The sequence below is a fragment of the Oncorhynchus masou genome, chromosome 32 (genome assembly GCF_036934945.1).
Source record: "Oncorhynchus masou masou isolate Uvic2021 chromosome 32, UVic_Omas_1.1, whole genome shotgun sequence".
NCBI lineage: Eukaryota > Metazoa > Chordata > Actinopteri > Salmoniformes > Salmonidae > Oncorhynchus > Oncorhynchus masou.
The window spans coordinates 18,667,578-18,811,756 of NC_088243.1; the positions used below are offsets into that span (position 1 = coordinate 18,667,578).

General features: G+C 44.9%; 2 protein-coding genes across 5 annotated transcripts; one reads left to right on the top strand and one right to left on the bottom strand.

Annotated features, from left to right (window-relative positions):
• Nucleotides 1–20,933: 20,933 nt before the first annotated feature.
• On the bottom strand, nt 20,934–101,428 carry LOC135525662 (rho GTPase-activating protein 5-like). Its single transcript, XM_064953417.1, has 7 exons — nt 101,184–101,428; nt 95,616–99,520; nt 94,171–94,321; nt 45,469–45,546; nt 39,272–39,403; nt 23,986–24,091; nt 20,934–23,272 (listed from the first exon to the last, which is right to left on the bottom strand). The coding sequence occupies exons 2-7, from the start codon at nt 99,327–99,329 to the stop codon at nt 22,945–22,947; spliced, it is 4,509 nt and encodes a 1,502-aa protein (XP_064809489.1). The 5' UTR covers nt 99,330–99,520; nt 101,184–101,428; the 3' UTR covers nt 20,934–22,944.
• Nucleotides 101,429–103,572: 2,144 nt separating this feature from the next.
• Nucleotides 103,573–116,585, top strand: LOC135526929 (uncharacterized). 4 transcript variants are annotated; one of them, XM_064955598.1, is made up of 4 exons: nt 103,573–103,621; nt 106,146–106,250; nt 108,279–108,440; nt 113,765–116,585. In XM_064955598.1, the coding sequence occupies exons 1-4, from the start codon at nt 103,602–103,604 to the stop codon at nt 114,210–114,212; spliced, it is 735 nt and encodes a 244-aa protein (XP_064811670.1). In that variant the 5' UTR covers nt 103,573–103,601; the 3' UTR covers nt 114,213–116,585. The 4 variants fall into 4 exon arrangements, 3 of the variants coding, with proteins under 3 accessions (XP_064811670.1, XP_064811669.1, XP_064811668.1); XM_064955597.1 differs by having other exon boundaries at nt 103,592–103,709; XR_010453368.1 differs by lacking the exons at nt 108,279–108,440; nt 113,765–116,585 and adding an exon at nt 106,860–107,662 and having other exon boundaries at nt 103,592–103,709.
• Nucleotides 116,586–144,179: the final 27,594 nt, after the last annotated feature.

Genomic DNA, 144,179 nt, shown 5'->3' on the forward strand with positions numbered 1-144,179 from the left:
TTTTATTACTCCTCTATACTCCTGTTGTTTTGTATCCTGACAGAATGGCACCAGGCTCTCATTTCGTGGCCCGAGGTCTTACCGTTACTGTATTCATCTCAATCAATAGTTTGTTAACCCCTGAACTCATCAATCAATCACCCCTTCCTGTTAGCTAGTATCCAGCTGTTATTATGCTAATGTATCCTGACACACATCACGTGATTAACCTAACCCAGTCAAACCAGACCAAGCTGTCCTGAGCTGGCCTGGATACACATCCACCACACAGATGTAGGATCTTAATTTTATCACTCTTTTGTTGCTGAGAATTTTCCTTCAAAGCATGAAATGCAAACTTGTAGTGTATTTGAGATAAGTCTTCTAAAGTTTGTAATTAACACTTTGAAAAATGCATCAACCACTACAAAAATATCCATGAATTATAATGGGTTGGACTGAAAACCTAGAGGAGGGCAGCTCTCCAGGAACAGGGTTCGACTGAAATTCTAGAGGAGGGCAGCTCTCCAGGAACAGGGTTCAACTGGAATCCTAGAGGAGGGCAGCTCTCCAGGAACAGGGTTCAACTGGAATCCTAGAGGAGGGCAGCTCTCCAGGAACAGGTTTGGACTGAAAACCTACAGGAGGGTAGCTCTCCAGGATCAGGGTTGGACAGAAAACCTACAGGAGGGTAGCACTCCAGGATCAGGATTGGACTGAAAACCTACAGGAGGATAGCTCTCCAGAAACAGGGTTGGAAGGAACCTAGAGGAGGGAGTATCGTTCCAGAAACAGGGTTGGAAGGAACCTAGAGGAGGGAGTATCGTTCCAGAAACAGGGTTGGAAGGAACCTAGAGGAGGGAGTAGCTTTCCAGGAACAGGGTTGGAGTGAACCTAGAGGAGGGAGTATCGTTCCAGGAACAGGGTTGGAGTGAACCTAGAGGAGGGAGTAGCTTTCCAGGAACAGGGTTGGAGTGAACATAGATGGAGTAGCTTTCCAGGAACAGGGTTGGAGTGAATCTAGAGGAGGGAGTAGCTTTCCAGGAACAGGGTTGGAGTGAACCTAGAGGAGGGAGTAGCTTTCCAGGAACAGGGTTGGAGTGAACATAGATGGAGTAGCTTTCCAGGAACAGGGTTGGAGTGAACCTAGAGGAGGGAGTAGCTTTCCAGGAACAGGGTAGGAGTGAACCTAGAGGGAGTAGCTTTCTAGGAACAGGGTTGGAGTGAATCTAGAGGAGGGAGTAGCTTTCCAGGAACAGGGTAGGAGTGAACCTAGAGGGAGTAGCTTTCCAGGAACAGGGTTGGAGTGAATCTAGAGGAGGGAGTAGCTTTCCAGGAACAGGGTAGGAGTGAACCTAGAGGGAGTAGCTTTCCAGGAACAGGGTAGTAGAACACTGCTCTATACAGTGCGAAAGGAAAAAAACAACAAATATGTTACAAAGGGCTACAATAACAACCTGTTCTCAGTACAGGCACATTTAGTATTGAAAACAAACTACCCTTATAACTGATAAATAGCATGCAGCTATTGCATGACAGAGCAAAATGTGTATTTATATTTTATTCAGTTGTATGAGGTCATTATGAAACAAATCTTGAAACGGCTAATACCAGTAAGGATACTTAACAACAAACATATCATACAAGGATTCAAGGCAAGTGCTGCGTTTATGAGATAAATAGGCCCAACCTCAACCAATCTGCTCAATGAACTCCATTCCAAACAACCTCCGAGTGTTTCTTTCCTGTGAGATCTAAAGCATCAATAATAACAGAAAGCTTCAAAGAGGATTCTGGGGCTGAGAGAGCGAGAGAGAGATAGAATCGGCATCTCATTCTCCTCCTCACCTGAGACAGCACCAACACACACACACCACACACCTCCCGTCGTGAACAGGGGTGGGGAAGGAGGTGGGAATAGGACACAGGGGACGTGCTCCAGTAATGATTCCTGAATCTGACACCACACCTCCAAAACACATCATACAGTCCTGGACCAGGCGGTAACATAAGGAAACTCGAGAGACTGCAGCTAATACTGTAGGCACAACAGGCTAGCTAGGCTAATAATAACACAGTACCAGGCCATAACATGGACATATTACAAAGAATGCATGCAGCACATGGCCAAGGCACAACAGGCTAGCTAGGCTAATAATAACACAGTACCAGGCCATAACATGGACATATTACAAAGAATGCATGCAGCACATGGCCAAGGCACAACAGGCTAGCTAGGCTAATAATAACATAAAGGCCTAGCAAGGATACTGAGCCAAGCCCCATACTAATCCCATGCTGTCATAATGAAAAGGACAGATTTCGTGGCTGTGCTGGATGTTGTTGAATGATGGATGATGTTAAGGAGGTCCAGTTCGCATCCCAAATGGCACCCTGTTCCCTATTTAGTGCACTACTTCTGACACTGAGGGAGGCTAGCCAGGCCAAAGCCATTATGAAGAAGATATTAAGGCGTGCCCTCCCCACCTGCTCAGCATTTACTGGGAAGAAACATTCAGACAAACCATTTTCTTCCCTTTCAGGGTGGGATTAAAAAACAGCAATGTAGGAAGAGAGGAAAGGGTGCGATGAAAGGATTTTTTGGCCGGGGTATTAACTAACTAACGCTCACTGGGCCTTTTGTTTCGTCATGCAAAAGGAAAGGGAAACTACCTGACACATCCTAGAATTAGAGAGATGGGTGGAGGACATGACAATTACATCCCATAAGAGGAGCAACAGCTAACGGTGGTAGCAGCTTATAGCTACAGGCTATGGCTGGTAAAAAGAGGTAATGATCCAGCTATTGTCCATCCCAGCTGGGGGCTGGGGCGTTTGTGTATGCGGCTTGCAGACCCTTAGCTCTGCAGGCCGCCAGGCCCCTTTAGCAATGCTGCCTCTCTCTCTCATTCTAATGGTGTTAGTATCAAACAGCCCATTAAATCAGCCTGCTTGAGAGGATTACACACACCCTCCCCACTGCCTGCTTGTAGAACACATAACTAACACAACAGTCAAACACGGAGAGCACAGAAAACGCAGCACCTACCTACCATATCCCTTTTCGCGTCCACATCATTTTCCTTTTACTGTGTGATGATGGAGACTGTGCTGCAGCGCGACATGAAGCAAGAGAAGGAGGTGCTTGATGTTACCCACTGCTGGGCTGATAGCTCCTGCTTCCTCTCGACCAGCCCTGCGTGGATGATAATGATGATGATGCGGCGCCTTTCAGGAGAAAGGCCCTGCCCGTTGCCTTGGAAACTACAGAGTGATGGAGAGGTGGTGCTGCGTGGCAATTGGTCCCCCCCCCCCAATGAGGGGCTCCCTTGCTGGGACTGGAGGGTCATGGCTCGAAGGGATCCATCTTTTGTCAGAATTGACCTTTCGTAGCAGGTTTAAGAGAATTTACGCAGCAAATTAGGGGAATAAACATGGCAGGTTAGGAAAGGAATTAGGGTTAGCTAAAATGCAAAAAATACAGAAAGAAGCTGGATCCCATCTAGACATGACCGGTGGGAGGTGCTGTTGCTGTAGATGAGAGAGCCAGGGCAGGCTGAGCAATGAAAAGAGCTTGGATGTAGAGGAGAAAGTGACCTCTGCTACAACAACAACCTCATCTAGTAGCAGCATGGAACAAAACACTGGGGAAAGATTCTGCATATTGTTAGGGTTGCGTCAATTCGAATCTGGTATCAGGATAAATATGACATTGAGTCACCGATTGTATACTATGTATTTTTTATTAGCTAAGCAATAAGTGGTAAATGCAATTTTCGTATATACGGGCTCTCTGTCCCACTTCGCAGGGCAAACAGAGAACTGACTTGTGTCACGACTTCTAATGAAGTCGTTGCCTCTCCTTGTTCGGGCGGTGCTCGGCGTTCGACGTCACCGGTCTTCTCGCCATCATTGATCCATTTTTCATTTTCCATTGGTTTTGTCTTGTCTTCCCACACACCTGTTTTCAATCCCATTCATTACCTGTTGTGTATTTAACCCTCTGTTTCCCCTCATGTCTTTGTCAGAGATTGTTTTATTGTCAGTGTAGTTTTATGTTGTATAGGTGCGCGACGGGTCCTCGTACCCATGTTTGTTTATGTATGTACATTTTAGTGTTATGGAGCATGTTACGTGGACTTTATTGAAAGACTACATTTTACACTCCGTTTGACTCTCCTGCGCCTGACTTCCCTGCCACCTATACACATATACCGTGACAACTTGTTCTTGACAAAGATATTATAAATATACTCTGACAGAAGTTGTTCCTGCTTCCGAGCCGGCCTGTCAGAGTAGAGACTGGGCGTGGTTTAGACTCACCCAGCCTATCGTTGATTGTTGGCGCCCAGCCCCCTAAGCGCTTCAGCGGTCAGTCGTTGTAGCTGTGTAGAATATACAGTTATCAGGCACCTGACTCCTGTTATCTAACAAAAGACTGTTTGTTCTCGCAACACTACGTTCTGAATGTGCCCCCACAACTCATTGCACAGGTCCTGTCTTCATGTCATTCTGTAGTTTTTCATCATGAGAAAGGCCCATGGCCCTGAAACTGTTAACAATGTTTCAAGTCAGCTAAGTTGCATAACACATACATCCACACAAGCCAACAGCAGATAATTTTCAATCACATATATGGTAACGGGCTATAGTGCATAACACAGAATCCTCATAATCTGGGTTCTACTTCTAAAATGTATTCAAATTAAGCATAGATTGATTTATCCAAATTATTAAAATATTGTTTTGTCTAATGTAACTATTGAGTTAGAAATGGAGCTATTGCACAGTGCAATATGCCTACATGAGCACAATAAGATAAAGTTAGTGTTATTTCAGATTGTGGCAAGGTGGGCTTTACCTCCTGTACCTTGAAGTAAGGAACAGTTTTACTCCAATGGATCATTTATTTGAATAAACAGAGTGGTTAAAATCGGGACATAAACTAAAACTATAAAACCAAAAAAGTTAAAAGCATAAAATCTAGCCAATTTACTCTTGCTTTCCACTCCAAACTGCCTCTCTTCCCAAACACATATACACCTGCATTCAATCAACTCAAATTGGTGGGAGGGGCTTAGCATACACAATTGAGTACCACAGTATTAGTCATAATACCCATAAAACCTAGCGGTAAAAACACAAAAATGGTTCCAATAGTTTTTACGGCATTTTTCCATAGGGGATTTTTTTAGAACTTCCCCATCTAAGGCCTGTGTTTTGCGTACGCTTACCCTGGTGTGACGTTTTGATCATGCGCAGATCTCGCTTGGACAAGGTAATATATTTGCCTGTAATTACCCCCCTCCCCCACCAAAAAAAAGAAACCTAGTTAGCTGTTAATGTGGCTATCAGAACTGCACATCCTGTCGCAAGTTTTGACATCATCTCTCAAGGCAGAGTGTGGGGAAAACCTCCACATTTCTCCATACAAACTCATCGACATGTAGTAAGTATATATTATAGCCTTTTTGTTTTTCATGTAAATAATTGTTATTGTGTGTATTCTTGTTTAGCGTTTTTCAAATGAACTAGCTAGCTATCTTAGCATGTTTTAATTACCCCCAAAAATGTATTAGCCTGGCCTTTTGTAGCTAACTTAGGTCTCTGTGTCAATCAGAAGCAAGTATGGCTCTGTGCTATGGATTGTAACCAGTACACCAATAAGCACACTTGCATTTTATTGTTTTCCAACCGCTGTAAGCGAGATGCATCGCTGGAGATGTGCGATAAGGTAAACCCTGTTAGCTAGCTGCAAACAAGCTATTTTGGTTAGGTCAAAGATATGTGGTTAGCTAGATGCTTATGAAAATGTGCAAGATAACCACCGACTGTAGTTGTGTACAGTGCACTTTACCTACCTTTCAGCTAAAGTTGTACCGTATCTCACCGTGGTGTAGGCAGACTTTCCTGACAGGCGGTGGTGATATGCTAGTGAATGTACCTAAATTTCCATCCTACATGTCAGTCTCTTTCAAATTGGTCCTCCTCAGATGATCCCCCTCTATCACCGTTGGTCCTCCTCAGATGATCCCCCCTATCACTGTTGGTCCTCCTCAGATGATCCCCCTATCACTGTTGGTCCTCCTCAGATGATCCCCCTATCACTGTTGGTCCTCCTCAGATGATCCCCCTATCACTGTTGGTCCTCCTCAGATGATCCCCCTATCACTGTTGGTCCTCCTCAGATGATCCCCCTATCACTGTTGGTCCTCCTCAGATGATCCCCCTATCACTGTTGGTCCTCCTCAGATGATCCCCCTATCACTGTTGGTCCTCCTCAGATGATCCCCCTATCACTGTTGGTCCTCCTCAGATGATCCCCCTATCACTGTTGGTCCTCCTCAGATGATCCCCCTATCACTGTTGGTCCTCCTCAGATGATCCCCCTATCACTGTTGGTCCTCCTCAGATGATCCCCCTATCACTGTTGGTCCTCCTCAGATGATCTCCCTATCACTGTTGGTCCTCCTCAGATGATCCCCCTATCACTGTTGGTCCTCCTCAGTGACCTCATGGCTGAGGGTTTTAACTTTCCTCTTGAAATAGAATCAGAAGTACAGTCGTATAGCTCATCGCAATACTTCACCTCTATGGGAAAACAGTATTCTAGACTGTCCTGATCATTTAGTTCAGCAACCAGATAATTCCTCCATCCCAGCAGAAATCTCCCATCCACAAGGTAGGATTTGAGATGTTTTTGTATTTATTAGGGATCCCCATTAGCTGCTGCCTAAGGCACTTACATTACAAAACGGTACATCCTGTAACATTATTACTCCACTACAAATCTACAGTATAAAATGTATAAAACCACCATACAACAATATTACAATGTACGTGTGTGTAGAGTGCATGTGCTAGCGCTTGTGTGTGTATGCGTGTGTCTCTTCACAGTCCCCATTGTTCCATAAGGTGTATTTTTACCTGTTTTTAAAAATCTGATTCTACTGCTTGCATCAGTTACGTGATGTGGAATAGAGTTCCATGTACTCATGGGTCTATGTAGTACTGTACGCCTCCCATAGTCTGTACTTGGGGATTGTGAAGAGACCTTTGGTGACATGTCTTGCGGGGTATGCATGGGTGTCTGAGCTGTGTGCTAATAGTTTAAACAAACAGCTCGGTACATTCAGCTTGTCAACACTTCTTATAAGTAGTGATGAAGTCAATCGCTCTTCTAATTTGAGCCATGAGAGATTGGCATGCATATTGTTAGGTTCTAATTCTCTGAGTAAAATCTCTACGGACACAATGAAAGCTCAAACCAAGTTTATTCTTCCAGAGGGTCAATACGGCTGCATTAGACCAATAAATATTCACACAAGCACTGATATTTAACGCTTTGTCCAATGCTGAGTCTCCTCATACACATCTGAACAAACATTGTATCTTTATTGCTAGGCAGGAAACTAAGTGATACTGGCCATAATCTTTTCTTTCTCCTTTAACGTGACCTGACCTCAACCCCCTTCATCACTAATCCATGGCTCTCTCACCTTATCAATGCCTGTCACGTGATCGCTTTCCCTACATTCCAAGCTTAACCATTAACCTCTGGTGTAGCCTCGGCTATTGCACCCTTCAGGCCTCTATTACAACTAATGATTAATAACATTTAAAGTTCGGAAATCCAAACCTATCAGTCCCCCCTTTTTGAACAATTGACATCATACTGTTCAACATTACATAAACTTGAAAATGACTTATAAATTGACAAACAATGATAATAAAACATGAAGACAAACAAATGCGATTTAACATTCACCGTGAGGTTTACAAACTCAGACTTATGGCCTCTGTTCTATGATCACACCTTATTTCCATTTCTCATAGAACATTGAGCCGTTGACTTCTTCCATTTCAACTTTCTCCTTCTGGTTCCTGAGAGAGTGATAGCACAAGACTTTAAAAGCAATGAGAAACACAAAACAAAACAGTATTAACAATGTGGTAAGCTATGCATAATTATATTTGCATTAAGACCCAAAGTCTGATAGCATGACAATTCCCACTCTCTCTTTGCCTGACTCTATGCCTCCAGGATACTTTCCTACGGAGTTTGGCAAAAATTAAAGCCCTAAAAAGCCTCCTCATGCTTTCACCCAGTCTTCCCCTTTCCGGCAACAGGTTCCGAGAGGTATACCCAGGCCATGTCATTTTCACTTTGTTCCCCATCTTCTCCATTGCCACCTGACAGGCATGTCACCTGATAGGCAAGTGAGTAGCCCTAATCACCGCTCCACTACGTTTCACATCAATTCCCTCAGAATGTTGTCCAGAGTACAATTACCCCAACATCTGTCCTTTTATATGACGCATTAAGCAACCAACCCAACTATGGTGGTTAAAGTGGCTCCCAGACCCAACCATCTGCATGTCTACAGTGGAATTTAGTCTTTTTTCTCTGTCTTTATCTCTGCTTCCTCTGTCATGGCATCTTCAAGCTCACCCATTAAGCAGCTGGATCTTACTTCACGTGAGAAGTGTGAACCCACCGCGGAGAGACGTGACAGTCTTTACCGCAGAAGGTGCTGTAAGGAGTACTGTGTGTGGACCAGACCAACGCTGTCCCAACATCGCCGCCTGGTGTATCTTGATGTACACACAATCTCCAGAATTCAGCCCGTGCCCTCGGTTATCTCCTGCTCCTCATATGCCTCATGTGTGCTGCAATGCATGGGTCATTTCCTGACAACATAGACTCTCCCATTATGACAAGATCACTAATTTGTGCCGTGAATAACAGCCCCCGATTCTCCCATCAGTCTCCTATCTACCAAGCCATGTGGCACTAGTCCTCATTAATGTTATCCCAACAATGCTATTAAAGTAACCCCTGCTACTACTAACATGGCCCATAACTATAGCCTCGTTCAATTGCTGTCCCTACAGCGACTGCTGTTGGTAACTACTGCATGGAATCTGTCAAGTGTTCACTGGCTGTTTGAAATTGGGAAAGAGATTAATGACGTTGGAATAATATCCAACCTAACAAAACTCTGAGTCACAGGTTTCTTGAAAGTTGACAATCGTGTCTGAAATGCCAAAACTATCTCTGCTACTTTCACCATGATCTGGGTATGTGTAATGTTCCATTTAACTTCATAATAGTCCCTATATTGTGCAGTTAGCTGTCCTACCTCTGCTGCAAGTTATCTCCTGTAACAACATACAGAGTCTCTGGGAATGACACCACTCTATTCCCACAACCTTAATTTATGAGCCCCCACAGATCTACACCCCAGTCACTACGGGGTTCCCGGAGGACATCGTCTCTGATCTGGGTCCCCAGTTCACGTCCCGGGTATGTAGGGCTTTCATGGAGTGTCTGGGGGTCTCGGTCAGCCTGACCTCCGGTTATCACCCCGAGAGCAATGGGCAGGTGGAGAGACTGAACCAGGAGGTGGGTAGGTTTCTGCGGTCGTATTGCCAGGACCGGCCTGGGGAGTGGGCGAGATACATCCCCTGGGCTGAGATGGCCCAGAACTCACTACGCCACTCCTCTACTAACGTGTCCCCAGTGTGTGTTGGGGTACCAGCCGGTCCTGACACCATGGCATCCGAGCCAGACTGAGGCTCCTGCGGGGGAGGAATGGGTGCAGCGCACCAAGGAAACCTGGAGGGCCGTCCAGGAGTCCCTCCAACTAGCCAGTGGACGGCAGGAAAGGAGTGCTGACTGCCACCGCAGTACCGGGGGATAGGGTCGCAGTGTGTAGGGCCCTTCAAAGTCCTGAGGAGAATAAACGAGGTGTTATCGATTATCGTATTAACCCCTCGTTTCATGTGTCTCTCCTCAGGCCAGTGGTAGCTGGTCCCCTGCAGGACGGTGAGGTGCCAGAGGTCCCTCCTCCCCCTCTGGATATCGAGGGGTCCCCGGTGTACACAATACGGGCCATTCTGGACTCGAGACGCCAGGTGAGGGGCCTGCAGTACCTCGTGGACTGGGAGAGGTGCTGGGTACCGGTTGGGGACATTTTGGATCCGTCAACGTTGAGGGATTTCCATCGCCTCCATCCGGATCGCCCTGCGCCTCGCCCTCGAGGCCGGTGTCGGCGCGCTGATAGTGCCACGCGTCGGGGTGGGTGGGGGGGGGGGGGGTGTACTGTCACGACTCCTACCGAAGGTGGCTCCCCTTCCCGTTTGGGTGGCGCACGGCAGTCGTCGTCGCCGGCCTACTAGCTGCCACTGATTCTTTCCTCCCTCGCCTCGTCTGTTTATTGGTTACACCTGTTATGTATTGTGGTGATTAGTTGGGCTTTATTAGCCAACCGGCCCGCCTGTTCTTTGTGCGGGATTGTTTCTGTGACATTTGTGCATGTTTGAGACAAACGTGTTTTTTCCTGTTTTTTCCTGTTCGTGGGTTTTGCTGGACTGTTTTAGTCCCCGTGTTTGGGGCATTTGTTTCTGTGAGCGCCCAGTGTTTCGTGGGGTGGCCTATGTCCGCCGCCTGTGCATTAAAGAGCAGTACCTTGAACTCTGTTTCCTACGCCTGACTTCGCACCCACTACACCCAGATCATTACACCAGCAGACCCAATCTGGTGATATTTGTATCAAAAAATGAAATCAGCAATACACATCACAATCCATTTGGAGAAACTGCCAACCCTCATTAACATATTTTTCCTTCTATATGCAGACTGAACAAAATACATTTGTTTATTTACCCAAAGCCCAGGGAACTGGTCATTCTCCCTTCGAACACGATTCACATTGATTCAAAAACCTGTTAAATCAAACATATTGTTTGCCTTCATTAGACAACTTTGTTCCAATATTTCTGTAAATCACTGATATTTATTTCCATAGTCATTTGTTATGGATCCATAACTAAATCAACATCTGCATTTTGAAAGAGTATTTTTTTTAATCATTATTTTATTAACAATGTGTTTATTAGGCTACTGTGCAGTCTAGAATACATACTGTAGTAAACATGGGAAAGTGCCTAATTCCTTATATAAAGGACAGCAGGTCATGTCTGTACTACAGAATTTGGGGCACTCAAGAGACCAGTGATATTTCATAATTGTGATGTCTTCCCTAATATTCTATAATGTTTAACAACCTATTCTAGAAGCCTATTGTTTGTGTATGATCTTTATTCATTGTTCAATGTCAGGTACAGGCAGGGATGAATAGGGCCTTCAGCAAGTAAGAAACAGTAAGAAATCATTTGAATTTCACAGATAGAAATACAAGCAAAACTTGAATGTATTATAACCTATTATGGGAGCCTAATGGGTGGGTGTGAACTACAGCGCTGTCACGCCCTGGTCGAAATATATTATGTTTATTCTTCATTTATTCGGTCAGGCCAGGGTGTGACATGGGTTATTGTGGTGTGTTTTTGTCTTGGGGTTTTGTAGGATGTCTAGCGTTAGTCTATGGCTGCCTGAGGCGGTTCTCAATCAGAGTCAGGTGATTATCATTGTCTCTGATTGGGAACCATATTTAGGCAGCCATATTCTTTGTGTGTTTCGTGGGTGATTGTCCTTAGTGTCCTTGTTCCTGTCGCTGTGTTAGTTTACATAAGTATAGGCTGTTTTCGTTACGTTCATTACGTTCTTGTTTTTGTAGTATTTTGTATTGATTCGTGTATACGTTTTTTGATTAAACATGGATCGCAATCTACACACTGCATTTTGGTCCGACTCTCCTTCGCCTACAGAAAACCGTTACAAGCGCAATCGAAAAGTATTCAGACACCTTGACTTTTTACACATTTTAAGTTACTGCGTTATTCTAAAATTGATTAAATAATTTATTTTTCATCATCAATCTACACACACTACCCCATAATGACAAAGAGAACTGGTTTTTAGAAATGTTTGCAATTTTTTTTTAAATAATTGAGAAATACCTTATTTACATAAGTATTCAGACCCTTTGCTATGAGACTCGCAATTGAGCTACTGTAAGGTGCATCCCATTTCCATTGATCATCCAAGACATGATTGTGTAGAGGCACAGATCTGGGGAAGGGTACCAAAAACTTTCTGCAGCATTGGGTTCCCAGGAACACAGTGGCCTCCATCCTTCTTAAATGGAAGAAATTTGGAACCACCTAGATCCTTCCTAGAAATGGCCGCCCGACCAACTGCGCAATCGGGGGAGAAGGGCCTTGGTCAGGGAAGTGACGGAGAATCCGATGGTCATTCTGACAGAAATCCAGAGTTCCTCTGTGGAGATGGGAGAACCTTCCAGAAGGACAAACATCTCTGCAGCACTACACCAATCAGACGGAAGCCGCTCCTCAGTAAAAAGCACATGACAGCCCGATTGGAGTTTTCCAAAGGCATCTAAAAGGACTCTGACCATGAGAAACGAGATTCTCTGGTCTAATGAAACCAAGATTAAACTCTTTGGCCAGAATGACAAGTGTCACGTCTGGAGGAAACCTGACACATCCCTACGGTGAAGCATGGTGGTGGCAGCATCATGCTGTGGGATGTTTTTCAGTGGCTCCAGAGCATTCAGGACAGACTGGGGTGAAGGTTCACCTTCCAACAGGATAACGACCCTAAGCACACAGCTCAGACAACGCAGGAGAAACTCCCCAAATCAGGTTTGCAAAGCTTGTAGCGTCATACCCAAGAGGCTGTAATCGCTGCCAAAGGTGCTTCAACAAAGTACTGTAAAGGGTCTGAATACTAATGTAAATGTGATATTTCAGTTTTTTTATTTGTAATTTGCAAAAATGTCTAAACCTATTTTTGCTTTGTCATTATGGGGTATCCTGTGTAGATTGATGAGGGGGGAATCTACAGTGCCTTGCGAAAGTATTCGGCCCCCTTGAACTTTGCGACCTTTTGCCACATTTCAGGCTTCAAACATAAATATATAAAACTGTAATTTTTGTAAAGAATCAACAACAAGTGGGACACAATCATGAAGTGGAACGACATTTATTGGATATTTCAAACTTTTTTAACAGATCAAAAACGGAAAAATTGGGCGTGCAAAATTATTCGGCCCCCTTAAGTTAATACTTTGTAGCGGCACCTTTTGCTGCGATTACAGCTGTAAGTCGCTTGGAGTATGTCTCTATCAGTTTTGCACATTGAGAGACTGAATTTTTTTCCCATTCCTCCTTGCAAAACAGCTCGAGCTCAGTGAGGTTGGATGGAGAGCATTTGTGAACAGCAGTTTTCAGTTCTTTCCACAGATTCTCGATTGGATTCAGATCTGGACTTTAACTTGGCCATTCTAACACCTGGATATGTTTATTTTTGAACCATTCCATTGTAGATTTTGCTTTATGTTTTGGATCATTGTCTTGTTGGAAGACAAATCTCCGTCCCAGTCTCAGGTCTTTTGCAGACTCCATCAGGTTTTCTTCCAGAATGGTCCTGTATTTGGCTCCATCCATCTTCCCATCAATTTTAACCATCTTCCCTGTCCCTGCTGAAGAAAAGCAGGCCCAAACCATGATGCTGCCACCACCATGTTTGACAGTGGGGATGGTGTGGTCAGGGTGATTAGCTGTGTTGCTTTTACGCCAAACATAACATTTTGCATTGTTGCCAAAAAGTTCAATTTTGGTTTCATCTGACCAGAGCACCTTCTTCCACATGTTTGGTGTGTCTCCCAGGTGGCTTGTGGCAAACTTTAAACGACACTTTTTATGGATATCTTTAAGAAATGGCTTTCTTCTTGCCACTCTTCCATAAAGGCCAGATTTGTGCAATATACGACTGATTGTTGTCCTATGGACAGAGTCTCCCACCTCAGCTGTAGATCTCTGCAGTTCATCCAGAGTCATCATGGGCCTCTTGGCTGCATCTCTGATCAGTCTTCTCCTTGTATGAGCTGAAAGTTTAGAGGGACGGCCAGGTCTTGGTAGATTTGCAGTGGTCTGATACTCCTTCCATTTCAATATTATCGCTTGCACAGTGCTCCTTGGGATGTTTAAAGCTTGGGAAATCTTTTTGTATCCAACTCCGGCTTTAAACTTCTTCACAACAGTATCTCGGACCTGCCTGGTGTGTTCCTTGTTCTTCATGATGCTCTCTGCGCTTTTAACGGACCTCTGAGACTATCACAGTGCAGGTGCATTTATACGGAGACTTGATTACACACAGGTGGATTGTATTTATCATCATTAGTCATTTAGGTCAACATTGGATCATTCAGAGATCCTCACTGAACTTCTGGAGAGAGTTTGCTGCACTGAAAGTAAAGGGGCTGAATAATTTTGCACGCCCAATTTTTCGGTTTTTGATTTGTTAAAAAAGTTTGAAATATCCAATAAATGTCGTTCCACTTCATGATTGTGTCCCACTTGTTGTTGATTCTTCACAAAAAATACAGTTTTATATCTTTATGTTTGAAGCCTGAAATGTGGCAAAAGGTCGCAAAGTTCAAGGGGGCCGAATACTTTCGCAAGGCACTGTATTTAATCCATTTTAGAATGAGGTTGTAATTTAACAAAATGTGTAAAAGTCCCGGGGTCTGAATACTTTCCAAATGCACTGTATGTGGAATATTTTTGAACCATTGTCTTCCCTGACAATAGGTACTGACAGGAGGAGTACTATGAGTCTGTCAGAGTTTCACGCTGAATGGGGAGGCTTTAGTGGTCCACAAAACGAAGAAGCAGGTGTCCCTTCCAGTGATATGGAGCTGATCATCCTTACTGGACCTGGTGCTAGTGAGGATGGTCTTCATGGAGACTGTAAGCCCTCCGTCCTTCGACTTCACAGCCTCTTCAATGGTAAGGTCCCTTGCACCATAGGGACACTTGACCTCCTCACTGCTGTGGTGTCCACTAGACCATAAGGTGAGGCACCCAGGATCACAGACCCTGTGACGCAAAGTCCTGACTCTTGCACACCCATCCCTGTCACCATTTTTAATGCCTTGATGCCCTCCTCTTCGTTATCTGTGCCCCACTTTACAGACCCACCCCATCCAACAACTGTGATCAGAGGACACTTTTTAGGAGCAACGGAGTAACACGCTTGGCCCTAACCACTGCTCCATAATTGCTGCCCGTCAACCTCCCTCTCCTCATGGTGTGCCAGTTGGGGTTGGTGCGCTGTCCAACTATTGCCTGCCGCATAGCCTCCAGCTGCTCCACCGACAGCGCCATGTCAGATTGCCCCAGGTGCCCTTGCTTTTTTTTAGCAATGTCCGGTACAGACAGGGGTGGCAGGGAGGGTAGTGGTTGTTCTAGCTCAGGTTCAAGGAGACATGCCATTCCACTGAAGCTGCCCCGTAGACTGCTCCTTTTCCATGGAAGATGTTGTAGTCTTTGAGCCAGGCACAGGTCCTCCACTGACTGCACCTTGTTGTGCACGGCTGGTTTCCTCCACTCACATTCCATATCCGTACTGCAGATATTGTGAACCACAAATAGGCTGCATGGCTACACTCATGTGGTAGAGAGAATCCTCTGGTCAACTAGAGACCTGCCAAGAGGAAGGATGTTAAGTGACACAAGCCTTTCAATGCATGACTTTGAACACCTTGAATTGTTGTAAAAAAATGTGCCATATAAGGTTTTATTTGATGACATTACAGCTGTAGAATATTTAATAAATTGTAATTTTCATGAGGACAAGTGGTTTTTACACAAACTTTGAATTGATAACTTGGGATTTTATTTTTTATTTTATTTAAATTTTATTTATTTCACCTTTAATTAACCAGGTAGGCTAGATGAGAACAAGTTCTCATTTGCAACTGCGACCTGGCCAAGATAAAGCATAGCAGTGTGAACAGACAACACAGAGTTACACATGGAGTAAACAATAAACAAGTCAACAACACAGTAGAAAAAAAGAGTCTATATACATTGTGTGCAAAAGGCATGAGGAGGTAGGCAAATAATTACAATTTTGCAGATTAACACTGGAGTGATAAATGATCAGATGGTCATGTACAGGTAGAGATATTGGTGTGCAAAAGAGCAGAAAAGTAAATAAATAAAAACAGTATGGGGATGAGGTAGGTAAAATTGGGTGGGCTATTTACCGATTGGACTATGTACAGCTGCAGCGATCGGTTAGCTGCTCAGATAGCAGATGTTTGAAGTTGGTGAGGGAGATAAAAGTCCCCAACTTCAGCGATTTTTGCAATTTGTTCCAGTCACAGGCAGCAGAGAACTGGAATGAAAGGCGGCCAAATGAGGTGTTGGCTTTAGGGATGATCAGTGAGATACACCTGCTGGAGCGCGTGCTACGGGTGGGTGTTGCCATCGTGACCAGTGAACTGAGATAAGGCGGAGCTTTACCAAGCATGGACTTGTAGATGACCTGGAACCAGTGGGTCTGGCGACGAATATGTAGCGAGGGCCAGCCGACTAGAGCATACAAGTCGCAGTGGTGCTTTAGTGACAAAACGGATGGCACTGTGATAAACTGCATCCAGTTTGCTGAGTAGAGTGTTGGAAGCTATTTTGTAGATGACGTCGCCGAAGTCGAGGATCGGTAGGATAGTCAGTTTTACTAGGGTAAGTTTGGCGGCGTGAGTGAAGGAGGCTTTGTTGCGGAATAGAAAGCCGACTCTAGATTTGATTTTCGATTGGAGATGTTTGATATGAGTCTGGAAGGAGAGTTTACAGTCTCGCCAGACACCTAGGTACTTATAGATGTCCACATATTCAAGGTCGGAACCATCCAGGGTGGTGATACTAGTCAGGCGTGCGGGTACAGGCAGCGAACGGTTGAAAAGCATGCATTTGGTTTTTACCAGCATTTAAGAGCAGTTGGAGGCCACGGAAGGAGTGTTGTTTGGCATTGAAGCTTGTTTGGAGGTTAGATAGCACAGTGTCCAAGGACGGGCCGGAAATATATAGAATGGTGTCGTCTGCGTAGAGGTGGATCAGGGAATCGCCTGCAGCAAGAGCAACATCATTGATATATACAGAGAAAAGAATCGGCCCGAGAATTGAACCCTGTGGCACCCCAATAGAGACTGCCAGAGGATCGGACAGCATACCCTCCGATTTGACACACTGCACTCTGTCTGCAAAGTAGTTGGTGAACCAGACAAGGCAGTCATCAGAAAAACCAAGGCTACTGAGTCTGCCGATAAGAATATGGTGATTGATAGAGTCGAAAGCCTTGGCATGGTCGATGAAGACGGCTGCACAGTACTGTTTTTTATCGATGGAGGTTATGATATCGTTTAGTACCTTGAGCGTGGCTGAGGTGCACCCGTGACCGGCTCGGAAACCAGATTGCACAGCGGAGAAGGTACGGTGTGATTCGAGATGGTCAGTGACCTGTATGTTGACTTGGCTTTCAAAGACCTTAGATAGGCAGGGCAGGATGGATATAGGTCTGTAACAGTTTGGGTCCAGGGTGTCTCCCCCTTTTAAGAGGGGGATGACTGCGGCAGCTTTCCAATCCTTGGGGATCTCAGACGATATGAAAGAGAGGTTGAACAGGCTGGTAATAGGGGTTGCGACAATGGTGGCGGATAGTTTCAGAAATAGAGGGCCCAGATTGTCAAGCCCAGCTGATTTGTACGGGTCCAGGTTTTGCAGCTCTTTCAGAACATCTGCTATCTGGATTTGGGTAAAGGAGAACCTGAAGAGGCTTGGGCGAGTAGCTGCGGGGGGGGGGGGTGCGGAGCTGTTGGCCGAGGTTGGAGTAGCCAGGCGGAAGGCATGGCCAGCCGTTGAGAAATGCTTGTTGAAGTTTTCGATAATCATGGATTTATCGGTGGTCACCGTGTTACCTAGCCTCAGTGCAGTGGGCAGCTGGGAGGAGGTGCTCTTGTTCTCCATGGACTTCACAGTGTCCCAGAACTTTTTGGAGTTGGAGCTACAGGATGCAAATTTCTGCCTGAAAAAGCTGGCCTTAGCTTTCCTGACTGACTGCGTGTATTGGTTCCTGACTTCCCTGAACAGTTGCATATCACTTGACATATCAATTATATAGTGGGAAGGATCCTATAAATGAAGACTGTGTTATTGCATGTACCACTCTGAATAAATAAATACTGTGCATTTTTAAGATTTTATCTGGTCGTGCAACTATACTGAAAATATATAAATGCAACATGCAACAATTTCAAAGATTTTAGTGAGTTACATTTCATATAAGCAAATCAATCAATAAAAATAAATGAATTTGGCCCTAATCTATGGATTTCACATGACTGGGCAGGGAAGCAGCCATGGTGAGCCGATGCCTTCCCAGGACCACCCCACTTGGAAGCCAGGCCCACCCACTGGGGAGCCAGGCTCAGCCAATCAGAATTAATTTTTCCCCACAAAAGGGCATTATTACAGACAGAAATACTCCAGTTTCATCAGCTGTCTGGGTGGCTGGTCTCGGATGATCCCGCAGGTGAAGAAGCCTGATGTGGAGGTCCTGGGCTGGCGTGGTCTGCGGTTGTGAGGCCGGTTGGAGGTACTGCCAAATTCTCTAAAATAACATTGGAGGTGGCTTATGGTAGAGAAATAAACATTGATGTCAGAAGGTGAATTCACCAATTTGTAAGTCGCTCTGGATAAGAGCGTCTGCTAAATGACTTAAATGTAAATGTAAATGTACTCTGGCAACTGCTCTGGTGGACATTTCTACAGTCATGACAATTGCACGCTCCCTCACATCTGTGGCATTGGGTTGTGACAAAATTGCACATTTTAGTGGCATCTTATTGTCCCCAGCACAAGGTGCACCTGTGTAATGATCATGCTGTTTAATCAGTTTCTTGATATGCCATGCCTGTTAGGTGAATGGATTATCTTGGCGAAGGAGAAATGCTCACTAACTGGGATTTAAACAAATTTGTGAGAAACATTTGCGAGAAAAGTTTCTGGGAGCTTTTATTTCAGCTCATGGAACATGGTACCAACACTTTGAGTTTATATATTTTTTCAATTATGAATATATATATATATATATATACACACACACACAGTACCAGTCACAAGTGTTTTTCTTTATTTTTACTATTTTCTACATTGTAGAATAAACTATGAAATAACACACATAGAATCATGTAGTAAGCAAAAAAGTGTTAAACAAATCAAAATATATTTTAGATACTTCAAAGTAGCCACCCTTTGCCTTGACAGCTTTGCACACTCCTGGCATTGTCTCAACCAGCTTCACCTGGAGTTCCCACATATGCTGAGCACTTGTTGGCTGCTTTTCATTCACTCTGTGGTCCAATTTATCCCAAATCATCTCAATTGGATTGAGGTCGGGTGATTGTGGAGACCAGGTCATCTGATGCAGCCCTCCATCACTCTCCTTCTTGGTCAAATAACCCTCACATAGCCTGGAGGTGTGTTGGGTCATTGTCCTGTTGAAAAACAAATGATAGTCCCACTAAGCGCAAACCAGATGGGATGGCGTATTGCTGCAGAATTCTGTAGTAGCAATGCTGGTTAAGTGTGCCTTGAATTCTAAAAAATCACCTACAGTGTCACCAGCAAAGCACCATCACACCACCTCCATGCTTCAAGTAGTGTTCACACATGAGGCGATCATTCGTTCACCTACTCTGCGCCTCACAAAGACACGGCGGTTGGAACCAAAATTCTCAAATTTGGACTCATCAGACCAAAGGACAGATTTCCACCGGTCTAATGTTCATTGCTTGTGTTTCATGGCCCAAGCAAGTCTCTTCTTCTGTGGCCTGTTTTATGCAGTCTCCTCTGAACAGTTGATGTTCAGATGTGTCTGTTACTTCAATTGCGTGACGCATTTATTTAGGCCGCAATCTGAGGCGGTTAACTCTAATGAACTTATCCAGCAGAGGTTACTCTGGGTCTTCCTTTCCTGTGGCGGTCCTCAAGAGAGCCAGTTTCGTCATAGCGCTTGATGGTTTTTGCGACTGGACTTGGAGAAACGTTCAAAGTTCTTACTTTCTGGATTGACTGACCTTCATGTCTTAAAGTAATGATGGACTGTCATTTCTCTTTGCTTATTTGAGCTGGTCTTGCCATAATATGGACTTGGGTCTTTTTCCAAATAGGGCTATCTGAATACCTACCCTTGAGGCTAATTGTAACCTTTTGTATCAACCATCTTCACCTGTACCCGAGTATCCTCTGACTGCTCTCCGATTACCATTCCATATGTTTACCAGGAGGTAAGACAAGTTTACAACAGATGTCATTGTATTTTTATTTTGGTCCTTGCTATGCGGAATCCTTGTGACGTCCCAACTCTGACGTCACTGAATTGAAGTGGTTTATCTAATCTAATGGTTTAAGGTTAGGGCAGGGTTCAAACGATCCCGGATAGCACTAGACTTTTCCTTTTGGTGCATATTTCTGAGGACAATTCTATTGAAATACAGACATTTAAATAATATATTATATGATTACACATTTTGAACAAAAAACCCCAGAAAGAACATTTAAAAAAACATTCTACAAACATGAGCAGGCCAGGCTGCAATACATTTTTATGAATATAAAATTAAATATGTTCATGTTGCGGCTAGGACATGTTTCCCCACCAGGTGGTGTACTTTCATCACTTCTCGCCTGAGGGGGGTTGTGTGACTGGGACATCGAATTAATTGAACTGAACAAACTGTTCCCGAAACTACTGCAGATCCTGTAATTTAGGTTTCAAGCGGATATGAGCTTAAATAATTCATTAATGTGACAAATAGGTTCTAGTCCTGTCACATGAAATGTTGATTGTGTTGTATTGCTCTTCAGCTACTCTTTTACTTTCATACTACACCATGTCAATCAGAGGAGGCTGCTAGGAGGAGTTATAGGAGGACAGGCTCATTGTAATGGCTGGGATGGTATGAATGGAGGAGTCAAACATGTTTCCATGTTTTTAGTGTTTGATATCATTCCATTAATTCCATTCCAGCCATTGCAATGAGCCGATCCTCATATTGCTCCTCCCACCTGCCTCCAATGATGTCAATGCAGTCCAACAATGACTAAACCCTGTAATAATATTCCCAGCTGTATAAGAAACGAGAGCATATTTCAACACCATTTAGACTCAAGCTTGGAGAAAAAAAATAGAAAAAAAACTTTATTATGAAAAAATTATGGAGTAAACAAAACTCGATTTTTTTTTTCATTCTCAAAATCATTTATTTACTATAATACATAGCAGATGTTAAAATCTTAAGAGTTTGTACACCGGCTTGAATGAGGCAGATCTTATGAATAAAATACGTTTGCGTTTTATTGAAACTACACAAAAGGTATATTCTATCTAGCAGCTGCACACTCCTTTCTCCCCTTCCACCACATTATCTGGAGTGTCTCTATAGAGAAGAATAACAATAATAGGTTGTCTGAACTGGCATCCTATTCCCTATATAGTGCACTTCTTTTGACCAGGATCCATAGGGCTCTGGTGAAATGTAGTGAACTACGTAGGGAATAGGGTGCCATTTAAGTCACAGGCATAGTCTTGAGTCTTAAAAATGTCTTTGATCTGTCAATCTGTTTCCCCCTTCATCCCACCAAGCTCCTCTCTCCCTCTACTTACACTTTTCCTTTCCAGAACTTTCTAAGCAGCATCTTTTACTTACAGCAAAACAGAATTCCGTACCATTTACAAAGAAGCAATGGTTCTTTATTCATAAGATGAATGGCATTAAGTACACAGTCAATTAATCTAGCCCAAACATTTTTGTACATCATACCACAAATAAATCTGATTATAGTAGGTTTTACAAGATTATACAGAATTTCAGTACCCCATGGTATTTTGCTAATAATAATAATCTTATCTGCTGATATATATATATATATATATATATATATATATATATAGATATATATATATATAGATATATATATATAGATATATATATAGATATATATATATATTTACACACATATATATATATATATACACATATATATATATACATATATATATACATACACTTATATATAATTTTCCCCCCTCTATTTTAAGAAACAATTAGACAGATAACCAAAATATGATATTAAGAGTTAACTTGCATTGCAAAAAGAATGAATGAACAATAGATACAATTTCAGCCCTGTTTCAATGTTCTCTCAATCAAGTTAGATAAAAAAATATCATCTGAATGAAAGCGTTAATATTGAGGTGTAAATTCAGTCTTTTTTTTATTGTTCATTTTTTGGAGGCAAAAAAATACATGCGAATTTAGTTGAACAAACAGAGGAAAACAAAGGGCTCTTATTGGTGAGTATCAAGACATTTCATCTATGAAACAAAACAAGAGAGACCGAGACTGCTTTGCAATGAGTTCATTTCAGAGTTAACACAGAGATGTGCCAGTAGGGTTCTAGTAGTGGGATGCTTCCTTCAGAAGCTTCTGCTCCAATAGGAGGCCTGTCTGTCTGTCTTATGTCCCGGTCTGGTACAGTACAGCATCAGTCTTTCACGTAGAGTCCCCTCCCAAACAGTGCGACGCGTTGGGAGCAGGTAGAGACAAAGCCTGCCAACGTTCACTGTCTTTCTGTCCCTCAAACCGTTCAGATAAAAATGTAAATCATACTGGTAAAAATACAAGAATCCATCATCATCGCCAAATCATACAAAAATAAACAAGCAGAAGAATGTCTACGCTGGTAGAAGTATCATAACAGATGATGCCTCATCTAACGTCAAGTTCACTTGAATGAATAAAGGGTTTAAAAAAACAAAACACAACTAGTATAAATATATTTTCCTTATATTTTGCAAGGTGTTGTAGAATTTAGCAAATAATTTTTGCATCGCATGTTTTTGTCCGTTTGCTAGAGGCATAGAGCATCTTTATTACTGTGATTACTGTACAGCACTGAATGAACAAAATGCATTTGTTTTGATGTTGTTTTTTGTTCCTGGGGGAGAGCTCGATGAGTCAGTCACCCCTGAATTCAGTCAGTCGCCCAGAAAGGGGAGCAGAGAACAAAGTTGATCATTTAGTAATGTTGTTGTTTTGCAGTCAGAGGGACACCAAAGGGAGTGGAAAGGAGGACACATCACCCCATGTCCCCCCCACCAGCCCAGCCTTACCCCTACCCCACCTGGGTCTATATGAGTGGTTCAGGCTGCAGGGACATGCTGTGCTGGATCTGCTGGGGCTGGAGAGGAGGAGGCAGCTGCAGGGGCCTCAGGGCCTCCACCATGCTGTGACAGTGGTGGGGTGGTGGGGTGCTCTCGGTGCTGGAGCTCTCCTGGATGTCTCCGCTGTAGAAGAAGTAGTGGCTCTGCTGGATGAAGGACTCGATGACAGACTGGTTGAGCTTGGTGGTGGAGAGTGTGTCCTTGTTCTCAAAGTCGGGACGCATCAGTGTGGGCCAGAAGCAGATGGATAGATTGTCGGCTGTCATCAAGGTGGTCTTACTCTGCTGGCTCACCCTGGGGAAACACACAAGTTCCCTCATTTATTCCAACCATACTTATTTTGGACTTTATTTCAAAAATAAAGAATCAGGTACTCAATTAGAGGGGAGTGCAGATAACTCTGGTCTCCAGAACAGTAGCTGTACACTAAATATACCTTCCTAATATTGAGTTGCATTCTTGATACACACGGGAAACTGTTGAGCATGAAAAACCCAGCAGCATTGCGGTTTTTACACAAACCGGTGCGCCTGGCACCTACTACCATACCCTGTTCAAAGGCACTTAAATATTTTGTCTTGCCTATTCACCCTCATCTCAATTGTCTTAAGGCTTAAAAATCCTTCTTTAACCCGTCTCCTCCCCTTCATCTGCACTGATTGAAGTGGATTTAACAGGTGACATCAATAAGGGATCAAAGGTTCACCTGGTCCATCTGTCATGGAAAGAGCAGGTGTTCATAATGTTTGTATACTCCGTGTATATCACAACAGAACTGAATTATGTTCATGTAGCATCTCCACGTATCACTACGTTTTCTCCCTACTGAACACGGCCCGGTCCAACTACACAACTGTATGACATGCTTGTTTCTATGACTATGGTCACATAACAAACATCATGTATACTTTGCAGCTTACTTCAGACATACTTCAAATTGCACCCAGTATCAGTCAGCTGAAGGCCTGAGACTGTTTCTGATCTAGGGTCACAGGGTTGTCTCTTACCTGTTCAGGTGAGTGATGACGTATTTAAACACCTCGTAGTTCACTGCAGGGAACTTCCTCACTATTTCTTTCAGCACTTGGAGTCTTTCTATGTGGTCCACAATTTCTGAAAGGAGGAGAACAGAGTTTTTGCTCATTCCTTCCCTTGGGAGAAGAAGAAACAATTAAAGGAGTATCACGAAGCCGACAAGGCTGCCAATGACCTCCCACACAAGAAACACATTCAAATACCAGCTAGACCTTCGGCAGATACAACACCAGCCCACTACGTTGACAGTACTACATACCAAAATACATAGTCTATGTGCCGGACCCCCAGATTGGGGCTGTCGGTATCATCTGGGGGCACAATGTCTCATAGTGATTTTCTTGTCACTCTTTCTCTAATTAATAACAGCATCAAATGCACTCCTGTGTTGGATGAGAAGCTCTAACTCCACGTAAGATCGCTGAGTAATAAGAGATGTAGGGACAAACCATGTATAAGGACGTCAACTCTCTCAAGGCATTTAACATACCAATCAGATACACTTTATCACAGCCTGCCAATTAACTCTGACCAAAGTGCTATTGTCAAGGTCAACCGGCCGAGACTACTGGGCTAATCAATAGTTAGAATGTCATATGAGTGTGAGTGTTATGTGTCCCAGAGCAGAGCACTGGGCACCAAGGCTGGCCAGGGCCTGAGACCAACGCTGCATCCCAGATGGCAATTGACCAAAGTACTACACACACTACCACACAGGCTGGGGCCTCCAGCGACCGGGAGACCCATGGGGCGGCGCACAACTGGCCCAGCGTCGTCCGGGTTAGAGGATGGTTTGGCCAGCAGGGATGTCCTTGTCCAATCAAGTTCTAGCGACTCCTGTGGCGGGCCGGGCGCAGTGCACGCTGACACGGTCGCCAGGTGTACGGTGTTTCCTCCGACACATTGGTGTGGCTGGTTTTTGGGTTAAGCGAGCAGTGTGTCAAGAAGCAGTGCGGCTTGGTTGTGTTGTGTTTCAGGGGACGCACGGCTGTCGACCTTCACCTCTCCCGAGTCCGTACGGGAGTTGCAGCGATGAGTCAAGACCGTAACTACCAATTGGATACCAAGGAATTGGGGAGAAAAAATGGGTTAAAAAATATATATAAAAATTAAACACACAGGTTGTGTCCCAAATGGCACCCTTCTCCCTATATATTGCACTATCCTATGGGCCCTGGTAAAAAAAATAAAAAAAAGTAGTGCACTATATAGGGTGCCATTTGGGACACAGGGAGCCAGGCAGGCAGGGGAAAAAGATGCAGATGCATGAAAATCTTGGCATCCTTGGGCAGGAATTTGTCTTTCAGGAAGACAACTGTGAGCTGAGTGTGATGTGACTGAGAGGTGTGAATTATACCTGGGGTTGAAATGTTAATGCAGGCTTGCAATTCTACAGCAAAAACACAGAGATAAGTGTGTATACAGTCATGGCCAAAAGTTGAGAATGACACAAATATTAATTTTCCCAAAGTCTGCTACCTCAGTTTGTATGATGGCAATTTGCATATACTCCAGAATGTTATGAAGAGTGATCAGATGAATTGCAATTCATTGCAAAGTCCCTCTTTGCCATGCAAATTAACTAAATCCCCAAAAAACATTTCCACTGCATTTCAGCCCTGCCACAAAAGGACCAGCTGACATCATGTCAGTGATTCTCTCGTTAACACAGGTGTGAGTGTTGATGAGGACAAGGCTGGAGATCACTCTGTCATGCTGATTGAGTTTGAATAACAGACTGGAAGCTTCAAAAGAAGGGTGGTGCTTGGAATCATTGTTCTTCCTCTATCAATCATGGTTACCTGCAAGGAAACGTGCCGTCATCATTGATTTGCACAAAAAGGGCTTCACAGACAAGGATAGTGCTGCCAGTAAGATTGCAACTAAATCAACCATTTATCAGATCATCAAGAACTTCAAGGAGAGCGGTTCAATTGTTGTGAAGAAGGGAAGGCTTCAGGGCGCCCAAGAAAGTCCAGCAAGCACCAGGACCGTCTCCTAATGTTGATTCAGCTGTGGGATCGGGGCAACACCAGTACAGAGCTTGCTCAGAAATGGCAGCAGGCAGGTGTGAGTGCATCTGTACACACAGTGAGGCGAAGACTTTTGGAGGATGGCCTGGTGTCAAGAAGGGCAGCAAAGAAGCCACTTCTCTCCAGGAAAAACATCAGGGACAGACTGATACTCTGCAGAAGGTACAGGGATTGGACTGCTGAGGACTGGGGTCAAGTCATTTTCTCTGATGAATCCCCTTTCCGATTGATTGGGGCATCCGGAAAAAAGCTTGTCCGGAGAAGACAAGGTGAGAGCTACCATCAGTACTGTGTCATGCCAAGAGTAAAGCATCCTGAGACCATTCATGTGTGGGGTTGCTTCTCAGCCAAGGGAGTGGGCTCAATTTTGCCTAAGAACACAGCCATGAATAAAGAATGGAACCAACACATCCTCCGAGAGCAACTTCTCCCAACCACCCAGGAACAGTTTGGTGATGAACAATGCCTTTTATAGCATGATGGAGCCCCTTTGTAAGGGTTGTCGTCGGGAGAAAGAGAGGAGGACCAAAGCGCAGCGTGATAAGTGTTCATGATGATGTTTAATTAAAACTCAGAACACTAAACAATTCATGACAAGGTGAATTTACCAAAACCGAAGCAGTACCGTGTGGCCCAAACACTCACATGGAAGCAAACACCCACAAACCAACAGTGAAACCCAGGCTACCTAAGTTTGATTCTCAATCAGAGACAACAATTGACAGCTGCCTCTGACTGAGAACCATACTAGGCCGAACTCAAAAACCAACATAGAAAAACAAACATAGACTGCCCATCCCAACTCACACCCTGACCATACTAAAACAAAGACAAAAACAAAGGAACTAAGGTCAGAACGTGACACCCTTGCCATAAGGCAAAAGTGATAACTAAGTGGCTCGGGGAACAAAACATCGATATTTTGGGTCCATGGCCAGGAAAATCCCCACACCTTAATCCCATTGAAAACTTGTGGTCAATCCTCAAGAGGCGGGTGGACAAACAAAAACCCACAAATTCTGACAAACTTCAAGCATTGATTATGCAAGAATGGACTGCCATCAGTCATCAGATGTGGCCCAGAAGTTAATTGACAGCATGCCAGGGCAGATTGCAAAGGTCTTGAAAAAGAAGGGTCAACACTGCAAATATTGACTCTTCGAATCAACTTCAAAAATGGTCAATAAAAGCCTTTGACATTTATGAAGTGTGTATACATACAGAGAGAGAGAGAGAGAGAAGTATGTATACATACAGAGAGAGAGAAGTGTGTAGACATAGAGAGAGAGAAGTGTGTATACATACAGAGAGAGAGAGAGAGAGAGAGAAGTGTGTATACATACAGAGAGAGAGAAGTGTGTAGACATAGAGAGAGAGAAGTGTGTATGCTTACAGAGAGAGAGAGAGAGAGAGAGAAGTGTGTAGACATACAGAGAGAGAGAGAGAGAGAGAGAGAGAAGTGTGTATACATACAGAGAGAGAGAGAGAAGTGTGTATACATACAGAGAGAGAGAGAGAGAAGTGTGTATACATACAGAGAGAGAGAAGTGTGTAGACATACAGAGAGAGAGAAGTGTGTATACATACAGAGAGAGAGAGAGAAGTGTGTATACATACAGAGAGAGAGAGAAGTGTGTATACATACAGAGAGAGAGAAGTGTGTAGACATACAGAGAGAGAGAAGTGTGTAGAGAAGTGTGTAGACATACAGAGAGAGAAGTGTGTATACATACAGAGAGAGAGAGACATACAGAGAGAGAGAGAAGTGTGTAGACATACAGAGAGAGAGAGAAGTGTGTAGACATACAGAGAGAGAGAGAGAAGTGTGTAGACATACAGAGAGAGAGAGAAGTGTGTATACATACAGAGAGAGAGAAGTGTGTAGACATACAGAGAGAGAGAGAAGTGTGTAGACATACAGAGAGAGAGAAGTGTGTAGACATACAGAGAGAGAAGTGTGTAGACATACAGAGAGAGAGAGAGAGAGAGAGAGAGAGAAGTGTGTATACATACAGAGAGAGAGAAGTGTGTAGACATACAGAGAGAGAGTGTGTAGACATACAGAGAGAGAGAGAAGTGTGTAGACATACAGAGAGAGAGAGAGAGAAGTGTGTATACATACAGAGAGAGAGAAGTGTGTAGACATACAGAGAGAGAGAGAGAGAGTGTGTAGACATACAGAGAGAGAGAGAAGTGTGTATACATACAGAGAGAGAGAGAGAAGTGTGTAGACATACAGAGAGAGAGAGAGAGAGAGAGGTGTGTATACATACAGAGAGAGAGAAGTGTGTAGACATACAGAGAGAGAGAGAGAGAGAGAAGTGTGTATACATACAGAGAGAGAGAAGTGTGTAGACATACAGAGAGAGAGAAGTGTGTATACATACACAGAGAAAGAGGGAGAGAGAGAGAGAGAAGTGTGTAGAGAGAGAAGTGTGTAGACATACAGAGAGAGAGAGAAGTGTGTAGACATACAGAGAGAGAGAAGTGTGTAGAGATACAGAGAGAGAGAGAGTGTAGACATACAGAGAGAGAGAAGTGTGTAGACATACAGAGAGAGAGAGAAGTGTGTATACATACAGAGAGAGAAGTGTGTAGACATAGAGAGAGAGAAGTGTGTATACACAGAGAGAGAGAGAGAGAGAGAAGTATGTAGACATACAGAGAGAGAGAGAGAGAGAGAGAGAGAGAAGTGTGTATACATACAGAGAGAGAGAAGTGTGTATAAATACAGAGAGAGAAGTGTGTAGACGTACAGAGAGAGAGAGAGAAGTGTGTAGACATACAGAGAGAGAGAGAGAGGAGTGTGTATACATACAGAGAGAGAGGTGTGTAGACATACACAGAGAGAGAGAGAGAGAGAGAGAAGTGTGTATACATACAGAGAGAGAGAAGTGTGTAGACATACAGAGAGAGAGAAGTGTGTAGACATACAGAGAGAGAAAAGTGTGTAGACATACAGAGAGAGAGAGAGAGAGAGAAGTGTGTAGACATACAGAGAGAGAGAAGTGTGTAGACATACAGAGAGAGAGAGAAGTGTGTATACATACAGAGAGAGAGAGAAGTGTGTAGACATACAGAGAGAGAGAGAAGTGTGTAGACATACAGAGAGAGAGAGAGAGAGAGAGAGAAGTGTGTATACATACAGAGAGAGAAGTGTGTAGACATACAGAGAGAGAGAGAAGTGTGTAGACATACAGAGAGAGAGAAGTGTGTAGACATACAGAGAGAGAGAAGTGTGTAGACATACAGAGAGAGAGAGAGAAGTGTGTAGACATACAGAGAGAGAGAAGTGTGTAGACATACAGAGAGAGAGAGAAGTGTGTATACATACAGAGAGAGAGAGAGGTGTGTAGACATACAGAGAGAGAGAGAAGTGTGTAGACATACAGAGAGAGAGAGAGAGTGTGTAGATACAGAGAGAGAGAAGTGTGTATACATACAGAGAGAGAGAGAAGTGTGTAGACATACAGAGAGAGAGAAGTGTGTAGACATACAGAGAGAGAGAGAGAGAGAGAGAGAGAGAGAGAGTGTGTATACATACAGAGAGAGAGAAGTGTGTATACATACAGAGAGAGAGAAGTGTGTAGACATACAGAGAGAGAGAAGTGTGTAGACATACAGAGAGAGAGAAGTGTGTAGACATACAGAGAGAGAGAAGTGTGTAGACATACAGAGAGAGAGAAGTGTGTAGACATACAGAGAGAGAAGTGTGTAGACATACAGAGAGAGAGAGAGAGAGAGAGAAGTGTGTATACATACAGAGAGAGAGAAGTGTGTATACATACAGAGAGAGAGAAGTGTGTAGACATACAGAGAGAGAGAAGTGTGTAGACATACAGAGAGAGAGAAGTGTGTAGACATACAGAGAGAGAGAAGTGTGTATACATACAGAGAGAGAGAAGTGTGTAGACATACAGAGAGAGAGAGAGAGAGAGAGAGAGAGAGAGAAGTGTGTATACATACAGAGAGAGAGAAGTGTGTAGACATACAGAGAGAGAGAGTGTGTAGACATACAGAGAGAGAGAAGTGTGTAGACATACAGAGAGAGAGAGAAGTGTGTAGACATACAGAGAGAGAGAAGTGTGTAGACATACAGAGAGAGAGAAGTGTGTAGACATACAGAGAGAGAGAAGTGTGTAGACATACAGAGAGAGAGAGATACAGATACATACAGAGAGAGAGAGAAGTGTGTAGACATACAGAGAGAGAGAGAAGTGTGTGTAGACATACAGAGAGAGAGAGAAGTGTGTAGACATACAGAGAGAGAGAGTGTAGACATACAGAGAGAGTGTGTAGACATACAGAGAGAGAGAGTGTGTATACATACAGAGAGAGAGAAGTGTGTAGACATACAGAGAGAGAGAAGTGTGTAGACATACAGAGAGAGAGAGAGAGAAGTGTGTATACATACAGAGAGAGAAGTGTGTAGACATACAGAGAGAGAGAAGTGTGTAGACATACAGAGAGAGAGAGAGAGAGAGAGAGAGAGAGAGTGTGTATACATACAGAGAGAGAAGTGTGTATACATACATACAGAGAGAGAGAAGTGTGTAGACATACAGAGAGAGAGAGAGAGAAGTGTGTAGACATACAGAGAGAGAGAGAAGTGTGTATACATACAGAGAGAGAGAAGTGTGTAGACATACAGAGAGAGAGAGTGTGTATACATACACATACAGAGAGAGAGAAGTGTGTAGACATACAGAGAGAGAGAGAGAGAGAAGTGTGTATACATACAGAGAGAGAGAAGTGTGTAGACATAGAGAGAGAGAAGTGTGTATACTTACACAGAGAAAGAGGGAGAGAGAGAGAGAGAAGTGTGTAGACATACAGAGAGAGAGAGAAGTGTGTAGACATACAGAGAGAGAAGTGTGTAGAGATACAGAGAGAGAGAGAGAGAGAGAGAGAGAGAGAGAGAGTGTGTATACATACAGAGAGAGAAGTGTGTAGACATAGAGAGAGAGAAGTGTGTATACTTACAGAGAGAGAGAGAGAGAGAAGTATGTAGACATACAGAGAGAGAGAGAGAGAGAGAGAGAGAGAGAAGTGTGTATACATACAGAGAGAGAGAAGTGTGTATAAATACAGAGAGAGAAGTGTGTAGACATACAGAGAGAGAGAGAAGTGTGTAGACATACAGAGAGAGAGAAGTGTGTAGACATACAGAGAGAGAGAGAGAGAGAGAAGTGTGTAGACATACAGAGAGAGAGAGAGAGAGTGTAGTTATACAGAGAGAGAGAAAGTGTGTAGACATACAGAGAGAGAGAAGTGTGTAGACATACAGAGAGAGAGAGAGAGAGAGACATACAGAGAGAGAGAGAAGTGTGTATACATACAGAGAGAGAGAGAAGTGTGTAGACATACAGAGAGAGAGAAGTGTGTAGACATACAGAGAGAGAGAGAGAGAGAGAGAGAGAGTGTGTATACATACAGAGAGAGAGAGAAGTGTGTATACATACAGAGAGAGAGAGAAGTGTGTATACATACAGAGAGAGTGTGTATACATACATACAGAGAGAGAAGTGTGTAGACATACAGAGAGAGAGAGAGAGAGAGAGAAGTGTGTAGACATACAGAGAGAGAGAGAAGAGAGTGTGTATACATACAGAGAGAGAGAAGTGTGTAGACATACAGAGAGAGAGAGAGAGAAGTGTGTATACATACAGAGAGAGAGAAGTGTGTAGACATACAGAGAGAGAGAGAGAGAGAGAGACAGAGAGAGAGAAGTGTGTATACATACAGAGAGAGAGAAGTGTGTAGACATACAGAGAGAGAGAGAAGTGTGTAGACATACAGAGAGAGAGAGAGAGAGAGAGAGTGTGTATACATACAGAGAGAGAGAAGTGTGTATACATACAGAGAGAGAGAAGTGTGTAGACATACAGAGAGAGAGAGAGTGTGTAGACATACAGAGAGAGAGAAGTGTGTATACATACAGAGAGAGAGAGAAGTGTGTATACATACAGAGAGAGAGAAGTGTGTAGACATACAGAGAGAGAGAGAAGTGTGTAGACATACAGAGAGAGAGAAGTGTGTAGACATACAGAGAGAGAGAAGTGTGTAGACATACAGAGAGAGAGAGAGAGAAGTGTGTAGACATACAGAGAGAGAGAAGTGTGTAGACATACAGAGAGAGAGAGAAGTGTGTATACATACAGAGAGAGAGAGAGAGTGTGTAGACATACAGAGAGAGAGAGAAGTGTGTAGACATACAGAGAGAGAGAGAGAAGTGTGTAGACATACAGAGAGAGAGAGAGTGTGTATACATACAGAGAGAGAGAAGTGTGTAGACATACAGAGAGAGAGAGAGTGTGTATACATACAGAGAGAGAGAAGTGTGTAGACATACAGAGAGAGAGAAGTGTGTAGACATACAGAGAGAGAGAGAGAGAAGTGTGTATACATACAGAGAGAGAAGTGTGTAGACATACAGAGAGAGAGAAGTGTGTAGACATACAGAGAGAGAGAAGTGTGTAGACATACAGAGAGAGAGAGAGAGAGAGAGAGAGAAGTGTGTATACATACAGAGAGAGAAGTGTGTAGACATACAGAGAGAGAGAGAGAGAAGTGTGTAGACATACAGAGAGAGAGAGAAGTGTGTATACATACAGAGAGAGAGAAGTGTGTAGACATACAGAGAGAGAGAGAGAGAGTGTGTATACATACAGAGAGAGAGAAGTGTGTAGACATACAGAGAGAGAGAGAGAGAGAGTGTGTATACATACAGAGAGAGAGAAGTGTGTAGACATACAGAGAGAGAGAAGTGTGTATACATACAGAGAGAGAAAAGTGTGTATACATACAGAGAGAGAAGTGTGTATACATACAGAGAGAGAGAGAGAAGTGTGTAGACATACAGAGAGAGAGAAGTGTGTAGACATACAGAGAGAGAGAGAGAGAGAGAGAGAGAGAGAAGTGTGTATACATACAGAGAGAGAGAGAAGTGTGTAGACATACAGAGAGAGAGAGAGTGTGTAGACATACAGAGAGAGAGAGAGAGAGAGAGAGAGAGAAGTGTGTATACATACAGAGAGAGAGAGTGTGTATACATACAGAGAGAGAAGTGTGTAGACAGAGAGAAGTGTGTAGAGAGAGAAGTGTGTAGACACAGAGAGAGAGAGAGTGTGTGTAGACATACAGAGAGAGAGAAGTGTGTAGACATACAGAGAGAGTGTGTATACATACAGAGAGAGAGAAGTGTGTAGACATACAGAGAGAGAGAGAGAGAGAGAGAGAGAGAAGTGTGTATACATACAGAGAGAGAGAAGTGTGTAGACATACAGAGAGAGAGAAGTGTGTAGACATACAGAGAGAGAGAAGTGTGTAGACATACAGAGAGAGAGAGACATACAGAGAGAGAGAAGTGTGTAGACATACAGAGAGAGAGAAGTGTGTAGACATACAGAGAGAGAGAGAAGTGTGTATACATACAGAGAGAGAGAGAGTGTGTAGACATACAGAGAGAGAGAGAAGTGTGTAGACATACAGAGAGAGAGAGAAGTGTGTAGACATACAGAGAGAGAAGTGTGTATACATACAGAGAGAGAAGTGTGTAGACATACAGAGAGAGAGAAGTGTGTAGACATACAGAGAGAGAGAAGTGTGTAGACATACAGAGAGAGAGAAGTGTGTATACATACAGAGAGAGAGAAGTGTGTAGACATACAGAGAGAGAGAAGTGTGTAGACATACAGAGAGAGAGAAGTGTGTAGACATACAGAGAGAGAGAGAAGTGTGTAGACATACAGAGAGAGAGAGAAGTGTGTATACATACAGAGAGAGAGAGAAGTGTGTAGACATACAGAGAGAGAGAAAGTGTAGACATACAGAGAGAGAGAGTAGACATACAGAGAGAGAGAGAGAGAGAGAGAGAGAGAGTGTGTATACATACAGAGAGATACAGAGAGAGAAGTGTGTAGACATACAGAGAGAGAGAAGTGTGTAGACATACAGAGAGAGAGAGAGAGAGAGAGTGTGTATACATACAGAGAGAGAGAAGTGTGTAGACATACAGAGAGAGAGAAGTGTGTAGACATACAGAGAGAGAGAAGTGTGTAGACATACAGAGAAGAGAGACATACAGAGTGTGTAGACAGAGAGAGAAGTGTGTAGACATACAGAGAGAGAGAGAGAGAGAGAGAGAGAGAGAAGTGTGTATACATACAGAGAGAGAGAAGTGTGTAGACATACAGAGAGAGAGAAGTGTGTAGACATACAGAGAGAGAGAAGTGTGTAGACATACAGAGAGAGAGAAGTGTGTAGACATACAGAGAGAGAGAGAGAGAAGTGTGTATACATACAGAGAGAGAAGTGTGTAGACATACAGAGAGAGAGAGAGAAGTGTGTAGACATACAGAGAGAGAGAGAAGTGTGTATACATACAGAGAGAGAGAAGTGTGTAGACATACAGAGAGAGAGAGAAGTGTGTAGACATACAGAGAGAGAGAAGTGTGTAGACATACAGAGAGAGAGAGAGAGAGTGTGTATACATACAGAGAGAGAGAGTGTGTAGACATACAGAGAGAGAGAAGTGTGTAGACATACAGAGAGAGAGAGAGAGAGAAGTGTGTATACATACAGAGAGAGAGAAGTGTGTATACATACAGAGAGAGAAGTGTGTAGACATACAGAGAGAGAGAAGTGTGTAGACATACAGAGAGAGAGAAGTGTGTAGACATACAGAGAGAGAGAAGTGTGTAGACATACAGAGAGAGAGAGAGAGTGTGTAGACATACAGAGAGAGAGAAGTGTAGACATACAGTAGACATAGAGAGAGAGTGTGTAGACATACAGAGAGAGAGAGAGAGAGAGAGAGAAGTGTGTATACATACAGAGAGAGAAGTGTGTAGACATACAGAGAGAGAGAGAGGTGTGTAGACATACAGAGAGAGAGAAGTGTGTAGACATACAGAGAGAGAGAAGTGTGTAGACATACAGAGAGAGAGAGAGAGAGAAGTGTGTAGACATACAGAGAGAGAGAAGTGTGTAGACATACAGAGAGAGAGAAGTGTGTAGACATACAGAGAGAGAGAGAGTGTGTAGACATACAGAGAGAGAGTGTGTTCTGTATACATACAGAGAGAGAGAAGTGTGTAGACATACAGAGAGAGAGAGAAGTGTGTAGACATACAGAGAGAGAGAGAGTGTGTAGACATACAGAGAGAGAGAGAGTGTGTGTAGACATACAGAGAGAGAGAAGTGTGTAGACATACAGAGAGAGAGATAGTGTGTAGACATACAGAGAGAGAGAGAGAGAGTGAGAGAGAGAAGTGTGTAGACATACAGAGAGAGAGAAGTGTGTAGACATACAGAGAGAGAGAAGTGTGTAGACATACAGAGAGAGAGAGAGAAGTGTGTATACATACAGAGAGAGAGAAGTGTGTAGACATACAGAGAGAGAGAAGTGTGTAGACATACAGAGAGAGAGAGAGAGAGAGAGAGAGAAGTGTATACATACAGAGAGAGAGAGTGTGTATACATACAGAGAGAGAGAAGTGTGTAGACATACAGAGAGAGAGAGAGAGATAGAGAGAGAGAGAAGTGTGTATACATACAGAGAGAGAGAAGTGTGTAGACATACAGAGAGAGAGAGACATACAGAGAGAGAGTGTATACATACAGAGAGAGAGAGAGTGTGTGTACAGACATACAGAGAGAGAGAGAGTGTGTGTAGACATACAGAGAGAGAGAAGTGTGTAGACATACAGAGAGAGAGAAGTGTGTAGACATACAGAGAGAGAGAAGTGTGTAGACATACAGAGAGAGAGAAGTGTGTAGACATACAGAGAGAGAGAGAGAGAGAGAGTGTGTATACATACAGAGAGAGAGAGAAGTGTGTAGACATACAGAGAGAGAGAGAGTGTGTAGACATACAGAGAGAGAGAGAAGTGTGTAGACATACAGAGAGAGAGAGAGAGAGAGAGAGAGAGAGAAGTGTGTATACATACAGAGAGAGAGAAGTGTGTAGACATACAGAGAGAGAGAAGTGTGTAGACATACAGAGAGAGAGAGAGAGAAGTGTGTATACATACAGAGAGAGAAGTGTGTAGACATACAGAGAGAGAGAAGTGTGTAGACATACAGAGAGAGAAGAGAGAGAGAGAGAGGTGTGTATACATACAGAGAGAGAAGTGTGTATACATACAGAGAGAGAGAAGTGTGTAGACATACAGAGAGAGAGAGAGTGTGTATACATACAGAGAGAGAGAGAGAGAGAGGTGTGTATACATACAGAGAGAGAGAAGTGTGTAGACATACAGAGAGAGAGAGAGTGTGTACATACATAGAGAGAGAGACATACAGAGTGTAGACATACAGAGAGAGAGATAGAGTGTAGACATACAGAGAGAGAGAGTGTGTATACAGAGAGAGAGAAGTGTAGACATACAGAGAGAAAGAGTGTGTAGACATACAAGAGAGAGAAGTGTGTAGACATACAGAGAGAGAGAGAGTGTGTAGACATACAGAGAGAGAGAGAGTGTGTAGACATACAGAGAGAGAGAGAGAGAGAGAGAGAGTGTGTAGACATACAGAGAGAGAGAAGTGTATACATACAGAGAGAGAACATACAGAGTGTGTACATACAGAGAGAGAGTGTGTATACATACAGAGAGAGAGAGAGAGAGTGTATGTGTAGACATACAGAGAGAGAGAGAGTGTGTAGACATACAGAGAGAGAGAAGTGTGTATACATACAGAGAGAGAGAAGTGTGTAGACATACAGAGAGAGAGTGTGTAGACATACAGAGAGAGAGAGAAGTGTGTAGACATACAGAGAGAGAGAAGACATACAGAGAGAGAGAAGTGTGTAGACATACAGAGAGAGAGAGTGTGTAGACATACAGAGAGAGAGAAGTGTGTAGACATACAGAGAGAGAGAGACATACAGAGAGAGAGAGAAGTGTGTATACATACAGAGAGAGTGTGTAGACATACAGAGAGAGAGAGAAGTGTGTAGACATACAGAGAGAGAGAGAAGTGTGTAGACATACAGAGAGAGAGTGTGTAGAGAGAGAGAGAGAGAGTGTATACATACAGAGAGAGAGAGTGTGTAGACATACAGAGAGAGAGAAGTGTGTAGACATACAGAGAGAGAGAGAGAGACATACAGAGAGAGAGAGTGTGTATACATACAGAGAGAGAGTGTGTAACATACAGAGAGTGTGTAGACATACAGAGAGAGAGAAGTGTGTAGACATACAGAGAGAGAGAGTGTGTATACATACAGAGAGAGAGAGTGTGTAGACATACAGAGAGAGAGAGAGTGTGTAGACATACAGAGAGAGAGAGAGTGTGTAGACATACAGAGAGAGAGAGAGAGACATACAGAGAGAGAGAAGTGTGTAGACATACAGAGAGAGAGAAGTGTGTAGACATACAGAGAGAGAAGTGTGTAGACATACAGAGAGAGAGAGAGAGAGAAGTGTGTAGACATACAGAGAGAGAGAAGTGTGTAGACATACAGAGAGAGAGAGTGTGTAGACATACAGTGTGTATACATACAGAGAGAGTGTGTAGACATACAGAGAGTGTGTAGACATACAGAGAGAGAGAGAAGTGTGTAGACATACAGAGAGAGAGAGAGAGAGAGAAGTGTGTATACATACAGAGAGAGAGAGAGTGTGTAGACATACAGAGAGAGAAGTGTGTAGACATACAGAGAGAGAGAGAGTGTGTAGACATACAGAGAGAGAGAAGTGTGTAGACATACAGAGAGAGAGAAGTGTGTAGACATACAGAGAGAGAGAAGTGTGTAGACATACAGAGAGAGAGAGTGTGTAGACATACAGAGAGAGAGAAGTGTGTATACATACAGAGAGAGAGACATACAGAGAGAGAGTGTAGACATACAGAGAGAGAGAGAGAGTGTGTAGACATACAGAGAGAGAGAGAGTGTGTAGACATACAGAGAGAGAGAGAGAGTGTATACATACAGAGAGAGAGAAGTGTGTAGACATACAGAGAGAGAGAGAAGTGTGTATACATACAGAGAGAGAGAGAGTGTGTAGACATACAGAGAGAGAGAGAAGTGTGTATACATACAGAGAGAGAGAGAGAGAGAGAGAGAGAGAGAGAAAGTGTGTATACATACAGAGAGAGAGACATACAGTGTGTAGACATACAGAGAGAGAGACATACAGAGTGTGTAGACATACAGAGAGAGAGAAGAAGTGTGTATACATACAGAGAGAGAGAAGTGTGTAGACATACAGAGAGAGAGAGAGAGTGTGTAGACATACAGAGAGAGAAGTGTGTATACATACAGAGAGAGAGAAGTGTGTATACATACAGAGAGAGAGAAGTGTGTAGACATACAGAGAGAGAGAGAGACATACAGAGAGAGAGTGTGTATACATACAGAGAGAGAAGTGTGTAGACATACAGAGAGAGAGAAGAAGTGTGTTCTTGAGTGGCTCAGCCAGAGCCCGGACTTGAACCCGATCGAACATCTCTGGAAAGACCTGAAAATAGCTGTGCAGCAACGCTCCCCATCCAACCTGACAGAGCTTGAGAGGATCTGCAGAGAAGAATGGGAGAAACTCCCCAAATACAGGTGTGCCAAGCTTGTAGCGTCATACCCAAGAAGACTTGAGGATGTAATCACTGCCAAAGGTGCTCCAACAAAGTAAAGGGCCTGAGTCCTTATGTAAATGTGATATTAGTGTTGCCATCCCCACAGCCTCCACAATGGATCAGTCCACTCAGACAGGCTCCAATCACACAGGTGTCTTGTACACCATTCATTTTAAAAAAATGTTTTGATAATGCTTGACTAAAGAAATCTCGGTCGACCAACAGCATATTGATTAAACAAGGAAGGAAGTGAAAGAGAAAGGGGGGAGACAGAGAGAGAGGGAGATAGAAGAGAGACAGAGATAGATAACTGGTTGAACCCCTCTTCTCTAGTTGCTGTTTGTGATTTAAGGGAGAGGTCTGAGGCGCTGGGTGTCAACCCTCCCCACAGCTAGTAGTTATTGAGTCAGGACATTGGTCTCTATAGACCAGACATGGATTGATAAAATATTTTTTTTTTTCAATAGCATTTTGTTGAGCCTGCCTGAGAATGCCAGATGGGCAGGGTTTGATCTGCCACTGTTGGGAGTATTACAGTGGGCAAGCTTAACCAAGTGTAGCTAAAAGCATTTGAAAGAGACACAATACTATCTGAACCCAGGTCAGGCCTCCAGAGAATGTGTAGCTAACAGTACAGTATAGTACTCACTGGCTGCCTCCACCAGCTCTGGGTGCAGGGTGTAGGGGATGAGAGGGTCAGGTAGGTCAGAAAAAAAGGCCTTCAGAGCCCCCGCCACAGCATTCACAGCCACATCCATCACTATCAGGTCCATACTGTGGTCTGTAGGGAGAGAGAAAGGGAGACAGGGTTAGATTGGAGGGGGGTACAGAGACAGAGAGAGGGGAGAGAGTAAGAGGGAGAGAGAGAGGAGAGGGAAGAGAGTAAAGTGAGAGAGTAAAGGGAGAGCGAGAGGAGAGAGTAAGGAGAGAGGAGAGGGAAGAGAGTAAAGGGAGAGCGAGGGGAGAGAGTAAGAAGGAGAGAGAGGAGAGGGAAGAGAGTAAAGGGAGAGCGAGGGGAGAGAGTAAGGAGAGAGAGGAGAGGGAAGAGAGTAAAGGGAGAGCGAGGGGAGAGAGTAAGAGGGAGAGAGAGGAGAGGGAAGAGAGTAAAGGGAGAGCGAGGGGAGAGAGTAAGAGGGAGAGAGAGGAGAGGGAAGAGAGTAAAGGGAGAGCAAGGGGAGAGAGTAAGAAGGAGAGAGAGGAGAGGGAAGAGAGTAAAGGAGGAGCGAGTAAGAGGGAGAGAGAGGAGAGGGAAGAGAGTAAAGGGAGAGCGAGGGGAGCGAGTAAGAATGAGAGAGAGGAGAGGGAAGAGAGTAAAGGGAGAGCGAGGGGAGAGAGTAAGAAGGAGAGAGAGGAGAGGGAAGAGAGTAAAGGGAGAGCGAGGGGAGAGAGTAAGGAGAGAGAGGAGAGGGAAGAGAGTAAAGGGAGAGCGAGGGGAGAGAGTAAGAGGGAGAGAGAGGAGAGGGAAGAGAGTAAAGGGAGAGCGAGGGAGAGAGTAAGAGGGAGAGAGAGGAGAGGGAAGAGAGTAAAGGGAGAGCGAGGGGAGAGAGTAAGAAGGAGAGAGAGGAGAGGGAAGAGAGTAAAGGAGGAGCGAGTAAGAGGGAGAGAGAGGAGAGGGAAGAGAGTAAAGGGAGAGCGAGGGGAGCGAGTAAGAATGAGAGAGAGGAGAGGGAAGAGAGTAAAGGGAGAGCGAGGGAAGCGAGTAAGAGGGAGGGAGAGAGTAAGAGGGAGGGAGAGAGTAAAAGGGAGGAGGGAGGGGAGAGGGAAGAGAGTAAAGGGAGAGCGAGGGGAGAGAGTAAGAAGGAGAGAGAGGAGAGGGAAGAGAGTAAAGGGAGAGCGAGGGGAGAGAGTAAGAGGGAGGGAGAGAGTAAAAGGGAGGAGGGAGGGGAGAGAGTAAGAGGGAGGGGAGAGAGTAAGAGGGAGGGGGAGAGTAAAAGGGAGGAGGGAGGGGAGAGAGTAAGAGGGAGGGAGAGAGTAAGAGGGAGGGGAGAGAGTAAGAGGGAGGGAGAGAGTAAGAGGGAGGGAGAGAGTAAACGGGAGGAGGGAGGGGAGAGAGTAAGAGGGAGGAGGGAGGGGAGAGAGTAAGAGGGAGAGAGAGAGTAAAAGAGAGGAGGGAGGGGAGAGAGTAAGAGGGAGGGGAGAGAGTAAGAGGGAGGGGAGAGAGTAAGAGGGAGGGAGAGAGTAAGAGGGAGGGAGAGAGTAAGAGGGAGGGAGGGGAGAGAGTAAGAGGGAGGGAGAGAGTAAGAGGGAGGGGAGAGTAAAAGGGAGGAGGGAGGGGAGAGAGTAAGAGGGAGGGAGAGAGTAAGAGGGAGGGAGAGAGTAAAAGGGAGGAGGGAGGGGAGAGAGTAAGTTGGAGGGAGAGATTAAGAGGGAGGAGGGAGGGGAGAGAGTAAGAGGGAGAGAGAGAGTAAAAGAGAGGAGGGAGGGGAGAGAGTAAGAGGGAGGGAGAGAGTAAGAGGGAGGAGGGAGGGGAGAGAGTAAGAGGGAGGAGGGAGGGGGGAGGGGAGAGAGTAAGAGGGAGAGAGAGAGAGTAAAATGGAGGAGGGAGGGGAGAGAGAGTAAAAGGGAGGAGGGAGGGGAGAGAGTAAGAGGGAGAGAGTAAGAGGGAGGGAGAGAGTAAAAGAGAGGAGGGAGGGGAGATAGTAAGAGGGAGGGAGAGAGTAAGAGGGAGGGAGAGAGTAAAGGGAGGGGGAGGGGAGAGAGTAAGAGGGAGAGAGAGAGTAAGAGGGAGAGAGAGAGTAAAAGAGAGGAGGGAGGAGAGATAGTAAGAGGGAGGGAGAGAGAAAGAGGGAGGGAGAGAGTAAGAGGGAGGGGAGAGAGTAAAAGGGAGGAGGGAGAGAGTAAGAGGGAGAGAGGGGGGAGAGTAAGAGCGAGAGAGAGAGGAAAGAGTAAGAGGGGAGAGAGAGGGGGGAAAGCGAGAAGGAGAGCGGGAAGAGTAAGAGGGAGAGAGAGAGGAAAGAGTAAGAGGGTAGAGAGGGGAGAGAGGGGGGAAAGCAAGAAGGAGAGGGGAGGAGTAAGAGGGAGAGAGAGTTGGTGAGAGAACAAGATAAAGAGTGGTGAGAAAAGGAAGAGGCTGAGAGAGAACGAGCTGGTGAAAGCAGGACAGGGCCTAAGATGAACTGACAGCTGTCAGAGTAGATCTCTCTCCCAGAGAACGGAAAGGGAAGAGGGAGAAAAATGCACTTAATTCCCCAAATTCCTGTGGTGAAAGAAGTGAGGGAGTGAGAGTGAGTGAGAGTGAGTGAGTGAGAGTGAGTGAGAGTGAGTGAGTGAGAGTGAGTGAGAAAGAGTGAGAAAGAGAGAAGGCAGTGGCTCGTGGCTTCGGTAAACAGTGTCTCGTGGATAGGAAGTCATTTGGCCACTTGATGGAAGGAAGATCTTTCCACCCAGCCCCTTTACACAGCTCGATGGCTCCCCCCGGGGAAATACAGCCAACCAGTGAGTTTACGCAGTAATTCAATCCAGGCTAAATACATCAAATTGATTGCTTGTGTAAGTCAAGCTATAAGGCAAATTGGAGTCATTTTGACTTGGTCCGGGCGTATTTAGAGACCATATTTACTGCACTACACTGCAACCAGTATTTATAACTTCTAAATGTATAACAAGAGGGAGGGGAGGATCCCACTGCAGCTGAGTGGAGATTACATCCTTGTCTAAATCATATTATAGGACATTCCCAGAACTCCCTCATTAGCAGGTTAATACAATCAGCCATCCACCGTATGTTATAAAACTTCCATTCACAGTCATTCAGATATATTTGTGTATGAAATGAAACAGTTAGGAGAAAAGTCCTTGGGAAGAGTCATTATTGGTTTTCCCAACCAATCACTTTCACTCTCTGACGTCTTACTGAACCAGTGTGATCCTGTTCAGTTTCGAAAAAGAAGAAACGTGAGCTTGTAAAGATAATAAGGAAAACAGAGAGCTTGTAAAGATAATAAGGAAATCACTGATCTTGTAAAGATAATAAGGAAAACACTGAGCTTGTAAAGATAATAAGGAAAACAGAGAGCTTGTAAAGATAATAAGGAAAACACTGATCTTGTAAAGATAATAAGGAAAACACTGAGCTTGTAAAGATAATAAGGACAATGGAGAGCTTGTAAAGATAATAAGGAAAACACTGAGCTTGTAAAGATAATAAGGAAAACACTGAGCTTGTAAAGATAATAAGGAAAACACTGAGCTTGTAAAGATAATAAGGAAAACAGAGAGCTTGTAAAGATAATAAGGAAAACAGAGAGCTTGTAAAGATAATAAGGAAAACACTGAGCTTGTAAAGATAATAAGGAAAACAGAGAGCTTGTAAAGATAATAAGGAAAACACTGAGCTTGTAAAGATAATAAGGAAAACAGAGAGCTTGTAAAGATAATAAGGAAAACCCTGAGCTTGTAAAGATAATAAGGAAAACAGAGAGCTTGTAAAGATAATAAGGAAAACACTGAGCTTGTAAAGATAATAAGGAAAACAGAGAGTTTGTAAAGATAATAAGGAAAACCCTGAGCTTGTAAAGATAATAAGGAAAACAGAGAGCTTGTAAAGATAATAAGGAAAACACTGAGCTTGTAAAGATAATAAGGAAAACAGAGAGTTTGTAAAGATAATAAGGAAAACCCTGCGCTTGTAAAGATAATAAGGAAAACAGAGAGCTTGTAAAGATAATAAGGAAAACAGAAAGCTTGTAAAGATAATAAGGAAAACAGAAAGCTTGTAAAGATAATAAGGAAAACAGAGAGCTTGTAAAGATAATAAGGAAAACAGAAAGCTTGTAAAGATAATAAGGAAAACAGAAAGCTTGTAAAGATAATAAGGAAAACAGAGAGCTTGTAAAGATAATAAGGAAAACAGAGAGCTTGTAAAGATAATAAGGAAAACAGAAAGCTTGTAAAGATAATAAGGAAAACACTGAGCTTGTAAAGATAATAAGGAAAACCGAGAGCTTGTAAAGATAATAAGGAAAACAGTGAGCTTGTAAAGATAATAAGGAAAACACTGAGCTTGTAAAGATAATAAGGAAAACAGAAAGCTTGTAAAGATAATAAGGAAAACACTGAGCTTGTAAAGATAATAAGGAAAACAGAAAGCTTGTAAAGATAATGAGGAAAACACTGAGCTTGTAAAGATAATAAGGAAAACCGAGAGCTTGTAAAGATAATAAGGAAAACAGAGAACTTGTAAAGATAATAAGGAAAACAGTGAGCTTGTAAAGATAATAAGGAAAACAGTGAGCTTGTAAAGATAATAAGGAAAACACTGAGCTTGTAAAGATAATAAGGAAAACACTGAGCTTGTAAAGATAATAAGGAAAACACTGAGCTTGTAAAGATAATAAGGAAAACAGTGAGCTTGTAAAGATAATAAGGAAAACACTGAGCTTGTAAAGATAATAAGGAAAACACTGATCTTGTAAAGATAATAAGGAAAACACTGAGCTTGTAAAGATAATAAGGAAAACAGAGAACTTGTAAAGATAATAAGGAAAACACTGATCTTGTAAAGATAATAAGGAAAACACTGAGCTTGTAAAGATAATAAGGAAAACAGAGAACTTGTAAAGATAATAAGGAAAACCCTGAGCTTGTAAAGATAATAAGGAAAACACTGAGCTTGTAAAGATAATAAGGAAAACACTGAGCTTGTAAAGATAATAAGGAAAACAGAGAGCTTGTAAAGATAATAAGGAAAACACTGAGCTTGTAAAGATAATAAGGAAAACAGTGAGCTTGTAAAGATAATAAGGAAAACACTGAGCTTGTAAAGATAATAAGGAAAACAGAGAGTTTGTAAAGATAATAAGGAAAACCCTGAGCTTGTAAAGATAATAAGGAAAACAGAAAGCTTGTAAAGATAATAAGGAAAACAGAAAGCTTGTAAAGATAATAAGGAAAACAGTGAGCTTGTAAAGATAATAAGGAAAACAGAAAGCTTGTAAAGATAATAAGGAAAACAGTGAGCTTGTAAAGATAATAAGGAAAACAGTGAGCTTGTAAAGATAATAAGGAAAACACTGAGCTTGTAAAGATAATAAGGAAAACTGAGAGCTTGTAAAGATAATAAGGAAAACACTGAGCTTGTAAAGATAATAAGGAAAACAGTGAGCTTGTAAAGATAATAAGGAAAACACTGAGCTTGTAAAGATAATAAGGAAAACACTGAGCTTGTAAAGATAATAAGGAAAACACTGAGCTTGTAAAGATAATAAGGAAAACAGTGAGCTTGTAAAGATAATAAGGAAAACACTGAGCTTGTAAAGATAATAAGGAAAACAGAGAACTTGTAAAGATAATAAGGAAAACCCTGAGCTTGTAAGGATAATAAGGAAAACACTGAGCTTGTAAAGATAATAAGGAAAACACTGAGCTTGTAAAGATAATAAGGAAAACAGAGAGCTTGTAAAGATAATAAGGAAAACACTGAGCTTGTAAAGATAATAAGGAAAACAGTGAGCTTGTAAAGATAATAAGGAAAACCCTGAGCTTGTAAAGATAATAAGGAAAACCCTGAGCTTGTAAAGATAATAAGGAAAACAGAAAGCTTGTAAAGATAATAAGGAAAACAGAAAGCTTGTAAAGATAATAAGGAAAACAGTGAGTTTGTAAAGATAATAAGGAAAACAGAAAGCTTGTAAAGATAATAAGGAAAACAGTGAGCTTGTAAAGATAATAAAGAAAACAGTGAGCTTGTAAAGATAATAAGGAAAACACTGAGCTTGTAAAGATAATAAGGAAAACACTGAGCTTGTAAAGATAATAAGGAAAACACTGAGCTTGTAAAGAAAAAATACATTTTGAGGAGAGGACCGCAAGTAAAATAGTGAGTTGACAAGTGCAGCTGTGTTTTACCTTGATCAAACTGCTTCTGAATATTGTCTTGATCAGTCTTGTTCCCACTCACGCGATACAGGCCCTCTGTTGTAAGTCCTGGAGGACAAAAGAACAGACATATTTACAGCATACGTACAGGCATTATGAAGCTACTGCTTGACCTGCTGTCAACATGGTTCCACTGTGAAAAGGGCAGGAGAAGTTTAAAGACACTTTTCCATTTAGCAATGATTTTTGATCAGAGAAAAATAAAACACAGACACAACCACCGTGATATTAAGCATGGCCCGAGACGATTTTTATACACACACACACACACGGACGGACAGACACACAGACACGGACGGACACACACACACGGACAGACAGACAGACAGACAGACAGACAGACAGACAGACAGACAGACAGACAGACAGACAGACAGACAGTGTGTAGGGGGTGGAGGAAGAGGCTATCAGGGGTAGAGGAAAACCAGGCCCTGGGATACAATAAGCAGCACCTCCAAACCTAATCTAACCAAACCTATCCTAACCTAACCAAACCTATCCTAACCTAACCAAACCTAACCTATCCAAACCTAACCTATCCTTACCAAACCTATCCTAACCAAACCTAACCAAGCCTAACCTATCTTAACCAAGCCTAACCTATCCTAACCAAACCTATCCTAACCTAACCAAACCTAACCTATCTTAACCATCCTATCCTAACCAAACCTAACTAAACCTAAGCAAACATAATCAAACCTAACCTAACCTAACCAAACCAAACCAAATCTAACCAAACCGAACCAAACCTAACCATCCTAACCAAACCTAACCTAACCTAACCAAACCTAACCTAAGCAAACCTAATCAAACCTAACCTAACCAAACCTAACCAAACCTAACCGAACCAAACCTGAACAAATCTAACCAAACCTAACCGAACCAAACCTAAACAAATCTAACCAAACCTAACCTAACCTAATCTAAACAAACCTAAACAAACCTAACCTAACCAAACCTAACCTAACCTAACCTAACCAAACCTAACCTAAGCAAACCTAATCAAACCTAACCAAACCTAAACAAACCTAACCAAACCTAAACGAACCTAACCAAACCTAAACAAATCTAACCAAACCTAAACAAACCTAACCGAACCTAACCAAACCTAAACAAATCTAACCAAACCTAACCTAACCTAAACAAACCTAACCTAAACAAACCTAAACAAACCTAACCTAACCTAAACAAACCTAACCAAACCTAAACAAACCTAACCAAACCTAACCTAAACAAACCTAAACAAACCTAACCAAACCTAAACAAATCTAACCAAACCTAACCTAACCAAACCTAACCTACTTACAAACCAGCCCAATAGCCAGGCCTATTGAGACGATTATTCATATTAAACATGATGAGGCATTGTCCTTGCATCGTCTGGAGACAGCCATTTGTCATTTGTATTAGGATCCCCATTAGCTAACACCGTAACTCTAGCTAATCTTCCTGGGGTCCAACACCAATTAATCTGACATTACAAACAACCACAAATCACGACTTCACAAACATTCAACAAGTAGACAATACAGACAATTCAAATACCTGACAGGAAACACATTTAACATTCAGTTGATGCCTTCTACTTCCTGTCCAGTCATATGGTCTATAGCATTAGATGTTCTTTCTATTTCCTGTCCAGTCATATGGTCTATAGCATTAGATGTTCTTTCTATTTCCTGTCCAGTCATATGGTCTATAGCATTAGATCATATTTCTATTTCCTGTCCAGTCACATGGTCTATAGCATTAGATGTTCTTTCTATTTCCTGTCCAGTCATATGGTCTATAGCATTAGATGTTCTTTCTATTTCCTGTCCAGTCATATGGTCTATAGCATTAGATGTTCTTTCTATTTCCTGTCCAGTCATATGGTCTATAGCATTAGATAATATTTCTATTTCCTGTCCAGTCACATGGCCTATAGCATTAGATGTTCTTTCTATTTCCTGTCCAGTCATATGGTCTATAGCATTAGATGTTCTTTCTATTTCCTGTCCAGTCATAAGGTCTATAGCATTAGATGTTCTTTCTATTTCCTGTCCAGTCATATGGTCTATAGCATTAGATGTTCTTTCTATTTCCTGTCCAGTCATATGGTCTATAGCATTAGATGTTCTTTCTATTTCCTGTCCAGTCATATGGTCTATAGCATTAGATAATATTTCTATTTCCTGTCCAGTCACATGGTCTATAGCATTAGATGTTCTTTCTATTTCCTGTCCAGTCATATGGTCTATAGCATTAGATGTTCTTTCTATTTCCTGTCCAGTCATAAGGTCTATAGCATTAGATGTTCTTTCTATTTCCTGTCCAGTCATATGGTCTATAGCATTAGATGTTCTTTCTATTTCCTGTCCAGTCATATGGTCTATAGCATTAGATGTTCTTTCTATTTCCTGTCCAGTCATATGGTCTATAGCATTAGATGTTCTTTCTATTTCCTTTCCAGTCATATGGTCTATAGCATTAGATGTTCTTTTATTTTTCTTGAAGGTGGATTTACTTTTTGCCTGAGAAATATGTATCGGTAAAGAGTTCCATTCAGCTATGGCTCTACATAAAACTGTAGATTTAAGATGATTTGTCCTTGGCTGGTTTGGTGGTTATGCGTGTTGAACTGAACAAGGAGCGCCACCTTAAATGCACGATTTACACTGATGTTGAGGGGCTGCAAATACTTTGGGCCATCTGCTTTTCTTCCCTCTGAAAGCTTTTGTTGTCTTTTTGCACTGAGACAGTTCCTCACGCTGCTGTTTCCAACGTCTTATCATCGACTCATTAAGGCCAAGCTCTCGTGCAGCTGCTCTATTTCCTTTTCCAACAGCCAGATCGATCGCCTTCAACTTGAAAGCTGCATCATATGCATTTCTCCGTGTCTTTGCCATGATGAGGGTGACAAAATTACTACCGTAATCAGAATGATGGGAAGTTTGAGCGCGCTCGATTTACGTCACATTATGTGACGGTGCTCAGTTTTTTGGCGGCATGAATCTTGTGAAAGCGGGAAAAATCCATAAATTAGCCACGTCATTGTATAAACCGCGAGGTTCAAAGTGTGGGAATAAAGTAGCGGCTTATAGTCCGGAAATTACGGTATGTACTAACAGGTCTTTTTTTTTTAATTTAAAAAAAAAAAAAAAAATTTAAATATAACATTCCTGAAGAAAATCAAAAGGCTGGATAGTAACTTGTGTTCAACATGAAGCCATGAGAGATTGTGATGCATTTGGATAAGATTCATATAGATAGAGCAATGAAGAGTTTATCTACCAGCCCTGTTTTGAGCAATGAAGAGCAAATCTCGCAGCCCTGTTTTGAGCAATGAAGAGCTAATCTGGCAGCCCTGTTTTGAGCAACGAAGAGCTAATCTACCAGCCCTATTTTGAGCAATGAAGAGCTAATCTACCAGCCCTGTTTAGAGCAATGAAGAGCTAATCTGGCAGCCCTGTTTTGAGCAATGAAGAGCTAATCTACCAGCCCTATTTTGAGCAATGAAGAACTAATCTACCAGCCCTGTTTAGAGCAATGAAGAGCTAATCTGACAGCCCTGTTTAGAGCAATGAAGAGCTAATCTGGCAGCCCTGTTTAGAGCAATGAAGAGCTAATCTGACAGCCCTGTTTAGAGCAATGAAGTGCTAATCTACCAGCCCTGTTTAGAGCAATGAAGAGCTAATCTGACAGCCCTGTTTAGAGCAATGAAGAGCTAATCTGACAGTCCTGTTTAGAGCAATGAATAGCTAATCTACCAGCCCTGTTTTGAGCAATGCATAGCTAATCTACCAGCCCTGTTTTGAGCAATGAAGAGCTAATCTGACAGCCCTGTTTAGAGCAATAAAGAGCTAATCTGACAGCCCTGTTTAGAGCAATGAATAGCTAATCTGACAGCCCTGTTTAGAGCAATGAATAGCTAATCTGGCAGCCCTGTTTTGAGCAATGAAGAGCTAATCTGGCAGCCCTGTTTTGAGCAATGAAGAGCTAATCTACCAGCCCTATTTTGAGCAATGAAGAGCTAATCTACCAGCCCTGTTTAGAACAATGAAGAGCTAATCTACCAGTCCTGTTTTGAGCAATGAAGAGCTAATCTACCAGCCCTGTTTAGAACAATGAAGAGCTAATCTACCAGCCCTGTTTAAAGCAATGAAGAGCTAATCTGACAGCCCTGTTTAGAGCAATGAAGAGCTAATCTGGCAGCCCTGTTTTGAGCAATGAAGAGCTAATCTACCAGCCCTATTTTGAGCAATGAAGAGCTAATCTACCAGCCCTGTTTAGAACAATGAAGAGCTAATCTACCAGTCCTGTTTTGAGCAATGAAGAGCTAATCTACCAGCCCTGTTTAGAACAATGAAGAGCTAATCTACCAGCCCTGTTTAAAGCAATGAAGAGCTAATCTGACAGCCCTGTTTAGAGCAATGAAGAGCTAATCTGGCAGCCCTGTTTAGAGCAATGAAGAGCTAATCTGACAGCCCTGTTTAGAGCAATGAAGAGCTAATCTACCAGCCCTGTTTAGAGCAATGAAGAGCTAATCTGACAGCCCTGTTTAGAGCAATAAAGAGCTAATCTGACAGCCCTGTTTAGAGCAATGAATAGCTAATCTGACAGCCCTGTTTAGAGCAATGAATAGCTAATCTACCAGCCCTGTTTTGAGCAATGAATAGCTAATCTACCAGCCCTGTTTTGAGCAATGAAGAGCTAATCTGGCAGCCCTGTTTTGAGCAATGAAGAGCTAATCTACCAGCCCTATTTTGAGCAATGAAGAGCTAATCTACCAGCCCTGTTTAGAACAATGAAGAGCTAATCTACCAGCCCTGTTTAAAGCAATGAAGAGCTAATCTACCAGCCCTGTTTTGAGCAAGTACTCTAAGTGTGATAGGACCAGGGATTGACCATATAACTGGACAGTACTCTTAGTGTGATAGGACCAGGGATTGACCATATAACTGGACAGTACTCTAAGTGTGATAGGACAGCAAATATGGGGCAAAACAGACGGGGTTGGCTTAGACTGTTGACAACATGTCAATAATATTTAGTCTCCAATGTTTATTGTAAACAAGACATTGAATCAAGAACAAGATAAAACACAGAGCTGAGCAGCGCTGAGCCAGTTTATAGTACACACACACAGGCACGGACACACAGGCAAACACACACACACACACACACACATACACAGGCACACACACACAGGCACACACACACACACACACACACACACACACACACACACACACACACACACACACACACGCACACAGGCACACACACACAAGCACGGACACACAGGCAAGCACACACACACACACACACACATACACAGGCACACACACACACACACATGCATACACACACACACACGAATACAGGCACACACATAGTGTGGGACTAGCTAGCTACAGTACACATTCCGGAGATGCTGTAACATGTCAGAGCAGGTCCTCTCTTAGACTACTGATGTGATGGCAGTGTGTTTATATAATCATTTTATATAGTAAAGCACAGGGGTGCAGGTAGAGGGGAACGGTAGGAGCTGAATTTAATATATAGTGAAGCACAGGGCTGCAGGTAGAGGGGAACGGTAGGAGCTGAATTTAATATATAGTGAAGCACAGGGGTGCAGGTAGAGGGGAACGGTAGGAGCTGAATTTAATATATAGTGAAGCACAGGGGTACACGTAGAGGGGAACAGTAGGAGCTGAATTTAATATATAGTGAAGCACAGGGGTACACGTAGAGGGGAACGGTAGGAGCTGAATTTAATATATAGTGAAGCACAGGGGTGCAGGTAGAGGGGAACGGTTGGAGCTGAATTTAATATATAGTGAAGCACAGGGGTGCAGGTAGAGGGGAACAGTAGGAGCTGAATTTAATATATAGTGAAGCACAGGGGTGCTGTAACGGCGTTCTTCGTTTGTTGAAAGAAAGTCGGACCGAAATGCAGCGTGGTGGTTACTCATGTCTTTAATGAATGAATTGCGGTACATGAAATAACTGATACAAATACAAAACAACAAAACGGAACGTGAAACCTAATTACAGCCTATCTGGTGAAACTACACAGAGACAGGAACAATCACCCACGAAATACACAGTGAAACCCAGGCTACCTAAATACGGTTCCCCATCAGAGACAACAAGAATCACCTGACTCTGATTGAGAACCGCCTCAGGCAGCCAAGCCTAAACTAAACACACCCTTAATCAACCACAATCCCAATGCCTACAAAAACCCCAATACGACAACACAATAAACCCATGTCACACCCTGGCCTGAACAAATATATAACGAAAACACAAAATACAATGACCAAGGCGTGACAGAACCCCCCCCCCCCCTAAGGTGCGGACTCCCGGACGCACCTCAAAACCATAGGGAGGGTCCGGGTGGGTGTCTGTCCATGGTGGCGGTTCCGGCTCGGGACGTGGACCCCACTCCATTAATGTCATAGTTCCTCTCCTACGCGTCCTGGGATAATCCACCCTCGCCGCCGACCATGGCCTAGTAGTCCTCACCCAGAACCCCACTGGACTCAGTGGCACTCACTGGCAGCTCGGGACAGAGGGGCAGCTCGGGACAGAGGGGCAGCTTGGGACAGAGGAAGCCCAGCACTGAGAGGAAGCCCAGCACTGAGAGGAAGCCCAGCACTGAGAGGAAGCCCAGCCAGGCAGTTGAATCCGGCAGATCCTGGCTGGCTGGCAGTTCTGGCAGATCCTGGCTGACTGGCGGATCTGGAAGAGTCTGGTTGACTAGCAGATCTGGAAGAGTCTGGTTGACTAGCAGATCTGGAAGCGTCTGGTTGACTAGCAGATCTGGAAGAGTCTGGTTGACTGGCAGATCTGGAAGAGTCTGGTTGACTAGCAGATCTGGAAGAGTCTGGCTGACTGGCAGATCTGGAAGAGTCTGGCTGACTGGCAGATCTGGAAGAGTCTGGCTGACTGGCAGATCTGGAAGAGTCTGGCTGAGTGGCAGATCTGGAAGAGTCTGGCTGAGTGGCAGATCTGGAAGAGTCTGGCTGACTGGCAGATCTGGAAGAGTCTGGCTGACTGGCAGATCTGGAAGAGTCTGGCTGACTGGCAGATCTGGAAGAGTCTGGCTGACTGGCAGATCTGGAAGAGTCTGGCTGACTGGCAGATCTGGAAAAGTCTGGCTGACTGGCAGATCTGGAAGAGTCTGTCTGACTGGCGGATCTGGAAGAGTCTGGCTGACTGGCGGATCCTGGCAGACTGACGGCTTTGGCTGCTTCATGCTGACTGACGGCTCTGGCTGCTCCATGCTGACTGGCGGCTCTGGCTGCTCCATGCAGATTGACAGCTCTGGCGGCTTCTTGCAGACTGACAGCTCTGACTGTTCCATGCAGACTAACAGCTCTGGCAGCTCCTTGCCGACTGGCAGCTTCTTGCAGACTGGCAGCTCCTTGCAGACTGGCAGCTCGTTGCAGACTGGCAGCTCCTTGCAGACTGGCAGCTCCATGCAGACTGGCAGATTCTTGCAGACTCCATGCAGACTGGCAGCTCCTTGCAGACTGGCAGCTCCATGCAGACTGGCAGCTCCATGCAGACTGGCAGCTCCATGCAGACTCCATGCAGACTGGCAGCTCCTTGCAGACTGGCAGCTCCATGCAGACTGGCAGCTCCATGCAGACTGGCAGCTCCATGCAGACTGGCAGCTCTGGCTGCTCCATGCAGACTGGCAGCTCTGGCTGCTCCATGCAGACTGGCAGCTCTGGCTGCTCCATGCAGACTGGCAGCTCAGGCTGCTCCGAACAGGCAGGAGGCTCCGGCAGCGCTGTAGAGGAGGAAGGCTCTAGAAGTGCTGAACAGGCGGGAGACTCCGGTAGCGCAGGAGAGGAGAAAGGCTCTGATAGCGCTGAACAGACAGGAGACTCCAGCAGCGCTGTAGAGGAGGAAGGCTCTAGAAGCGCTGAACAGGCGGGAGACTCCGACAGCGCAGGAGAGGAGAAAGGCTCTGATAGCGCTGAACAGACAGGAGACTCCAGCAGCGCTGTAGAGGAGGAAGGCTCTAGAAGCGCTGAACAGGCGGGAGACTCCGACAGCGCAGGAGAGGGGGAAAGCGCTGGCTACGCTGAACAGGCGAGGCGCACTGAAGGCCTGGTGCGTGGTACTGGAACTGGTGGTACTGGATCGAGGACACGCACAGGAAGCCTGGTGCGGGGAGCTGCTACCGGAGGACTGGTGTGTGGAGGTGGCTCTGGATAGACCGGACCGTGCAGGCGCACTGGAGCTCTTGAGCACCGAGCCTGCCCAACCTTACCTGGCTCGATGCCCACTCTAGCCCGGCCAATACGAAGGACTGGTATGAACCGCACCGGGCTATGCACCCGCACTGGAAACAACGTGCGCTCCATAGCATAACACGGTGCCTGCCCGGTCTCTCTAGCCCCCCGGTAAGCACAGGGAGTTTGCGCAGGTCTCCTACCTAGCATAGCCATACTCCCTTTAAGCCCCCCCCCCCAATAAATTTTTGGGGCTGACTCTCAGGCTTCCATCCGCGTCGCCGTGCTGCCTCCTCATACCAGCGCCTCTCCGCTTTTCCGCCTCCAGTTCTTCCTTGGGACGGCGATATTCTCCAGGCTGAGCCCAGGGTCCTTTTCCGTCTAATATCTCCTCCCAAGTCCAGAAGTCCTTTGATCGCTGCTCCTCACGATTAACAAGGAGAGTTGGCTCAGGTCTGTCTCCTGACTCAGCCACTCTCCCTCTGAGCCCCCCCAATAAATTTTTGGGGCTGACTCACGGGCTTTCCTCTGCGCCGTCGTGATTGCCTCTCCAAATCCATTCTGCTATAGCCCTCTTCGCACTGCTCCAGCGAATCCCAGGCGGGCTCCGGCACTCTCTCTGGGTCGACCGCCCACCTGTCTATTTCCTCCCACGTCGTATACTCCATACTTCTGCTGTCCATAACGTCCTCCCTTTGCTGCTCCTGCTGTCGCTGCCTGTTACCACGCCGCTCAGTCATTGTGTGATGAGTGATTCTGTAACGGCGTTCTTCGTTTGTCGAAAGAAAGTCGGACCGAAATGCAGCGTGGTGGTTACTCATGTCTTTAATGAATGAATCGCGGTACATGAAATAACTGATACAAATACAAAACAACAAAACGGAACGTGAAACCTAATTACAGCCTATCTGGTGAAACTACACAGAGACAGGAACAATCACCCACGAAATACACAGTGAAACCCAGGCTACCTAAATACGGTTCCCCATTAGAGACAACAAGAATCACCTGACTCTGATTGAGAACCGCCTCAGGCAGCCAAGCCTAAACTAAACACACCCCTAATCAACCACAATCCCAATGCCTAAAAAAAACCCAATACGACAACACAATAAACCCATGTCACACCCTGGCCTGAACAAATATATAACGAAAACACAAAATACAATGACCAAGGCGTGACAGGTGCAGGTAGAGGGGAACGGTGGGAGCTGAATTTAATATATAGTGAAGCACAGGGGTGCAGGTAGAGGGGAACAGTAGGAGCTGAATTTAATATATAGTGAAGCACAGGGGTACACGTAGAGGGGAACGGTAGGAGCTGAATTTAAAATATAGTGAAGCACAGGGGTAAAGGTAGAGGGGAACGGTAGGAGCTGAATTTAATATATAGTGAAGCACAGGGGTGCAGGTAGAGGGGAATGGTAGGAGCTGAATTTAATATATAGTGAAGCACAGGGGTGCAGGTAGAGGGGAATGATAAATGGCAGGTGGAAATCCAGATGAATCCCACACTCCCTATTCCCTATATAGTGCATTACTTTTGATCATTTGGGACACGGCCCTAGCTTAGTTATGAAATGAACAGCAGTGTCTTATGGGAATGGGAAGCGTAAATTTCCTCCCCAAACGGCCCTTGTGCAATTTGTTTGAAAGAGTGTGTATTTGTGTGTGTGTGTGTGTGTGTGTGTGTGTGTGTGTGTGTGTGTGTGTGTGTGTGTGTGTGTGTGTGTGTGTGTGTGTGTGTGTGTGTGTGTGTGTGTGTGTGTGAAAATACTACACAAGAGCAGCTGCTTTACGAGAGGCACTGGGAACATTTCCATGGATGAAAAGATAGAGATAAGAGCTTCTACTTTATGGGGCAGAGTGTAACACTGACTCCCCCTTAAAGCTGTCATTCATGACTTATGTTCATATTCCTGAAACTACTATTTCATTAGAAGCCAGTTAAGCTATGTTTCCTGTAACCACTATTAGAAGCAACTAAAAAGCCATTCAAGGTCTATTCTGAGAAGCGACCGAAGGCATCATACTAAGACAGCGCTAGGGCGAAATAGCCCAGTCTGACGACTTACTGTACATACAGACATGCAGGTCACAGCCATAGAATCTATCTAGCCTAATCTTGTTCTACTCATTCTATTTCTATGTTCACAGCACCTGTCAGTTCTAGAGGTCGACCGATTATGGATTTTCAACGCCGATACCAATACCGATTATTGGAGGACCCAAAAAAAAGCCGATACCGATTAATCGGCCGGTTTATTTATTTGTAATAATGACAATTACAACAATACTGAATGAACACTTTTATTTGAACTTAATATGATACATCAATAAAATCAATTTAGCCTCAAATAAATAATGAAACATGTTCAATTTGGTTTAAATAATTCAAAAACAAAGTGTTGGAGAAGAAAGTAAGAAAGCTAACATTTAAGTTCCTTGCTCCGAACAAGGGAACATTTGAAAGCTTGATATTCCTTTTAACATGAGTCTTCAATATTCCCAGGGAAGAAGTTTTAGGTTGTAGTTATTATAGAACTATTTCTCTCTGTACCATTTGTATTTCATATACCTTTGACTATTGGATGTTCTTATAGGCACTATAGTATTGCCAGTGTAACAGTATAGCTTCCATCCCTCTCCTCACCCCTACCTGGGCTCGAACCAGGAACACATCGACAACAGCCACCCTCGAAACAGCGTTACCCATCGCTCCACAAAAGCCGCGGCGAACAACTACTTCAAGGTCTCAGAGCGAGTAATGTCACCGATTGAAACGCTATTAGCGCGCACACCAAACGCTAATAGCTAGCCGTTTCACATCGGTTACACCAGCCTTATCTCGGGAGTTGATAGGCTTGAAGTCATAAACAGCTCAATGCTTGAAGCACAGCGAAGAGCTGTTGGCAAATGCAGGAAAGTGCTGTTTGAATGAATGCTTACGAGCCTGCTGCTGCCTACCACCGCTCAGTCAGACTGCTCTATCAAATATCAAATCATAGACTTAATTATAACACAATAACACACAGAAATGTGAGCCTTAGGTCATTAATATGGTCAAATCCGTAAACTATCATTTCGAAAACAAAACTTTTATTCTTTCAGTGAAATACGGAACCATTCCGTATTTTATCTAACGGATGGCATCCATAAGTCTAAATATTGCTGTTACATTGTACAACCTTCAATGTTATGTCATAATTATGTACAATTCTGGCAAATTAATTACGGTGTTTGTTAGGAAGAAATGGTCTTCATACAGTTCACAACGAGCCAGGTGGCCCAAACTGCTGCATATAGCCTGACTCTGCTTTTACAGAACGCAAGAGAAGTGACACAATTTCCCTAGTTTAAAAGAAATTCATGTTAGCAGGCAATATTAACTAAATATACAGGTTTAAAAATATATACTTGTGTATTGATTATAAAGAAAGGCATTGATGTTTATGGTTAGGTACACATTGGTGCAACGACAGTGTTTTTTTCGTGAATGCGCTTGTTAAATCATCACCCGTTTGGAGAAGTAGGATGTGATTCGATGAAAAATTAACAGACACCGCATCGATTATATGCAACGCAGGACAAGCTAGATAAACTAGTAATATCATCAACCATGTGTAGTTAACTAGTGATTATGTTAAAATTGTTTTTTATAAGATAAGTTTAATGCTAGCTAGCAACTTACCTTGGCTCCTTGCTGCACTCGCATAACAGGTAGCCAGCCTGCCACACAGTCTCCTCGTGGAGTGCAATGTAATCGGCCATAATCGGTGTCCAAAAATACAGACAGATTGTTATGAGAACTTGAAATCGGTCCTAATTAATCGGCCATTCCGATTAATTGGTCGACCTCTAGTCAGTTCCACCCCACATCATGACTTCTCCGACCGTTGTCATGACATTGCTGAAACAAACACGTTTTTTTGCTTGTGTGCGTGTGCGTGTGTGTGTGTGTGTGTGTGTGTGTGTGTGTGTGTGTGTGTGTGTGTGTGTGTGTGTGTGTGGTGTGTGTGTGTGTGTGTGTGTGGTGTGTGTGTGTTGATGCTGATGGGCCAAGGTTTTTGACTGGAAGTGACCTTGCCTGCACTTTAGTCAAATAACTGGGAAGAAGGTTGCAGCCAAAGACAATAAGAACTAAATGAACTCAACTGAGGGAGGGAAGCACAATAGGGAAGTTATCCGAATTTAGATGTGTTCTACAAGCCGGATGTTCCATTGTCCTGCTCCCTAACTACACATTAACTGAACATCACCTCCACTACTACTACCACCTCCACTACTACAACCACTACTACTACCACCACTAATACCACTACTACTACCACTAATACCACCACCTCCACTACTACTACCACCACTAATACCATTACTACTACCACCACTAATACCATTACTACTACCACTAATACCACTACTACCAATAACACCATCACTACTACTACCACCACCTCCACTACTACTACCACCACTAATACCACTACTACTACCACTAATATCACCACCTCCACTACTACTACCACCACTAATACCATTACTACTATACCACTAATACCATTACTACTACCACTAATACCACTACCACCACTACTACTACCACCAATAATACCATCACTACTACTACCACCACCTCCACTACTACTACCACCATTACTACCACCACTAATACCACTACTACCACTACTACTACCACTAATATCACCACCTCCAATACTACTACCACCACTAATACCATTACTACTACCACTAATACCACTACCACCACTACTACTACCACCACCATTACTACTACCACCACCAATAATACCATCACTACTACTACCACCATTACTACCACCACTATACCACTACTACCACTACCACCACTAATACCACTACTACTACCACCACTAATACCACTACTACCACTAATACCATTACTACTACCACTACTACCACCACCAATAATACCATCACTACTACTACCACCACCTCCACTACTACTACCACCACTAATACCACTACTACTACCACTAATATCACCACCTCCACTACTACTACCACCACTAATACCATTACTACTATACCACTAATACCACGACCACCACTACTACTACCACCAATAATACCATCACTACTACTACCACCACCTCCACTACTACTACCACCATTACTACCACCACTAATATCACTACTACCACCAATAATACCACTACTACTACTACCACCACCATTACTACTACCACCACTAATACCATTACTACTACCACTAATACCACTACTACCACCACCAATAATAACATCACTACTACTACCACCACCTCCACCACTACTACCACCATTACTACCACTACTACTACCACCACTATACCACTACCACCACTAATACCACTACTACTACCACCACTAATACCACTACTACCACTAATACCATTACTACTACCACTACCACCACCACCAATAATACCATCACTACTACTACCACCACCTCCACTACTACTACCACCATTACCACCACTACTACTACCACCACTAATACCACTTCCACCACTAATAACACTACCACTACCACCACTAATACCACTACTACCACTAATACCATTACTACTACCACTACTACCACCACCACTAATACCATCACTACTACTACCACCACCTCCACTACTACTACCACCATTACTACTACTACTACTACCACCACTATACCACTACCACCACTAATACCGCTACTAATACCACCACTAATACCACTACTACTACCACCACTAATACCACTACTACTACCACCACTAATACCATTACTATTACCACCACTAATACCACTACTACTACCACCACTAATACCACTACTACTCCCACCACTAATACCACCACTAATACCACCATTAATACCATTACTACTACCACCACTAATACCATTACTACTACCATCACTACTACTACCACCACTAATACCACTACTACTACCACCACTTATACCACCACTAATACCACTACTACTACCACCACTAATGCCACAAGTACTACCACCACTAATACCACTAATACCACCACTACCACTAATACCACAACCACTACCTCCACTACTACCACCACCACGACCACCACTTAAAAAAAAATGTATTTACCTAGGAAAGTCAGTTAAGAACAAATTCTTATTTATATTGACATCCTAGGAACAATAGGCTAACTGCCTTGTTCAGGGGCAGAAATACAGATTTTTACCTTGGCAGCTCAGGGATTCCATCTAGCAACCTTTCAGGCACTGGCCCAACGCTCTAACCACTAGACTACCTGCCGCCGCACTAGGCTGCTGTTGCCGCTGCAACTACCATTAACAATACTAGTACCACTACCACTACCAATACTACTACGACTACCAATACTCCTACGACTACCAATACTACTACCACTACCAATACTACTACCACTACCAATACTACTACCACTACCAATACTACTACCACTAACAACACTACTACGACTACCAATACTACTACGACTACCAATACTACTACGACTACCAATACTACTACCACTACTAATACTACTACGACTACCAATACTACTAAGACTACCAATACTACTACCACTACCAATACTACTACGACTACCAATACTACTACCACTACCAATACTACTACCAATACTACTACCAATACTACTACGACTACCAATACTACTACCACTACCAATACTACTACCACTACCAATACTACTACCACTACCAATACTACTACCAATATTACTACCACTACCAATACTACTATGACTACCAATACTACTACGACTACCAATACTACTACAACTACCAATACTACTACCACTAGTACTACGACTACCAATACTACTAAGACTACCAATACTACTACCACTACCAATACTACTACGACTACCTATACTACTACCACTACCAATACCACTACGACTACCAATACTACTACCACTACCAATACTACTACCACTACCACTACCAATACTACTAAGACTACCAATACTACTACCACTATCAATACTACAACGACTACCAATACTCCTACCACTACCAATACTACTACCACTACCACTATGACCACTACCAATACTACTAACACTACCAATACTACTACGCCTACCAATACTACTACAACTACCAATGCTACTACGACTACCAATACTACTACCACTACCAATATTACTACCACTACCAATACTACTACGACTACCAATACTACTACGACTACCAATACTACTACGACTACCAATACTACTATGACTACCAATACTACTAGGACTACCAATACTACTACCACTACCAATACTACTACGACTACCAATACTACTACCACTACCAATACTACTACGACTACCAATACTACTACGACTACCAATACTACTACGACTACCAATACTACTATGACTACCAATACTACTACCACTACCAATACTACTACGACTACCAATACTACTACCACTACTAATACTACTACGACTACCAATACTACCAAGAGTACCAATACTACTACCACTACCAATACTACTACAACTACCACTACTACTACGACTACCAATACTACTACCACTACCAATACTACTACCAATACTACTACCAATACTACTACCACTACTACTACCACTACCAATACTACTACCACTACCAATACTACTACCAATATTACTACCAGTACCAATACTACTACGACTACCAATACTACTACCACTACCAATACTACTACCACTACCAATACTACTACCACTAGTACTACGACTACCAATACTACTACCACTAGTAATACTACTACCACTACCAATACTACTACCACTACCAATACTACTACCACTACCAATACTACTACCACGACTACCAATACTACTACCACTACCAATACTACTACGACTACCAATACTACTACGACTACCAATACTACTACGACTACCAATACTACTACGACTACCAATACTACTACCACTACCAATACTACTACGACTACCAATACTACTACGACTACCAATACTACTACGACTACCAATACTACTACGACTACCAATACTACTACCACTACCAATACTACTACGACTACCAATACTACTACCACTACCAATATTACTACGACTACCAATACTACTACGACTACCAATACTACTACGACTACCAATACTACTACCACTACCAATACTACTACGACTACCAATACTACTACGACTACCAATACTACTACGACTACCAATACTACTACCACTACCAATACTACTACGACTACCAATGCTACTACCACTACCAATACTACTACGACTACCAATACTACTACACTACCAATACTACTACCACTACCAATACTACTACGACTACCAATACTACTACCACTACCAATACTACTACGACTACCAATACTACTACGACTACCAATACTACTACGACTACCAATACTACTACCACTACCAATACTACTACGACTACCAATGCTACTACCACTACCAATACTACTACGACTACCAATACTACTACACTACCAATACTACTACCACTACCAATACTACTATGACTACCAATACTACTACGACTACCAATACTACTATGACTACCAATACTACTACGACTACCAATACTACTACCACTACCAATACTACTACGACTACCAATGCTACTACCACTACCAATACTACTACGACTACCAATACTACTACACTACCAATACTACTACAACTACCAATACTACTACCACTACCAATACTACTACGACTACCAATACTACTACGACTACCAATACTACTACAACTACCAATACTACTACGACTACCAATACTACTACGACTACCAATACTACTACGACTACCAATACTACTACAACTACCAATACTACTACGACTACCAATACTACTACCACTACCAATACTACTACGACTACCAATACTACTACCACTACCAATACTACTACGACTACCAATACTACTACGACTACCACTACTACTACCACTACCAATACTACTACGACTACCAATACTACTACCACTACCAATACGACTACGACTACCACTACTACCACGACTAACAATACTACTACGACTACCAATACTACTACCACTACCAATACTACTACGACTACCAATGCTACTACCATCAATACCAATACTACTACAACTACCAATACTACTACACTACCAATACTACTACAACTACCAATACTACTACCATTACCAATACTACTACGACTACCAATACTACTACGACTACCAATACTACTACGACTACCAATACTACTACCACTAACAATACTACTACCACTACTAATACTACTACCACTACCAATACTACTACTCCCATTATGTCTTTGTCTGGGAGTCAGAGCACTTGATTAAGTAATTAGCATCATTTTCTACATATCACTATATAAAGTTAACCTGGTCCCAGATCTGTTTTTGTCATCTTGCCAATGCTAACTCCTATGGTCATTGTCAGGAGTTGGTAGGTGCAAGACAGCACAAACAGATCTGGGACCAGGCTAGTACAGAACATAAGCTCTCTTTACAACTACAACTTTCATAAATAGTGTAGCAAACTGATGGCAGCACTACAATCTTTGCATTTCAAAATCTGACCTCCAGTGGTAGATAAACTTCTGATATCCTTTTGGATGGGCGTGACTGGTAGTTCCTCACGACGTCATAACGTCCTAGAAACAGTGGAACAATCCACTAAAGAGTTTAGTTTAACTGCCCGGGCAGCTGCCTGGATTGTTTTATGACTAACTTTTATCTGCTGCAACGGAAACAATAAAATCCACTAACCTGGCCAGTGCTTGTCACATGATGCTAGTACAAAAGATCAGCAGTTAGCTAGAGTTGTACTCTACCACTGCTTCCATAATGTTGTTGAACACAAATATACACTGCTCAAAAAAATAAAGGGAACACTAAAATAAAACATCCTCGATCTGAATGAATGAAATATTCTTATTAAATACTTTTTTCTTTACATAGGTGAATGTGATGACAACAAAATCACACAAAAATGATCAATGGATATCAAATTTATCAACCCATGTAGGTCAGGATTTAGAGTCACTCAAAATTAAAGTGGAAAACCACACTACAGGCTGATCCAACTTTGATGTAATGTCCTTAAAACAAGTCAAAATTAGGCTCAGTAGTGTGTGTGGCCTCCACGTGTCTGTATGACCTCCCTACAACGCCTGGGCATGCTCCTGATGAGGTGGCGGATGGTCTCATGAGGGATCTCCGCCAACTCCTGGACAGTCTGTGGTCTGTGGTGTGGTGGATGGAATGAGACATGATGTCCCAGATGTGCTCAATTGGATTCAGGTCTGGGGAACGGGCGGGTCTTGCATTAGGAGGAACCCAGGGCCAACCGCACCAGCATATGGTCTCACAAGGGGTCTGAGGATCTCATCTCGGTACCTAATGGCAGTCAGGCCACCTCTGGCGAGCACATGGAGGGCTGTGAGACCGCCCAAAGAAATGCCACCCCACACCATGACTGACCCACCGTCAAACCGGTCATGCTGGAGGATGTTGCAGGCAGCAGAACGTTCTCCACGGCGTCTCCAGACTCTGTCACGTCTGTCACATGTGCTCAGTGTGAACCTGCTTTCATCTGTGAAGAGCACAGGGCGCCAGTGGCGAATTTGCCAATCTTGGTGTTCTCTGGCAAATGCCAAACGTCCTGCACGGTGTTGGGCTGTAAGCACAACCCCCACCTGTGGACGTTGGGCCCTCATACCACCCTCATGGAGTCTGTTTCTGACCGTTTGAGCAGACACATGCACATTTGTGGCCTGGGTTGTTGCCCTCCTACGGCCTCCTCCACGTCTCCTGAATTACTGGCCTGTCTCCTGGTAGCGCCTCCATGCTCTGGACACTACGCTGACAGACACAGCAAACCTTCTTGCCACAGCTCGCATTGATGTGCCATCCTGGATGAGCTGCACTACCTGAGCCACTTGTGTGGGTTGTAGACTCCGTCTCATGCTACCACTCGAGTGAAAGCACTGCCAGCATTCAAAAGTGACCAAAACAACAGCCAGAAAGCATAGGAACTGAGAAGTGGTCTGTGGTCACCACCTGCAGAACCACTCCTTTATTGGGGGTGTCTTGCTAATTGACTATAATTTCCACCTGCTGTCTATTCCATTTGCACAACAGCATGTGAAATTTATTGTCAATCAGTGTTACTTCCTAAGTGGACAGTTTGATTTCACAGAAGTGTAATTGACTTGGAGTTACATTGTGTTGTTTAAGTGTTCCCATTATTTTTTTTGAGCAGTGTATATATAGAGTTTAGGCTTAAATAATGTAGCCTGTGGGCTGTCAGTAATTCCCCTACTTTAAATTCCAGGAAAAACAAGTGCGGCATCAAAACTGTTATGCCCATGCCATAGAGAGGCTTTTATTCTCTATTTTGGTTAGGCCAGGGTGTGACTAGGATGGGCATTCTATGTTCATTTTCTATGTTTTGAATTTCTGTGTTGTTTGGCCGGGTGTGGTTCTCAATCAGAGGCAGCTGTCTATTGTTGTCTCTGATTGAGAACCCTACTTAGGTAGCCTGTTTTCCCACTATTAGTTGTGGGTGGTTATTTTCTGTTTCGTGTTGGTTGCACCTTGCAGAACTGTTTTGGCTATTCTTTTGATATTTTGTATTCAGTGTTCAGTCAGTTAAGCTAATAAAGATGAACACGTACCCCGCTGCATTTTGGTCCAATGGCTCCTCTTCTTCCGACGAAAGCCGTGACATGTTAATTGAAACCAAATAGAAGCCAAATGCTCCTTGGTAACAATGGTTTTTAGAAATATGCTGTGTTAAACCAGTCAGGGGGCAGGGTTGAGCAAATTGGGGTCTTCATTATCACTGCCTGTGTTCCCCATCCTCCTGATCTAATGCTATCCTACACCAGTAGCAGCAGCAGCCCACGGATAATTATTAAATCCATTCATCACAAGGCTAATTCAGTCAGAGAAATAAAACAAAGAATCTACTATCACCCAAATGATCTTGACTGTTGTGCTGGTGACTGAACCCAAACATCACAGCCAAATCTATTGCAATGTTCTGGTCGTTTGTAGCTAGTATCTACTCTATCACCTATCCTGTGTGGAATAGTCTAGGAGCCCTATTCCATCCTCAGCGGTGAGAGGCGGAGGCTCAGGCTAGTGCTCTGTGCATCCTAAATGGCACCTTATTTCATATACTTACTTCTGACCAGGGCCAAAAGGCCTGGCAGGCATAATTACAGTAGTAGCCCATCCTCCAGCAGCTGTAACAGTTACTGCACTGTGTCAAGAGACCAGAGCATCCGAGCCAACTCATCAATTTCCAGCCTAGTGCGTTAACTGTCCTTCCTTGCAGCCCTCTGTGCCCATAAATCACCAGCCTGAGATGCAATGCGGGGGAGGGATTAGTCTGTGTCCCAAATGGCACCCTATTCCCTATATAGTGTACTACTTATGATGTAGTACTAGGGCTTGGGCAACAGTAGGGAATGTTAAAGGGAATAGATGAGCAACAAAACACCCATTCCTCACACACACCTTCAACACTGACTCAATATCCAGACACCCATTCCTCACAAACACCTTCAACACTGACTCAATATCCAGACACCCATTCCTCACACACCCTTTCAACACTGACTCAATATCCAGACACCCATTCCTCACACACACCTTCAACACTGACTCAATATCAAGACACCCATTCCTCACACACCCTTTCAACACTGACTCAATATCAAGACACCCATACCTCACACACCTTCAACACTGACTCAATATCCAGACACTCATTCCTCACACACACCTTCAACACTGACTCAATATCAAGACACCCATTCCTCACACAAACCTTCAACACTGACTCAATATCAAGACACCCACACCTCACACACCTTCAACACTGACTCAATATCCAGACACCCATTCCTCACACACACCTTCAACACTGACTCAATATCAAGACACCCATATCTCACCCCTTCAACACTGGCTCAATATCCAGACACCCATTCCTCACACACACCTTCAACACTGACTCAATATCAAGAAACCCATACCTCACACACCTTCAACACTGACTCAATATCAAAACACCCATTCCTCACACACACCTTCAACACTGACTCAATATCAAGACACACATTCCTCACACACACCTTCAACACTGACTCAATATCCAGACACCCATTCCTCACACACACCTTCAACACTGACTCAATATCAAGACACCCATTCCTCACACACCTTCAACACTGACTCAATATCAAGACACCCATTCCTCACACACCTTCAACACTGACTCAATATCCAGACACCCATTCCTCACACACACCTTCAACACTGACTCAATATCAAGACACACATTCCTCACACACACCTTCAACACTGACTCAATATCAAGACACTCATACCTCACACACCTTCAACACTGACTCAATATCCAGACACCCATTCCTCACACACACCTTCAACTCCACTAAAGCCACACTGACTCAATATCCAGGACCAGCCAGACAGGACAATTATAGTATGCACAATTAGAACTAAGCTTCATAGCTGGAGTCTTTTGTCATCCGAGCGAGGCAAGATTACCGCATCATTGATCCCCTTATCAAATGTAATTTGGTCTCTACCGTTTGCAGTGAAATGGTCAAATAACCCAGCAGGACAGTGTTGAAACAATTTAAACTTGGACCACAAGCTTGGATAGACAAGACACATGACTGCTTCTCTCCTCGCTGGGGCTGAGTGAGCACACCCTAATCCAGTTGGCATTCCATATGGCACTCTATTCCCTATATAGTGCACTACTTTTATCCAGAGCCATTTGGGTCCTGGTTAAAAGTAGTGCACTAAATAGGAAATAGGGAGCATTTGGGAGGTAGCAGCAGAGTAAAGGAGTGAAGGATGAGCTCATAGACGTCAGGCCCAGGTGCCACAGCAGAGCGCTGTCTGTCTGAGTGTCTGTCTGTCTGTGGACGTAAGGTGTTATCACACAGGAATGTGTACAGATACAGCAGAGCGGGCTGGAAGAAAGCAGCAACTCTTATCTGGGGCCTGCAGCACAGTGCTGTCCCTCATGCTGCTACTGCTCTGACTCGAAGAGAGGAGGCAGTCATTATCATTTACTTCTTCTCTCTCCATTTCTATATCTCCCCCTATCCTCTCTTCATCTCTCTACCTCTACGTGTCTCTCTCTCTCCCTCCCTCTCTCCATCAGGGATGATAGAGGGCTGTCTGAACTGACTCAGCTATACAGGAAACCTGGGCAGAGACTGGCTAATCATGAGAGGAAGGAAGAGAGATGGGTATTGGAATCCATAATGAGAAGTCTGGTAACCTGACCATGTTACCTAAAGTCACCACTGACATACAGTGAACAGGGTAAAGAACTGAGCAAATTGTTGAGCTCCAGGCCAGCCATCAGTGTAAAATCATATTCTAGTTGCTGTATAGGCTGTGTCACAGGGCTCTGGTCAAAAGTAGTGCACTATGTAGGGTATAGGGTGCCATTTGGGATCAAGGCATAGTCTATCAATTAACTAAGACCCTTAGTGTTAACAGAGCAATAATAACCACAAATTGTCAGACTGATATTGATGGCAAAATGATCTCTACAACAGCCTAACATATAGCTAAGTGTTCATTAAGTTTTCCGGTGGCTTGTTGTTGTGTGTTGTTGTGATCACTGGAGCTTGTCTGAGGTGTTAGCCTGGGACCAATCCTCAAGTGAGACTACGGTCAGTCAGACCCGATTCCCTATACAGTGCACTACTTTTCATTATGGTCAAAACCCTACGGGCTCTGGTCAAAAGTAGTGAGTGCACTTTGTAGGGAATAGGGTTCCATTTAAGATGCATCCAGTCAGACAGCTCCTCCTCCTCCTGTCACAGACGGTAGTGGTGGACATCTGTCCCTCTCTGAGCCAAACTGACATAACCATCATCGCATCATTTGATTCAACTCATCTCAAATTTATCATGAACAGATGGGGCACATTTTAAAAATAGACCCTTTACTTCCCAAACTGTAGCAATTGCATAATAATTTGCAGTGTGTGTGTGTGTGTGTGTGTGTGTGTGTGTGTGTGACAGTAAATGAGAAAGATGTACATCACTGTTCCACTTTCCTTATACCTCTCTACCTCTCTCTCTCTGCCCCTCTCCCTTTCTCTCTCTGCCCCTCTCCCTCTCTCTCTCTGCCCCTCTCTCTCTCTGCCCCTCTCTCTCTGTCCCTCTCTCTCTGCCCCTCTCTCTCTCTTCCCCTCTCTCTCTGTCCCTCTCTCTCTGCCCCTCTCTCTCTGCCCCTCTCTCTCTGCCCCTCTCTCTCTGTCCCTCTCTCTCTGCCCCTCTCTCTCTGTCCCTCTCTCTCTCTGCCCCTCTCTCTCTGTCCCTCTCTCTCTCTGCCCCTCTCTCTCTGCCCCTCTCTCTCTGTCCCTCTCTCTCTCTGCCCCTCTCTCTCTGTCCCTCTCTCTCTGCCCCTCTCTCTCTGTCCCTCTCTCTCTCTCCCCTCTCTCTCTGTCCCTCTCTCTCTCTGCCCCTCTCTCTCTCTCCCCCCTCTCTCTCTGTCCCTCTCTCTCTTCCTCTCTCTCTCTGCCCCTCTCTCTCTGCCCCTCTCTCTCTGTCCCTCTCTCTCTCCCTCTCTCTCTCTGTCCCTTTCCCTATTTCTCTCCCTCTCTCTCTCTGTCCCTCTCTCTCTGCCCCTCTCTCTCTGTCCCTCTCCCTATCTCTCTCACTCTCGCTCTCTCTCCCCCCACTCTCTGCCCCTCTCTCTCTGTCCCTCTCCCTATCTCTCTCACTCTCGCTCTCTCTCCCCCTCTCTCTCTGTCCCTCTCTCTCTCTCTGCCCCTCTCTCTCTCTCCCCCCTCTCTCTCTGTCCCTCTCCCTATCTCTCTCTCTCTCTCCCCCCCCTCTCTCTGTCCCTCTCTTTCCCCCCTCTCCCTCTCTCTCTCTCCCCTCTCTGTCCCTCTCTCTCGCTCTCTCTCTCTCTCTCCCCTCTCTCTCTGTCCCTCTCTCTCTCTGCCCCTCTCTCTCTCTCTCCCCTCTCTCTCTGTCCCTCTCCCTATCTCTCACTCTCTCTCGACCGCTCTGCCCCTCTCTCTCTCCCCCCTCTCTCTACCTCTCTTCTCTCACCAGGGACAGCAGTAGCAAACCAAAGTTACATAAATTCTTATTGTAAAATATTAACAGCTGTGTGGCCCATTAAATATCCTGGCCTGGATATAATTGGATAGAATGTGACAAATCTGAATTCCTCTAAACATTAAAGTTGATCTAATAGGAACACAGTGTATGATAAGGCCGTGCTGATAATCTACTGGGGAATATACTTCTTCATGTTTTGATGACATTAGCCATAGATATTGACGTTGACCTCACATTGACAGAATGACTTTCTGATCAACAGCTAGGCCACATTATTTTGCTTCCTTAAACTTTCTCAATACTTGTCTTTTTTGCTGGCAGGTTAGACAAGTATGAGCCTGTAAGTAAGTACTTCACTTTGAGGTCTATACCTGTTCAACTGTGATTTGATTTGAGTAGTTTGGTGGATTTGTCTGAAAAGTGCCAAATGTACTCTCATTCACACACACACACACACACACACACACACACACACACACACACACACACACACACACACACACACACACACGCGTCTAACGCTAATCACGCTAGGAGTGTTAGAGAGGCGTATAACACAATGATCCGCACATTCAAACACTTCACTCCAGCATCCCTGAGAAGCATTCCTACCTGGGGTGAAGTAGCTATGTCAAGCCACGATGCCAGGGCCCCTCAACTTCAAGCATAGAGCCATGAAAACTGTTACAAAAACAAGAATACATGTTCTATAGTGTAACAGTGTGTGTGTGAGCGTGGGTTAGTACATCGCTCAGGGTTATTTAGCCCTGGCTGACATACCAACAGTCATTGAAGAACAGAGAACAGGAACTCTAGTGAACTCTGTGCGATGGGTGGGTAGGGCTGGCTGATGACTGATGGAGCCACAGTACAGATACTGCGTCCCAAATGGCACCCTATTCCATATGTAGTGCAACACCTTCGACCAGGGCTCTGGTTACAATTAGTACACTATGTAGGGGATATGGTGCCATTTGGGACACAAGCCAGTGTTTAGCGCCTGCTGGCAGGGAGTATTCTGTTCAGGCAGTGTTGTTCTGCCTTTGTGAGGCTGACGTCACGGGCAGCAGAAGAGGCACCCCCCCCCCCCCCCGGTGCCTGTGGTGGGGAATCACTAGGGAGGGACGGTGGCACTGGCAGGCAGCTCTGAATAGGGTTGTGTTCCGTAGGGAGAAAATGTTTTGAATAGGTGTGAAACAAGGAGGCACCACCTGATCTTGTCCAATAAGAATATAGATTTTTGTTGCGTGTTGCGTGTTCTACTGAATAACACCCATGCCTGCTGTTATACACCGGGGCCTCCTAGGGCCAGCACCAGGCTAGAGGAGGTGGAGGTGTGCTTATCACCAGCCAGCCCAGCCTGCTGTTATACACCGGGGCCTCCTAGGGCCAGCACCAGGCTAGAGGAGGTGGAGGTGTGCTTATCACCAGCCAGCCCAGCCTGCTGTTATACACCGGGGCCTCCTAGGGCCAGCACCAGGCTAGAGGAGGTGGAGGTGGAGGAGTGCTTATCACCAGCCAGCCCAGCCTGCTGTTATACACCGGGGCCTCCTAGGGCCAGCACCAGGCTAGAGGAGGTGGAGGTGGAGGAGTGCTTATCACCTGCCAGCCCAGCCTGCTGTTATACACCGGGGCCTCCTAGGGCCAGCACCAGGCTAGAGGAGGTGGAGGTGGAGGAGTGCTTATCACTAGCCAGCCCAGCCTGCTTGCAGCCACAGCTAGAGAAGGACGGGACCTGATTCGTGTAGAGTCGACAGCTATGTCATATCCAACTCACTCAAGCTCCCTCTGTGACATCCCCTGGCCCCACACTGAGGGGAGAAAGCAGAACACGCTGCCAAAGGGAATAACAGGAGATTGTTTTGTTCAACATGGACAGCTAAGCGTTCACCCTATCTGCCAAGACTTTGATAAAGCAGCCTGCCGCATCATCACAAACATCCCCAGCTGCAGCTGGTCTGTAGCAAGGTGCTTGAGTCACATCCGTCAGGGAAAGAGAAGAGACAACACAACAGCAGCAAAGCAGGGGTCAGATCCTCAGTTCCAGTATTAGTTTAGAGAGAGAAGCCCCAACAATCAATTATCTGGAGCACAGCGCCTGCCATGTCATGCATCCACAGAGCAGAGCCCAGCCCCACAGAGCAGAGCCCAGAACCACAGAGCAGAGCCCAGCCCCACAGAGCAGAGCCCAGCCCCACAGGGCAGAGCCCAGCCCCACAGAGCAGAGCCCAGCCCCACAGAGCAGAGCCCAGCCCCACAGAGCAGAGCCCAGAACCACAGAGCAGAGCCCAGAACCACAGAGCAGAGCCCAGCCCCACAGAGCAAAGCCCGGCCCCACAGAGCAGAGCCCAGCCCCACAGAGCAGAGCCCAGAACCACAGAGCAGAGCCCAGCCCCACAGAGCAGAGCCCAGCCCCACAGAGCAGATCCCAGCCACACAGAGCAGAGCCCAGCCCCACAGAGCAGAGCCCCACAGAGCAGAGCCCAGCCCCACAGAGCAGAGCCCAGCCCCACAGAGCAGATCCCAGCCACACAGAGCAGAGCCCAGCCCCACAGAGCAGAACCCCACAGAGCAGAGCCCAGCCCCACAGAGCAGAGCCCAGCCCCACAGAGCAGATCCCAGCCACACAGAGCAGAGCCCAGCCCCACAGAGCAGATCCCAGCCACACAGAGCAGAGCCCAGCCCAACAGAGCAGAGCCCAGCCCCACAGAGCAGAGACTAGCCTCAGTACCAGAGCACAAAGCCTGCAATGAAGCTTAACAAGCCCCAGAGGCTACTGCTGGAGCTGGATAGAAGGGAGGCTTGGCAAATAGATCTGATCATGGCCTTACTACAGATCCTCCATCCTCTCTCTCCTCCTGGGCCTGGCTCACCACTAACCAGGAAACATGACGCTACAGCTCCTCCCTCCAGCGCTCTCCTCCTGGGCCTGGCTCACCACTAACCAGGAAACATGACTCTACAGCTCCTCCCTCTCCTCCTGGGCCTGGCTCACCACTAACCAGGAAACATGATGCTACAGCTCCTCCCTCCAGCGCTCTCCTCCTGGGCCTGGCTCACCACTAACCAGGAAACATGACTCTACAGCTCCTCCTTCCAGCTCGCTCCTCCTGGGCCTGGCTCACCACTAACCAGGAAACATGACTCTACAGCTCTTCCCTCCAGCGCTCTCCTCCTGGGTCTGGCTCACCACTAACCAGTAAACATGACTCTATAGCTCCTCCCTCCAGCTCTCTCCTCCTGGGCTGGCACACTACTAACCAGGAAACATGACTCTACAGATTCTCCTTCCAGCTCTCTCCTCCTGGGTCTGGCTCACCACTAACCAGGAAACATTACCTTACAGCTCCTCCCTCCAGCTCTCTCCTCCTGGGCCTGGCTCACCACTAACCAGGAAACATGACTCTACAGCTCCTCCCTCCAGCTCTCCCCTCCTGGGCCTGGCTCACCACTAACCAGCAAACATGACTCTACAGCTCCTCCCTCTCATCCTGGGCCTGGCTCATCACTAACCAGGAAACATGACTCTACAGCTCCTCTCTCTCCTCCTGGGCCTGGCTCACCTCTAACCAGGAAACATGACTCTACAGCTCCTCCCTCCAGCTCTCCCCTCCTGGGCCTGGCTCACCACTAACCAGCAAACATGACTCTACAGCTCCTCCCTCTCATCCTGGGCCTGGCTCATCACTAACCAGGAAACATGACTCTACAGCTCCTCTCTCTCCTCCTGGGCCTGGCTCACCACTAACCAGGAAACATTACCTTACAGCTCCTCCCTCCAGCTCTCTCCTCCTGGGCCTGGCTCACCACTAACCAGGAAACATGACTCTACAGCTCCTCCCTCCAGCTCTCCCCTCCTGGGCCTGGCTCACCACTAACCAGCAAACATGACTCTACAGCTCCTCCCTCTCATCCTGGGCCTGGCTCATCACTAACCAGGAAACATGACTCTACAGCTCCTCTCTCTCCTCCTGGGCCTGGCTCACCTCTAACCAGGAAACATGACTCTACAGCTCCTCCCTCCAGCTCTCCCCTCCTGGGCCTGGCTCACCACTAACCAGCAAACATGACTCTACAGCTCCTCCCTCTCATCCTGGGCCTGGCTCATCACTAACCAGGAAACATGACTCTACAGCTCCTCTCTCTCCTCCTGGGCCTGGCTCACCTCTAACCAGGAAACATGACTCTACAGCTCTTCCCTCCAGCGCTCTCCTCCTGGGCCTGGCTCACCACTAACCAGTAAACATGACTCTACAGCTCTTCCCTCCAGCGCTCTCCTCCTGGGCCTGGCTCCCTCCAGCGCTCTCCTCCTGGGCCTGGCTCACCACTAACCAGCAAACATGACTCTACAGCTCCTCCCTCTCATCCTGGGCCTGGCTCATCACTAACCAGGAAACATGACTCTACAGCTCTTCCCTCCAGCTCTCTCCTCCTGGGCCTGGCTCACCTCTAACCAGGAAACATGACTCTACAGCTCCTCCCTCCAGCTCTCTCCTCCTGGGCCTGGCTCACCTCTAACCAGGAAACATGACTCTACAGCTCCTCCCTCCAGCGCTCTCCTCCTGGGCCTGGCTCACCACTAACCAGTAAACATGACTCTACAGCTCCTCCCTCCAGCTCTCTCCTCCTGGGCCTGGCTCACCTCTAACCAGGAAACATGACTCTACAGCTCCTCCCTCCAGCTCTCTCCTCCTGGGTCTGGCTCACCACTAACCAGTAAACATGACTCTACAGCTCCTCCCTCCAGCTCTCTCCTCCTGGGTCTGGCTCACCACTAACCAGGAAACATGACTCTACAGCTCCTCCCTCCAGCTCTCTCCTCCTGGCCTGGCACACCACTAACCAGGAAACATGACTCTACAGCTCCTCCCTCTCCCCCTGGGTCTGGCTGACTGGGCCCTATCTGAAAACTCTTGCCTGGATGGGCCGTAACAAATCACCTGAACATCTAATTCAACCAAGGCTCAACGGCAATGTGCTGCACAGCATTATGGGAGAGAGAGAGAGCGAGAGAAGAGAGCGAGATACAGAGAGAGGACAGAGAGAGAGAGACACAGGGAGAGAGAGAGAGAGAAAGAGAGAGAGAGAGAGAGACAGAAGTCTAACAAAATATATAATATATTAAACCTAGATAAGAATAAGTTAGAATATATATTTAAAACATTTGACTATTTCCTATTCAATATTGACTGTAGTTCAGTGAGTATCCTTGAGGGCGAAATCTGTTGTTTGACATTGACGGCTAGCGTGAGTAACTCAGAGACTAGTATGACTGGGGCCTGACAATCATTGACCCATTGAGGAGCAGAGTAATCCCTGAGGCTGAGGAGAATGCTAAACAGGAAGCCGCAGCCACATCTTCAAATCCAGGGGCTAAGTGTGCACACACTCATGCATACACTATTGTGAAGAGCTGACTGATGCTTTTCCACTCAGCATGAAGTCACTTTGAATCCTGAAAAGGCATATGGTCATTTTAACTGCATCAAACCAAGCTTTATTTATACAGCACATTTCAGAAATGGAATGGAACCCAACGTGCTTCACAGGAAAAAAACATGAAATATTTACTACTCAACAAACATAAAATAAAATCCAAAATAATGATAAAAACTGAACGATTAAAAGCACCCTAAGGAAAAGCAAAGCTAAAAAGATATGTTTTAAGATCTCTTTTATATATGTCCACAGATTGGGCCCCCCTCAGGCTCTCTGGCAGGCTATTCCAGAGGCTGGGGGCATAATAATTAAAGGCTACCTCTCCATCCCTCTTGGCCCCCCTCAGGCTCTCTGGCAGGCTATTCCAGAGGCTGGGGGCATAATAACTAAAGGCTGCCTCTCCATGCCTCTTGGTCCCCCTCAGGCTCTCTGGCAGGCTATTCCAGAGGCTGGGGGCATAATAATTAAAGGCTACCTCTCCATCCCTCTTGGCCCCCCTCAGGCTCTCTGGCAGGCTATTCCAGAGGCTGGGGGCATAATAACTAAAGGCTGCCTCTCCATGCCTCTTGGTCCCCCTCAGGCTCTCTGGCAGGCTATTCCAGAGGCTGGGGGCATAATAATTAAAGGCTACCTCTCCATCCCTCTTGGCCCCCCTCAGGCTCTCTGGCAGGCTATTCCAGAGGCTGGGGGCATAATAACTAAAGGCTGCCTCTCCATGCCTCTTGGTCCCCGTCAGGTTCTCTGGCAGGCTATTCCAGAGGCTGGGGGCATAATAACTAAAGGCTGCCTCTCCATGCCTCTTGGTCCCCGTCAGGCTCTCTGGCAGGCTATTCCAGAGGCTGGGGGCATAATAACTAAAGGCTGCCTCTCCATGCCTCTTGGTCCCCGTCAGGTTCTCTGGCAGGCTATTCCAGAGGCTGGGGGCATAATAACTAAAGGCTGCCTCTCCATGCCTCTTGGTCCCCCTCAGGCTCTCTGGCAGGCTATTCCAGAGGCTGGGGGCATAATAACTAAAGGCTGCCTCTTCATGCCTCTTGGTCCCCCTCAGGCTCTCTGGCAGGCTATTCCAGAGGCTGGGGACATAGTAACTAAAGGCTGCCTCTCCATGCCTCTTGGTCCCCGTCAGGTTCTCTGGCAGGCTATTCCAGAGGCTGGGGACATAGTAACTAAAGGCTGCCTCTCCATGCCTCTTGGTCGCCATCAGGTTCTCTGGCAGGCTATTCCAGAGGCTGGGGGCATAATAACTAAAGGCCTCTGCAGGCCTCTTAGATGATTCTTAAAATTAATTCTAAAACTCAAAGGCAGCCAGTGCAGAGACCTTAAAAACCGGTGTAATATGCGCTCACCATCTGGTCTTGGTCAGTACCCGTGCTGCAGCATTCTGTATGTTTTGCAGTTGACCAATGGTTTTCTTGGGTAGGCCAGACAGGAGAGCATTACAGTAGTAAAGCCTGCTTGTAATAAAAGCATGGATGTGTCTCTCTATATCAGCCTGAGAGAGAAACGGCTGCACCTTGGCAATGATCCTCAGGAGGTAAAATGCTATTTTGTTCACATTCCTAATGTGGGATTTGAAATTTAGTTCAGAATCTAAAATAAAACCTAGGGTTTTTTTACCTAGTGTTTTATCTTTATTGCCTGTGAATTAAAATGTGTGGCAGATTCTCTCTCTGTGCTTTGGCTCCAATAATAAGTACCTCGGCCGTGTCTTGATTTATTTGGAGGAAGTTGTGAGCCATCCAAGTATTTAAAACACTACTACAGTCTAAAAATGTATCCGTGAGCTGTTCTGAGTCCTCTCTCTGCTCAGCCTCTTGCCTGGTGTCTGTTAGTAACGTTAAAGCACCAGTGATCTGTTCTGAGACCCTACTGATCAGCCTCTTGCCTGGTGTCCATTAGTAACATTACAATACCAGTGAGCTGTTCTGAGACCCTACTGATCAGCATCTTGCCTGGTGTCTGTTAGTAAAGTTAAAGCACCAGTGATCTGTTCTGAGACCCTACTGATCAGCCTCTTGCCTGGTGTCCATTAGTAACATTACAATACCAGTGATCTGTTCTGAGACCCTACTGATCAGCCTCTTGCCTGGTGTCCATTAGTAACATTACAATACCAGTGATCTGTTCTGAGACCCTACTGATCAGCCTCTTGCCTGGTGTCCATTAGTAACATTACAATACCAGTGATCTGTTCTGAGACCCTACTGATCAGCCTCTTGCCTGGTGTCTGTTAGTAACATTACAATACCAGTGATCTGTTCAGAGACCCTACTGCTCAGCCTCTTGCCTGGTGTCCATTAGTAACATTACAATACCAGTGATCTGTTCTGAGACCCTACTGATCAGCCTCTTGCCTGGTGTCTGTTAGTAACATTACAATACCAGTGATCTGTTCTGAGACCCTACTGATCAGCCTCTTGCCTGGTGTCTGTTAGTAACATTACAATACCAGTGATCTGTTCTGAGACCCTACTGATTAGCCTCTTGCCTGGTGTCCATTAGTAACATTACAATACCAGTGATCTGTTCTGAGACCCTACTGATCAGCCTCTTGCCTGGTGTCTGTTAGTAACATTACAATACCAGTGATCTGTTCTGAGACCCTACTGATCAGCCTCTTGCCTGGTGTCCATTAGTAACATTACAATACCAGTGATCTGTTCTGAGACCCTACTGATCAGTCTCTTGCCTGGTGTCCATTAGTAACATTACAATACCAGTGATCTGTTCTGAGACCCTACTGATCAGCCTCTTGCCTGGTGTCCATTAGTAACATTACAATACCAGTGATCTGTTCTGAGACCCTACTGATTAGCCTCTTGCCTGGTGTCCATTAGTAACATTACAATACCAGTGATCTGTTCTGAGACCCTGATCAGGACATACTGAGGTGAGGCCTCAACATGAAGGCTGACACAGAAGTGCTAACCAGGTCAATATTCCCAAATATAATTTGGTCTCAGTTACTTGTGTGTGACAAATGTAGGAGTAGATTCGTTATGCTCACGGAATACCAATGCACTCATCTCCTTTACTTACTGTATAACCTACATTTTATGTACACAAATGTTACTTAGAGAAGACAGGTGTCCTGTATTTTGACCCCTCATCCATCCGTTGTGGGTTAAAGGGGAATTTTACATCAAATAAATGTTCACGTGTATTTGTAGTCTCCAAATATCATAATTTACTGTACGGTTGCATCATAGCTATCGAAACACCCCGACTGTAAAATAAAGTTGCATAGCCTCGTCAAATCACCATACAAGACTTTGCACTTCGAACCTGCCCTTCTATGCCAGTGATTCTCAGAAAGCTGCACACTCTAGCTGACTCCACCTCTTGCTCTGTACAACCGAAGGTGAGCGTGTAATAAAAATGATCTTCTATGTTTGATAGAGCCCATGCCTGCGATGTTCAGGCCATACCATTGCTTCTGACCGAAAACCAACATTTGAAATAACCGCATTAGTAAATCAATTCGCTGGTCCTCACTATGTCACCCGCTCCCTGCAGACTGCATGTGCTCTGTGTGTGTGTGAACAACGGCTCCGCTTGGGCTGCTCAGTGAGGAGACATGAGAGCACAGAGCATGGCTGTAAGCTACTTTTCATCACTTTAAACTATGACAAAACTCAACAAACATTATTTTCTGTGAAATAATCTCTCCTGTGTTATATAACACAGTGCACCGAGGCAGGACTGTGGGCTCTCATTCTCTGAGGCCAACGTAAGTAAGATATTTAAGCATGTTAACCCTCGCAGTGCTGCCAGCCCAGATGGAATCCCTAGCCGCATCCTCAGAGCATGTGCAGACCAGCTGGCTGGAGTGTTTTTCAGACATATCCCAGTCTACTGTCCCCACTTACTACAAGATATTCCACCATTGTTCCTGTACCCAAGAAAGCTAAGGTAACTGAACTAAATGACTATCACCCCGTAGCACTCAATTTTGTCATCATGAAGTGTTTTGAAAGTCTAGTTAAGGATCATATCACCTCCACCCTACCTGACACCCTAGACCCACTTCAGTTTGCATACATCCAAATAGTTCCACAGATGATGCAATCGCCATTGCACTGCACACTGCCCTAACCCATCTGGACAAGAGGAATACCTATGTAAGAATGCTGGTCATTGACTATAGCTCAGCCTTCAACACCATACTACCCTCCAAATTCATTAAACTCGAGGCCCGGGGTCTGAACCCCGCCCTGTGCAACTGGGTCCTGGACATCCTGACGGGCCGCCCCCAGGTGGTGACAACACCACTTCGCTGATCCTCAGCACAGGGGGCCTACAAGGGTGCGTGCTCAGCCCCCTCCTGTACTCCCTGTTCCCCCATGACTGCGTGGCCATGCACACGCCTCCAACTCAATCATCAAGTTTGCAGACGACATAACAATAGTTGGCCTGATTACCAACAATGACGAGAGCCTACAGGGAAGTGGTGAGGGACCTGACAGAGTGGTGCCAGGAATATAACCTCTCACTCAACGTCAACAAAACGAAGGAGTTGATCATGGACTTCAGTGGACAGCCGAGGGAGCACGCTCCATCCATATTGACGGGGCCACAGTGGAGAAGGTGAAAAGCTTCAAGTTCCTTAGCGTACACATCATTGATAATCTGAAATAGTCCACCCACACAGACAGTGTGGTGAAGAAGGCTCAACAGTGCCTCTTCAACCTCAGGAGGCTGAAGAAATTCAGCTATGCCCCCTCAGACCCTCACAAACTCTTACAGATGCACCATTGAGAGCATTCTGTTGGAATGTGTCACCGCCTGGTACGGCAACTGCACCATCCGCAACCGCAGGGCTCTCCAGAGGGTGGTGCGGTCTGCCCAACGCATCACCGGGTGCAAACTACCTCCCCTCCAGGACACCTACAGCACCTGATGTCACAGGAAGGACACATCAACCACCTGAGCCACGGCCTGTTCACTCCGCTATCTTCCAGAAGGCGAGGTCAGTATAGGTGCATCAACGCTGGGGACGAGAGACTAAAAAACATATTCTATCTCAAGGCTTCAGACTGTTAAATAGCCATCACTAGCTGGCTACCGCCCGGTTACTCAAACCCTGCTACTGCCTCTAAGGTGGAATCCCTGGTCACCTTAATAATGGAACACTGGTCACTTTAATAATATTTACATACTGTTTTAATAATTTCATATGTATATACTGTATTCTAGTCAATGCCATTCTATTCAACTACTGCTGTGTATATACACTATTCTATCCTATGTATTCTACAGCTATACTAAATATTCTATCCACGTAGTGTCCATTATGTCTATAATTTCTATACATCCCATCACATATATACACTACCTTTCCAAAGATTTGGGTTCACTTTGAAATGTCCTTGTTTTTGAAAGAAAAGCAAAAAGAATTGTCCATTAAAATAACATCAAATTAATCAGAAATACAGTGTAGACATTGTTAATGTTGTAAATGATTATTGAAGCTGGAAAATAATGATTTTTTAAATGGAATATCTACATAGGCGTACAGAGGCCCATTATCAGCAACCATCACTCCTGTGTTCCAATGGCACGTTGTGTTAGCTAATCCAAGTTTATCATTTTAAAAGGCTAATTGATCATTAGAAAAACCTTTAGCAATTCTGTTAGCACAGCTGAAAACTGTTGTGCTAATTAAAGAAGCAATAAAACTGGCCTTCTTTAGACTAGTTGAGAATCTGGAGCATCAGCATTTATGGGTTCGATTACAGGCTCAAAATGGCTAGAAACAAAGAACTTTCTTCTGAAACTCATTAGTCTATTCTTGTTCTGAGAAATTATGGCTATTCCATGCGAGAAATTGCCAAGAAACTGAAGATCTCATACAACGCAGTGTATTACTCCCTTCACAGAACAGTGCAAACTGGCCCTAACCAGAACAGAAAGAGGAGTGGGAGGCCCCGGTGCACAACTGAGCAAGACGACAAGTACATTAGTGTGTCTAGTTTGAGAAACAGAACCCTCACAAGTCCTTCATTAAATAGTACCCGCAAAACATCAGTCTCAACGTCAACAGCGAAGAGGCGCCCATCTTAATCTTTTCTTTCTATTGGCCAGTCTGAGATATGACTTTTTCTTTGCCTCTTCACTGTTGACGTTGAGACGTTGATTTGTGAGTACTATTTAATGAAGCTGCCAGTTGAGGACTTGTGAGGCATCTGTTTCTCAAACTAGACACTCTAATGTACTTCTTGCTCAGTTGTGCACCGGGGCCTCCCAATCCTCTTTCTATTCTGCTCTCTCTCTATGTGACCCAAGCCTAAGTACTCGTCTGCGTGTCAGTCTGAACATGCTTCTTATGCACATATGTGCAGTCAGTCATTATTTAATTATCTTTTCCTATCCTCCATTTTGTGATGTGGAGATGAGAACGTCCATAGCGGCAGGAGAGCAAGAAAGTGCAAGAGAGAGCGAGAGAGAGACATGGAGAGAGAAAATGGGAAGCAACGGGTGTCTGTTAATTGAATGTGATTGCTCAGCATTCCTCAGAATCTTGATGAAGCCAGTTGCCCTCTTCCTGTACTCTGCAGCACTGTGTATGTTATGTTCAGTGATCCGATGATAGCCTAATACCTATAAGAACTATTTTATTAGCACAGAACCTCCAGTCCAGTTGAAACTAAGGCCCCCAGAGCAAAATCCAGGCCCTGTCTGAGTCATGTCAGGCCCTTGTCATTTAAAACTAATAGAAGTCACAGTATTTGGGTGAGCCTGGTCTGTAGGGAAACAGACATTAAAGCAGCAGCAGCAAGGCCTCTCTCTCAGGTCTCCATCCCCATTCTACCAGTTCTAGTGTCCACAACACTATGCAAAGCCCCTCATCCCCCCCAGTCACTTGTTGAATGAGTAAGAAAACATTTAGAAACTAGACACAATGACTGAAACGTGAAGATATATGACAGTGTTTTTCACTAGTGCCGGCGTGAAAATATATGACAGTATTTTCCACTAGTGCAGGCGTGAAGGTGTATGAAAGTGTTTCCACTAGTGCCGGAGTGAAGATGTATGACAGCGTTTTCCACTAGTGCAGGCGTGAAGATGTATGACAGTGTTTTCCACTAGTAAAGGCGTGAAGATGTATGAGTGTTTTCCACTAGTGCAGGCGTGAAGATGTATGACAGTGTTTTCCACTAGTGCAGGCGTGAAGATGTATGACAGTGTTTCCACTAGTAAAGGCGTGAAGATGTATGAGTGTTTTCCACTAGTGCAGGCGTGAAGATGTATGACAGTGTTTCCACTAGTAAAGGCGTGAAGATGTATGAGTGTTTTCCACTAGTAAAGGCGTGAAGATGTATGAGTGTTTTCCACTAGTGCAGGCGTGAAGATGTATGAGTGTTTTCCACTAGTAAAGGCGTGAAGATGTATGACAGTGTTTTCCACTAGTGCAGGCGTGAAGATGTATGACAGTGTTTCCACTAGTGCAGGCGTGAAGATGTATGACAGTGTTTTCCACTAGTAAAGGCGTGAAGATGTATGAGTGTTTTCCACTAGTGCAGGCGTGAAGATGTATGACAGTGTTTCCACAAGAGCAGGCGTGAAGATGTATGACAGTGTTTTCCACTAGTAAAGGCGTGAAGATGTATGAGTGTTTTCCACTAGTGCAGGCGTGAAGATGAATGACAGTGTTTTCCACTAGTGCAGGCGTGAAAATGTATGACAGTGTTTTCCACTAGTGCAGGCGTGAAGATGTATGAGTGTTTTCCACTAGTGCAGGCGTGAAGATGTATGACAGTGTTTCCACTAGTGCAGGCGTGAAGATGTATGACAGTGTTTCCACTAGCGCCGGCTGTCGGCTATACAGCCGGTTACACACACTATGAGTGTTTTCCACTAGCGCAGGCGTGAAGATGTATGACAGTGTTTCCACTAGCGCCGGCTGTCGGCTATACAGCCAGTTACACACTCATGAGTGTTTTCCACTAGCGCAGGCGTGAGATGTATGACAGTGTTTTCCACTAGTGCAGGCATGAAGATGTATGACAGTGTTTCCACTAGCGCCGGCTGTCGGCTATACAGCCGGTTACACACTCATGAGTGTTTTCCACTAGCGCAGGCGTGAAGATGTATGACAGTGTTTTCCACTAGTAAAGGCGTGAAGATGTATGACAGTGTTTTCCACTAGCGCAGGCATGAAGATGTATGACAGTGTTTCCACTAGCGCCGGCTGTCGGCTATACAGCCGGTTACACACTCATGAGTGTTTTCCACTAGCGCAGGCGTGAAGATGTATGACAGTGTTTTCCACTAGTAAAGGCGTGAAGATATATGACAGTGTTTTCCACTAGTAAAGGCGTGAAGATGTATGAGTGTTTTCCACTAGTGCAGGCGTGAAGATGTATGACAGTGTTTCCACTAGTGCAGGCGTGAAGTTGTATGACAGTGTTTTTCACTAGTAAAGGCGTGAAGATGTATGACAGTGTTTTCCACTAGTGCAGGTGTGAAGATGTATGACAGTGTTTCCACTAGCGCAGGCGTGAAGATGTATGACAGTGTTTTCCACTAGTAAAGGCGTGAAGATGTATGAGTGTTTTCCACTAGTGCAGGCGTGAAGATGTATGAGTGTTTTCCACTAGTGCAGGCGTGAAGATGTATGACAGTGTTTTCCACTAGTAAAGGCGTGAAGATGTATGACAGTGTTTTCCACTAGTAAAGGCGTGAAGATGTATGACAGTGTTTTCCACTAGTGCAGGCGTGAAGATGTATGACAGTGTTTCCACTAGCGCAGGCGTGAAGATGTATGACAGTGTTTCCACTAGCGTCGGCTGTCGGCTATACAGCCGGTTACACACTCATGAGTGTTTTCCACTAGCGCAGGCGTGAAGATGTATGACAGTGTTTTCCACTAGTAAAGGCGTGAAGATATATGACAGTGTTTTCCACTAGTAAAGGCGTGAAAATGTATGAGTGTTTTCCACTAGTGCAGGCGTGAAGATGTATGACAGTGTTTTCCACTAGCGCAGGCGTGAGATGTATGACAGTGTTTTCCACTAGTAAAGGCGTGAAGATGTATGACAGTGTTTTCCACTAGTGCAGGCGTGAAGATGTATGACAGTGTTTCCACTAGCGCAGGCGTGAAGATGTATGACAGTGTTTCCACTAGCGTCGGCTGTCGGCTATACAGCCGGTTACACACTCATGAGTGTTTTCCACTAGCGCAGGCGTGAAGATGTATGACAGTGTTTTCCACTAGTAAAGGCGTGAAGATATATGACAGTGTTTTCCACTAGTAAAGGCGTGAAAATGTATGAGTGTTTTCCACTAGTGCAGGCGTGAAGATGTATGACAGTGTTTTCCACTAGCGCAGGCGTGAGATGTATGACAGTGTTTTCCACTAGTAAAGGCGTGAAGATGTATGACAGTGTTTTCCACTAGTGCAGGCGTGAAGATGTATGACAGTGTTTCCACTAGCGCAGGCGTGAAGATGTATGACAGTGTTTTCCACTAGTAAAGGCGTGAAGATATATGACAGTGTTTTCCACTAGTAAAGGCGTGAAGATGTATGAGTGTTTTCCACTAGTGCAGGCGTGAAGATGTATGACAGTGTTTCCACTAGTGCAGGCGTGAAGTTGTATGACAGTGTTTTCCACTAGTAAAGGCGTGAAGATGTATGACAGTGTTTTCCACTAGTGCAGGTGTGAAGATGTATGACAGTGTTTCCACTAGCGCAGGCGTGAAGATGTATGACAGTGTTTTCCACTAGTAAAGGCGTGAAGATGTATGAGTGTTTTCCACTAGTGCAGGCGTGAAGATGTATGAGTGTTTTCCACTAGTGCAGGCGTGAAGATGTATGACAGTGTTTTCCACTAGTAAAGGCGTGAAGATGTATGACAGTGTTTTCCACTAGTAAAGGCGTGAAGATGTATGAGTGTTTTCCACTAGCGCAGGCGTGAGATGTATGACAGTGTTTTCAACTAGTAAAGGCGTGAAGTTGTATGACAGTGTTTTCCACTAGTAAAGGCGTGAAGATGTATGACAGTGTTTTCCACTAGTGCAGGCGTGAAGATGTATGACAGTGTTTCCACTAGCGCAGGCGTGAAGATGTATGACAGTGTTTCCACTAGCGCCGGCTGTCGGCTATACAGCCGGTTACACACTCATGAGTGTTTTCCACTAGTGCAGGCGTGAAGTTGTATGACAGTGTTTCCACTAGTGCAGGCGTGAAGATGTATGACAGTGTTTCCACTAGCGCCGGCTGTCGGCTATACAGCCGGTTACACACACTATGAGTGTCTTCCACTAGCGCAGGCGTGAAGATGTATGACAGTGTTTCCACTAGCGCCGGCTGTCGGCTATACAGCCGGTTACACACTCATGAGTGTTTTCCACTAGCGCAGGCTTGAGATGTATGACAGTGTTTTCCACTAGCGCAGGCGTGAAGATGTATGACAGTGTTTCCACTAGTGCAGGCGTGAAGATGTATGACAGTGTTTCCACTAGCGCCGGCTGTCGGCTATACAGCCGGTTACACACTCATGAGTGTTTTCCACTAGTGCAGGCGTGAAGTTGTATGACAGTGTTTCCACTAGTGCAGGCGTGAAGATGTATGACAGTGTTTCCACTAGCGCCGGCTGTCGGCTATACAGCCGGTTACACACACTATGAGTGTCTTCCACTAGCGCAGGCGTGAAGATGTATGTATGACAGTGTTTCCACTAGCGCCGGCTGTCGGCTATACAGCCGGTTACACACTCATGAGTGTTTTCCACTAGCGCAGGCTTGAGATGTATGACAGTGTTTTCCACTAGTGCAGGCGTGAAGATGTATGACAGTGTTTCCACTAGTGCAGGCGTGAAGATGTATGACAGTGTTTCCACTAGCGCCGGCTGTCGGCTATACAGCCGGTTACACACACTATGAGTGTTTTCCACTAGCGCAGGCGTGAGATGTATGACAGTGTTTTCCACTAGCGCAGGCGTGAAGATGTATGACAGTGTTTCCACTAGCGCCGGCTGTCGGCTATAAAGCCGGTTACACACTCATGAGTGTTTTCCACTAGCGCAGGCGAGATGTATGACAGTGTTTTCCACTAGCGCCGGCTGTCGGCTATACAGCCGGTTACACACTCATGAGTGTTTTCCACTAGCGCAGGCGTGAAGATGTATGACAGTGTTTCCACTAGCGCCGGCTGTCGGCTATACAGCCGGTTACACACTCATGAGTGTTTTCCACTAGCGCAGGCGTGAGATGTATGACAGTGTTTTCCACTAGTAAAGGCGTGAAGATGTATGACAGTGTTTTCTACTAGTAAAGGCGTGAAGATGTATGACAGTGTTTCCACTAGCGCCGGCTGTCGGCTATACAGCCGGTTACACACTCATGAGTGTTTTCCACTAGCGCAGGCGTGAAGATGTATGACAGTGTTTTCCACTAGTAAAGGCGTGAAGATGTATGACAGTGTTTTCCACTAGTAAAGGCGTGAAGATGTATGACAGTGTTTCCACTAGTGCAGGCGTGAAGATGTATGACAGTGTTTCCACTAGCACCGGCTGTCGGCTATACAGCCGGTTACACACACTATGAGTGTTTTCCACTAGCGCAGGCGTGAAGATGTATGACAGTGTTTTCCACTAGCGCAGGCGTGAGATGTATGACAGTGTTTTCCACTAGCGCAGGCGTGAGATGTATGACAGTGTTTTCCACTAGTAAAGGCGTGAAGATGTATGACAGTGTTTTCCACTAGTAAAGGCGTGAAGATGTATGACAGTGTTTTCCACTAGTGCAGGCGTGAAGATGTATGACAGTGTTTTCCACTAGTAAAGGCGTGAAGATGTATGACAGTGTTTTCCACTAGTGCAGGCGTGAAGATGTATGACAGTGTTTTCCACTAGTAAAGGCGTGAAGATGTATGACAGTGTTTCCACTAGCGCCGGCTGTCGGCTATACAGCCGGTTACACACTCATGAGCGTTTTCCACTCGTGCAGGCGTGAAGATGTATGACAGTGTTTTCCACTAGCGCCGGCTGTCGGCTATACAGCAAGTTACACACTCATGAGTGTTTTCCACTAGCGCAGGCGTGAGATGTATGACAGTGTTTTCCACTAGTAAAGGCGTGAAGATGTATGACAGTGTTTCCACTAGCGCCGGCTGTCGGCTATACAGCCGGTTACACACTCATGAGTGTTTTCCACTAGCGCAGGCGTGAAGATGTATGACAGTGTTTTCCACTAGTAAAGGCGTGAAGATGTATGACAGTGTTTTCTACTAGTAAAGGCGTGAAGATGTATGACAGTGTTTTCCACTAGCGCAGGCGTGAGGTGTATGACAGTGTTTTCCACTAGCGCAGGCGTGAGATGTATGACAGTGTTTTCCACTAGTAAAGGCGTGAAGATGTATGACAGTGTTTTCCACTAGTAAAGGCGTGAAGATGTATGACAGTGTTTTCCACTAGTGCAGGCGTGAAGATGTATGACAGTGTTTTCCACTAGTAAAGGCGTGAAGATGTATGACAGTGTTTTCCACTAGTGCAGGCGTGAAGATGTATGACAGTGTTTTCCACTAGTGCAGGCGTGAAGATGTATGACAGTGTTTTCCACTAGTAAAGGCGTGAAGATGTATGACAGTGTTTCCACTAGCGCCGGCTGTCGGCTATACAGCCGGTTACACACTCATGAGTGTTTTCCACTAGCGCAGGCGTGAGATGTATGACAGTGTTTTCCATTAGTAAAGGCGTGAAGATGTATGACAGTGTTTTCTACTAGTAAAGGCGTGAAGATGTATGACAGTGTTTCCACTAGCGCCGGCTGTCGGCTATACAGCCGGTTACACACTCATGAGTGTTTTCCACTAGCGCAGGCGTGAAGATGTATGACAGTGTTTTCCACTAGTAAAGGCGTGAAGATGTATGACAGTGTTTTCTACTAGTAAAGGCGTGAAGATGTATGACAGTGTTTTCCACTAGCGCAGGCGTGAGGTGTATGACAGTGTTTTCCACTAGCGCAGGCGTGAGATGTATGACAGTGTTTTCCACTAGTAAAGGCGTGAAGATGTATGACAGTGTTTTCCACTAGTAAAGGCGTGAAGATGTATGACAGTGTTTTCCACTAGTGCAGGCGTGAAGATGTATGACAGTGTTTTCCACTAGTAAAGGCGTGAAGATGTATGACAGTGTTTTCCACTAGTGCAGGCGTGAAGATGTATGACAGTGTTTTCCACTAGTGCAGGCGTGAAGATGTATGACAGTGTTTTCCACTAGTAAAGGCGTGAAGATGTATGACAGTGTTTCCACTAGCGCCGGCTGTCGGCTATACAGCCGGTTACACACTCATGAGTGTTTTCCACTAGCGCAGGCGTGAGATGTATGACAGTGTTTTCCATTAGTAAAGGCGTGAAGATGTATGACAGTGTTTTCTACTAGTAAAGGCGTGAAGATGTATGACAGTGTTTCCACTAGCGCCGGCTTTCGGCTATACAGCCGGTTACACACTCATGAGTGTTTTCCACTAGCGCAGGCGTGAAGATGTATGACAGTGTTTTCCACTAGTAAAGGCGTGAAGATGTATGACAGTGTTTTCCACTAGTAAAGGCGTGAAGATGTATGACAGTGTTTTCCACTAGTAAAGGCGTGAAGATGTATGACAGTGTTTCCACTAGTGCAGGCGTGAAGATTTATGACAGTGTTTCCACTAGCGCCGGCTGTCGGCTATACAGCCGGTTACACACTCATGAGTGTTTTCCACTAGCGCAGGCGTGAAGATGTATGACAGTGTTTTCCACTAGTAAAGGCGTGAAGATGTATGACAGTGTTTCCACTAGTGCAGGCGTGAAGATGTATGACAGTGTTTTCCACTAGTGCAGGCGTGAAGATGTATGACAGTGTTTTCCACTAGTAAAGGCGTGAAGATGTATGACAGTGTTTTCCACTAGCGCAGGCGTGAGATGTATGACAGTGTTTTCCACTAGTAAAGGCGTGAAGATGTATGACAGTGTTTCCACTAGTGCAGGCGTGAAGATGTATGACAGTGTTTTCCACTAGTGCAGGCGTGAAGATGTATGACAGTGTTTTCCACTAGTAAAGGCGTGAAGATGTATGACAGTGTTTTCCACTAGCGCAGGCGTGAAGATGTATGACAGTGTTTTCCACTAGTAAAGGCGTGAAGATGTATGACAGTGTTTTCCACTAGCGCAGGCGTGAGATGTATGACAGGGTTTTCCACTAGCGCAGGCGTGAGATGTATGACAGTGTTTTCCACTAGTAAAGGCGTGAAGATGTATGACAGTGTTTTCCACTAGTAAAGGCGTGAAGATGTATGACAGTGTTTTCCACTAGCGCAGGCGTGAGATGTATGACAGTGTTTTCCACTAGTAAAGGCGTGAAGATGTATGACAGTGTTTCCACTAGTGCAGGCGTGAAGATGTATGACAGTGTTTCCACTAGCGCCGGCTGTCGGCTATACAGCCGGTTACACACTCATTTTCAGATGTACTTTTTTCACTTAAATTAACGAGGCTACTTTTTTACATTTCGCAAGTCAGAAAAAAAGACAGCCGAGCCCTTTCCCACTAGAATGAACTATACGCATCTTCTAGCGATCTGTTGATAGGACAGGCGCATGTCAGTCACAAAGTGAGCAATTTCAGAGAAGCACCTCTAGTTTGAAGGTCTGAAGTCTGTCCTGCATCCTGGAACCTGGGTCTGTGTGTTGTGTACACTGTGGTTGCAGTCAAATGTCTTTACAAGGAGGGAGAGAGCACGATGCTCCTTCATCGTCTGTGAGTCCATTTGGATGTCCCATATAATGTCGGAAACCACTTAGCCTATTGTTTTCTGGCACATTCATTTACTTTATTTTGCTTGTTTCAAATGCAGCCACGATGTGCTTGTACATCGGCTTACTGTAACGTTAACGCAACAGTAACGTTGAAGTGAGTGACTCGTCAGTTGCCTGCCGAATTGCATCGGTAAGAGAGACGTTTATTTAGTTCACTAATTTGCACACTGGTAGGCTTTTTGGTCGATTATCTGCAGATAAATTATGAAAACATTCGATGAAGATGGTGAATCCTACTCACTGCAAGGGACAAAAGGTAGGCTAGTTTAGAGCGCGTCACTGGTCCAAAATACGATACAAAAAAACTGATTGAATTGTTTTAAAAGCTAATGTTACTTCTATGGTATTTCCTAAAATATTGATATAAAGTAGGTCTTCTTATTTAATCAACGTGTTGACAATGGAGAAGTCAACAGCTGCTTTCTGTGTAGCAAGGCTCATGATTAAAACCTGCTTCATTCTTCAATCATACCTGTATTATAGATAGCTGAGAAAATGCCTCTTAAAAGAAAGCTTGAAGCCTGTGGAAGTCAGCAGACTCTTACAAGATTCTTTAAGAAGAAACCTGTGGATCAGTTGTTAAACAAGTACTTTTTGGAATAAATGACATACTGCAATTCACAAAGAGAGTTGCAAACACTTGTTGAAATCTTTCCACTAATTTAACTCATGTCGTTCTATCTTCTCTTAACATGTATGGAAGACCAATTTTTACATTTGAAATAGTGGCCATCACACAATTTGTTTTGTGGCACACACACACACAATGTAACCTTTTATTTTTATTCAAGATCATTTAGGCAATTTAATCTGTTCAGTTTAAATAAAATACATAATTCGAAGAACAAATATAATTGTGGGAAGTCATATCTTGCTGTAAAATACATGAATCTCAAGAGAAGACGGGTTAAATGATTACAAGGTTTAATGTTCTCTTACTTAGAAAATAGTCCTGATCATATAGGCCTAGTTCAAGATGATATAAAAATTTAAAAAACAATACACTGAATTCATACATTTTCAGTCATTTAAATTGTAAACACAATACCACAACAATGTTTTCCAATCTGTGTATTTCGGATGGAATCAAAGCAATAGAATGTAACAGAGAACACCAAAATAGAGCTTGTTCGGCAAAACAATCTTAACTGGCTGGCTACTTTTTCTATTAGGCTGGGTACTCCATGTGCTTGTGGGAAACACTGGTGTAATGATGATGATAACATGGCAATGATTTCTGAAGTCTGACGGTGACGCATGATGGTTGTTGGCATAGCCCTGCGAGCACAAAGGGCAACATGGAGCCCTGGTCTGGCTTGCAACTACACACGGTGAGGCATGATGGTTGTTGGCATAGCCCTGCGAGCACAAAGGGCAACATGGAGCCCTGGTCTGGCTTGCAACTACACACGGTGAGGCATGATGGTTGTTGGCATAGCCCTGCGAGCACAAAGGGCAACATGGAGCCCTGGTCTGGCTTGCAACTACACACGGTGAGGCATGATGGTTGTTGGCATAGCCCTGCGAGCACAAAGGGCAACATGGAGCCCTGGTCTGGCTTGCAACTACACACGGTGAGGCATGATGGTTGTTGGCATAGCCCTGCGAGCACAAAGGGCAACATGGAGCCCTGGTCTGGCTTGCAACTACACACGGTGAGGCATGATGGTTGTTGGCATAGCCCTGCGAGCACAAAGGGCAACATGGAGCCCTGGTCTGGCTTGCAACTACACACGGTGAGGCATGATGGTTGTTGGCATAGCCCTGCGAGCACAAAGGGCAACATGGAGCCCTGGTCTGGCTTGCAACTACACACGGTGAGGCATGATGGTTGTTGGCATAGCCCTGCGAGCACAAAGGGCAACATGGAGCCCTGGTCTGGCTTGCAACTACACACGGTGAGGCAAGCAATCTCTCCCATGCAGAAACAACTGGCTCCCGGAGTAAATGACTCAAACACTTCATCACTGTCAGTGTGCATCAGCCATTAACTACTCTGTGGTTCAACACACACGCACATGTACACACATGGTCAAAGAAAAAATACACACACACAACATGGTCAAAAGAGAGAAACACACATACAGTCACCCACACACATGCACCAGTCTATAACCATCGCCACCACAGAACACACACCAGTCTATAACCATCGCCACCACAGAACACACACCAGTCTATAGCCATCGCCTCCACAGAACACACACCAGTCTATAACCATCGCCACCACAGAACACACACCAGTCTATAACCATCGCCACCACAGAACACACACCAGTCTATAGCCATCGCCTCCACAGAACACACACCAGTCTATAACCATCGCCACCACAGAACACACACCAGTCTATAACCATCGCCACCACAGAACACCAGCGGCCAATCGTTGAGTACAGAAATAGGCTCCCACCATCAAACATAACCACAGGATCCAGTCTGGTACCATTTCTGCACCACCAGAATGTGCCCTACTTCCATCTCCAAACATCCACAGGCACCACAAACAGGAACTATTTCATCCAACCACACAGCAGTGTGCTGGGCTTGTCTCATTGCCACACAGCCCACTGCTTCAAAGGCATGTAAACCTGCCACAAACTAGGCTACTCAGATCCGTGTGAAATTCACCTCTTTGATATTCACCACAATGTTGGCTTGTCTGAGACCTCAGGCTTCTCACTTACTGGGTATTGAGTCAATACCAGTCAATGTTTCCATTGAACACGGCGGTCATGTTCAGGTTTCAAGTTAGTTTTTTCGTCATATACACATGATATGCATGGGGCACACAGTGCAATGAAAGATGCCGCTGATACCAATAGCCTAGCAAGCAGGAAGTTTCCAATGACTACTACTGGAATGAAGTTACTCTATTCCATTGACTTCATAGCAAACAAAAACAATCCACTTTTTTTACTGAGCTTGTTTAATTGGTTTAACATATCTTCAGAGATTACGTTCAACTCCCCAAAAATAAACATTTTAAATTTAGAAAATACATAAAAAATAATGCTGCATTGAGGGTTCACTGCAGTCAGAGATGATATCATTTCCAGTTCCAGACACTAAGGTAAACTGCATATTTACAAATCAGATATCATTACGATTAACCTAGAGGGAGATTTCTGCTGCTGCATTCAAAATATTGGTCGGCATTAGCATTAGGCTAAGTGAGAGAATAATGGCCAATGAGATTTCCAAATGCATCAACATCAAATTCCAGTTAATCATTCACCATGCCCAGTCATCGCCCTCCCCTCTTCTGCCCCCCATTAAACACAATTTATTAGTGGGGGAAAAGGAAGCATTTAATGAAATCCTCAAATGAATGTGTAAGCAGTTAGAGGAGTCTTCTCTCCCCAGTCATGTCTTACATCTGGCGACTGATGCACTTTGCAGAAACTAAGGCGATTCAAACCCTTTGATTCACTGCAAGGGGAAACAATATTGCTACAATGCTACGTTTGACTACTAAAGGATTGTGAACAAATGTAGCTTGGCATGTCAGTGAATAAGCTTGTTTAAAACCCATGGGCCGAATGAATCACTAGATTAACCCCTAACATTACATGAGATCCAACAATTAAAAGGATCAAGTGCGCTAAGTAAGAGCTTAAGCACATGTTAAGCAGGTTAAGTCGATACAAACAGGCGGGGAATCTAAGAAGGAATCATACTATACCTGTAATAAATGAATAATCTCTTCTTTCTGGAAATCCGTGGTTTGTAATGCAATAACAGTAAACTCAACCACAATGACGTTCTGTCATAAAGGTCATGCCAGTCAGTTGGAGCAGAGGGGTTATCATATTATCACACAACTGAAATCCCAAGAACTGTCAGCTAAACGTGAAAAGGCAGCATGACTGAATGACACATTTTGTTAGCAGCAGCCACAAAAGGCTCAAGTGAATTCCGACCAAATAGCATACATATTTGGGGTAGCCTATGTTTTCACACACACACACACACACACACACACACACACACACACACACACACACACACACACACACACACACACACACACACACACACACACACACACACACACACACACACACAGGGAGAACTGATATAAAATAACCTACCAGTGCGTTCAATGTAGTCCACACACTTCTCAATGAACAAGGGGATTGGCCGGTCCGGGGTGACCAGATTCTGTAGGGGAACACCAAAGTAGTGGCTCTCCCAATTCCTCCGTGTGGGAGGGTACAAAGGCTTTGTGGGCTTGGATTTTGGCTGTGAATTGAAGGAAAACATAATAGCATCGTTTTCAAAACAAACTACAGAAATAAAGTTAATCCTTTCAATTTCAATTCTTCAAAAGAGTTGTCATTCCCCACAAGACGTAATCTCTAATTGAAAAAGAAAAGTGTAAAACACCTTGCAAGAACTAACATTTAGTTTTTTGTTAATGTTCTGTTGCCTGATTATCAAAGACAGCAAAATATTCAAACAACAAGAGTATACTTAATGGCAGTGGTGCTACTGTAGTGAAAACGATTCACAATTCTAATATATGAAGTTTGGCTTTCAACCAAAACATTTGTGTATGATTGTCCTGTTATGTGCAGACAAAATCATTTTACAAAATGAAGAATGAAGCAAGCTCCTTGAAACGTCATTGTGAGTGTGGACCTACTGTGCAGTACTGTAGTGAAAATGTGAAGTGGACAGCTTTTATGTCCCAAATGTCACCCTATTCCCTATATAGTGTACTACTTTTGACCAGAGACCATAGGGCTTTGGTCAAATGTAGTGCACTATATTGGGAATAGGGTGCCATTTGGACCATAAAAGCTGTCCACTGATTCATGCCTCAGAGCACTTCCTCCACACCCTGGGAACCCTGCCTGCCTTCAAATGCCTTTAACAGACTACAATACAGTGGGATACCCAATTCTCCTCTCACTCCTCAACTATGGTGGTCATATTTAACCGTGATTGTGTTGTCATTGCTTGTGTTATATCCCATGTTAATTGCTAAGGAGTGGGAGTGCATGCTTGGCCAGGAGAAAGTGATGTTGCAACATTCAACAAAAAGTACAATTCACATTTGCTCTCAGTGTGATAGTTCAAACATTGATTTTCTTCAATGCATGAGCGCAGACCATTCTGAATCTGTGTTATAGTAATCATGAGCGCAGACCATTCTGAATCTGTGTTATAGTAGTCATGAGCGCAGACCATTCTGAATCTGTGTTATAGTAATCATGAGCGCAGACCATTCTGAATCTGTGTTATAGTAATCATGAGAGCAGACCATTCTGAATCTGTGTTATAGTAATCATGAGAGCAGAACATTCTGAATCTGTGTTATAGTAATCATGAGAGCAGACCATTCTGAATCTGTGTTATAGTAATCATGAGAGCAAACCATTCTGAATCTGTTATAGTAATCATGAGAGCAGACCATTCTGAATCAGTGTTATAGTAATCATGAGCGCAGACCATTCTGAATCTGTGTTATAGTAATCATGAGAGCAGACCATTCTGAATCTGTGTTATAATAATCATGAATCAGAATGCCTACCTTTTTAGGTTCCTTTGTCTTTGGCGTTTTCTTCTTTTTCTTCTTCATGTCATCCTGCTCTGGATCGGAGGTGATGGCAGGGTTGTCTATCCCTCCCTTCCAGGGGTCCACAGGGGACAGCAGGGGGTCTTCCTCACTGCCCCGATGGGCCCTGCCCTTCTTCTTCTTCTGCATGGCCGGCCCAGACTCATCATCGCTGACGTCGGAGTGGACACGTCTGTGGTACATCTTGGTTTTGCTGAAGAGTATTTTGGATCGGTGCTTATACTTGGTGGGCCTCCTGCTGGCCTGCGCCTTGTGGTCGAAGCCGTTCTCCTCGTCCCCGTGTGAGACGTGAAGCCCCTCAAACGAGTTGAGCATTTTGAGGGTCCTGCTGTGGGTGTCCTCCGGGACAGCGTAGATGTTGTCGGTAAAGCCCTTTGATTTCAGGAGAGTGTCTACGGGGTCTGCGTAATTGTCGGACGCCTCGACGTCTTCACCTTGGGCCATGGGGCTGCGTTGTCGTCTGTTGCTCCTCATCCCAGCCTCAATGGTCTTCAGGAGATTGGGGTCCAACTTCTTGACGTTGGGCTTGGATAGTATAGGCTTGGGTCTAACCGGGGGAGGCACTCTGTGGTTGCGCTCTTGGTCACCGATAGGTGTGCTATGGACAGGGTACTCGTTCCCCTCCAGATCGATCCTGCACTTTCCACGTTCGCTAAGCGTTGGAAGAAGCTGCACGTCATCCCCGATGGGGCTGTAAGGCGGAGGAGCCTCAGTGTCGTCCTCTGAGTCAGGGTAGTAACTGTAAGCAGGGGAATGGCTGTGGGGAGACTGGGGGAAGACATCTTCACTCGCACCCGTGCAGTCTCGAGAGCTGTCAAACATGAAGGCGCTCTCGATGCTGCTCTTCTTCTCTAGCACCTCGTTGAAGAACGGCGTGAAGACTTCCGTCTGACGATGGTACTGAGACAGAGAGTAGAGAGCTGTGAATTTGGCGGTTATCTCTGTAGCAATGTGCTCTCCTTCAGTCATGAGGTCTTTGATTGGGTCATTCTCAAAGAAGTCTGCTTGACTGTCTGTGACGGCCACCATTTGAACAGGGATGACATCTTGGACCTCTGCCAGGAAAGCTCTGAGCATCGCCATGGAGGACTTGCGTTTTGCTGAGTAGACCAAGATGTATCCATGGACGAGCTCGTCCTTCCTGATTCCGATGGAGGAGTGGTAGGAGAGGACTGTGACCTGTATTCTTCTGCGACTGTCGCCAATGATTTTGTTGAGGATCAGAGTGTTACTTTGGCCAGGTTGCCCTGCGCTGCAGGAATGTGAATCCAGGAAAGGTGAGAGGATGAGGTCTACGCTAAATGGATCCCCACACACGGCACACATAACAATCCTCAAGTCGGTCTCTGACATGTCTTTGATGGACGGCAGAGGGCTCATCACATCAAAGTTGTGCTTTAGTCCTTCTAATACTCCTCTGAGAGCCTGTTTAATTTGGAACTCGTTAAACTTCCGTGGAAAGGTAGCAGAAGGTATATCTACAAAGGTGCACTGTAGCTTATTTGCAAGCTGTTGGCCCTGATGCCTTAATATAGGCATATTTTTGCAAACACTGTCTCTCTGGTTTGCTAGGATTAGAATGAATGGCAATGGCGGAGCGTATCTCTCCCTCCTGTTCTGTGAAATCTCTGCCCTGATTCGCCCTATGCAGTCGCCAATACAATTTAGCGACTCTATGGAGCTGAAGACACAGAAGATTCCGTGAGGTTTGAAGGTCGACGCCCACGTATGACTAAAGAGCAATGTTGAGTTGACATCAACAGGCAGAAGCTGCAGTTCATAGATTTTCCCATCCAGGGTGTACTCGTCGTCTGTGGACTGGGCTCGGATTTCATTTGCAAGTTCTTGTGCGAGACCCTCCCTTCCCAAGAGACACAAATTGACTTTATCAATGTTGGCACTGTTATAGTAGAGATTAGAGCGACCATGGTCCAGCTGAACTAGCCTGTTAGCCAGTACCTGCTCGACATTGATGTCAACACAGCTCTGTCCGCTCAGACACGTCTCCTTCGTGGGGTGGTAGACGAACCCGATGTGCTTGAGAAGAAGTGACTCCCTGTCGGGGGCCAGTTTCTGCAGAGCTCTGTATCTGGGCTCCTCATTGAGCACAGTGTGGATCTCGCTCATTTTGTCACAGCTTGGGGTGGCATTTAAATCAAGGTCATAAAACAGCTCTGCGTGTTCAAAAAGCATTTCCTGAAATTCCTCTTTGGCCCTTTCAACTATTTCCTGCTGATGCTGGCTGTAAACATCCCTGTGATCAGATTCACTGATATACTTGTAGGCCTCGTCCTCCATGACAAAACACATGACCTCTTCCCAGGGTTGTCCAGGGCTGATGAAATGGACTCTATCCAATGTCTTCTTGAATCTATTCTTCATTTCTAACCGCATTTTCTCTGAGAACAGATGCTGGACATGGTTCTGAAAAATCTTCTCCCCTTCCAACGTTTTAAGGAGATCAAAGGGCACTCTTCTGTCGTTGACTTTGTCAATTTGGTCCGTCTCATCCCATGGAGTGTGCTCTAGCACCACAAACCAGAAATGAAACTCGGCCCTGCTCTTCAAGATACTTTGAGCCTCCGACCAGCTCAGGTTCTCGAGTTCTTCCAAGTTGTTGAGCAAGTTATTGAGAATTTTTGGCAGGCTTGAGAAGTATTCTTCCCTCCTTTTCCTGATATGTTCCTGCTTCAGCTGTTCGATGTGCTTGTTGAGGGTGTTTCTAGCTTTTCGGGTGCCTTCCAAGTTGATGTATTCCTCATAGTCGGGGTGGTTTTTCAACATGTTACTCACTGTTTTCCAACTTATGTGATAATCTCTGACGGTTTGTACAATCCTCTTTTCAAACTTGTCGGACACTGTGGCTACTAATTGTCGCTGAACTTTATAGGCCTCCAAATAAGGAATGATTTTGGGTTTGCCTCGTGGTTTGTCCATCTGCTGGGTCAACGCGTTAAAACAGAGGTCTACATTGATTCTCGATCGAGCTGACGTTTCTACCACCAGGAGGTTCTTTTTGCTTGCAGCGAACACCTGAAGGTCCCTTAGATACTGCTCCATGCACTCGTCACATTTAGTTGCAGCAATGACAATGGGCTTTTTTGATTTGACCATTTGAGAATAAAGGCTGTTGACAAATTTCATCTGATCCTCAAATTTCCTATTGCAGCCTTTGCTCACGTCTATGCACAATAAAAAACCGTCAATGTTCAGTTTCCCATCGGCCATCTGCTTCTGATCAAAATCCTGTTCCAGGCCAAGCTGGTCGGTGCAAATGTACATCAGCTTCTCAGCAGACTGTAGCTTGAAGGCTGCAGCCCTTTTACTATAGGGCTGCAGGTTTGTGCTGCGATGTGGCAAGAAAGTCTGATCATCAATGAACTCTGTTTGTTCAATGATTTGAATTTTACACTCGAGCCCGTCATCGCTTCGGTGTGGCACTTCACCCCAGTAGAGGAAGTGATCATTGTTCACCACACGACCTCCAAAGTCAATTGTGCTCAACACAGAAGTGTGCTCAGTGTAGTAGCCGTCAGCGTTGGAACACACATATCTGTTGCATAGGCAGGACTTGCCCACGCCACAATTGCCCTTCTCCTTCTCTGTCCCTGAGAGGCCGACAACACTAACAGCATATGTTGGGGGGCGTGCCTCCTTGTTCTTGGCCATTATATTCCCCCTGTCATTGCTTTGTCAATTTCAAGAAAGGTTTCTACCAGCACAGCTATCATTCCACTCCAATTGGTTAGATAGGGTGCTGGTGCACGTTCATGGCTTTCTCCCTTTAGTGGTGAATCGCTGTATCCTCCTAGATCCTCGAGCTGGGATAGGGCAGCTGGTTCTCCATTATTAAGACCTCCCTGAAAAAGAAAGAGTGTGTAATTGAACTACACACACATAGGAACACACAAAAAACAGATCATATAGGCCTAATATAGTCTACGTACCAAATGGCACCGTGTTCCCTTTATAGTGAACAACTTTTGCAAACAGTCCACAGGACTAATGATACAATCTGAACAGTTACAGTAGGCTATTTCCGCTCTAGAGACTGTCAGTCATATGAGGCAATAACCTACAACAGAGGTTAACCTGCAAAAAAAAATGTGATAAAATGCAAATAAAAATTTTGATAAATCCTGTCTGTAGGTGTGTCACAAATAAGTTCCTTGTTCAGTGTCAGTGAGTAATTTTCCCCCACAGATATTGGCCATTCCATTAAAAAAAACTGTTTTATCCAATTTGTGCAGAAGATAAAAAAATGTTATGCAACTTCAGACTTGGAGGCAGTGACCTAGAAATAATGAAAAAAGCGTAAGGAGACAAGATCATAATTTAGTTATTTAGCAAATTCCAGAAACCTACTATTCATCATCATTCAATATGGATTTTATTTCAGTTTACTCCAGCAATACTATTGTTGCAGATGTTACTAGAGAACTATTGCACCTGTCATCATTGAACCTTTTGACAACAATATTGGCTATTATTTGTTGCACTTCGCATGTTCGTCACCTAAGAATCATGCAACACACCCCATCATGACATCTTACAAAGCAAACAGTCCAGTTTTGACGTCCGATTTATAATACTGTAGTTACACCGGTCCCGCGCTTCTAGTATTAAACAGGAATTTAGCTATTGCATATCTACTGCATTTTTTGTTATTATCGAGACGTGTGACTAGTATTGCCCAGGTGAGAAGGTAGCCTATCACTAGCAAACCATTGTAGTGCCTGGCTGTGGTTACATTTCTTTCTGATCTGCTACGTTTTGAACGGTGCGCCCTTCTAAACCCCAGTCATTAATGAATGATAATGGTATTCAACCAAGAATGTCATTGCCAGGGAGGCACACCAATCAAAACTCAAAAGCAATCCTCTACCACGAGATGTAGAGGTTATTCAAAAACACGACGCTGCTCTGGACAACTTGTCAGTAACAATTATCATTTTGCAACAATCCGAGGTTCATTAGTTAGCTAGCTAATGTACCTGTCCTAGCTAGCTAACATTAACTGCGTGCGAACTATCAAGCAAGAAACGTCCAGCAAGTGAAACTGTCACACTTCCAATTAGGTTGCTAGCAAACGTGGTTTGCTTTATCTGCACATGGTAACAATTATAATAACCCATGCATTAAAAGGTTATGCCATTGTAATCAGAAACTATGACAATGATAACCCCATCATCAATGGCATTTGGTTGGAAGAATGACTTGTATAGCCAACTCAAGGGCCTAAGCTAAAATCGCTTGCTTCCAGAGTAGTCTCTGGCAGAGCTTAGCCCACTAGCTAGCTGTAGCTAACACTGCCTAGTTAGATAGCAAAATAGTGGTAGCTGGTCGAACAATAATACATTTCACTCAGCGCAAAAATACAAACGAATGACCTTGCCGGAATATTTCGTTACGTCCCTTGATCCTTAATTGAAAAAAATTGAATTTATTTGACACAGACAATTTTATCCAGGGTGTAGCTAATGAAGAAATTCGATTCAGTCCATTCCAAATACATTCCCCTACCTAACATGGTCGCTCCCAGCTCAGAGACCACGAAAAACGGTAGCATTCCAAGTGTATTATTTTACTCCAGCAAATTCCATTTTTCAGCGGCTCGTGCACTGCAATTCACGGGGAACGTTCCGTGCATCCTCTTTCTATTCCAAATGTGTTTGTGTTTATATATTTAGTTTAATTGGTGGTATGCGTGTAATCGGAGACCTGCTCCCTCCTCTCTCTCTCATCCCAGTCAGTAATGGCGACTGATACATCCTGCTCTCACCCACTCGCTCTCTCTCTCTCTCCAGTAACTTTTCCATTAGGGCTCAAAGCAGGGGCGCGACGCTCGTGCATGGTTGCTATGTAATTGTGTGAATTAATCATGTCTGGAAATAGTATTCGCTAATGCCTGAATATTTGGTGGCTTATTTTTGTGATAGTGATTAGAGACCAGTGATTAGGGATCATGTCCACGAGATGGCACATTGTCAACCAGAATAAACATCTACGTAGAGAATGTAATAACCTACATTGTTCAATCGTACATAAGGTTGGACCATCTAGTTTTGCAAGTAGCCTACAGTAGGCTACTGACACATCTTTGTGGTTACTTGTAGTGTGGAGCCAAACCAAGTTATTACATGGTTATAGCAAGTTTATTACAGGGATATGCACATCTGAAGAATTGCAGTAACATTCATGTGAATTACAATAATATTCCATGAGGGTTTTATATGACAGACAAACTTTGTTTGTTTTTTTTCAAAATAGTGTACAGCTCTCTGGAGAAATTCAACGGCAGGTTTTTAATACTACACAATATGCTGCTCACCCTAAGGCTTTACTTTCAATGCTCCGCTAGTGGATTCTAGGCAGATTTGCAAAACCTTGTTTGTTAAGCTCTTGCTTTTATCTTGACTTAGAGGGAAGGGTGAATCGCTACAGCTTGTCTCTCACTCAACCATAGTCTGCACTTCTACACATTTTTTATACTGTTCTATACACATTAGTGTCTTCTGTTGATGATTCATTTGTCATTGAAGTGGAAATTCATTGTAGAATACATTTCAATCTGATTTGGTTTTATCCAGGAGGTACAGTTAATTTCAACCTGATTTGGTTCTATCCAGGAGGTACAGTTAATTTCAACCTGATTTGGTTCTATCCAGGAGGTACAGTTAATTTCAACCTGATTTGGTTCTATCCAGGAGGTACAGTTAATTTCAACCTGATTTGGTTCTATCCAGGAGGTACAGTTAATTTCAACCTGATTTGGTTCTATCCAGGAGGTACAGTTAATTTCAACCTGATTTGGTTCTATCCAGGAGGTACAGTTAATTTCAACCTGATTTGGTTCTATCCAGGAGGTACAGTTAATTTCAACCTGATTTGGTTTTATCCATTAAGATTGACAGAGCCCTAGTAGATAAACTATGCATATGCAATGATGGTACATGATGATGTTCAACGTACATGTTGTAATGTGCAGGTAAAATATCTGCATCAAGCATCTTATGAAAAAAATGTGATAGGAAGTAAGTTTCTGAAAAAAATTGTATCAAAGAAAGTGTGTCCCTCACAACTGACAGACACACAGTTATCACCCCTTTTATACAAGCCTTTTCTACATTGAGTTGGAAATCCAGACATCGCTGTGCTGTTTTATTGTTAGTCATCATAATGCAATAGCCTTTAACAGTGAAGCTGAGAGTCCAAGCTCCATTCTCTGGGTCTGTTTTGGGCTCAACTGTCCCTCTTCAATTGTTGCGACATTAAACACCAGGGGCGAGCTGGAAGGCTCAGGGAGCTTTGTCCAATTGTTTTTGTCACTTAAGTGTTCATATTTTCATGTTATCCTTCAAACTAAAATTGTGTTGTTAATAGTTATACGCACTGTTGTTTTGATGATGGCACACTGAAACAGAGTGTAAATATTCTAGTGAGAGTGGGCATTCTCTCCCAACCAACGCTGAAAAGAAAGTGGGAGTTGTTTCACACAGGATCCCAGAGTTCTGGGTTGGCATCTATCAATATGAACAGGAACAAGGCATTGGAATCAGAGCCTTAGTTTTATTTTACATTTTTTATTGAACCTTTATTTAACTAGTTAGTTACAAACTTAACAGACTCAGAGCCAAAAGGCTCATTGCCTCGCTCGCTCTCTCTTTCTCTCTCTCGCTCTCTCTTTCTCTCTCTCGCTCTCTCTCTCTCTTTCTCTCTCTCGCTCTCTATTTTTTTCTCTCTCTCTATTTTTTTCTCTCTCAGTGCTTTGCAGCTTACATGTCAAAGGTCAATCAATATAACTTTCGCACAGTGTCATCAGTGTCATTGTTGTCACAAGTGATGCAGTAAAAAGAGGAGGGAACGTATTTATTAGCCAATGGTTTAATTCAAATCAGTTCCAAGAGCAGACTTGACAAGAACAACCTGTAAATAGATGTGATGATTCCTAGCAACAGGCAGTAAGTAGTGTGTTCTCATCTGATTTAAGTGTTGGTTGAGAATCTTAACTATTGGTCCTTACATCCTCCTTGTCCTCAGAACAATAAGGTAATTGCCTTCTCTTTCAACTACCCTGCACGATCAGTATAGTCTGAGTCTACCGCCACACAGACTCAGGGGTGTGAATACTTATGTAAATAGATATTTCTGTATTTCAGTTTCAATACATTTGCAAAAGATTCTAAAAACATGTTTTCACTTTGACATTATAGGGTATTGTGTGTAAATGTTTGAGAGAAAAATATATATTTAATCCATTTTGAATTCAGGCTGTAACACAATAAAATGTGGAGTAAGTCAAGGAGTATGACTATTTTGTGAAGGCACTGTATAAGTAAGTTGACATTTTCGTTGTCTTGTGGTTGTTATGAAACACTCATGTACTGCTTATGTATGTGGTATGTATGGGTTATAAATGTATGAAGTCCTCCTTGCGCGACAGGTTGCCCTTCATAAGGCGTGAAACAGCTGCCTATGGGAGATACTCATGTTAAAAGACCTTAATGACAGCCTTCCACGTTGAACTGGAAACATATGCACTTATAAGCTGCTAGAGTATAGACATGCAACTTCCTTCTTACCGATTTTTTTCACAAATGCCCCCAAAAATGTATAATTCTTAGGATGGGGATGGGATGTTATTCTATACTGTATATATTCCTGTCAGCACAACACCATGCACGTGTATTAAACATCAATGACACTACAGTACAGCCTGTACAGGAGAAAACTCACAACATCCAAATGGTTCTGTCATTGTCAGCAACAGGTCTTAGTCTGCATTATAAAACGTATGCTTTTATACGTTTGAAACAGATGACAAATTAGTCAGGAAAATGTAGTGCCTCAATGAAAACAACTCACAACAACCCTTTGATATTCAGTTGTGCTTAAGGCTGCATTTGTATTATGTGGCGGGGAGGGGGGGGGGGTCACTAAGGGCTGCAGCTACTACCAGCTTCAACTCTGTCTTTGTTAGTGAGTGTTTTGTGTTCAATTCACAACAATGGTGTCTTCATGCTCTCTGTCTGCAAGTTAAGGTGTCGGTGAGACTTCACTATCAATTGGACCCTTGATCACCTGAGAGAAATCGTCTGTCGCCTTCATTTAATCTCAGTCAGCCCTGCTTGTGTACATTGCAAACAGGGAGGTAGCTGCTTATAGCCACCAAGCCACCTGTCACATCCATATATTTATATGTCCTTTTAGCTAACAGGTGGAAGGAAACAAGACTAAAAAGTTTTTTTCTGTGCATTTGCCAGGAAGGCCACAGCATGTGAATAGAAAGCAGTGTTCAGCCGAGGAAACTGTCTCACAGTGGAAAGAAAGCTTGATTAATCCCAGTAGCTTTGTGTTGTGATGATGCTGATTTCTAATGGTCAATGTTTGGCATTATTTCTGATCTATAACTATTATCTCCTTAAGTTTCAAAAGGCTATAGCTTCCTGTGAGAGATGGGGGGCATTTCTTGTAACATCCAATGCAGCACTTATGGTGCATTAGTATTTTGGCTGAAACATAACATACTGTAGGCCTTAGACAAGGAACTCCTAGAATAACCACCACCATCATATCTGGCTTAGATATGTAAGGTCCATCTGTCTCAAGAGTAGGCCTTAAAACATTGCAGAACACTTCATACTATATTGACTGCCTTCTTGATATGGCTATTGAAACTCCAGTGACTATGTGGGTAAATTATTAATCTGAAGATAGTGATGTCATTTACGGCATGTGTGTGCTATATCTCTTTAACTATGGGCTTGAAAGGTTGTCAAACAAACAATCACAAATACAATTCCCCTCAAACCGATGTACAGTGTATAATCACCTCTACGTTTTGGGAAAAATTAAGGCATATTGGATTATTTTTTTTGCTTGGATCAAGTCCTGGTACAGAAGCGAATGTCCTTGAGAGCTGATGGTGAAGTTGCTACATATTACTATAGCAGACTAAGCTTAATTTTTAATTGAACCCTGAGGTCGAGGCAACATTAGTGAGCTCCTCCATTTCATCCATCCCCACCACTGGCCCATGCCTCAGACTCACGTCCTTCAGCAGCAGACACAGAGAGCAAGGCCCAGACCAAGTCTCACACACCACCCAGCCATGCCCATAGACACAATGTTCCTATGATGGACTTAGCCCCTCAGACCACATCAATTTTAATGCTTCCTCAGCACCCACTGGAATGGGGGTCCCCATTCTAAGAATTACATTTCTATGGGCATGCCCACCCAGACATCAAAACCCAGCTGCAGGCCAATACCCCAGCTTTCTTCTGTCTGTCTCTCTAGGGTTGTTTTCCTAAAAATGTTACAACCACTTTCTGTTTTGTTTCCTTGCCACGATACTAATGAGTATCGCAATACTGGTAAGGTCCCGGCTCTACACAGAATCGCTGCTTCATCTAAAATCTCCTTCTCCACAATCATGAATTATTCACCTCCGCAACCCTCAAATCTCTCTCTTTATCTCCTCAGATCTACAGTCTCCTGCCAGTTGTGTTTGAGAGTCCCTCTGCATCTTAGCCTGTGGCTCACTGGGCTCTTTGGTCCCGTGTTTACTCTGGAGCTGCAGGGGAAGAGGTGAGCCCTAATAAGCTCCAAACCAGGCTTGACACTGAAATAAAGAACTCCAAACTGAAACAACTGAATCAAATCTGACTCAAAGGAGAGTAAAGAATGTGTATCCTGCTACCAAAGAAAGCAGTATTTGTATTTGTATTTCCATGTGTATCTGACACTGCTGTGTCCTAGGCCTAGGATATCATCCAATTTACATGGATGGTTTCCCCTGTTGTGCACTGAACAGAGATCCTAGGCTCTGAAAGCAAGTCCTTTTTCAGCTCTGCTAGCGGTGTGTTGAGTCTGCATGTCGTTTTTCAGCTCTTCTAGCTGTGTGTTGAGTCTGCATGTCATTTTTCTGCTCTGTTAGCAGTGTGTTGAGTCTGCATATGTCACACCCTGACCATAGTTTGCTTTGTATGTTTCTATGTTTTGTTTGGTCAGGGTGTGATATGAGTGGGTATTCTATGTTGGATGTCTTGTTTGTCTATTTGTATGTCTGGCCTGATATGGTTCTCAATCAGAGGCAGGTGTTAGTCATTGTCTCTGATTGGGAACCATATTTAGGTAGCCTGTTTGGTGTTGGGGTTTGTGGGTGATTGTTCCTGTCTCTGTGTTTGTTTGCACCAGTATAGGCTCAGTCACTTTGGATTTATTTTTTTTCCTGGTTTTGGAAGAGAACGTGAGCCGGGTGCACCATTCTCCTTGCGGAGATGGTGCAAAATCCACCAACACGGTCGGTCCCTGGGATTGGGCTGGCCAACACGATTCGGTTTGCTTGGAAGGAGAAGGAGTTGGAGCCTTTAGGACGGGAAACTTTTGGAAAGACAATCTTGATGGGGATTCTAAAGCTGACGGTGAAGGACGTGTTTTGCTTCCAAGGCAACTCGTTGGAGGGAGCATACGACGTGGCACTAAATACAGAGGAGAAACATGATGATATCCTGAGAAGGGCAAGAGCAGTGGGAGGTGAGAGGCCAATGAGCCACTATGAAATATCAAGCCTGGCGAGGAACAACTTTAGGGTTGTAACTGTCAACATTCCTCTTTACAACCCATACGTTAAGGACGAAGAGGTGAGGGCCTTTCTGGGAAGATACATGGATAACATCTCCTCAGCAAGGCACCTCAAAGACTCCCTTGGGTTTTGGAATGGGAGGAGAGGCTTCCAGGCCCTCCTCAGGGAGGACCCAAAGGGACATGGTGGCTACCTCCATCCTCCTGCTATGTTCTCCCTAGGGGCTGACAGGGGGACGTTGTTTTATGCACGTCAGCCCCCATTTTGCAGGCGCTGTATGGCCTACGGCCACATCTTCGCCTCGTGCAGCACAAGAAAATGCAGATTTTGTGGATCTGGGGAGCACGAGGCGAAGGATTGTGACAAGCCTAAGGCGTGCCACGGGTGTGGCTCGTCAGCACACCTGTGGCGGGGGTGCCCGGCTCGTCAGAGGTCATACGCGTCTGCGGCTGGGGGGGCAGCAGGAGCGGGGGATGGGGGAAGAAGAGGAGGGGAAGGAAGCACGCCTCATGACTAGAGTACAGGTCCAGAGGGGAAGGCCGCAAGGAAGGAGGAGGAGCAAGAAGTGGCGGATGGAAGAGAGAAGGAAACGGAAGGCACGGGAGAAGGAGAACCAGGAAAAGCGGCGGAAGAAGGCAACCGAGTGGAGGAGCATGGGAGAGAAGAAAGCGAGGGAGGGGTGGTGGAGAAGGAGACGGTGGAAGAGCAAGTGGAATGGGGGGAAAGTGCCCTGGTGGAAGAGATGAGGGGTATGGTGGAGGAGGTGGCGGTGGGGAGAGTGGTATCTCTCCACTGCCGCCAGCACCAAAGAAGAGAGTGAAGAGGAGGGTGCGATTGGCCGACAGTGAGAGAGAGGGGATGGCCAAGAGAGCGATGGGGCTGGGAGAAACCTCTAGGTTGCTGCTGGTTTCCCCAGGCCCTCAACTTCTGTTGGGTGGGGACACACCTAACAAGACCCAGGACTGGGTACAGGAGGAGGTGGGGAGTTTTTTGTTTTTGGACTCAGCCTCCCCTATTTTTTTCCAAACCAGCTGCAGTGCTGGGGAGGGGGAGGAGTGTGGGAGTAGACCCAGGGTGCAGGGCACCCCGGAGCCAAACACTATTCCTGCATCCTGGGTTGGCGAGATGCAGGAAGAGACGTCGGGAGTACGGATGGTGTTATCACCGGTAGATATGGAGCAGGGGAACATCGGGTGAGTCTCCTGTTTTCTGTCTGGGTTTAGTATTTGAGTGTATTACATGTTTTTATTTTATTCTTTCATGGGGTCTAATTTTACTTTTGTTAGTTTAAATGTAAGGGGTTTAAGGGATTTTGTCAAGAGGAGGGCGGTTTTTAGTTATTTGGAGGGTGTGGGGTTTGATTTTTGTTTTTTACAGGAGGTTCACCTGAGGGATGGAGGGGATGTTAGTAGATTTAAGAGGGAGTGGGACAAGGGGGAGTCGGTTTGGGTTATTGGGGGGGTGCACTCATCAGGGGTAGGGATTTTGTGTGGGCACAGGGAGGTAAAAGTGGAGGGTTCTTTTGTGGTGATACACGGGAGGGTTATAGGGGTGGATGTCACGATAAGGGATTGTAAATTTAGATTAGTGGTGGTGTATGGGCCACAGGTCGTGGCAGACAGGGGGGAGATGGTGGACTGTCTGGCGCCCCTGTGTGTCACAAATAGGAAATTAGTGATAGGGGGGGATTTTAATACAGATTTAGGAATAGGGGGGGATAGCAGTGCAGGCGCCATCACCGGGCTAATGGCTTGCCATGGTCTGGTTGATGGTGGCCTGCACACTACTCCGAAAATGGCCGGTCCTACATGGCGCAACTCCAGGGGGGTTGCGCGGAGGCTCGACTATATTTTTGTACCCAGGTCTTTGGGTAAGTTGTCTGGGCGGCTGTTGCCTGTTTTCTTTACAGATCACGACGGGGTGCTCCTGCAGGTGGGATCGCCAGTCTGCCTCTTTGATAGGGGGTACTGGAAGTTAGATCGGGATGTGCTGGAGGAGCAGGCTTTTGTTGACGCTTTGTTTGGTTTCTTTTGGAGGCTTGAAGGCCTCCGGTCCATGTGCGAGGGGGTGTTAGAGTGGTGGGAATTAGTTAAGGTGAGGATTAGGGCTTTTATATTACGGTATTGTAAGAGGGAAAAAGGGAGGAGAGGAGGAAGGTGGATCGTATCCAAAGGTTAATTGAACTCGAGTACGAGGCAGGCAACCTCGGCGGGTCGTTTGACTAGGAGAGATCCGCAACCCTAAAGGCGCAGCTCTGGGAGTTGCAGGAGCGGAAGGCTCGAGCTTTCCTGGAGCGTGCGCATAGTGGCTTTCTAGAACACAATGAGACTTGTTCTGCTATGTTCTTTAAGTCTGTTAGGGCCAGACAGAGTTAGAAGGTAATGCATGGCGTTAGGGAAGAAAATGGTAGTATAGTTAGAGAACCAGAGGATATGGTCAGGGTGACAACTGATCATTTCCAAGGTTTATTTAAGGAAAGGGAAATAGATGTAGAGCAGGGAAATGTGTTTTTAGAACACTTGTCCAGGCGGTTGCCGGAGGACATTAGAGAAGTGATGGAGGCCCAGATCTCACTAGAAGAGGTTGAGAGCGCTCTTAGGAGGATGGGAAAATGGAAGGTGCCTGGATTGATGGGCTGCCGGCTGAGTTTTATCTCAAGTTTTGGGGTATACTTGGACCAGTGGTCCTCAAAGTCTTGAAGGCCATCCTTGAGACGCAGGTCCCGGGGGGATCAATGGCTGTTGGTATGCTGTCACTTTTTTATAAGAAGGGGGAAGTAACAGACCTTGGCAACTGGCGGCCGTTGACCATGCTGTGCGTAGATTACAAGCTACTTGCAAAGGTTTTAGCAGACCGGTTGCGTACAGCCCTTCCCTACGTCGTCCATGAGGATCAGACGTGCGGGGTAGAGGGCCGCTCTATTAGATGGAACCTACAGTTAATCAGGGACTCCATCGCTTGGGTTGAAGATAGAGGCCAGCTTTTAATGGTAGCAGTGCTAGATCAGGCGAAAGCCTTTGATCGCGTGAATAGATATTTTCTATTCAGAGTGTTAGGTCGATTAGGATTTGAGGAGAAGTTCATAGGATGCATTCGTACATTATATGTCGGAGCGGGGTGCCGAGTTAGTGTAAATAGTTCAGAAATGCCTCCAAAACATCCGGAGAAATTGCAGAGAGCCACAACAAATAACAGAAATACTCATCATAAACTTTGATGAAATATACATGTTTTACATAGAAATAAAGATAAACTTGTTCTTAATGCAACTGCTGTGTCAGATATCAAAAAAGCTGTATGGCAAAAGCACAATATTCAATAATCTGGGAACAGCGTTCAGCCACAAAAGCAAGCAATACAGTTACCCGCCAAGTTGTGGAGTCAACAAAAGTCATAAATAGCATTATAAATCTTCACTTACCTTTGCTGATCTGCGTCAGAATGCACTCCCAGGACTCCCACTTCCACAAGAAATGGTGGTTTGGTCAATATTTATGTCCAAATAAAATGCGCGTTTTGTTTGCGCGTTTAGTTCACTCTTCCAAAGGCACAATGTTGAGAGCAAAATCCAGACAAAAAGTCAAAAGAGTTCCATTACAGTTTATAGAAACATGTCAAACGATGTTTACAATCAATCTTTGGGGTCTTTTTTATAATAAATCTTCAATAATATTCCAACCGGACAATAGCTTATACATTACAGAGGAAAAAGAAGGCACGGCGCACCCGCATGACTGCACAGTGAACAACTGATTGGCCACAGCCTAGTCCACTTGTTGAAACAGCTCTTATTCGACCACCTTCCACAATATAAGCCTCAAACAACTTTCTAAAGACTGTTGACATCTGCTGCAAGCCTTGGGATGTGCAATCTGGCCCCATAGACACAGCATATTGGATAGGCAATCACTTAAATGAAACTACAAACCTCAGATTTCCCACTTCCTGGTTGAATTTGTCTCAGGTTTTCACCTTTTTACATTTTTTTACATTTAAGTCATTTAGCAGGCGCTCTTATCCAGAGCGACTTACAAATTGGTGAATTCACCTTCTGACATCAGTGGAACAGCCACTTTACAATAGTGCATCTAAATCATTTAAGGGGGGGAGAGAAGGATTGCTTTATCCTATCCTAGGTATTCCTTGAAGAGGTGGGGTTTCAGGTGTCTCCGGAAGGTGGTGATTGACTCCGCTGTCCTGGCGTCGTGAGGGAGTTTGTTCCACCATTGGGGGCCAGAGCAGCGAACAGTTTTGACTGGGCTGAGCGGGAACTGTACTTCCTCAGTGGTAGGGAGGCGAGCAGGCCAGAGGTGGATGAACGCAGTGCCCTTGTTTGGGTGTAGGGCCTGATCAGAGCCTGGAGGTACTGCGGTGCCGTTCCCCTCACAGCTCCGTAGGCAAGCACCATGGTCTTGTAGCGGATGCGAGCTTCAACTGGAAGCCAGTGGAGAGAGCGGAGGAGCGGGGTGACGTGAGAGAACTTGGGAAGGTTGAACACCAGACGGGCTGCGGCGTTCTGGATGAGTTGTAGGGGTTTAATGGCACAGGCAGGGAGCCCAGCCAACAGCGAGTTGCAGTAATCCAGACGGGAGATGACAAGTGCCTGGATTAGGACCTGCACCGCTTCCTGTGTGAGGCAGGGGCGTACTCTGCGGATGTTGTAGAGTATGAACCTACAGGAACGGGCCACCGCCTTGATGTTAGTTGAGAACGACAGGGTGTTGTCCAGGATCACGCCAAGGTTCTTAGCGCTCTGGGAGGAGGAAACAATGGAGTTGTCAACGGTGATGGCGAGATCATGGAACGGGCAGTCCTTCCCCGGGAGGAAGAGCAGCTCCGTCTTGCCGAGGTTCAGCTTGAGGTGGTGATCCGTCATCCACACTGATATGTCTGCCAGACATGCAGAGATGCGATTCGCCACCTGGTCATCAGAAGGGGGAAATGAGAAGATTAATTGTGTGTCGTCTGCATAGCAATGATAGGAGAGACCATGTGAGGTTATGACAGAGCCAAGTGACTTGGTGTATAGCGAGAATAGGAGAGGGCCTAGAACAGAGCCCTGGGGGACACCAGTGGTGAGAGCGCGTGGCGAGGAGACAGATTCTCGCCACGCCACCTGGTAGGAGCGACCTGTCAGGTAGGACGCAATCCAAGCGTGGGCCGCACCGGAGATGCCCAACTCGGAGAGGGTGGAGAGGGTGGAGAGGGTGGAGAGGAGGATCTGATGGTTCACTGCCATATGAGTTCTGTTATACTCACAGACATCATTCAAACAGTTTTAGGAACTACAGAGTGTGTTCTATTCAATACCAATAATATGCATATATTAGCATCTGAGACAGAGTAGCGGGCAATTTACTCTGGGCACCTTATTCATCCAAGCTACTCAATACTGCCCCCCTGTCACCAAGAAGTTAACGGAGCTTGCACATCCAGTGATACACCCGTCCGGTTACCTCCTGCGGGTGGTCTTCTCGTATCAGGCGAGAAGCGTAATGGTGTGGTCTAATACGGGTCCTCGGGCGGAACAGCTGGCGTGGCACTTTGGCCGTGCGGCCAAGTGGTTGCGTGTGCACCCTGAGGTTGAAGTTGCCCGAGTAGGTTTAGATCACAGGCACCTGTACGAGGAGGTCAGACAGGCAGGGAGTCCGGCGCCTGTAGTGGGCATCTCGGCAGTGGTCTGGGAGGGAGTGCAGGCGCGGGGCCTGGACAACAGGCTCAAGGACCTGAATTGGTTGAGCCTCCACAAGTGCCTGCCGGTACGTTGTATGTACCGGCATAGTTTGGCGCAATCCCCCACCTGTCCAAGATCCTCTTGTGGGAGGGAGGAGACTGTGCGCCATGTCTTTTGGGACTGTGCCTTTGCCGGAGTAGTATGGGCTAGGGCACGGGTGTTGTTAGGTTTGGTAAGAGGGGATTTTGTATTGACATGGGCCAGGTAAGAGAGAGGTGTAGGGAGAGCGAGAGGGACGGATAGGGACAGGTTTCTGCTCTGGCTTCTCATGAGTCTCTTTAAACGGGGGCTGTGGGAAGCCAGGCAGAACATGGTGAAGACAGGGAGAGATTGGGGGGTGGAAGGGATAGTAAGGAGGGTGGAAGGAGATTTGAGGGGGAGGATGAAGAGGGAGGAGAGGAAGTGGGGGCAGCATGCTGCCCGGGAGAGGTGGAAGGGGGGTTTAGGGCTGGGTGTCATTTAGATTTGTAAGGGGATAGATTAGGGACGGGGAGATAGTGAAAGGTAATTTGTAGGATGACGGGGAGGGAAGATGCTCCCCTGAGGTTTTGTTTGGGGTTTTTGTTTAGTTAAATGAAAATACCATTATTGAAGTATGAATGAAAATTATGAGTTGTAAAGAATGAACGGTATTGAATGTAATAAATTATTTAAAAATAAATAAATAAATAGGCTGTTTAGGTTTTCTCGTTACGTTTATTGTTTTTGTACTGTTCGTGTTCTTTTTTCATTTAACATGAATCTAAATAGCCACGCTGCATTTTGGTCCTCCTCTCCTTCAAGTAAAGAAAACCGTTACAGAATCACCCACCACAACCGGACCAAGCGGCGTTGTGACAGGCAGCGGCAGCAGGAGCAGTGCGAGGAGTACTGGACATGGGAGGATGAGTTGGATGGAAAAGGACCCTGGGCACAGCCTGGAGAATATCGCCGCCCCAAAGTAGAGCTGGAGGCGACGAAGGCGGAGAGGCGTTGGTATGAGGAGGCAGCACGGCGGCGTGGATGGAAGCCCGAGAGTCAGCCCCAAAAATGTATTGGTGGGGGCTCACTGGAAGTATGGCGAAGCCAGGTAGGAGACCTGCGCCAACTTCCTGTGGTTACCGGGGGGCTAGAGAGACCGGGCAGGCACCATGTTACACGGTGTCCCCAGTGCGGGTACATAGCCCGGTGCGGTACATACCAGCTCCGCGTATCGGCCGGGCTAGAGTGGGCATCGAGCCAAGTGCCATGAAGCCGGCTCTACGCATCTGGTCCCCAGTGCGTCGCCTTGGGCCGGCTTACATGGCACCAGCCTTGCGCATGGTGTCCCTGGTTCGCCTGCATAGCCCAATGCGGGCTATTCCACCTCGCTCACTGGCAGGGCGACCGGGACCATTCAACTGGGCAGAGCTCCAGTGCGCCTGCATGGTCCGGTCTATCCGGTACCACCTCCACGCACCAGACCTCCGGTGGCTGCCCCCACACCAGGCTGTTTCTCCGTTTCATCCCTACAGCTGCTCCTGCCTGTCCAGCGCTGTCAGAGCCTCCCTCCTCTCCAGCGCTGTCGGAGTCTCCCTCCTCTCCAGCGCTGCCGGAGTCTCCCACCTGTCCAGCGCTGCCAGAGTCTCCCGCCTGTTCAGCGCTGCCAGAGCTCCCACCCCTCAGTCCAGAGGCGCTAGAGCCCCTCATTCCAGAGGCGCCAGAACTACTCAGTCCAGCGCTGCCAGAGCCTTCCTCTCCAGCGTTGCCGGAGCTTCCCGTCTGCCCAGCACCATCTGAGCTACCCGTCTGCCCAGCGCCATCAGAGTGGCCAGTCTGCCCAGCGCCGCCTGAGCCACCCGTCTGCCCAGCGCCGCTAGTGCTGCCAGTCTGCCCAGCGCCATCTGAGCTACCAGTCTGCCCAGCGCCGCTAGTGCTGCCAGTCTGCCCAGCGCCATCTGAGCCACACGTCTGCCCAGCGCCGCTAGTGCTGCCAGTCTGCCCAGCGCCGTCAGAGTCGCCAGTCTGCCCAGCGCCATCTGAGCTACCCGTCTGCCCAGCGCCATCTGAGCTACCCGTCTGCCCAGCGCCATCTGAGCTACCCCTCTGCCCAGCGCCATCTGAGCTACCCGTCTGCCCAGCGCCGCCTGAGCCACCCGTCTGCCAAGCGCCGCCAGTACCTCCAGTCTGCAAGGGGCCGCCAGCCCCTGCCCCTCTGTCCAGAGCTTCCGCCCCTCTGTCCCGAGCTGCCCCTCAGTCCAGTGGGGTCATTTAGTAGGGTCGCCGTGGTTAGGAGGCCACGGAAGCGGACAAGGTGGCGGACTAAGACTATGGTGAAGTGGGGGCCACGTCCAGCACCAGAGCCGCCACAGCGGACAGATGCCCACCCAGACCCTCCCCAATAAGTTCAGGTTTTGCGGCCGGAGTCCGCACCTTGGGGGAGGGGGGGGGGTACTGTCACACCCTGACCATAGTTTGCTTTCTATGTTTCTATGTTTTGTTTGGTCAGGGTGTGATATGAGTGGGCATTCTATGTTGGATGTCTTGTTTGTCTATTTCTATGTCTGGCCTCATATGGTTCTCAGTCAGAGGCAGGTGTTAGTCATTGTCTCTGATTGGGAACCATATTTAGGTAGCCTGTTTGGTGTTGGGTTTTGTGGGTGATTGTTCCTGTCTCTGTGTTAGTTTGCACCAGTATAGGCTGTTTAGGTTTTCTCGTTACGTTTATTGTTTTTGTACTGTTCGTGTTCTTTTTTCATTAAACATGAATCTAAATAGCCACGCTGCATTTTGGTCCTCTCCTTCGACTCAAGAAAACCGTTACAGCATGTCGTTTTTCAGCTCTGTTAGCAGTGTGTTGAGTCTGCATGTCCGTTTTTCAGCTCTTCTAGCTGTGTGTTGAGTCTGCATGTCGTTTTCAGCTCTGTTAGCAGTGTGTTGAGTCTGCATGTCGTTTTTCCACTCTGTTAGCAGGATTGAGTCTGCATGTCATTTTTCATCTCTGTTTGCAGTGTGTTGAGTCTGCATGTCGTTTTTCATCTCTGTTAGCAGTTTGTTGAGTCTGCATGTCGTTTTTCAGCTCTGTTAGCAGTCTGTTGAGTCTGCATGTCGTTTTTCAGCTCTGTTAGCAGTCTGAGTCTGCATGTCGTTTTTCAGCTCTGTTAGCAGTCTGTTGAGTCTGCATGTCGTTTTTCAGCTCTGTTAGCAGTGTGTTGAGTCTGCATGTCGTTTTTCAGCTCTGTTAGCAGTGTGTTGAGTCTGCATGTCATTTTTCAGCTCTGTTAGTAACGTTGAGTCTGTATGTCGTTTTCAGCTCTGTTTGCAGTGTGTTGAGTCTGCATGTCGTTTTTCAGCTCTGTTAGTAACGTTGAGTCTGCAAAGTTCTAGAGCTCTCAGCAGTATGCAGAGAGCAGAACAGGAAGACAGATGACTGGGGTGTGTGGGGGCGCTGCTGCAGTCCCCCCTCCGCCTCGCTCCACCCTACCTCCCCCACCCCTTCACTCCTGTTCTGAGCCAACACATGCCCTTACAGTGACACAGCACAATTGCAACCAGCTGCTGCTGTTTACCCAGAGCCCGGCCGTAGCTGCATTGGCATGGCAATGGATCAACGCTAGGGCCTGCCAGGCAGGACAGGGACCCCAAGGTCAAGGGAGCTGGGGCCACGGATAGGGGGGAAAGGGGGGGATGTGGGGGATAAGGAGTGGGGAGATTGCCTAGAGCTGGAGTGTGAGAGACTTCATCCACCACCACCATGAACACCAACTCCATCCTACCCTGCAGCTAAGCTTTATCTAATTGGGACGATTAGTTCTGGAGATTGTTTTATCATGATATGAATCTGTCTGATAATAAGTTCAAAGACAAGTTGTTTTTTAGGTCACGGCATACAGCAATAGCAGGGCTCTGTATTTTGAACGGCAGGTTTAGTAACTGATTTTAGAAAGTGAAAGTATCCCTGCCTGCAGAGTGCAAAAAATCGCAGATGTATTTTTTTGTTTTTTTTGGTCTCTGAAAATCCATTCTTCTCTAATTTTAGAATGCAGGATGTGGCTTATACAACAATAGAGTTATAGTTAATTTAGTTGCTGACAGAAACAGAGTGAACTGTTGGAATGACACCCAACTGAATTCATGGGTATATTTAACGGAAAATACAAAGCATCTTTTCAATCAGAGATTTTCAAAACTAACCATAGTGTAAAAATGTATTTTTTAAATGTCACGCCTTGGTCTTAGTATTTTGTGTTTTAGTTAATTAGTTGGTCAGGCCAGGGTGTGACATGGGTTTATTGTTTGTTGTATTCTTAGTGGGGTTTTTTAGTTATTGGGATTGTAGCTGATTAGGGGTGTGTGTTACATAGGGTTGGCTGCCTGAGGCGGTTCTCAATCAGAGTCAGGTGATTCTCGTTGACTCTGATTGGGAACCGTATTTAGGTAGCCTGGGTTTCGCTTTGTATTTCGTGGGTGATTGTTCCTGTCTCTGTGTAGTGTTCACCAGATAGGCTGTAATTGGTTTCACGTTCCGTTTTGTTGTTTTGTATTTATTAGTAATTTCATGTATAGTTCCGTTGTTTGTTTCACTAATAAACATGAGTAACCAACACGCTGCATTTCGGTCCGACTCTCTTGCGACAAACGAAGAACGTCGTTACATTAAAGTATAGCGCTCAAAGAAAAAAAATGACTTAACCTCAATAAAATATTTATGTCTCGTGTAGAATTGATGTTTTCACTTCGGATGAATTACAGCAATAAATATACAGTATGAAGACTTATTTTTTACATCTTAAATATTTGAGCACTTTAATTGAGTGCATAGCATGTTATGAGTTATGAGGTTATGGCATTTTAAAACTCTTTAGACACACACAATTTTATTTTCCTTACTGTCACGACTTACGCCGAAGTCCCTTTCCTTGTTCGAGCGGCGTTCGGCGGTCGACGTCACCGATCCACTTTAAATGTTCTGTTTGTTTTGTCTTTGTTTTCTACACACCTGGTTTCAATTCCCCCCATTACACTTTCATTATTTAACCCTCTGGTTTCCCCCATGTTTGTGTGCGTGTTTGTTTTATTGTAAGGCTGGTATTATTGTTGCTGGGTTTTGTTATTACGCCCATTTATTTTGTGGTATTTTTCCAGCACCATAGTATTGTGTTTGTACTGGTGTTTTCTTGAATTAAATACCTTGTCCGCGCATCTCAGCTCTCCTGCGCCTGACTCCTTTCACCAGTTACCCACAGCCTTGAGACTTACACTTTATAAGATTACAATTGAGAATCTGTGTACAAATATAAATTCCCAATCAATATATTTTCTTGAGGCTCAGATATCACTGACACCAGAACCCCCCCCATGCTTTCCCAATTTCATGATAGATTTTTCTTCAGGAAGTACCGCAGTTCATTCCTTTGTATCATGGTATGTTTATTGCAGTAAAGTCTGAGGATACGTCCCAAATGACACACTATTCCCCCTATTGAGTGCACTACCTTTGACCAGAGCCGTACTGTATATGCCCTGGTCAAAAATAGTGCACTAAAAAGGGAATAGCTTGCAGACTGAGACAGAGAGAAATCCCCAACCTAGAGAAGGAGATCATTTAAGTCAGCTGACCTATGTTTAACTATGCTGTTGTGTTTGTATGGGAATAGCTTGCTTCTCTCTGCCTAGAAAAGCACCACATGTCTGGGCAAGAGCCACTGGCAGCTGCCCATAGGGAAGAGTGCCAGTCACTAAGGAGTCACTCAGTACTGAATCAAATACTCACTGAATGGATTTCTCCCACTCTCTCACTCCCACAAATACACACACACACACACACACACACACACACACACACACACACACACACACACACACACACACACACACACACACACACACACACACTCTATCTGTCAGAGAAATAAATCTGGAGGAAGAACTTGGCAAACGAGGCCATCTTCTACACGTTTCATCTGTAAAGCATCCAACCTGTCCGGTGTCTGTAAGATCCACACCAATAATTACTGTACACAGGAGTCATCATTTTGGACCCTTTGGCATTTTCCTCCTCAGTGCTGGCGTTGTCAGGTGTGACTGTGTAGCCTTGACCTAGCAGGTCTGCCTTGCAGTATCTCCCTCATTTCACCTCATTTGTTACAGCCACCTTTCATCTTTCGCTAAGTCTCACTTCTCCATCTTCGCTTTACACCGTTCCCCTTTCAGGAATACATCTAGACTTATTGGAGGGAGATTTTTATTTTAAGAGGAACTTGTGCTTTTCTGATGGACACAAACAAATTATATACTGCCATATTTAGTTATTTATTATATGGTTGTTGTAATGATATTTTGGCGATCAACTGGCATTATACCGAAAGTTGACCTAAAGTCAATGGATGTTGGTTTGCACAGTATAGACAGTGTGTTCGGAAAAGTATTCCGGCTCCTTGACTTTTTCCACATTTTGCTAGTTTTATTCTAAAATAGATTTGTTTTTAAATGTTCACTCATCAATCTACACAAAATACCCTAAAATGACAAAGCAAAAACATGTTTGTAGAAATGTTTGCAAACGTATAAAAAATAATAACTGAAACATCACATTCACATAAGTATTCAGACCCTTTGCTATGAGACTCGAAATTGAGCTTAGGTGCATCTTGTTTCCATTGATCACCCTTGAGATGTTTCTACAACTTGATTGGAGTCCACCTGTGGTAAATTCAATTGATTGGACATGATTTGGAAAAGCACACACCTGTCTTTATAAGGTTCCACAGTTGACAGTGTATGTCAGAGCCAAGAACCCGATGGTCACTCTGAAATAGCTCCAGAGTTCCTCTGTGGAGATGGAAGAACCTTTCAGAAGGACAACCATCTCTGCAGCCCTCCACCAATCTTTTATTTTATATAACCTTTATTTAATTAGGCACATTTTTTAATACATTTTAGAATAAGGATGTAACATAACAAAATGTTGAAAAAGTCAATGGATCTGAATTCTTTCTGAATGCATTGAATATATGGGATTAAAGACAATATCATGCTGATCAGTGTCCCTAAAAATGAAGGTCAAGTTGAGGTGAAATAAGTGTACAGAACTGAAAACTGGACTTAAATGGAAATAAATTGACCACAAAACTGTTCAGTTCTTTAAACAGAACCACAAATAGATGGCTGCACAAGTGGGCCTTCCTCTTTAATGGGGACCATCTAAGCAGAAGTGCATCCTATCAACAACCAGTCTCAACCCCACCCAGTGTCTCCAAACACAGGACAGGACTCAGCAGTGGTGTAAAGTACTTAACAAAAAATACTTTAAAGTACTACTTATTAATACTGTATAAGACATTTGAAATGATTAATACTTTAACTTTTGATACTTAAGTATATTCTAGCAATTACATTTACTTTTTAAACTTAAGCATATTTAAAACCAAATACTTTAAAACTTTTACTCAAGTAGTATTTTACTAGGTTAAATGCACTTTTACTTGTCATTTTATCATCAAGAACTAGTCTGAAGGGGTTTGGTAGGACCTCTCGAGCTGCGTTCACAGGCAGCCCAATTCTGATTTTTTTGTTTTGACCAATCACATCAGAGCTTTTTCAGAGTTGATCTGACTGGTCAAAAGACCAATTAGTGAAACAAATATCAGAATTGGGCTGCCTATATAAACGCAGTCATACTTTGTTCCTAAAATATAGAACAGCATGCAAATGAATAACCACAGCTACGCAGTAAATGTTCAATGCTCATTGACCTGATAAGACACTGAGCTGTCTGGCTTGGCTTTCATGGTGGCTGGTTTGGTTGAAAGTGAAACAGCTGCTGTAGTTAAATGAGTCTAGGGAGTGACAGAAATATGCAGGAAGTAGTCCTGTTGACGCATGTCACAGAGTGCTCATCCCACTCAGGCTGAGGAAATAAATATCACCAACCTGGACTCATGGGTAGACATAACATAGTAAATGTAAATCCGAGAAAGTCCAATTTGTTTGATATGTTATGATTTGTATGGTATGTATTAATTTGTGGATGTCCATAATCCATTTAGTATATTTAATAAATTGTAAATTCGTATATGTTACGAATTGCAATTAGTACAATATGTTGTTCCGAAAACCAATTCCTGTGACATTTTTTAAATTTGCAAAACGGGATATGTTATGAATTTCTATTTGTTGTCGCTAACATTAGCTAAGTGGCTAAAGTTAGCTAGGCTAGGGGTAGCTAACATGCGAATTACTTGCAAAGTAGCTGAACAGTAGTAAGTAGTTGCAAAGTTGCTAATTAGGAAAATGCTGAAGTCGCCCATGATGAGATTCGAACATGCAATCTTTGGGTTGCTAGATGTTCACGTTATACGCCTGACCAGCCACCCTACTTTAGTTTTTGACTTAAGTAACCTGTCATATGTAACCATACCATATGTAATATATCATACTAATTTGAGTGTTCCAGATTTACATTCAATATGTTACATCTAGTCTATGAGACCAGGCTGATACAACTGGTGGTTGGGGATGTTTGATTGGATATGCAGTGCCACCAGGTGTTTATAGAGAGCAACTGCAACTCTTATTAGGCTTCCAAGTCAAGTGGGCAATAGTAGGTTGTTTATTTTCATCTCTGACTTAGTAACATGTTGCATTTCATGAAGATGGAAGATTGTGTAAATATTATTTAAAAAAGAAAAGCACAACTCACCAGCCATCAAGTAAAAAACAACATACAACCAAAGCATTCCTTTATTTTCACCTTATGCTTTAGGACAAAATAACAACCAATGAGATTACTGTGGACTGTACATTGTGGTCTCAAGGCTTAAATTAAACGTGTTGTATTTGAACAGACTGAACACAATCTATATATTGAATACTCACCGGTTTGAAGAGACAGATTGAAACTGAACATAATGTTATCACTGTCACAACAATGAAAGTCCAATATACTGTACGTCATTCAATAGAGTAAGTATGTAATATATACACATGTAACCAGATCAGATAACATGGATTTCTGCAGGCTCTGCGGCAACAATGGGGGATAAGGAGAAGTGCAGTGTTCTCGTCTATTTTATGTAGATTACTAGTTGTACTACGCAGTAGAAGACTAGATGTCCAGTTGTCCTACACAGTAGATGGCAGTCACTCAACCAGAGAGTTCTTCTAGACGCTGGACCACGGCAGTCGCCACTTTTCTTTTTGCCTCAGCCGAACACCATAGGCATTGGCAGATATATATTAAACAAACCCAGGTAGAAAACTAACATGGTAAACTCTCAAACGTGTAAAACGTACACGATGTTAGTGACGAATACACCGTTTGTCTCCCAACATGCCAATGTTTGTCTTTACTATCTATTGTTACCTCAGGGCTATCAGGAGAAGACGCCAAAGGCTGGCCACTGTCTGACATCTCTCTGATGTTCAGGTGTAGAGGAATGTCTCCTAGACAGAGGAGGGAGAAGAAACAGTCTACACTCTATTATCCTTCTATTACACATGAGATTCAGAGAAATGATTAACTCTGTAATGACCCCCAGAGTGTCAGCAAGCGACCTTTCTCCGTCTGACTCAAAGATGTGGGTGGTTACACTTGGGGCACTGAAACACGCTCATATTCTGGACTATACCCAGAACCTATGAGATGTGACATACAGTTGAAGTCGGACGTTTACATACACCTTGGCCAAATACATTTAAACTCCGTTTTTCACAATTCCTGACATTTAAGCCTAGTCAAAATTCCCTGTCTTAGGTCAGGTAAGATCAGAATAATAATAGAGAGAATGATTTATTTCAGCTTTTATTTCTTTCATCACATTCCCAGTGTGTCAGAAGTTTTACATACACTCAATTAATTAGTATTTGATAGCATTGCCTTTAAAATGTTTAACTTGGGTCAAACATTTCGGGTAGCCTTCCTCAAGCTTCCCACAATAGGTTTGGTGAATTTTGGCCCATTCCTCCGAACAGAGTTGGTGTAACTGAGTCAGGTTTGTATGCCTTCTTGCTCGCAACACAATTTTTCAGTTCTGCCCACAAATTTTCTATAGGATTGAGGTCAGGGCTTTTTGATGGCCACTTCAATACCTTGACTTTGTTATCCTTAAGCCATTTTGCCACAACTTTGGAAGTATGCTTGGGTTTCATTGTCCATTTGGAAGACCGATTTGCGACCAAGCTTTAACTTCCTGACTGATGTCTTGAGATATGCTTCAATAGATCCACATAATTTTCCCTCATCATGATGCCATCTATTTTGTGAAGTGCACCAGTCCGTCCTGCAGCAAAGCACCCCCCACAACATGATGCTGCCACCCCCATGCTTCACGGTTGGGATGGTATTCTTCGGCTTGCAAGCCTCCCCCTTTTTCCTCCAAACATAACGATGGACATTATGGCCAAACAGTTCATTTTTTTGGTTTCATCAGACCAGAGAACATTTCTCCAAAAAGTACGATCTTTGTCCCCATGTGCAGTTGCAAACCGTAGTCTGGATTTTTTATGGTGGTTTTGAAGCAGTGGCTTCTTCCTTGCTGAGCGGCCTTTCAGGTTATGTCGATGTAGGACTCATTTTACTCTGGATATAGATATTTAAAAAAAAAAAAAAATTTGACCCCTTTTTCTCCCCAATTTCGTGGTTTCCAATTGTTAGTAGCTACTATCTTGTCTTATCGCTACAACTCCCATAAGGGCTCGGGAGAGGACTGCCACTCGGGCTGCCTCTTGGGGCTGCCTCTCGGGTTTCCTTGCTAGCTGCGTACCTTCATATCGTCGTTCTTCCTCTATTCTCCAGTATTTCTCCTCATAGTATCGCCGTTCCTCTTGCGCTGCCTCTAACGCCTCCTTAGGATGGCGATACTCCCCTGGCTGTGTCCAGGGTCCTGGTCCATCCAATATCTCCTCCCAGGTGCATTTCCCTATTAAGCGCTGTTCCTCCTTTTCACGCTGCTTGGTCCTGGTTTGGTGGGTTATTCTGTCACGTTCGTCATAACGAGGAGACCAAGGTGCAGCGTGATAAGAATACATTCTTCTTTAATAAACAAAGAACACTAAACAAACTAACAAAACGACCGTGACGCTAATTACAACAAGTGCTGACATGCAACTACACATAAACAATAACCCACAAAATGGAAAATGGCAACCTAAATAGGATCCTCATTCAGAGACAACAATAAACAGCTGCCTCTGATTGGGAACCAATTCAGACCACCATAGACCTACATTTACCTAGACATACCAAAACCCCATAGATATACAAAAACCCTAGACAAGACAAAAACATACCACCCTCGTCACACCCTGACCTAACCAAAATAATAAAGAAAACAAAGACAATTAAGGTCACGGCGTGACATAGTGTGACTGAAAAGGCAGGTTCTCCACAAGCAAGATTTGTTCTTCAGCAGTGTATCTATGCAATGCTTCAAGTCAAACGTGCAGATGATCAATCTGATGCTGAATGGGTGGAGGTACTACTGAATTATGTTATACTCCTTTTTCAAATGCAAATATGGTCTATACTAGTGAGAATGCATGCTAATAATAATAATTGTACCTTGCCTAAGATAATAATTTGGTGTTTTCATAAGATTTCATGTTTTCAGATTGACAGAGGGATGGTATATATCTGCTTTTTCAAATGTGCTACAGAGGACATTATCCCCAAAATGGGTAGGTGTTCAGCTTTTCCAGTTTTGGACAATACTGCAATAATGCACCTACCTGGGCTTTGCAAGACTGTGAACAGTAAATGTTACTGTTCTTCAATGAATCGTAAAGCAGTATTGCTACTGAGTGGTTATTAATCCCTTTGCTATACTATACTCTACAGCGAACACTCTGTGTGAGGCTGACTCTGGGAAGTATGTGTCAGTGCTGGACCTGCCTGGGAGCGTTCTCATCGTGCCTCAGGCTACACTGGGAGGCAAGGCCAAAGGGAAGGGCATGCAGTACCACAATAACATTGGGAAAGAAGAGGGCCTGCAGCTGTATTCTAACTGTGTCTCCTTCTTTGAGAAGGAACTGGCTTTGTCCAGTAAGAGTAGTGAGATTGCAACCATCATCAAACATGGAACTTATGTGAACAGACAAGTGCTGAAGCTGGATACCAACGGACCATGCACACACCTGATGGAGTTTTGAAACTTCCAATACTAATTACATTTCACATTGAATGACCAATTGCACTCTTGTCCCTAAAATGGTGGTACTGTATGCGTAGATCTGATGAAAGCTGCCAATAGTTTTTATTATAATTTGTGTGTTTGTATCATGTTATTTTGTTAAATTATACTAATGTAATACGATAATGAAGTCAAAAGAAAGTCTGAACTCAACTGAAATATTTGTTTTGACATCCTTGTTGCAATTTGTGAATTTGTTTATAAATGGCAACTTGTGACATCTAGTGGGGATTTATAAGCACTGCACCAGCAACACAAAAATATAAATGCATTTAAAGTTCACATAAGGAAATCAGTCAATTGAAATGAATTCACTAAGCCCTAATTTATGGATTTCACATGACTGGGAATACGTATATGCATCTGTTGGTCACAGATACCTTAAAAAATGGGAAGGGGCGTGGATCAGAAACCCAGTCAGTATCTGGTGTGACCACCATTTGCCTCATGCAGCGTGACACATCCCCTTCACATAGAGTTGATCAGGCTGTTGATTGTGGCCTGTGGAATTTTGTCCCACTCCTCTTCAATGGCTGTTACTAGATATTGGCGGGGACTGGAACAATCTGTCGTACACGTCAATCCAGAGCATCCCAAACATTCTCAATCGATGGTGACATGTCAAATCAAATCAAATGTATTTTTCACATACACATCGTTAGCTGATGTTAATGAAAGTGTTGCGAAATGCTTTTGCTTCTATTTCCGACCATGCAGTAATATCTAACAAGTAATATAACCTAACAATTTCACAACAACTACCTTATACACACAAGTGTAAAGGAATGACTACGAATATGTACACAAAAATATATAAATGAGTGACGGCAGGACGGCATAGGCAAGATGCAGTAGATGGTATAGAGTACAGTATATACATATGAGATGAGTAATGTAGGGTATGTAAACATTATATAAAGTTGATTACATCAATTTTTACATTATTAAAGTGGCTGGAGTTGAGTCAGTATGTTGGCAGTAGCCACTCAATGTTAGTGGTGGCTGTTTAACAGTCTGATGGCCTTGAGATAGAAGCTGTTTTTCAGTCTCTCGGTCCCAGCTTTGATGCACCTGTACTGACCTCGCCTTCTGGATGATAGGGGGGTGAACAGGCAGTGGCTCGGGTGGTTGTTGTCCTTGATGATCTTTTTGGCCTTCCTGTGACATCGGATGCTGTAGGTGTCCTGGAGGGCAGGTAGTTTGCACCCGGTGATGTGTTGTGCAGACCTCACTACCCTCTGGAGAGCCTGACGGTTGTGGTCGGAGCAGTTGCCGTACCAGGCGGTGATACAGCCCGACAGGATGCTCTCGATTGTGCATCTGTAAAAGTTTGTGAGTGTTTTTGGTGACAAGCCAAATTTCTTCAGCCTCCTGAGGTTGAATAGGCGCTGCTGCGCCTTCTTCACAATGCTGTCTGTGTGGGTGGACCATTTCAGATGTGTACGCCAAGGAACTTAAAACTCTCCAACCTCTCCACTACTGTCCCGTCAACGTAGATAGGGGGCTGCTCCCTCTGATGTTTCTTGAAGTCCACAATCATCTCCTTTGTTTTGTTGACATTGAATGTGAGGTTATTTTCCTGACACCACACTCCGAGGGCCCTCACCTCCTCCCTGTAGGCCGTCTCATAGTTGTTGGTAATCAAGCCTACCACTGTAGTGTCGTCTGCAAACTTGATGATTGAGTTGGAGGCGTGCATGGCCACACAGTCGTGGGTGAACAGAGAGTACAGGAGAGGGTTGAGAACACACCCTTGTGGGGACCCAGTGTTGAGGATCAGCGGGGTGGAGATGTTGTTACCTAGCCTCACCACCTGGGGGCGGCCCGTCAGGAAGTCCAGGACCCAGTTGCACAGGGCAGGGTCGAGACCCAGGGTCTCGAGCTTAATGATGAGTTTGGAGGGTAGTATGGTGTTAAATGCTGAGCTGTAATCGATGAACAGCATTCTCACATAGGTATTCCTCTTGTCCAGATGGGTTAGGGCAGTGTGCAGTGTGGTTGAGATTGCGTCGTCTGTGGACCTATTTGGGCGGTAAGCAAATGGGAGTGGGTCTAGGGTGTCAGGTAGGTGATATGGTCCTTGACTAGTCTCTCAAAACAGTCTGTCGTACATGTCAATCCAGAGCATCCCAAACATGCTCAATTGATGGTGACATGTCTGGTGAGTATACAGGCCATGGAAGAACTGGGACGTTTTCATCTTCCAGGAATTGTGTACAGATCCTTGCGACATGGTGCCGTGCATTATCATGCTGAAACATGAAGTGATGGTGGCAGAAGAATGGCACGACTATGTGCCTCAGGAATTTGTCACGGTGTCTCTGTGCAATTGTGTTTGTTGTCCATAGCTAATGCCTGCCCATACCATAACCCCACCGCCACCATGGGGCCACTCGGTTCACAACGTTGACATCTGAAAACCGCTCTCCCACACTGCGCCATACATGCTGTCTGCCATCTGCCCGGTACAGTTGAAATCAGGATTCAACCGTTTACAGCACACTTCCTTAACGTGCCAGTGGCCATCGAAGGTGAGCATTTGCCCACTGAAATCGGTTACGCCGCCAAACTGCAGTCAGGACAATACCCTGATAAGGACGACGAGCACACAGATGAGCTTCCCTGTGTCGGTTCCTGACAGTTTGTGCAGAAATTCTTCAGTTGTGGAAACCCAACGTTTCATCAGCTGGCTCGTCTCACACCATCCCGCAGGTGAAGAAGCCAGATGTGGAGGTCCTGTGCTGGCGAAGTTACACGTGGTCTGTGATTATGAGGCTGGTTGTGCGTACTGCCTAATATTCTAAAATGGCGTTGGAGGCGCCTTATGGTATAAAAATGTACATTCAATTCTCTGGCAACAGCTCTGGTGGACATTGCTGCAGTCAGCATGCCAATTGCATGTTCCTTTAACTTGAGACATCTGTGGCATTGTGTTGTGTGACAAAACTTCACATTTTACATTTTAGAGTGGACCACATGGTGGTTGGAACCAAAAATCACAAATTTGGACTCATCAGACCAAGGACAGATTTCCACTGGTCTAATGTCCATTGCTCGTGATTCTTGGCCCAAGCAAGTCTCTTCTTATTGTTAATGTCCTTTAGTAGTGTTTTTTTTGTGCAGAAATTCAAACATGAAGGCCTGATTCACGCAGTCTCATCTGAACAGTTGATGTTGAGATGTGTCTGTTACTTGAACTCTGTGAAGCATTTATTTGGGCTGCAATCTGAGGTGCAGTTAATTGCCGATTTCTGAGGCTGGTAACTCTAATGAACTTATTCTCTGTAGCAGAGGTAACTCTGGGTCTTCCTTTCCTGTGGCGGTTCTCATGAGAGCCAGTTTCATCATAGCGCTTGATGGTTTTTGCGACTGCACTTGAAGAAACGTTCACAATTCTTGAAATTCTCCGTATTGACTGATCTTCATGTCTTAAAGTAATGATGGACTGTTGTTTCTCTTTGCTTATTTGAGCTGTTCTTGCCATAATATGGACTTAGTTTTTTACCAAATAGGGCTATCTGAATACCTACCCTATCTTGTCACAACACAACTGATTGACTCAAACGCATTAAGAAGGAAAGAAATTCCACAAATGAACTTTTAACAAGGCACACCTGTTAATTGTTAAATAACTCTTGTTAACACCTGTTAAATAATAATGTCCAGTTTATTCTACTTCTTTGAGACTTGTGCTGTACAGTTTATAACTGTGGCAATGAACGCACCCAAATCCAAATGTTTAACACACAGGGTATCTTTTGTCTGGCAGCAAAAATTTACTACAGGCTGTGGTGTATCCACTACCATATCTTCACTAGCATCTCTTGTTTTCTCAACTATTTTAGTCGCCTCTGCAAAGGAGATTCAATTGTCTCTTACTTTTGACACCTCAATTTCCTTCACCCTTACAGGGCACTCCAGGAACTCAGGATCAGGATCCCCACCACAATTGCAAACCGTCTTCCATCTACACACCATTCTTCAGTATACTCTGTTCGTCTGCACACACTTGAAACATTGCTCTTTATCAAAAAACAACAGGACCGACAGACTTTCTTCTTTTTCTCTATTCACCCAGCGAGTCAGACGCCAGGCACCAAACACACCAGGAATTATCTTCAACCTGAACATCTGTCTTCACCCCTGAGATGACTCCTTTCCCAGGTTTTCTACTCCGAAGTAAAAAACACAAAACTTCTGTTGTCCGGATTAGGGCTGTGGTGTTCACAAAATTTCATCAGCATATGATTGTCAAGCAAATAACAAACACATTTAGCATCTCCTGGCTTCCACGGACCTTTGGAATATCTACATTTTAAAAAGTCTAATAAATCCATTTAGCCTACACCTTCGCAATAAATCCATACTTTATTTTAGACAGGTCTAAAGTAACATGATATGAAGAAAATGTAGTCTATTTCAGAAGAACAGAATAGCATACTCTGAGATGTCCTTGTTAGGTCCTGATCTGGCTATGCCAAATGGCTGTGGGCTACACTAGTTCATTTAGCAGACAAGATTTGCTTAGAATTCTATGGCATTATTTTACATTATTTTATAGTATGTAGAATACAATTGAATAAAGCTGAATAAAATGTTAATTTTTCTCCAAATTATTTGAGGGAGTGCGCACATGCGGCTATTCGGTGTTGAGCATTTAACAAATAAATATATGCTTAATTTAGAGTTATTAATGTGACTTTAGTTGTTCTACAAACGTTGGGCTATATGTTATGATGTTGAATACATTGTAAGGCTGCATGATGCAACTCTAATGATGATTTGAAAAAGGTTGCTGGAAAGGCATGAGCTCTACTTTGTTTTTTTTGCCAGGCTGTACACAGTTAATTAGTCTCTCATTCCCAATTTGACAAGCACTTGATTATGTCTAGAATTTCACGGCGGGCAATGCACCCTAAACAAATACATGCCTTATCCGGACAGTGGTATTTGTGCCCTTCCCCATCACGTGATCGGGTCTTTCTCACAGGCTACAAGTGAAGACAGACACATCTGGGACGCAACTGCACGTGTCCTTATCCAATTCCGAGGTGCATATTGAAGATATTGGAAGAATTGTCGACATTTACTTTTTGTCAGCAAACAAGATGAGTAGGCCTAACGAACAGCAAAAGCACTAGCCTATGTCAATCTACTATCCCCCATAGTACAAAAGTAGAACTATTCTATTCTGTGCAAGAAATAAATATTCCAAACAGAGTCTGGGACAGTTGTGGGATGCAATAGATCCCAAGTTAATACAACCACTAGCACCAAAAATAATGTTTTAAGCAATGTGGCTGACACAACAGATCAGAACATTTAGCTTAAACTGTTGATAAACTATTAGGATATTTCTTCACATTATTGTCACAAACCGGCTCAAAGCCCGTAACAAAGGGAGACAACGTGGAGATAAGGAGTAACAAAATATATATTTATTAACCAAAGCAACTAAGGAAAATATACAATGGTGTGTGTAATCAGTAATCAGTAGTGTAAGTGAGTGTTTTGCATGCATGAATGTGATAATGCAAGGTGTTGAAAGGTGCCAATGCAAACAAACAAAAGGCCACCAAGAACCACAACACAATCTACAAAGGTGTCTGCATGGAGAGAGTCTCATCCATGAATGTGGAAGAGGTCCATTTATTCTGGGACACACCTGGCCCAGGTGTTTCCCATGTAGCTGACGGCCCTCCCCAACTCCGCCCACCGGCATCCTAATAAGGAAACAAGAACAAAGACAGAATACGGCAGACAGAGTGGGAGGGTCGTCACATTATAAGCTCAATAATACACACATGGCAGTAGGCGTGAAAACACCATAACCAAAAGTGGCTGCAAATGCGATTCTGCATGTAATGCATTTATTATAAAGGTGCATTTTTATGGTGGAAACTTTCTTCCCTAAACTGTAAAATCACTTGCTGCTTATGTACAGTTGAAGTCGGAAGTTTACATACACCTTCGCCAAATACATTCATCTAAGTTTTTCAACATTTCCTGACATTTAATCAGAGTAAAAATAAATTGTCTTAGGTCAGTTAGGATCACCACTTGATTTTAAGAATGTGAAATGTCAGAATAATAGTAGAGAGAATTATTTATTTAAGCTTTTATTTATTTAATCACATTCCCAGTGGGTCAGAGGTTTACATACACTCAATTAGTATTAGGTAGCATTGCCTTTAAATTGTTTCACTTTTCTAGAATCTTTTATTTCAGCTTATAAAACATGGGACCAACACTATACATGTTGCATTTATATATTTGTTCAGTGTAGGTAGGTCCGGCCAGGTAGGTAGGTCCGACCGGCCAGGTAAGTAGATCTGGCCACGTAAGACTGGCAGCCGGCCAGGTAGGTAGGTACAGTAGATCCAGCTGGCTGGTCGGACAGGTATATATGTCTGGCTCGGCCAGGTAAGTATGTCCGGCTGGCCGGAAAGGCCAGGTATGTAGGTCCGACAGGCCGGCCAGGTAGGTAGATCCATCCCGCCGGCCAGGAAGGTAGGAATTTTTGTTTTTAAAATCTGTTTCTACTGCTTGCATCAGTTACCTGATGTGGAATAGAGTTCCATGTAGCCATGGCTCTCTGTAGTGCTGCGCGCCTCCCATGGTCTATTCTTGAATTGGAGATTGGGAAGAGACCTTTGGTGACGTCTTGTGGGGTATGCATGGGTGTCCGAGCTGTGTGCTAGTAGTTTAAACAGACACCTTGATGCATTCAGCCTGTCAACACTTCTTACAAAAACAAGTAGTGATGAATCTCTCCAGTTTTAGCCATGAGAGACTGACATGCATATTATTAATGTTAGCTCTTCGTGTACATTTAAGGGCCAGCCATGCTGCGCTGTTCTGAGCCAATTGCAATTTTCCGAGGTCCCTCTTTGTGGCACCTGACCACATGACTGAACACTAGTCCAGGTGCGATAAAACTAGAGCCTGTAGGACCTTCCTTGTTGATAGTGTTGTTCAAAAAGCAGAGCAGCGCTATATTATGGATAGACTCACGATTTTTAGCTACTGTTGTATCAACATGTTTTGACCAACTTGCTCAGTTTCCACATGATTTATTACAATATTTAGTTGAGATCTAGGGTTAAGTGAATGATTTATCCCAATACAATGCTTTTAGTTTTTGAAATATTTTGGACTAAATTATTCCTTGCCACCCATTCTGAAATGAATTGCAGCTCTTTAAGTGTTGCTGTGATTTCACTAGCTCTAGTAGCTGATGTGTATAGTGTTGATGCCAGCGGCATGTCATTAGTAAAGACTGAAAAAAGTATTGGGCCTAGACAGCTGCCCTGGGAAATTCCTGCTTCTACCTGAATTACTTTGGAGAGGATTCCATTAAAGAACACCCTCTGTGTTCTGTTAGACAATTAACTCTATATCCACAATATAGCAGGGGGTGTAAAGCCATAACACACAGACATATTCAATCTCTCCCTATCCCAGTCAGCTGTCCCCACATGCTTCAAGATGGACACCAATGTTCCTGTTCCCAAGAAAATGAAGGTAACTAAACTAAATTACTATCGCCACGTAGCACTCACTTCTGTCATCATGAAGTGCTTTGAGAGACTAGTCAAGGATCATATCACCTCCACCCTACCTGTTACCCTAGACCCACTCCAATTTGCTTACCGCCCCAAAAGGTCCACACACTGCACTCTGCCCTCTCCTGTACTCCCTGTTCACTGTCACGAGAATTTTGCTATCTCAATGGTTGAACTCAACTATCACTCAAGCTTTGTCTATTTCCCAGAGGTCGTAAATCTCCGGTTAATAAAGAATTAGACAAAGTCTCAGATTCTGTAATAGATCAATACTTTATTCAGAGGGCGCTTTGTCTTCTAAATGAGAACACAATATTTTTATAGCACACACACACACACACACAAACATACATTGTTTATCACCCTTCTGCAACATGTTTCATCATCTTCTGCAAGCCATTTCTAACAGTTTTTCTCCTCCCTGGGGTGGGGAGGCCTCTTTCCAGTTTTTAGTTTCACCGTCATCACAAGTCGACAGTTCAGTTGTCCTTGAATGTCTCAACTGTACCCAGCTCATATTGTGAAATAGTAACACAATTGCCTAGACACACACCTTATTGGATTATGACTCTAACACATTTCATACAATTATATGGTTTCAGGGTGGAATACTTTAGTCATTATCTTAAACATACAAATTATTCTATCATTCACCCACGACTGCGTGGCCATGCACGCCTCCAACTCAATCATCAAGCTTGCAGGCGACACTTCAGTGGTAGGCTTGATTACCAACAATGACGAGACACCCTACAGGGAGGAGGTGAGGGCCCTCGGAGTGTGGTGTCAGGAAAATAACCTCTCACTCAACTTCAACAAAAGAAAGGAGATTATCGTGGACTTCAGGAAATAGCAGAGGGTGCATCCCCCCATACACATTGATGGGACAGTAGTAGAGAAGGTGGACATTTTTAAGTTCCTCGGCGTACACATTAACGACAAACTGAAATGGTCCACCCACACAGATACAGTGGGGCAAAAAAGTATTTAGCCAGCCACCAATTGTGCAAGTTCTCCCACTTAAAAAGACGAGAGAGGCCTGTAATTTTCATCATAGGTACACTTCAACTATGACAGACAAAATTAGAAAAAAAATCCTGAAAATCTCATTGTAGGATTTTTAATGAATTTATTTGCAAATTATGGTGGAAAATAAGTATTTGGTCACCGACAAACAAGCAAGATTTCTGGCTCTCACAGACCTGTAACTTCTTCTTTAAGAGGCTCCTCTGTCCTCCACTCGTTACCTGTATTAATGGCACCTGTTTGAAGTCACACTCCAAACTCTACCATGGCCAAGACCAAAGAGCTTTCAAAGGACACCAGAAACAAAATTGTAGACCTGCACCAGGCTGGGAAGACTGAATCTACAATAGGTAAGCAGCTTGGTTTGAAGAAATCAACTGTGGGAGCAATTATTAGGAAATGGAATTGTTAGTTTTGGAATTGTTAGTTGGATTACTTGTTGGTTATTACTGCATTGTCGGAACTGGAAGCACAAGCATTTCGCTACACTCACATTAACATCTGCTAACCATGTGTATGTGACAAATAAAATTTGATTTGATTTGATTGGATTTGAAGACATACAAGACCACTGATAATCTCCCTCGATCTGAGGCTCCACACAAAATGATCACAAGAACGGTAAGCAAAAATCCCAGGACCACACAGGGGGACCTAGTGAATGACCTGCAGAGAGCTGGGACCAAAGTAACAAAGCCTACCATCAGTAACACACTACGCCGCCAGGGACTCAAATCCTGCAGTGCCAGACATGTCCCCCTGCTTAAGCCAGTACATGTCCAGGCCCATCTGAAGTTTGCTAGAGAGCATTTGGATGATCCAGAAGAAGATTGGGAGAATGTCATATGGTCAGATGAAACCAAAATATAACTTTTTGGTAAAAACTCAACTCGTCGTGTTTGGAGGACAAAGGATGCTGAGTTGCATCCAAAGAACACCATACCTACTGTGAAGCGTGGCAGTGGAAACATCATACTTTGGGGCTGTTTTTCTGCAAAGTGACCAGGACGACTGATCCGTGTAAAGGAAAGAGTGAATCGGGCCATGTATCATGAGATTTTGAGTGAAAAACTCCTTCCATCAGCAAGGGCATTGAAGATGAAACGTGGCTGGATTTTTCAGCATGACAATGATCCCAAACACACTGCCCGGTCAACAAAGGCGTGGTTTCATAAGAAGCATTTCAAGGTCCTGGAGTGGCCTAGCCAGTCTCCAGATCTCAACCCCATAGAAAATCTTTGGAGGGAGTTGAAAGTCCGTGTTGCCCAGCAACAGCCCCAAAATATCACTGCTCTAGAGGAGATCTGCGTGGAGGAATGGGCCAAAATACCAGCAACAGTGTCACGCCTTGGTCTTAGTATTTTGTGTTTTAGTTAATTAGTTGGTCAGGCCAGGGTGTGACATGGGTTTATGTTATTGTATTTCGTTTTGGGGTTTTGTAGTTTTGGGATTGCGGCTGAGTAGGGGTGTTGCATAGGCTTGGCTGCCTGAGGCGGTTCTCAATCAGAGTCAGGTGATTCTCGTTGTCTCTGATTGGGAACCGTATTTAGGTAGCCTTGGTTTCACTTTGTATTTTGTGGGTGATTGTTCCTGTCTCTGTGTTAGTGTTCACCAGACAGCCTGTATAGGTTTTTTCACGTTCCGTTTGTTGTTTTTGTATTTATAAGTTATTTCATGTATCGTCATTTGTTTCATTAAAAACATGAGTAACCAACACGCTGCATTTCGGTCCGACTCTCTTTCGACAATCGAAGAACGCCGATACAGAATCACCCACCACACACGGACCGAGCAGCGTGTCAACGGGCAGGAGCCACAGGAGAAGCAACAAAGGCAGCAACAGCGATCACAGGACTTCTGGAATTGGGAGGAGAAATTGTTCGGAGAAGGACCCTGGAATCAGCCTGGAGAATATCGCCGCCCCAAAGAAGAACTGGAGACGGAGAGAGCTGAGAGGCGCCGGTATGAGGAGGCAGCGCGGCGACGCGGATGGAAGCCCGAGAGTCAGCCCCAAAAATTTCTTGGGGGGGGCTCAGGGAGAGTGTGGCAGAGTCAGGAGTCAGACCTGAGCTCACTCTCCCTGTTTATCATGAGGAACCAAGGAGGAGACCAGAACCGGTGTTGGAGGTGAGCGAAGCAGAGACTGTGAAGGAGTTAATGGGGAAATTGGAGGAGAGAGAAATGAGGGAGTTGCTGTGTTGGTGCTTTTTGCATGGAATTCGCCCGACGGAACGTGTCAGGGATTTAATGGCACCTGGGTCAGCGCTCCATACTCGTCCTGAGGTGCGTGTTAGTCGGCTGGTGAAATTGGTGCCAGCCTCACGCACCGGGCCTCCTGTGCACATCCCTAGCCTTGCACGTCCTGTGCCAACACTGCTCTCAAGATCTCCAGTGCGCCTTCACGGTCTAGCCCATCCTGTGCCACCTCCACACACCAGCCCTCCGGTGGCAGCTCCCCGCACCAGGCTTCCTGTGCGTGTCCTCGGCCCAGTACCACCAGTGCCAGCACCACGCATCAGGCCTACAGTGCGCCTCGCCTCTCCTGCGCTGCCGGAGCCTCCCGCCTGTTCAGAGCTGTCAAAGCCTTCCTCCTCTACAGCGCTGCTGGAGTCTCCCGCCTGTTTAGCGCTGCCGGAGCCTTCCTCCTCTCCAGCGCTGCCGGAGCCTCCCGCCTGTTTAGCGCTGCCAGAGCCTTCCGCCTCTACAGCGTTGCCGGAGTCTCCTGCCTGTTTAGCACAGCCAGAGCTGCCAGTCTGCATGGAGCAGCCAGAGCTGCCAGTCTGCATGGAGCAGCCAGAGCTGCCAGTCTGCATGGAGCAGCTAGAGATGTCAGTCTGCATGGAGCTGCCAGTCTGCATGGAGCTGCCAGTCTGCAAGGAGTTGCCAGTCTGCAAGGAGCTGCCAGTCTGCAAGGAGCTGCCAGTCTGCAAGGAGCTGCCAGTCTGCAAGGAGCTTTCAGAGCTGTTAGTCTGCATGGAGCAGCCAGAGCTGTCAGTCTGCAAGAAACCGCCAGAGCTGTCAGTCTGCATGGAGCAGCCTGAGCCGCCAGTCAGCATGAAGCAGCCAGAGCTGTCAGTCTGCCAGGATCCGCCAGTCAGCCAGACTCTTCCAGAGCTGCCAGTCTGCATGGAGCAGCCAGAGCTGCCAGTCTGCATGGAGCAGCTAGAGCTGTCAGTCTGCATGGAGCTGCCAGTCTGCATGGAGCTGCCAGTCTGCAAGGAGTTGCCAGTCTGCAAGGAGCTGCCAGTCTGCAAGGAGCTGCCAGTCTGCAAGGAGCCGCCAGTCTGCAAGGAGCTGCCAGTCTGCAAGGAGCTGCCAGAGCTGTTAGTCTGCATGGAGCAGCCAGAGCTGTCAGTCTGCAAGAAGCCGCCAGAGCTGTCAGTCTGCATGGAGCAGCCAGAGCCGCCAGTCAGCATGAAGCAGCCAGAGCCGTCAGTCTGCCAGGATCCGCCAGTCAGCCAGACTCTTCCAGATCTGCCAGTCAGCCAGACTCTTCCAGATCTGCCAGTCAGACAGACTCTTCCAGATCTGCCAGTCAGCCAGACTCTTCCAGATCTGCCAGTCAGCCAGACTCTCCCAGATCTGCCAGTCAGCCAGACTCTTCCAGATCTGCCAGTCAGCCAGACTCTTCCAGATCTGCCAGTCAGCCAGACTCTTCCAGATCTGCCAGTCAGCCAGACTCTTCCAGATCTGCCAGTCAGCCAGACTCTCCCAGATCTGCCAGTCAGCCAGACTCTTCCAGATCTGCCAGTCAGCCAGACTCTTCCAGATCTGCCAGTCAATTAAACTCTTCCAGATCTGCCAGTCAACCAGTCTCTTCCAGATCTGCTAGTCAACCAGACTCTTCCAGATCTGCCAGTCAGCCAGACTCTTCCAGATCTGCCAGTCAGCCAGACTCTTCCAGATCTGCTAGTCAGCCAGACTCTTCCAGATCTGCTAGTCAACCAGACTCTTCCAGATCTGCTAGTCAACCAGATTCTTCCAGATCTGCCAGTCAACCAGTCTCTTCCAGATTTGCCAGTCAACCAGAATCTTCCAGATCTGCTAGTCAACCAGAATATTCCAGATCCTCCTGCCAGCTAGGATCTACCGGAGCCTACTACCTGCCTGAGCTTCGTCTCAGTACTGGGCTTCCTCTCAGTACTGGGCTTCCTCTCAGTGCTGGGCTTTCTCTCAGTACTGGGCTGCCCCTCAGTCCCGAGTTGCCCCTCAGTCCCGAGCTGCCCCTCAGTCCCGAGCTTCCCCTCAGTCCCGAGCTTCCCTTCAGTCCCGAGCTTCCCCTCAGTCCCGAGCTGCTTCAGTCCCGAGCTGCCCCTCAGTGACGAGCTGCTCCTCAGTTCAGTGGGGTTCTGGGTGGGGACTATTAGGCCATGGTCGGCGGCGAGGGTGGATTATCCCAGGACGCGAAGGGGAGGAACTATGACGTTTATGGAGTGGGGTCCACGTCCCGAGCTGGAACCGCCACCATGGACAGACGCCCACCCGGACCCTCCCTATGGTTTTGAGGTGCGTCCGGGAGTCCGCACCTTAGGGGGGGGTTCTGTCACGCCTTGGTCTTAGTATTTTGTGTTTTAGTTAATTAGTTGGTCAGGCCAGGGTGTGACATGGGTTTATGTTATTGTATTTCGTTTTGGGGTTTTGTAGTTTTGGGATTGCGGCTGAGTAGGGGTGTTGCATAGGCTTGGCTGCCTGAGGCGGTTCTCAATCAGAGTCAGGTGATTCTCGTTGTCTCTGATTGGGAACCGTATTTAGGTAGCCTGGGTTTCACTTTGTATTTCGTGGGTGATTGTTCCTGTCTCTGTGTTAGTGTTCACCAGACAGGCTGTATAGGTTTTTTCACGTTCCGTTTGTTTTTTTTTATTTATAAGTTATTTCATGTATCGTCATTTGTTTCATTAAAAACATGAGTAACCAACACGCTGCATTTCGGTCTGACTCTCTTTCGACAAACAAAGAACGCCGTTACAAACAGTGTGTGAAAACCTTGTGAAGACTTACAGAAAACGTTTGACCTCTGTCATTGCCAACAAAGGGTATATAACAAAGTATTGAGAAAAACTTTTGTAGGTGACCAAATACTTATTTTCCACCATAATTTGCAAATAAATTCATAAAAAAATCCTACAATGTGATTTTCTGGAATTTTTTTGCTAATTTTGTCTGTCATAGTTGAAGTGTACCTATGATGAAAATTACAGGCCTCTCTCGTCTTTTTAAGTGGGAGAACCTGCACAATTGGTGGCTGACTAAATACTTTTTTGCCCCACTGTAGCATGGTGAAGAAGGCGCAACAGCGCCTCTTCATACTCAGGAGGCTGAAGAAATGTGGCTTGTCACCTATAACACTCACAAACTTTTACAGACGCACAATTGAGAGCATCCTGTCGGGCTGTGTCACCGCCTGGTACGGAAACTGCACCGCCCTCAACTGAAAGGCCATGAGGAGATAATCTCCTCCAGGAATTTACGACCTTTCTCTGACCACAGCAGCCTGGGTGTAGGAGACAGGGAGAGGGGGATGGGGCTTGCTGTAGCAAGAACTCCTCTAAAGGGGCTTCTGTTTGTTTGATATGACAGGATGATTAACAGCATCATGGCACCAGGGAGTTCTAGTCTCCACTCCCAGGGAGCTAATAACACTTTTCTGTTGCTTGTTGTTTGTCTTCTGCTGTGTAACTCACAGTCTGTTCTCTTTTCTGTCAACCCCTGGTTTAATATAGGATTTTCCAGTTAGCAGGCAAAATCATTTGGGATTCAGTTGTTGACACACAAACTTTGAAAGTAATTGCTTGCTGAAATATCCCTGATATTTTGGTTTCACTAACTGCTCACAGCAATTAATATTTTGTATCCGTTCCAGCATGATGTTGAGCTGAACATTTATTAATGATCTATGATAGTTTTTCAACTGGGGTTTTGAACAGTGGAGTAGTCACACTGTTAAGATGGACAGACTTGTCCTGTAATGAAATGTGATCTGACTCACTCTTAGTTCACTTCTTCTATGCTATGAATTGTTATGTTTCAGCCAAAGTGCTAATCACTCCTTTATTATGAGACTCTCCATGTGCTACTATCACTTTAGAACACAGAGAGAATGGTCACCCTCTCTACAGGTTAGGGTCTTGTCGTGTCTTTACTATCATTAAATTAATACTTTTAGTTTTATCAAAGATTCTCGGTAGTTACTATTACGCGATCAAATTGATTAATCATATAACTTTAATTAACTAGGAAGTCGGGGCACCAAGGAAAATATTCAGATTACAAGGTTATAATTTCCTAAAATAACTTTTCAGATATTTTATCTGATCAATTAGTCTTCGAATTAATTAATTATTTACATCACCTCACGTTCGTCTCATTCCAAACGTCGTAAATTGTTGGTTATCTGCACAAACCCAGTCTTCACTATGAGTCATCCATACATCAATTGTCTTAAATCATTTATTTATTACTAACTACGTAATTCACATAAATGCATATACAAACAAACAAGGTAAATATGGTTGCAAGAAATGATAGGGGAATGTGCCCTAGTGAGCTATACCGGCATCGCGGCTTGTTAGACAAATGGGGAAGTGGGGGTCAACTGAGATGAGACACTACAAAGTTGATAATTATAACAAATGAAATGCTAATCCTTTGCACATGAACGCTCACTCAATCAGGAACAATTGCAATCAATATATATATTTACGCTCAGTGTGTCGTCGGGATCTTTGTTGAAAAGTTTGTTTCTGTTGGAGAGTTTTCTCTGTCTCTCTGTCTTGGTTAGAGGGGATAGTTCAGAGTGACATTTATTCATGTTGTTGTAGAATGGATTTTTCGGCAGTTGTCGTTCTTCTCGTTCAATGATACCGAATTCCTAGCTGTAGACTAGTAATTAATATCAAAGACTTGTTCTTATTCTGTCGGTATCGATAGTCTAAGAGTTTAACCACATGGTATGGTTAAAAGATTCAGCAATGATCTGCAACCTTTGTACTCCCGTGATTGAAAGAAACATGGTCTGGTTGAGAATTTCTCAATGTTGGGGGTTTTATTCGGAATTGCAGAAAAGGGGCTGTCCCAGGCTGCCTGACCTAACTGAGCTCAGGGGCGGTCCTCTGATTTAGTTATACTCAAAAGGGAATTGGAATTTCCTTCATTAAACAGTCCAAAATCACATCACACAATTTTACAAACAGTATCATACTCACTCATTCATCTTATACAACAATTAGATATAAACCTCATATCTGAGGCTATTATATAAACAGCGTATGGTAATGTAGCCACACCGTCTCCAATGAGCTTCCCCAAGTTGTAACAAACGGTCCAGTTCGTAGCTGGATTCTTCACCGATCTTTTATACTTTCTCCGGAACATGAAATTTGTTCATACCTCAAGTTCTGTGAGGTGGAAGAAATTCCTTTGTTCTCTATGAAAATGTACTCTATGAAAATGCCTCTTATACTGTGTGGCCATGTGGCAGGGTCTTCTCCTCAGGAATTTACGACCTCTCTCTGACCACAGCAGCCTAGTTGAAGGAGGCAGGTGGAGGCAGGGAGAGGGGGATGGGCCTTGCTATACCCAAAGAGGGCAATGTCATGACAGTCTCTATGTAGCCTTGATATGCTGTGTTGCTTAAGTGTGTGTTGATGTCTGCGTGCATGTGTCTCTGTGCGTGCGTATTGGTTTCTCTCTGTGTCTGTGTGTGTGTGTGTGTGTGTGTGTGTGTGTGTGTGTGTGTGTGTGTGTGTGTGTGTGTGTGTGTGTGTGTATACATGCATGCGTGTGTCTGTGTGTCTGTGTGTGTAGGTGAACCTGTGCAGCTCTTGCCTCTCTCTGCGTTGAGCCGTGGGGGCCTGTTTGAGACAGCTGGTCCAGAAGGAAGCCATGGAGGTGTCAGAGCACGCTGTGACCCTGTTCAAGGTGCTGCTGCGCAGGAACAACACACCCCAACCTGAGTACTCCATTCTGCCACCTCTGGTCTCTTGGCCCTCCCACCCCTACGGGAGGGCAGCTCCCTCTCAGCCCAGTCCAAGCTCTTCTCTGTCCTGGCACCCAAATGGTGGAATAAGATTCCGCCTGAGTCCATGGCCATCGTCTGAAAACGTCTGAAACCCTACCTCTCAAAAAGCATCTTAAATAATCTCACAGCACCCCCAGCTCGCACCTCCTCCTCACCCGACCTCCCCACTGCCCAAAAAAGCACTCGCACTTGACTTTTTCCCCCCTTACTAGCTCTGACTTTGTTGACATCTACTGTACTTAATTGAGGAAAAATGTACTTACTATGACTGTGGTATGTGGTTGTCCCACGTAGCTATCTTAAGATGCATGCACTTAAGTCGCTCTTTACGTCGCTCTGGATAAGAAGGTCTGCTAAATTACTAAAATGTAAGAATACTAACCCTGACTGTATTGCCAGTTTGTGTTGTCAGCCTCTTCACTGTGTTTTCTGGCTCTTCTCCTAGATGTACATTGTAGTGGTACAGAGCAGCAGCAGACAGAGGGAGAAGCCCATCCCAGGTCCAGAGAGGCAGGGAAGCGGGCTGGTTCCCCCCTGCTAGAGGAGGGCTGTGGGGGTGCTGGAGGAGCAGGGCTGCTGAAGCTATTCCAGACTGACCTGGCTACTCTGAGCCGTCTGTGTCTAGCTGCCCTGCAGGACTACTCTCTCCTCATCCTTCCCCAGGACTACTCAACAGGCGAGGACACTAGCAGGACATGACTACAGAACTACAGGTGAAGACACTAGCAGGACATGACTACAGCACTACAGGTGAGGACACAAGCAGGACATGACTACAGCACTACAGGTGAGGACACTAAGCAGGACATGACTACAGCACTACAGGTGAGGACACTAGCAGGACATGACTACAGCACAACAGGCGAGGACACTAGCAGGACATGACTACAACACTACAGCACTACAGGTGAGGACACTAGCAGGACATGACTACAGCACTACAGGTGAGGACACTAGCAGGACATGACTACAGCACAACAGGCGAGGACACTAGCAGGACATGACTACAACACTACAGGTGAGGACACTAGGAGGACATGACTACAGCACTACAGGTGAGGACACTAGGAGGACATGACTACAGCACTACAGGTGAGGACACTAGCAGGACATTACTACAGCGCTACAGGTGAGGACACTAGCAGGACATTACTACAGCGCTACAGGTGAGGACACTAGCAGGACATTACCACAGCGCTACAGGTGAGGACACTAGCAGGACATTACTACAGCGCTACAGGTGAGGACACTAGCAGGACATTACTACAGCGCTACAGGTGAAGACACTAGCAGGACATTACTACAGCGCTACAGGTGAGGACACTAGCAGGACATTACTACAGCGCTACAGGTGAGGACACTAGCAGGACATTACTACAGCACTACAGGTGAGGACACTAGCAGGACATTACTACAGCACTGCAGGCTACAGGTCATGTTCTGGGCCTGGTGGGGTTGTCTGTGTCACTGGGTAGATGGTAGATCATGCGGGTCGATGGCAGTTAATGTGGGTAGAGAGTAGTTAATGTCGGTAGATGCTCTGAGTTATTAATCGATATGTGCCTGTAGTTGGGATGGGATATTGCATTGGTTTAACCATTTTGTGTGTGTTAGTCAGGAGGGACGTTCTGCACAGCAGAGACAATGGAGCAGGCCAGACGCCACTACTGCAGTTCCTGGGCTCCAATCTTCCAGGCCACGACCCTGTGGCTCAACAGCACTGACTTCATCATGGTTCACGACGGCCCTGCCAACATGTCACGGCCCGTCACCCCCACCTCCATGGGCCAGTCCACCTTCCTGGCCTCCATCAAGTCCCCTGAGGACATCAGCTCCGACCGACTCCACCTCATCCTGGGTGAGAAGAAATGGGCATGCCCACGGCTTCTCTACTAACTGCCTATGTTGTGCATGGTCTTTCTGTTTGGAGTCACACTGACTCAAGGGCAGCTTTCTATGAATATCATCCAATGAGGGAGAGTGTGGAACAGGAAGACCTGCCTGCCTTGTTTGATCGATCAATGAAGAAACAGCAATCATAGAGAGCAACAGTGGCTGATGGGGAGCGTTACCATCTTCAGCACATGTATTCTACCACTGCAAGGTTGGACATTGTATTTTGTTGAAACGTGTCACTTTCTCCCAGTGGATGACGGGGCAGCAGAGAAGGAGATGGTTCGGAGAGGGCCGGGACACAGGCGGCCTGATTCAGGGCCTTGGAGCTGTGCCTGTATGTGCTGGTGCGTAAACTTCCCTAGCTCAGCCCCAAGCTGGCCTGTGGGGGCCAGGGAGGACCGGCATGGAGTCTGTGACAGTGATTGCATACTGGTAGCGGCTGCTCTGGCCATCCTGTCTGACCTCATTGGACAGGAATGGGCGCAACGCTCGCTCACCATAAAAAAATGTGTATTTTTTATGGTTTAAAAGATTTTTAAGTTTAAAAG

Coding starts and splice junctions, on each gene's coding strand:
- LOC135525662 (XM_064953417.1), bottom strand. CDS start 99,329: ATGGCCAAGAACAAGGAGGCACGCCCCCCAACATATGCTGTTAGTGTT. Junction 94,322..95,615: donor AGACAAAGGAACCTAAAAAG/GTAGGCATTCTG, acceptor TTCAATTCACAG/CCAAAATCCAAGCCCACAAA. Junction 24,092..39,271: donor AGAGCTGGTGGAGGCAGCCA/GTGAGTACTATA, acceptor TCCTCCTTTCAG/AAATTGTGGACCACATAGAA.
- LOC135526929 (XM_064955596.1), top strand. CDS start 107,962: ATGGGGGGAAAGTGCCCTGGTGGAAGAGATGAGGGGTATGGTGGAGGA. Junction 108,441..113,764: donor ATGGAGCAGGGGAACATCGG/GTGAGTCTCCTG, acceptor CTCTCCTTCAAG/TAAAGAAAACCGTTACAGAA.